The sequence below is a fragment of the Conger conger genome, chromosome 14, assembly GCF_963514075.1.
Source record: "Conger conger chromosome 14, fConCon1.1, whole genome shotgun sequence".
In the NCBI taxonomy this organism is placed as follows: Eukaryota; Metazoa; Chordata; class Actinopteri; order Anguilliformes; family Congridae; genus Conger; species Conger conger.
The window spans coordinates 11,041,151-11,185,329 of record NC_083773.1 but is presented as its reverse complement, the minus strand read 5'-3'; the positions used below and the strand labels follow the sequence as shown (position 1 = coordinate 11,185,329).

The following is a 144,179-nucleotide window of genomic DNA, read 5'->3' as shown; positions in this document are numbered from 1 at the left end:
TCAGAATGGGGGAGGTGCGGTTGGGGTTCTATTTCCATGGCTTTTATTATTTAAAGGAATAATGTTGCACAATGTCTGTGCTTTTTTGTCAACAAGCATGTAGTGCTTAAACCACACTCCATGGCTGAAGGACGGCAATGCATGTTGGGCTCTTTCCATCGCCACCGTGGCAGCCATTTTAGAAAGCTGAAGCGTCATTTGATCTAGCACTCAAAACACTATTGGTTTCAGCGGTTGAGCGGGCACTGAAGTTTCCGTGGATGTTGAGTTCACATCCCTATTGCCAGGGCTTGTGCATGTGTACAGTGTAAAGATATTATGTGAGCTTTTACTGTGTGTTTTTTTACATAAAAACGACAATGATTTTCCTTCAGGAAAGGTAGAGCCGTAAACATTTCTTCTTCTGAATTAATGTTGTATCACAAAAACAAAAAAACAAATACCAAAAAATATAATATTTACAGTAATTTATTCCCCTATTTTGCCAGATACTGGATGTTGTTATGAGCAAAGAATTTCAAAGACGTGTATTGTATACGTGGAGGATTATGCACAATACATGATGAACTAATGGATTAGCACAAAGACAGGTTGAAAATCACATTAGCCAGAAGACAACAATAGCTGAGTTAGCCTCTCATGCCAGAACATTTCAAGTTCATGCTGGTGTTTTTGACACATTGAGGTTGCCTACTGGTTTGTGTCTTTTTATTTAGCTTTGGCTTCCAGTTCAGAGGGCTGCTGGCACCGGTTCCCTGTTCAAAGGTCTGGATTTCTATTTGGCACTGACTTCTAACTCATTATTTAAGATAACTCATAAATTAGCTTAAGTCTATCAATCTCCCTATGCCTTTCCTAGATTTGCCAGTTGTAATACTGTTTGCATTGAAGGTGACTTAACATAGATTGTAATCACCATCCTTTTTTCATTAAAGTTTTTCTGGCCAACATTGGGGATGTGACTTGGACTACCACAACTGTGGGTTGGCAGGCCTTCCTGCCTCTGTGCCTCCAGACCAGTTCTACTGACAGAAAACAAGGTCATTGCATTTTCAGGAGAATAAAAAATTATAATGTTGCCAGTAATTTGTGGCTGTTTAGAGAATGATGAATCTTGGATTTGGGAGTCCATTTTCACTCAGGACACACTTAGAAATGGGAGGTCTAGTGAAGTCAGCCAGCACGGCAGCAAAATTAGCTCTCTCTTTCAGATTAGGATGCTTCCATTTGCATATCTTCAGATGTTGCCTGTAGCTATCTTGCTAATAACAATTCAAAAGAAAGTGGGTATCGAATCACATCAAATTTGAAAAGGGCCTTTAGCTATGATTGCTGTAATGGATAATATAGCTAACTCACTGACATAGTGTGTGTGTGTGTGTGTGTGTGTGTGTGTGTGTGTGTGTGTGTGTGTGTGTGTGTGTGTGTGCCTGTGTGTGTGTGCATGTTTGTGCATGTGTGTACCTGTGTGTATGTGTGTGTGTGTGTTTGTGCGTGCCTGTGTCTGTGTGTATGATTGCGTGTGTGTGTGTGTGTGTGTGTGTGTGTGACTGTGTATCTGTGTGTGTGTGTGTGTGTTTGGACGTGCATTTGCCAGGTGTCCAAAGAACCAATCGCAACCAGGAACTAGGCAGAATAGATGTATTTATTAAGCGAAGGGCAACTCAGGCAGGCGGTGGTCAAATAAGCACAATAAGGCAGTTTGAACAGGCAAATTTACAGAACATAGTCCGAGAGTCAAATTCCAAAAGCCCAATCAAAGTTTGTTAACAGGTCATCAAACAGGTAACAGAAGGACAATCCAAAGAACGGTAGTAGGGGTACACAAAGGAGGTCAGACCACGAAACAGACAGGCACTGAACCACTGGAAAGGCCGGTCGAAACACATTACAATCTGGCAATGAACTAAAGCAAACAGGATGGTTCAATACAGAGTGTTTGAACCGAAATGACAAACAGATGTGAGTGAAGGGAAACAGGTAATGCGACAGGTGAACTGAATGAGAGAATGAAAACTACGGAAAGCAAAACTAGACATGAGGCACAAAAGATAATACAGGAAAACACGAAACGCTTGGCAGGGGGATGCAGAGTGTGACAGTGTGACAAAGGGTGTGTGCGTATTCCTATGTCTGTCTATGTGTGTGTGTGTGCGTTGTAGGCATCCTCCATGAGCCCTTTCCCACCTGATTTCCTCTCTGATTCTCCTGCCCATTCTGACATTTTGTGTCAAAGCTGCCCATTGTCCCGCAACTGCTGATTTGCTCTTTACAAAGGTTACGCACAACAATACCACATGGCACAACTGTCGATATGCAATACCTGCACATACCCCTCACAGGTGCACAGCACAGTCCAAGGAAGTAATATGTGCTTACGTAGCTGCCGATCTAAGAAGTACAGGTGTTACTGCTAAAAAAGTACCCTCGAGGTAATGGGCAGCATCTGTTCATTACAAAATGTGGCGACTCTTCTTCACATGAGGATGGGGATTTTCACATGAGGATGGCTTCTTTTTCCTCATCTTCACTCTGGGGTTGTTAGACTAATAAGTTAATGTCAGATTAAAATATTATCATCAGTATGTTATCATTTTTATGTGTCAAGTATGCACAACAACGTGACCCTTCTCCTGCCATTCCAGTTGATGACACAAGCTGGCCTACATTCTGCACCCAATATAATATTAAAAACACCAGCCGCTTCAGGGCAGGGCCAAGCTGCCACGGGCAGGCTTTGCCACCATACAAACTGTGCCGATGCTCCAGCCCCCAAAGACTTGGGGGCCCCCTGCTGGCTACAAGCGGTAGCCTATATATTAACCTTGAATACTGGTACATAATGAATAATAAGTCTACAAATTGCACATTCAGGAAATATGGCGGTATTTTCTGATTTATATACTGCAGCTTTAAGAGGGAATTGCTTTTTCCTCACACTATGACGGCAAGTTTTGGGAGCCCCGCAAAACCGAGCTCCGGTGCCCCAAAACGGATACATCCGCCGCTGCAATCTGGTAAAGGCAACCGGAACAACAGGCAGAACAGCTGTCTGTGCTTATTCCAGCATGCTGTCTTTGACTAGGGGGGGATTTAGAACAGCTCTGCTTTTCCCCCGCTCAGAAGATCTGCAGGGCTGTTCGATTACACCGCAGTGCCGTGGTGAAAGACGAGTCCGTTTGATTGAAGATGCTGTCTAGAGAGGTCAAGTAGGAGTTAGGCGCCGTCCTTCTTTGAATTTCCCTACTTCACTCTACCCACACCTATTGTGGATTTAGACCCGTGATGTGGGAAGGTTATTGACAGAATGCTTTCCAACTTCTTCACCATCTCTTGTGTCTGAATATTTGAAGCCTGTGGCCTTGGAGAACCTGCCATGATACAGCATCTGCATGCAGCGGCGTGGTTGGGTTTAATAACCAAAGCATTGTCTCAGCACTCTTGAAGTACAATGCTTAGCTGTTTTCTTTTTCTTGCATCTTATACAGCATGTTTTTAAAAGAAAAAGAGCCTTCAGGGACAGGCGTATGCCCTATAGGCACAATACCGTACAATGCCTCACAGTGCATTAAAATGCTAACATTAAAGTGAAGGAGAGTAATAAGGACAATTCATTTAATTTGCTCAAAGTGATGAGAACGCCAAGTCAAGTATTTTTTTTCCTTTCTGAAGTGGAGGCTTGATCTCTGGCAGGCCTTTTTCTTTCTTTTTTTTTAAAGGGAATTCTTCTCAGCAGATGTGCAGTGTGTTGATATTCTTGTTCTTTATCTTGAAAACATTTTCCAATCTGATGCTGCTGGGTTTCTTGTCTAGACTTGACCCAGAATGGAGGCACATTCCCAAAGGGTCTGTGTCACCTCGAGACAAAACAGGCTCATGAAATGTGCAGATCCAGGAATACCTACCCTATCTGTATGGGATGAGAGCAGGTAGAGATAACTTAAAGATCGATGAATCGTCTGCTTTTTAACTTAATGAAATACTTCCCTAGGGATGTGCTTCAATTCCACAAAGGTAGTTGGAGCGTAACATTTAAAATGTGTTACCGCTAATTCAACACATTAAATGGGAATAAAAAGAAGAGCAGATGTTTAGGAAAAGCCCATGCTTGTGTCAAGAAAATAAAATACATACAATCTACCAGTAGAGGGCCCTAAAATCAATTTCAAAAACATTTCAAGATTCTAATTGCTCACATTTTGTATAGAATAGATAGATAGTACATATTAAAATAATTGTTTCTGACAAAGTGAGAATAATAAGAAAAATAATTGCTAAAAAAATAAAAATTATTAAAAAAAAGAATAATAATAATCATCATCATCACCATTTTCACTTGGTTAATTTAAATTCATAATGTTAGATGCATTTTAAACCAGCAGTTTTATGCTGAACGTATTGAACACAGAGTTGTAATTTCATGTTGCGCCAGCAGAAGGAACTATAGCATCATTATAGCAAATCTCATGACCACTGACTGCCTCCATTCAGGTTTTCACATCGAACACTGACTCTTTCTTCAATGAATGAATATACTGTACATTAGATTATATACTTTGATATTGTATTTGTTTAGAATTAATATTTCCTTTATATTTATATTATAGTTAACTTTAGGTGGATGGGATAGAGCAGCAAAAGACCAATAAGTGTAAAAAATAAGTCCTAGTAAAGTGGTCACAGAATGTGCACTTAACATTGAATTCCTCTCATTCATCAGTTCACATACACTCATACAACGGCAATAGGCTGCCATGCACTCACCTGCTCATCAGGGGTTATTGGGGTTTTTTTGACACCCCTGGCTTAGTAAATTTCGTACTCTGGGGAGGATAACAGCATGGAGTCTTTTCCTGTAATGCTTGACAAGGTTAAGGAACACGAGGCAGGAAAATGAAGATGGATTTTGAATTCAAATAAACAGCACAGATTAATTCATTATATTTTCTCATGGCAGCTTGCTTGCTGCTTATTTTATTGCTCTTTTATTGTTTAAAGAGTGTTTGATTAATAGGCCCAGCTGGGATGTGATTGTGTAGTTGGCCTTTTAACTAATATTTTAATTAAAAAATAAGCATTGAAGTAAAACCAGGGGATGCTACTTGCTATTGCTTGTTTTGGACACATGGTGTCCGCGACTGACATACAGTATTTGGGTAGTTTCCTTGATGTTATGATCTCTGTGATTTGTCAGTCACTTTGGTTTTGAGACGTGCATTATGCATACTATGCATTTCTGAAGGAGAGTCACTACTTTTACATTTTGAAGTGATGGATTGTCCTGTTTTATGCATTGAACATGTCTGAGGCGTTCTTATCTTGTTCTGTTTATATAACTGTCTCTGTATCTATTAAACATATCATTCATAGCTCAGGAAGCAATGTAAGCTCTCTTCAAAAGAAAAAAGAAATTAACTGAAATATTACTATTTATCTTGCTTTTCAACAGGCAGGGAGTCTAAATACCATAAATACCTATGTTACTATACACCTGGCATTGTGATTTTGCATATTAATACCAGAAAGGCCATTTTTATTTTCATTTGTTATAGAATAAAATGTCTTTTCATACACAAACATTTATATGTGATACACACACACAGGCACACACACATACAGTACAAATACCGAGTAAACAGCATCTATAAGGTTCCCATACAGCTAGGAGTATATACGCTGAGAAATGATTGTGCAAGCTCTTTGAAACTATTTGTTTGAAAGGAAAATCATTACAGAGTATGGGGCAGATTATGGATCACACTGGTTTATTTTAGGCCAGAGTAAAGGGCCACAGGGGAAAGCGTTTTCTTCGTTTGGGGAAATGAGATCAATTCAGACTGTACATTTCAATAGGCCATCGTTTCACCACACTGGCCCATTGCTCGGCAGGAGAGCGACATTATCGACGACTTCAAAACATTCTGCCCACTCATGTTTTGCATACCGAGTGCGGATCAAACCAGTTGTGCGGATTAAAACTACACAAACATGGTATCAAAGCGCCCTCACAATGACGGGCTCGCTTTGGAGATGCCGAGAGACGGCGTTTCATCGTGGGCCGGGTCAGCCATGACACATTAGGAGGCTTCATACGCGGTTGAGCTAGCACAGGCAGGGAGGCCATCACCGAAAGTAGGAGAGGTTCTCCTGGAACACAGGCTCATGTACGGGTGCACTTAAAAGTCCTCGATAGAGGACCACCGGCGAGGAATGGCCGACCCCTTCACCCCGGAGAAAGGACAATAGCCGGGCTCATCGGTCCTGAGGTCACCCCTGAATCTTCCCTGACCCCTGAAACATGACCGTGCGCAAATTCCACCGGACAAAGACCTGTAGCGTGCATGCTAATGCCCTCCCGCTCTCCTTCTCACCCATACCAAAGCACTGACTTCTGTAGGAACCTGTGTCATGAGAAAAGTACATGCCTTTAGCTTTTAGAGAAAGATTTATGCTTCTCTAGTCTTCCGTTTTTCCCTGAAACAGCATTCCTTATTCCTGCAATTACTCTGAAGCCATCTTAAGCCTCTTATGAAATATCTTTATGAAACTAAAATACTAGAAATACTCATGTTGTGAATCTTCCTCTACATTCTGTGTAGAAATGTACTTCCTTAATCATTTCCCCCCAGATTACTCCTGTTTTTCTAGACTTATACTGTTTATCATATCTACAACAATATCTTGTATTACAAAAATACATACCTGTATACAGTACTGTGCAAAAGACACAAAAGGCACCCTAGATCAGTTCCAAGCATGACCATTTTCATGCGACTAGTGTCATAAGAGGTTACTTACTCTAGATGGGAAATGGTGAGGTACTGTAAATGGTGACATAATGCATTTGGCCAAATTCCCTCGTTGAGATAATAATCTGATCAATGTCCTTCACAGAAAGCATGTTATGTCTCTGATATGTGCTTTTTATCATTTTTATTATAACTGTAAAGGCAGATAAGATGTCAGCAATGAATCCCATGGTGATGTTCATTGTTTTTGTAATATCAGCTCCTCTTTGCAGTTGACAGATAAGGCCAGTATTGTTGGATTGACAGAGCACTGTGTTTATTGCCTTTGCTAATTCAAGCCCAATCTTCCCACAGTTCTCCTCACGTGCACTCACATACACACAATCATACATCATCAAAGCCAGCACAAACACACACACACACACACACACACACACACATGCGCACATGCACAAACATGCACACACGCATGCGCACAGATACACGCATGCGCACAGATACATGTTTCAGTGTGTGCGAATGTGTTCGGTACATACACACACGCGCATGCACGCACGCACACACTGAAACACACACACTCACACACACACTCACACATGGTACATACACACATACTCACACACACATACACACCCACACTCATATGGTACACACACACACATACACACACACTAACACACACACACGCACACACACACACACACGCACACACACGCACACACACACACACACCGATGAGGTGGGGCAGAGACTGGATTACAGGGAGATGTAAGTCCACTGTCACAGCAATGGCGGCGGCCTGGGCGATGCAGCAGCATGATGATATCATCAGCATCCTGTTTTATTGCCCCGATAAGGAAGAAATACCACATCCCTGCTGCCCCCGGGGATCTTCTGCTGTCATCTCACTTCACTCAGATTGACTGGAAGTCTCTGCAAGCCGCAGGGAGCCAGGGAGAAATTAACTTTAGAACCGGCTTCATTATTTAGAGCAAGCGGTCTAAATAAATAATCTCATTATGCCATCAGAGAGTATAATGAGATTATTTCCATCAAGAATTCATTACAAATCCGGCAACTTGTAACAACTACTCTTATTATTTTACTTACGATAAGTCACTGCACGCATGAATTTGTTAACATTTCTATTGAATGTTTCGATATTATTATGATTATTTTTTACCATTACTCAAAATGTACTTTAGGGTTATGTGCGATTCCCATGCAGCAGTGTCAGCCTTTGTGTATGTGTGTCTCTGAATGTGAGAGGCTGGATGCTTTGTCGCGGAGACAGATTTAAAGGCTTCCTTTGTGCCTTGTCTTTTGCTTCCTCACCCTTTGCTTTCCACAGAAGGACTGGGAACAAACGCATTTGGTCCATCGAGATTATACCTCATTGGAGCTCTACAATGGCCACATTAGATGTTTAAATGGTCTGACTCCACTGCATTCACACAAGTGACAAAGACTGCAGTTGCAGTCCCCAGCTAGATTGCTTCGCTGTTGATCATTAAGAAGTAAGCACATTAAAACGAGTGCATTTTAAAACGGGCACAATATTGGTTTGAAAATAAATCCTAAATTCCGCTTGTATAAAAGGAATGTAATGATATGCAACTAGATTGTTAATTAACTTCCTGCTGCATTCCACCTTGCGTATATCACCATGGCAACTGGTTGGCAGCTTCTGCACAATTGCTTCAAACCCCATCAATGAAGTTCCAAAACGGCCTTTGTAGAAATTCTTCTCCAGGACAGAATGATTATACAAACATTAAATCGAAGTTCCCCTGCTCCTGAATTACACACAGAAGGAAAATGGGATTTTTTGTGAAATGTATCATTTCGAGAACAATACTATGATAATGCTGCTACATATAGTATATATAGCAAAGAAAAGATAATTCTACAGTGCCATAGCTACAGTATAAACGTGTGTGTGTGTGTGTGTGTGTGTGAGAGAGAGAGAGAGAGAGAGAGAGAGAGAGAAAGAAGAAAGGTGCTTATCACTGTGAGCTGTTCTGTTTGCTTCCACTATGACATCACTCACTCTTATTCTCCTGGGTTCAGATCTGTACTATATCCCACTCTCCAGGTATAGGCTGGCCTATTAGATTATGTATCTACTCCCACCATCATAATAACATATTCTACATTCTACCTCAAAGGAAGACTGAGCCTCAAACAAGCCTCAAACTATGTGTTCATTAATATACCAAAAAGGATGCATCTATACAAATGGAAATTGTTGATTAGAATTTTCAATGATCAATTTACAATTATCTACAATAACAATAATTTACAATTATCATTGTTCTCACTGCGAGCTATGTTTCCGTCTTCGTCCAATGCATGCACTCATCTAATTCATTAGATTTTCGAATGTCTCACTTCACTGTGATGGAAATAATCAGGATGTGCCAGCCTCTCTTCCTTAATTCTTGCTGCCGATGCCCGTCTCAATCGCTGATACTATCACGGCATTTTAAATTAGAGCACAGTGCCCACACGACAGTTTACTCAGGCACTCATTCGCTTTAATGTGGCTCCACGTGACACCTGTCACCTCTTTAAATGTCATTACTCCTATTAATTCTGACGACTACACTGTTTGATTTTCATCCTCCGCGTTGAGCAATTGCCTTCGGATTGCGACCTGAGAGATTGCTGGTGACGAGAGGTGTCAGGCTGGTGTCTTTTCGCTGTCACCAGGGAGACGGGGCCGAGACACGTTCCCAGCCAGAAGCAGCTGCACAAATCTGTAATGAGACTTTGTGTGTGTGTGTGTGTGTGTGTGTGTGTGTATGTGTGTGTGTGTGTGTGTGTGCGTGTGCGTGTGTTTCTCACATTGAGAATTGCCGTCAACATAATTTTTTGAAGAACCGCCGGGTAATGAACATATACAACCTCTCTTAGTGTAACATTGTAACAGTATGAGTTTCTGTGTGTGTGTGTGTGTGTGTGTGTGTGTGTGTGTGTGTACATGCATATGTGCACGAATGTGTGTGTGTGTTTCTCTTATTGAGAATTACCGTCAACATAATTTTTTGATGAACAGCTGGGTAATGAACTTATATACAACCTCTCTTAGTGTAACATTGTAACAGTATGAGTTTCTGTGTGTGTATGTGTGTGTGTGTGTGTGTGTGTGTGTGTGTGTGTGTGTGTGTGTGTGTGTGCACACATGCATGTTTGTGTGTGTGCGGGTGTGTTTCTCTCATTGAGAATTGTGGTCAACATCATTTTAACATTTGGGTAATAAACACTCTCTCAGTGTAACATTGCTGTTTGAGCTATTTCAGAGTTATTTGAAATCTATTTCCTTCTTTTACACTACAAACCCATGATTGACCTACAGCAACCACTGTAAGCAGTACACTGTAATTGAATTAATATGAAAAAACCAATAGTTGATTATTGACAGTGTTATTGAGTCTCCAGCCTATGTGTGACAGGTCAAGAAAACATTTGATTAAAAGTGACAAAATTATGCCCCTGGTGTCCCGTGGGTTTAAGTCTATTGCCCTGTTTTTCCTGAGGGTAAATAACTGTGAGGTGAATCTAGAGACCATGCAGCTTATTCTCTCACAGTGCTGGTCCTAAACTTTAGCAGGAGAATTAAGCAGGATGCTACAGCAGAAAGGGTCATGCATGCTTCATATGGGAATATTCTGGAGCAAAGGACAAGGAACATAATTCATGAAACACCAGCCTCACTTTGATTCCAGTAGTTTTTGTTTATTATGTGTAGGTACAGTATGTATGTGTGCAAGTTTGTATGTCTGCACATAAATATGTGTGTGTGTGTATGTGTGTGTGTGTGTGTGAGTGTGTGTGTGCGTATGTGTGAGTGTGAGTGCGTTAATACATGCGGGTGTGTGACCAAATTCTACCTCAATCAGCCAGAAGGGATTCCTCTGAATAAAATCACTCCAAATACAGTGCAGTGTGTAGCCTTTCAGAATGTACTGAGATGCTGTGATATTGTAATGGTCACAGGCAATGTGTCCAGGCATCAGCACAGAGGCAATTACTTGCATGGGCGCACAGCCATTGTGCTGCATTCATCCATCAAGAGATTTAATTACAATGTATTCTATTCTCTCAGAAGGGAAAGTTCAAAAAAGCCCTGAAATATTTTGCCTTGTTACTCAAAACCCTGATACTGTACAGTATCCATAATTGCACACTGACTGGCTGCACATTCTGCACAATAGACCTGCACAATAGAACAGCTTAAAGATAAACATTATATATTAACATAAGAAATAATGAATGGTGGATTCTTTATGGCAATATGTTTTGCCTTCTTGTTTGTTCATATGCAGCCCTAAGTCTACCAATGCTAATTTATGAGAATTCATCTTATACAGCGTTTAGCATTTCTATTCATCTCATTGCTTTGAAGGTGCACTGTAAAAAATGTCATCCATAAAGCTCCCAAATATTTGATATCAATGGAGTGAAAAAATGAACAGGTACCAATGATCATACAATGTATGATATGATAAGAGAATCCATCCATCCACACTAGTGAATGGAAATTGTCATTTACTACAATCATTTGAAATCATCCACAGTCAGAAAAAAAGAGTCAGAGAGATGAATACTAGAACAGTGTCTGGGTTCACAGCATCTCCCTGTCAACAGGACCCAGAGAGAGCTACACATCTCAGCAACACACAAAAGGGAACAGGACACTCAAAAATGTTAACAGATGAAAGGAGTCCTTTCTTCTCTCTCTCTTTCTCTCTGTTTCTCTCTCTCCCCCGTCTCTCACCCTCTCTTTCTCTGTCAATTAGAGGAAAAAATATAAGAGACTTAATAAGGACCACCACCATGTTTTATGATACTAATGTATCTGTGGTTTGTTACTTATGCACTTAGAATTAATGCATGGACATTGCAATCCTCGACAAAGGGCCCACTAATGCCTGACTGCTGTTAGGAGCATTAGGAGGTTGAGCTGTTTTGATCGCTGAAGCTCCTGCAAAATGGAACCCAACAATCGCTACTACCCATCATTGCGAGGTCTAATCTTGCAACCATGATGACATAACATAACAGACATCCAGGCCTTTATAGCTACCTTCAATACAGGTGTTTTTCATAATTTACCCAGGTGTTTTAGTCAATTATTTGTATGATGTATACGATAATGCAATATAATATACAATATTGGTGCATTTTGTATGCAAGCTTGCACTATAATGACAAAATGAAAAGTAGGCGGATGCTGCATATTTGTTTTAATGATATAGCATGAGCAAAATCCAATTAAATATCCAAATGCAATCTGTTTCTGATATTATTTCCCAGATATTAAGCCACACACTGTAGTCATTTGCTCTCATTTGGACCCTAACTCACTGCATTTATTTTATTTTGCTTGGAGGAATCCCAAATGGCGGCGGCACGGATGGTGCAGTGGGTAGCACTGCCGCCTCACAGCAAGGAGGTCCTGGGTTCGAATCCCCGTCGGCCGGGGCCTCTCTGTGCGGAGTTTGCATGTTCTCCCCGTGTCTGCGTGGGTTTCCTCCGGGTACTCCGGTTTCCTCCCACAGTCCAAAGACATGCAGGTTAGGCTGATTGGAGAGTCTAAATTGCCCGTAGGTATGAGTGTGTGAGTGTGTGAGTGAATGGTGTGTGTGCCCTGCGATGGACTGGCGACCTGTCCAGGGTGTATTCCTGCCTTTCGCCCAATGTATGCTGGGATAGGCTCCAGCCCCCCTGCGACCCTGATTGGGATAAGCGGGTTCAGATAATGGATGGATGGATGGATGGAATCCCAAATGGATTTCCCCTGCTTTCATAATTTGAAATTATGCTTCTTGCGCACCTCATTAACAGAAAACAGTTCCAGGATGGCAAACAGACCCAGGCTCGCTCTGTTGAGGTGTTACTCCCTGGAGGCTGAGCTCCCTACACCGCAGTCTGCCTGAGGAACACATTCCCTGCCTTCTGCCTGTATTAATTGTGATCTGCAGACGAGCTACGGCCGGTTCTCTCGCGTAGCCCAGGCTGCTGAGATAATTTGTGTGGGTGTTTATATGAAAGCATTCAAAAAGCGCATATGTTTATTTGGCCTGCCTGAGAATGGAAAGAAATGGCAGTGTGCGTATGTCTTTTATCAGCAGTCAGGGCAGAGTTTGAGTAAACAAAATCAGCCAGTTAGATTGAAAAGGTGTCAAAAAGAGATTCGTTTGAATAATGCATGTGTTACTTAAGCCTGCAAATATGGATATTTTTGTATATAGTTTTATAGTTCTTTGTAATTCATGTAATATCGTATTCCAGTAAAAAATATTGGGCAATCACTGTAATTTATATCATATAATAATACATAAAAACAATGTTTAAAAAAAAAAATGATATTCATATTGCATTGAATAGTCACATTTTATATGACCTAATGCCCTCACAATTGAGAGATGCCTGTATATATTGCTCTCCCTAGTGCATTGCAGCAAGAGGTGGGTGCTTGATAATGTTAGTATTAAATGTATTACCCATTTTGATGTGGTGGGGTTTCCTAGCTATAGAGCAGTTATTTAAGAGGCATTGATACGAACATGCTCAAGAACTCCTTAGCAATGCAATTATCAATTTTTACTAATATGTACATCGTCCAATGCTTTGACTTCTTTATCTCAGTACTCTCAGCTCAGCAGGTAAGCATACTGACTCACAGAATAAAAATGGCCCCAGACTTAGTTATGTATCAGTGTAAAATACGCCTGTATGTTTCTCTGTGGCTCCTCAATGAAATAAAGCAAATCTCTTTTCAATAATCAATCACACGTGTGTTGCATTCTCTTCTAGTTAGAGCATGTGTGCAATTTAACCTCACTTCGCTGATAGCTGCATGATAAGAACTAAAGGGTATTACATCTTATCCTGATATTGGATATCTTGGTGTGGGTACTATTTTTATTTTATTTTTCATTTATGGATAGTATATCCTTCTGTTGCAAGATATTATCCAATAATACTCAAAATAAACTTGGCACATATGCTGAGATTATTTTTAAACAGTAGTTGAAAATCTTGGTATATTCTCAGTTGCTGGATTACAGACCATTTTAATGTCAAAGTAATCTCAACAGCATGGTGTTACAATCCCTCTCTCAAATTAATTAAATCCATTGAAATTCATTGGAATGACAAATCAATATTCATGTTTGCCAATAAATGTAACAATTATAAATTGCTCAATGGTCTCTTGGGCTCTCACTGAGACCGAGGCAAACAGACATGATGCAACAGCATGTGGGCTATTGTGTTCTAACCAATAAAACCATATTAGATGGTTTGGACTAACACCCACCCACTAAACACTTCAAAATGTTTCTTTGAGTACCTCTGTAGGACAACTAAGGGATGCCAGTTAGGGTTTTGGGGAGGTCCTACAGTGTGATTTAAAAATTGTGCAAAAAATGTAAATCTGCCTCTGTAATATCTTGCATATAGCCTATACGTTAACACATTTTGTATCATTACAGAGGAATGTCTTTACTTTGAATACATACAGGTGATTTCATATTAAATGATATTATTTAAAATGCCGTTACAGAGCCCCTTAATTTAATATAAAACAGACAACATTTGTGGCCAATATAAAACATATCATAAAAACAGACACAGGAAGACATGACTAACAAACATTAATACTGGATAGCATAGGCAACATAACATGAGCAGCACAAAAGATCAATAGAGTATAACCTACGAGTAACCTACACATGACCTACCCCACACCACTGCAAGTTACTCTGAAGAAAGGTGCCACACCATGCACCCTGTGTGTCTGCAACCCACACTGCCAGGAAAGATATCATAAAAACACAAACACTCCGACAAACAAACAGAAGATGAATTATGCAACAGGTCGATTGTTACATATTCGCCAAAGGCAAATAAAACACTACAATAAAAATATTCCAGACAAAACGGCCTATCCAAACAAATAGATTCAAGATATTGAGAACATGGCATTGGTACTTTATTAAGCTTTGTTAATGTCCACAGTATCTCATTAAAATATTACATTAACATGTTATTGTACTGTATATTGTACTGTGTTATGTTACTATATTATTTCATGAGCGCTGTCTATGTTTAAGTTGTAATGATCTCAATCATAAGACTAACCTGTAGCAGCTGTGAATAAGAAAGCAAGATACAGCAGATCATTCAGCTGAGAGTGTGGTTGTGTATATCATAGTCCCAGTACCAGAATAAATACATTGAATGCTCCATCCACCTCGATATCTTGTCCAGTGTGTGGGTCAGCGGGCAGAACAGAAAGAAGCAGGTCACATGCATCCATATGCAAGAGCTATTTTATAGGTCCTTGGGCAAACCATTCAAATCAATTTTTGTTGATAATTTTTGGTAATTGTGTTAAGGCATAATGTTGATTAAATAATACCTCATGCCAGTAATAAACTTGCAGGAAAATATTTATGGAAGGGTTCTTCGGATTCTTTTGATTCCATAGGAAAACCCTTTTTAGTTCTTTATGGAACCCTCTGTCGTAGGTGTGAGAAGTGAAAACTCTGATACCATTTTGCCTGCCAAAGAGATCTTCAAATACATAGGGTTCTTCTATGGAATCACCAGGTTCCGATTTGAACAATTTGTTTTAGAGTGTACCTGGGATGAGGTTGCTAAAAGACCAACAGGATGCTAGGATACATAACCAAAAGTATTGAAAATAAGTCTAATGAAGTAAGGAATACTCATCTTACAACAACTAACACTGTTATTAGACCACACTGTACTGTGTGCAGTTCTGGTGACACCATTATGAGAAAGATATAGAGGTGCTGGAAAAGGTTCAGGGAAGGGCAACCAGATTGATTCCATCTATAAAAGATAAGGCTTATGAGGATAGAATTACGATGCTTAATCTCTTTAAATTTAATAAAATTGAATTTAGGGGGGATTTGATTGAGGCATTTAAACACATTCAAGGGATTAACAAAGTGAACTATAAGCAATTCTTCAGGGTACGATTAACAGAACAAGATGGCACAAAAGTATTTTTTCACACAGTGGGTGGTCACTGTGTGGAGTAGCGTGCCAGGACATGTAGTGGAGCCAGAAACACTGTGGGTTTTTAAGGCCAGGCTTGATAAGGTGCTAGATACTATTTAGCTTTTAGGCAAACTAAGCAGTAGGCACACTTTGTGTTATGAAAAGGCGAGCATTGCTGGGCTAAATGGTCTGTTCTCACCATTATGCTATGTTGTGTTGTTATGTGCACTGTCATATTTACACAGTGTGATAAATAATTTACAAAGACCACAAAACATTCACCACAATGTGCCAATGTAATAGTCGGTTCAAACCTCATATATGCCGAGTTTAGAGAAATGTGTTACTGTACTGACAAACTGTTCAAAAGGCCTGTGAGAGGGAGAACGAAAACAGAGGAAGTGCTTTGATCGGAGCTCCAGCAGGCAAACAAAGGGCTATTGTACAGCACCTCCACTTACGATGTTGGACAAGTTTGCATCCCTGAAATAAATTTCACTGCTCACAAACTGGGAACAGATTGAATGAGAACAGCAGAGAATTGACCAAGTAATGCAGAGTGTTAACTGCCTCCGGTCTATTTCCTGTGGGCGCAGTTTCTCCTAAAACTTAAAATGCTGCTGAGAAGCTTAAGGGATTCTTCAGTATGCATTTTGTTCATTCAGCTGTATTATACCAAAATAACACTGCACAACACAGTTCACAACTGCGATCTTTACCCATGAATGAGATAAGCTTTGCTGCCTCCAGGCAAAGCTGTGCAAATCATGAAGTAAAGAATACCATAAACAAAGATTATCAAGCCTTCTAGACAGTTTAACCTCAAATGTCGAATGCTATACACTCACTGAGCACTTTATTAAGAACACCTACTTATTCATGCAATTATCTAATCAGCTAATCGTACAACAGCAGTGCAATGCATAAAGTCATGCAGATACAGGTCAGGAGCTTCAGGTAATGTTCACATCAACCATCAGAATTGGTAAGAAATGTGATCTAAGAGACTTTGACCGTGGAATGATTGCTGGTTCCAGACAGGGTGGTTTGAGTCTCCGAAACTGCTGATCTCCTGGGATTTTCACGCACAGCAGCCTCCAGAGTAGCAGGGAATGACAACATCCAGTGAGCAGCAGGTCTGTGGGCAGAAACACATTGTTAATGAGAGTGGTCAGAGGAGATGGATCAGACCGGTCAAAGCTGTCAAAGACAGTAACGCGAATAACCACGCATTACAACAGTGGTATGCTCAAGAGCATCTCTGAACAAACAATGCCTTAAACCTCTGGTTAAGCTAGTGGACAAGCTACAGCAGCAGACAATTTAATAAGTCTAAAAAAAAAGTCTAATAATGTGCTCACTGTGTGTATAATCAATCTGCTGTTTACACTTGAAAATAGCTTGGTATCAAGCCATATAACTGCAAAAGTTTGACATTTAATTTTATTTAATGGAAACAACATAATAATTGGTTAATATTTAGATTTCATGGAGAATGACTAATTATTATTATTTTTTTAATCTACACAATGGATTCCATCACATTACATCCAGCCAATTGTGTTCTTAATGCAATACACACTCTACTTTAGACCACAAATTAATAGATTTTGAAGCAATCATTGAACCATTGCATGAATCACCTTATGGCTGTCAAATCAGGAACAGGAGCATATAGGTTAGTGTCCCTATCTTTGAAGGCAAAGTACACAGAGAACACTGTGTGACATACTGTACTCTTGAAGGTTTTGCTATCTGACAGTGCCTGTCTTACATTTCAAAGTCTGAGAATTTACTGTGAATATTTTAAGCATAAGCTTAAAATACTTGGCTTTTTCCTTGGATGAATGAAATCTTGTTTATCAAATTTGTTTATAACATAACATAACATAGCATAGCATAGCATAGCATAACATAACATAATGTAACATAACAAAAGGAGAACAGGCCATTCAGCCCAGCAATGCTCGCCTTTTCCTACCCCAAAGTAAATTTTATGACTCAAACGTTTATGACATAAATATCTGCTGGTCTCAGTTTGTGAACTGTCAGAATGAACATCGTTCATTAAATTAACAATATAATATACAAATTGCATTAGGGTAAATTACCTCATGACATAAATCCTGATCGTGGCAGTGCTGGTCGTAGCCAGAAGTCCCGCAGGGTAATGCCCGCAGTGCCCTGCCGCACGGGGAGAGTCATTCTGCAGGGTGGTCCTCGCCTCGCTGCACAATAGTGAGTCAGGCTGATGCCCGGTGTCTGGCTGAGACAGCCTGGCGGATGTGCAGTCTTCCAGAGCAATGAGTGCATTCTGGAGGACGCCTGTTAGTCTGCTTTCTATGGAGGCTGCTGCAGCAATGCCACTGTCATTATCGATTGTAATGGGGTGCTAAAAAAAACGTAACTGCATGTTATTATCCTAATTGTGCTAATGCCATCACATTTAAGTAGTAGGTACCACGGTGCATTGATCTGCTAAATATACTGTGTACTATACAATATACAGTACTGTGCAGAAGTCTTAGGCACCCTAGACTTTATCATATATATGTTTATTTTTTGTGTGTGTAGTATAAAATACACATTTGAGATTTCCAAATATTCATTTTCCAAAAGATTTAATTTTACGGAGACATTTTTGTATTTAATTTAAAAAACGTAACATATTACTGAAAGCAATTGACTACCGTAAATCCTCAAATTGTGGCCGGGGTCTTTTATTTACTTAGGCTTCACAAATCACAGGCCTTTATTTGGGGCAGGCTTGTATTCGAGGCAGGCCTTTATTTCTTATTAGGCTTCTGTTGTAGAATTTTATTCTTAGAAATAAAGTAAACGGCTACACTTAAAGTGGGCTAACACTGTTCAACACTTCCTTTAACCGTTCAGAAACGCAACTTGAGTAGCTAAACCATTAATGAAAGCCAAAACAGATGCGTCTTCATAAAATACCAACTAAGAACAATAACAAATTAGCATAGATAACATCAAGTTAAGGATCTTTTTTTCCTAAAGTGTGTTTTATTGTGAGACATGCGTTTCGTTTGGAGCAGCATACCGGTAGGCTATCAAAAGATTTTCGCTTTGGTTTGGGATTTAATTTACTTTTGGACTGTTTGATTCAATTGCTAAATGTTGGGACTGATGGGCACTGAATTCTGGGGGGTATTTGATGGTTCACTGTTAAGTTTTATGTAGTTGAAAGAGTGTCGGGATTTCCACCCGTCTGTTTATTGAGTCAAGGCACCCGCTTTCATTCATTCATTGAACGTGCGCTGTGCTGTAAATACATGGAAACCTTATCGCGTAGCCTAAATTGAGTTAATTTTTAATTTAGCCTGATTTACTTTTTATTAAATTCGTAGGCTGGAATGCCTCGCGGCACCAATTGTGTTTAAATGTATACTGCTTGAGCTTTTGGCAAGCTACTCAGAAGGGGGCGGCAAGCGACTGGTAGCTTGAGAGCAACGTGTTGGAGACCCATGGTGTAGGACAATGACTTTTCATTGGCAACAGCATTAAACCAACCATCCATCCATCTATCCATCCATTATCCTAACCCGCTTATCCTGAACAGGGTCGCAGGGGGGCTGGAGCCTATCCCAGCATACATTGGGCGAAAGGCAGGAATACACCCTGGACAGGTCGCCAGTCCATCGCAGGGCACACACACCATTCACGCACACACTCATACCTATGGGCAATTTAGACTCTCCAGTCAGCTTAACCTGCATGTATTTGGACTGTGGGAGGAAACCGGAGTACCCGGAGGAAACCCACGCAGACACGGGGAGAACATGCAAACTCCGCACAGAGAGGCCCTGGCCGACGGGGATTCGAACCCAGGACCTCCTTGCTGTGAGGCGGCAGTGCTACCCACTGCACCATCCGTGCCACCCTATTAAACCAACCAACAATATAAAATATTAAGAAGAGCTCTTTTATTTCATTGAGTTAAATCGAAACAATGTCTTCTTGTCCTCATGGACTGATAGCCCTACTGGTAGGCAATATTACCCCGGCTTGTATTTGGGGGCCGCCCTTTATTTGTCCGAATCGACAACGCCCCCGGCTATTATCCGAGGCCCGGCTTCAAAAAGAATCCTGGACACAATTGAGGATTTGCTGTACTTTTTACATAAAAACATCAAGGCTGTCTGAGAACAGAAGCAAGGAGCCAACCAAAGTCTGCAGAAGAACTGTGGAAAGTTCTCCAACATGCTTGGAACAAGCTCCCTGGTGATTGTCTTATAGAACTGCAGGAGAGCATTGGGTATCATAGAGAACTGATGTAGTTTTAACACTGAAGGGTGGTCAGAAAAAATATTGATTTGATTCAGTTTTCAACTATTCTGCCAAATTACTCAAATGTAATGTAAAATGTATAGTACATTTATTTAGGACCTTTCATTTAATTATTTTTTAAATAATCGTATCTGTACAGAGTGTTATACAGGTGCCTTTTGCATAGTACTATACACTCAGTGAGCACTTTATTAGGTATTTATTAGACTTATTTCCACTGCTATATCCGTTGTGTGTTCAGAGGTGTTCTTCTGCATACCACTGTTGCAATGCATGGTTATTTGCATTTGCATCTTTTCCTGACCGGTCTCATTAACAGCATGTTTTTGCCCACAGAACTGCTACTCACTGGATGTTTTCTTTATATATTTACTGAAACCACCCTGTCAGGAACCAACAATCATTCAACGGTCACTTAGTTCACATTTCTTCCCCATTCTAACATTTGGTCTCAACAACAGCTGAACCTATTCTGAACCACATCTGCATGCTTTTATGCATTCAGTTGTTGCCACATGATTGGCTGATTAAATATTAGCATTAACAAAATGCTGTACAGGTCTTCTTAGTGTCATACATTAAAAAAAAAACATGGTGGATGTATCATGACAGCTATCCAAAAAAGAAGACTGGTTATACTGGTTTCTGTTCATGAATAATTTAAAATGATATCTCATGGCATTATATCCCTCCTAGCAACACTATTCATCATAATTCTTTGCTGAAAGTCTCAAGTCTGATGAGTGGTAAATGAGTTGTGGGCAACAAAACTGCCTGCATACTTACTGCCAGCTCATTTATTCTCATTATGCAGCCTGGTGGATGTCACTGGGGGGGAAGGGAGGTGGGAGAGAGGGAGAGAGTGAGGGAGTGAGAGAGAGAGAAGTAGGGAGAGAGAGGGAGGGGGAGAGAGAGAGAGAGAGAAAAGTAGGGAGAGAGAGGGAGGGGGAGAGAGAGAGAGAAAAGTAGGGAGAGAGAGAGGGAGGGGGAGAGAGAGTGAAAAAGAGGGAAAGAGAGAGACTGATTTCTGCTTTCTCTGCTTTCATTGAAGCTGCCGGTCTGCACCTCTGGCACGAGGCACCTTCTGTTTACAGACTAAACGCTGACGGCATCCGTTTTTCTCCAGCTCTTGCTCTCTGTATCCACAGGAAATGTTGAATGTTGATCCTCGTTACGGCGGCGCACTGTGTGTGGAGCGAGGGGGCAGGAACGGCGGGAGTGCTGCGAGCTGCTAAAGCGAGACCAAACGAAACCTCCACAGCACTGAGGAGGAACGGCCTCCAGGCCTTCGGTCCTGTGAATCCGGATCATCCGAGGATATAATCCATTCAATTCTTCCCACGGATCCATGCAAAATAAACTTTAATTACGATATCTACATAAATATAAATAAATTACCTTACGAGATCACCTCTGGTTAGAGTTCAGAGAGCGCCCATTTTGATCCTCTCCTGTTATCTTGTATGCCTTTAAAGAATCAGATCAGAATCAGAAAGCTTTATTGTCATTGCACAAAAACAGTACAACGAGATTTGGCGTGCAGCACCTAAAACGATACATGCATACACACACTACACACACTACACACCCTACACATTCATGCACCCACACACTACACACATTACACACACACGCACCCGAGTTTAAAAGCAGCATAGGAGAACTACAGTATAGTGTTATTGTGCTAATTCTCAAGTGTATATAGTGCTCTAGTGTCACTGTACCACTGCAGCTGCTGTTATATCCTCTTGGGTTTATACATACAATAAAAACCAGTGAAGGAGTCAGTCGAGTCAGCTCAAATTGTGCTGGTCTTCTTTGTCCTAATGTCTTCCACCATGTTGGAGGATTAGCTGAGCAAGCATTTTATGTTATGTGCCTATATACTGTGTTGTATTCCATTACGTTTACTGGAACTGCTGTCGACCGAACAGCAATTGCTATGAATGAAAGCAGCGATGCCCCAGACAACTGCGTTTCATCCACATCTCGTCTTAAGGCTGTACATATTGTGACTTGCCGCATCAGTCCTCGTTTACAGTTCAGCACATTATTCGGATCTCTTGTAAAAATAACCCTGTGGCAGTATTAGTATAATAAATCAGTCGGTGGGAGCCACAGCACATCACTATGCAAATGGACTTATGTGCTTTCCTAGGCACTCTGCGCATCTAAGAGTAATAATCATTAATATCCAGAGCTCCTCGTTCACGGCCCTCAGCAAGGCACTAGAAACGTGGATTGGATAAAGACAGCGGACATTATTCACTGCTCATACCGCGCATGGTTAACAGTCAGTTCTGCCATTGAAATAAACAGAAGGATGCAAGATATTAACTGCAACTGAATCGCTGCATCACAGTCTGCCATCGTTTCTATAGACAGGGAATACATCATGTCATAACAACACTGCAATGCCCTCACTGAATTAGGTGGGTGGGGGAAATATAACTTAGGTAGCTATTTTGTTATTTATTTGGCAGGGTGTTTTTATCCATGTTAGAAAGAGGGATTTGACTCTGTCTTTCAAGACAAAGTGCCAATACAGTTTGTTAAAGTGAACAATGGTGCATGTTGACATAAGTTTAGAAGGTAATAACATTTCAGATGAAAATGTACAGTAAAAGCATTTACGTTATAACACATATTTTATTTAATTATTAATTTATTTATTCATTCATTCATTCATTCATTCAATAATAAAAACATTCCAGAAACACTTTTATCTCATTATATTGGAAAGAAAGGAGCTCTATATCCATCTTCCACCATCTGATGTGCATTAGAAACCGAGAGAATAATGATAAAGGTGACAAATAATGAGAAAAAAATATTGATCTTTGTGGTGATTCACACTGATACCTTTTACCAAACAGTGCTTCATGAATAACCTTTCTGGGAAACGTTCAGAGGGGTGATGTCATGTTGGTGCAACCAAAATCTTCTTCCCTCATTCAGAAATCATCTATTTTCCCCAACGTGACCACACGTCCGATTAAAATAAGCAATTTCCGACACTACGTTCCTTCAAACGCTTGAAGTTATAGGCTATTACAGGACGCTGTAAGTTTGGGGTAATGTCATATGGTCTCCAATCAATCGTGCCGCAAAATATTGACGCTGTTGCTGTCTAGGGTGCTGAAACATTCCCAGTTCGCTGCTTCAACCAATATTAGCGAGTTACTAGATGGGATAAACGTAGAATTATTACGTTTCCTAGCTTGCTAAAAAGATACAGTAATTCATTAATTTAAGGCAGTATATTTCCCATTTAAAATGTATTATAGGCAGCAGAGCCCATTTGCAATGCAAAAAAATCATATAAACCACGCTAATAAATCATACAATGTTTCCATATAGGCCTAGGCTAATTGCTATTATTATTATTATTATTATTATTATTATTATTATTATTATTATTATTTTCTTGGATGTAGTACACAATCTCACTTTTTAAATTAATTTTTAAAAATCTGGGGCTATACACCCTTCTAGGCAGTCATTAGTCTGTGGCCACTGATCTAGTCTATTCAAGGAGTCAGCACTTTCATTCACATGATATTCCCAGTACAATAAACTTGACCCGGCGCCTTGATAATAATACCCATCCTATGCGCGAGTCGCTGTCATTGGGGAGTTTGAACCCTCACATTGTCGGGAAGTTGTGCAGGGTCTTCCTGGTTGCCATGGATTCCTAAAAGCTCTTGATGCTGGTCACGATTGGTTCCCTTCCTTTAAACGTCTTTGTTTGGTAAAAAACGATTTTTTTTTTTCTTTTGGTGAGAGAGGGATAGTATCTTGGGAGTAATATTCTCTTATCGAAGCTCCTCCTGCTCACTCGCTCTCGTTTCACACTTTGCTACTGTAGCGAGCGCGGCTGTGCTGAAGAGGTTTAAACGTGTTCTCTCACTGCAGTGGAATGAGCGATTTTTAAAGGTGAGGGGTTCTTCATTTATTATTATTTCTAAATTGCTGTTATATTATCTGCGTAAATAGCTATGGTCTGATAGCTGCTGTGCTTATTATTCATTCGCAGTCACAGAAGTCCTTTTAAAAAGTTATCAGGGCTAGCCCACTATTTAAAGCAAGGTAGACTATTCTACAGCAGTGATGTAGCTCGTTGGAATAGCGATTTACAGTAGGCTCATATCGTCTACGACTTGTAAAATAGAAGACAGACCTTTTACGAAGCAAATTGTACAACCTCTTATTTCCAGATTTTTCTGTTGCCCCTGATTTTATAACTTGGGAGTTTTTTTTACACTGAATTAGTTTCGATTAGATTTCCCCAACACGGCGAACATGGAGCCGTTTGTTGCATAGCAACACTTTTCCCGGGTCAGTTCATGCCATATTGAAACAGTACTGTTGGGTTTCAAGTCCTTTCACATAAATTAGAGCCCGTGGGATTTTCCTCCTCGTGGAACTCGCAGTGGTGTTGTCCTTCCGCATTTTGCATGCCTTCTTGTTACGCTAGAATAAATTATTAGCCTGTCTCAGCTTTAGCTTGAAGCAAGGGGAAAAAGATAAGAATGATGATTTTAACTTTGTGTTTTATCGTTCAAGCTAGTTTGAGACTGTTCAAATAGATATTTTAAAGCATTGCCACATCATTGAATGCACACAGGTATCGTATCTTACTGCAGTTGTGATATGTTGATTTTAATATACCTCTTTTGGCTGCATGATTTTTGAGGTTACCTCGGATTTTCCATGTTGGTATTGTGTGGGTTTTACTATTAGCCTGTTTATAAGCCCTGTTATTATGGACAGACACTGGGAAGTGAGAATGATGTCATTTGCAATAGAGTGGTCAAAGGATTTAACAAAAAATAAATAAATAAATGTCTGTTTAGCCTAAATCCTGAAAATATGTGGTAGTAGAAATAATACAGAAAAATAGCTATGTTTTGGCTAAATGTACTGTTGTCTGCATTACTGGCCGTACTTACCACAATGTCATTTGTAATATTTGTGCAAAACCCCTAGATTTGTTAAACAAATATTTTGAACAGTCTGAATGTAGCTGATGCAGAAACATCACAGACATTATCCCGGACCTGAAATATCTCACAGATCTGCTTCTGCTGAGCCTGTAATTCCAACTTCCCCTTTATGCATCCTTTATCAACACAGCGGAAGAAAAAGGCTATTTACTCCAAACAACACAGCAGGTTATATCTCAAAGGCATTGTACGCTTTGTTTCTTATTTTTATGACTATTTCTGTGGGTGGGTCAACCAACGGTGCTTCCCCTTTTAAACATTCAAATGTCAAATGATTGTAGCCCCTTTAAAAATCCCTGAAAAGACTTTTGTTTTGCACCGCACAATGGCTGTGTGTTCTGGGCGCAAATACTCAGCGGCCAGGATGAGCCCCAGCCCTGAATTACGTTCGTAAACACAAAACAGATCGCCGTCAGCACATTGTTCTGGCTACTAATCACCGCGCTATTTTCTGCGCATCCATTCTCAGCGCTTTTAGATTTGACTCAGATCTGACGGTTTTGGGACCGCGGTGGTGATTCACCTTGACGAGGTGTCCATGCCGTAACAATGGCCGCGTGCTCTCGGGAGAACCGTTAGACTGAGGACAGGGCCTGTCCGACGGTCACGAGCCAGTGGTCCGCGGCATCGGCCGGCTCTTAATTATTTTTCTCATTTCGTGTCAATTAGTCATCGCTTGACACGCGGTTTCAGGTTGTGGTGGGAGATGTACAACACTGGGACACGCATGGAACTGTAATTAGGTAAGTAATAGCGCTTTAATAACAACAATTAGTCACATTGTAAAGATCGGATTGGTGTTATTGTATTTCAGCGTTTTTTATTTTTTTATTTTACTGCTGAGTAATTGATTTGGATTTGATGGAAAAGTAGGTGATGGGTTTTTTCAGTACAAAGATGGATATGCTTCTCCTGAACCATGTATTGCCTGCCTCAGCGTTCTTGGTAGTGTAATGCAGGCCATTAGGCCTAAATGGCTACAGTAAAATGGAATGGCTCAGTGGTGATGATTAGAGCAAAAATTACTCTACTGGACACATCCAGTAGAGGACACATAGGTCATCCATTCTGATGACCTATGAATGTAAATGTTTTCAGATCTTTGCACATGTTTTCTTCTTACTTTTGGTTGATTTGTCTCTTGCCTTAAATTTGGCAGTATCAGTTATAAAACCTTAAAATGAAGATCGCAGTGTCACCTCCGGACTCTGGTGCATTCCGAGTCAGGATCAAACGAGAGGTCATGTTTGATTTCCACACTGCCGTGCACTGGGATTTGTCCTGTGTATACTCCGAGTGGTTATTGAGAAAAGACAAGAGGGGACGAAAAAGATGGCGTGGTGTTATTACAGCAACATGTTTTCAGTGTGAATGTTTACAGAGGCCCGGTCAGCACCTCGTGATTGACCCCCCCTCCCGGTTGAAAAGGGGGGTCTCTCTCAGAGTGCTGGGGACACCTCGTCCCTCAAACCCTCCGTCTATTCAGGCCTCTCTGCCTTTTTCTAAAAAGTAGGTCGGATTCTTCTCACTCCGGTCCAACTCTGTGGAGAGGCAGTAATTGGGCAGTCCAGGGGTCCACCAGCTCCCCGCTGCTCTATTTCAGCCAACCTGCAGCCGCTCTGCGTTCTGTGCTAACCTGCCAATTTACATGGCCAAATTTCCTAGAGCTGTGCTCTTTTACGGCACTTCCCTTGATGCTGTTTACTCCAGTTTCTCACTGAGTGGGGATGCCCATGCCCACTCTCTCAGCGCTCACTGTGGCGACTTCTGCTGTCGGCAGACATGGATTGGAGGAAGAAACTTGTGCAGTTTAAACCTGGGGTTAATCATCATTATCAGTTTTAGAGTATGTTTTTGATTGTCCTAGACAGTTTCATGTACAGTGAAGGATATTTTAGGTATTTACCAGTCAGCTCTGGCACAGTCCAGATTTCATACCAGACGATGAGGCCTATGCATGCACTCGTGCTCTAGAGCAGTGCCTTAACAGGGTAAGTCACCTAGCAGCCACCAGGCCGTGTGTTTACTGAGAACCTGATGTTTCCATTCGATGTGTAGACCTATGAACAAAAGCTTACAAGGAAGCTAACTATATAAAAATGCAAATGTGGTCACAAATACTTGCAATTACATTGTCCCAGTGACACAACAGTACCTCACATGTACATAGAAACAGGCTACTATTGACTGTCACAGACACCATCTACGTCTCAGAAAATCACACCCAAATCACTCTAATATTCAGTCTTTCTCTTACTGCAGACCACACCAGGACCAGGACGGTATCATGCTTTGAAAAGCTTTGCTGGAATGTTCTGGATTACATAGATACTTGTGAGAGATTATGGAAGCACTTGAGAGGAGAGCGTGAAAGCTGTTGTAAATGAACAGGAGAATAATTACATTTCAGCCTACTCACATGACTCCTTTATCATAGAGCAAAGACAACAAAACACAGAGACTGGCCATCCTGCCAAGTAACTGAGTTACCTCGCTGTTTTTCAGTCTAATTTCCCAGTATTTGCATAATCATTCTCCCTGGCACGCATTCCTTTAGCCAAATCCCTGCATTTTTTGAGACATACATTCTTATCATTTTACCATTCCACCAACCACAAAGAATTATCCCCCAAAGAATTTGTCACATTGTGGAGTATTAAACTGAAGTTCACCCATGACACTTTGCTGTGAAATTAGTGTCACAACATTGGGGGTTTTGCAGCACAAGAAGGCATGACATTTATTTTGCCTTTTGGGGCTTTGGCCCGTTATAAGTAAAAGACTGACATCTGAATATCTAGCTCCTGGCAACTAAAAGACACCATCTGGGGTGGGGGGTTTGATTATCAGATAAATTGTTATTTGTACAGCAGTTTTTACAGAGCCATTGCCACAGAAACGCTTCACGGAAAATCAGGAAGTAGGAAAAATGGGAAAGACCAAACCTGAACCCCCCAAAATTCAGCGAGAAAACTTACCCAGTGGTAAGGAAAACACTAAAACAGACCCCAGTGTGAATACATTTAGAGAAGAATGCAGCTATACATGCAGTTATACTGTAGAGGGATGCCCATTGTCTGCTGGCCAGCCAATGTCAACAGTTAAGGCAAGCAAAATAATAATAGGGAGGTATCAGTTTGGGAATCTACTGGAGCAAATAGACAGCATGGGTGGGCAGATAATAGCCTGAGGTATTAAACTGGCTGTTAAAACAGATGTCAAAGAAATAGATGTGTAGAGATCAACACATGATATCAAAGGGAGGCTTATATCAAGGGTAGGGCTTATATCTTCTGCTGCTAGTAATGTTGAAATGTCTTAATAGTCTGTGATGATGGCACCAGGATGTCTTGTGTGACACAGTGATGTTCTGGTTGAACATTTACATTTTTGTCTCATTTGAAGCAATGCTTTTACTCCAGAACTGCGGTGAATAAGCTCTCTTTGAACAAACTACTCTCATGTAGCAACATGTTGGAGGCAGACAATCAGAATGTAAAACGTAGAAACTAGTACTAGTACTTGTTTGACTGGAATGTTTAAATCAGTAAATGCAGGAAAAAGTTGACGCACCAAAGAATGCACCAAAAGCAACTAAATGGCACCACTGGCATCAAATAATAAATGATATATGATATAAAATGTATCCTTATTATGTATTATTATTATTATTATTATTATTATTATTATTATTATTATTGTTTACCAGCTGTTTTAGCCCTTCCATGTTATTACTCAGGTTGTGTGGAATACAGCAGGAGATAATTTAGTAGGAGCCCAGGAATGTTTCTGATTCTGGAAACAATTTACTGAGTGCACAGTGACATTTGGCCATTCTATAGACCCTATACTGGGCCCCAGCGACACAACAAGCTTAATTGAGGCTTTTCTGGTGCAAGCAATTACAGCACTGACTTGTGTTCCCTCTGGGAAACTGGCCTCAAAGCAATGAGGCTCTACCTTAGACACCTGCTTTCATATTTACTGCCTGTGACAGGGGGCAGACACAGCTTCTGTGTTCCGGGGAAAATAAATAAATAAGTAAATGAAATAATAAAAAAAATGTCTCTCATTAAATATGTATGTATCCCTACAACCCATGCTCACTTTGTGCTTTTCAATAGGAAATGCTAGAAAGACAGAAGAATGGATTTTGTTTATTCTGCGGAGGGGAATGGGGAGGGGGGGGGATATACTGTATGAAGACATATACTGTAAATAGTAGCTTGAGATCAGCCCAGAATTCAAGCTCATATCTTATTTAACAGGCCGGTGCGTTATTGGGGCTACGGGGAGGACATGAGCAATTACAGCCAGGCTCCACGCACTATTAATCTGCAAAGGTAACACTGAAGGACAAATCCAAGAGGAGGTCAATGTTATCACACATGTTCAGGGTTCTCTGTTCCCAGAATGTTCCGGAGGGGGGAATACAGGAGGGCAATGTGTTGCGGCTGGCAGAGGCTCCACCACACTCGCTCCAGGCATCGGGCTTGTGATATTGTTCCGAAGTGCTCTGAAGTACGATTGAGTCCGCCTCAGTTTTTTAATCATAACTATGACTTTATGCATCGTACGTGACTGCTTTTTTAAAACACGCCATTGAAAATACACCATAGAGAAAATGGTAGTCATCACGATAATATAAAAATGGTCTCTGCCTATATTCAGGAAATGGGAACTGTGAGCATTCACACCATAGCCCATTTCGTTGTGAAGGAACCAAAATATTTCTTCAAACCAAATCTCTCTCTGACTGACATACCTTTGTGTACAGAGCTTTTTCATCCTTATCTTTCCCAGTCTCTATACCGTGAGTCATATTTACATTGGCCTTACACATAATCTTTTTTAGCCACCACCACCCCCCTTATTGGAGGACCTCTTTATTTAATTAATAAAGAAAGGCAATGAAGAGAATAATAAGCAAGATGGATTGCAAGGAAGAAAGAGTCATGGGTTAAAAGAGTCAAAATAAAAGTCCAAAATCAGAAGCACCTTACACATAATTACATTCCACATATTTCAGCCACAATTAATGTCATAGTGCTTGTAGCCTGTTCTGAATGCCATAAAGGAAACAGGTGTGTACAACTTTCAATTAGAGACAGACGTGATGCTAATCTGAGAGCTCACCTCCATAACTGAAAAAGGCTCTATATTACAGGTTCACTCAGTAAATATTGAGGGTTTTCCAAGGTTATCTAAGGACTGTGATTCCATAGTGTACCCACACAGGAGAGAAAATGGCGGGTGTTCTGGGCGAGGCGTGGGGTTACGCAGTCTGCTCCTTTGGCAGGGGTTCCTGACAGACGGCCTCGCGCCTGCCTGTGTGCGGGGCGGGGGAGGGGGTGTTTGTGAAAAGACCCCGGGGACTGTTTAAGGAGAGAAATGGGATGATAGGGGAGGTGGAAAATGACAGCCTCAGAGATGCCTGACAGGTTGATAGGTGTGACGGGAAACAGCAAAGCCATCCTGAGCCTTAGCCATCACCACCAGATATTGTTTGTAAACCCAATATAAGCCCTCGCAATCACAACACAAAGCCAAAGCATCTCAAATGTTAAGAAAGCCTTACTAATATCTTATATTTTCCTACCTTCAAGCTGTTTATATTCACCAGATTCAAAAGGCAAGGTGTTCTTTGTAAGAGCGAATCAATCAAACAAGCAGTGCACCAGCAGCCAGATTTGTTACCCAAGAATCATTAGTACCAACTAGAACCTGCTATATAAAAAACATCAATTTTGTCGTCTTTATGAGTTGTTGATTTAAACCAAGTACCTTGCCTATGTGTGTGCCTGCGTGCGTGAGAGTGTGTGTGTGTTTCTCCGTGCGCATGCGCGTGTCTCGTATTCTGCCGCATCCCATAACTCGTGTTTAGTGTTTCCTCGTCTCTTCGTTTGGAGCGAGGCTCGACCCCTCATAAAAGCCCTCCCCCGCATTAGCGCGCTAAAGCATCCCCCATGCCCGTCTGTCTGCGGTGCCGTTGGCCGCTTCAGCCGGGAGGAAGCAACAGCCGTGCCTGCTGGCCGCGCCTCCCCCCGAGACCTCATTACGGAGCCCGCGGCTCCTGTGGGCGCGTTGGCCAGGCAGAGCGGGCCCCGATCCCTGCAGACCGGGCTCCAACGCCGTGGCTCGAGGCCCGGCAACCAGCGTGTGTTCAGCCAGTCCGCACGAGGCACAGCAACAGCCTCTGTGGCTTTGTAGCCATGCTGCTAACCCCACGCGGAAGATCAACGTTTCCATCGACCCCGATTACAATAACATTAAACGGGGGGCGCGCTCCGTGGTTGGTTTTATAGCACGAGCGCGTCAGCGCACTGCGCTAATGGCAGTTTATGCTTCTCGTCTGCGGAGGAAGTCATCAAAGACCCGAAGCCGCTAATTGAATAAGCCACGTTGGCATTTCCTGTGCATAGTAAATCAATAGATACAGTAATAGATCATGAATTAAGGCAATCCTTTTTGAAGGCAAAATGTACTTTGCAGGTTATGTCTTGCGCTTTGCCAATATGCACATTTTACTGTGCGTTCTGGATTTTCTGGTTTATACTTATTGTGAAACCAGCTTGTAACAGTGGTGTGTGCTTCGTTTTCTCCCATTTTTCTCCAAGAGTTGAGAAATATCTCCTATTGGTAACTTGACACAAAGCCAAAAGGAGTTCCTGTAAATCAATAATAAATAAATAATTCAACTTTTAAGCTGAATTAATAAAGCCACTTCAGGGAAGGAAGTTATTCATCAGCTTTTTTGAACCACACCCAACATGCTAGTTTCGCTTGTGCTCAGCTATCCTCCATGAATAAAAAATATTAGCACAAAAAACTATAAAACGCTCCCTATTTGTCACTCGCAAAAAGCGTACGCAATTCCAAGACCATTGCATCGGTATATTGAGAAATACATGTTTTTAATTTGAAAAAGGACATTAAGGTAAAAGCTACATTTTAAAATTTCTTTTATAAAAAGGTCCATTATGGATGCCCTTGGTATGTTGGCAGTCCTCTAAACAGAAGGCAGTAACACAGCCTTGATCCATTTCTTAATGTTCTCTCTCTCCCCAAAATAGCAAGCGCTGTGTGAGACCACTGCCGAACCAGTTAGGCCCCAAAACCATTCATCAATGGAAAACTATTCACCCCATCATCGCTAATTTAATCTAGGAAACTCCTACAGAGCCGTGGAAAAAGCACATGACCTTGTTAGCTCTGGATGGGGGGCGTTAGGTACAGAAGCAAAACATTACGATGAAACAACCCCGTCTATTTTTAATACCACAATCTATGCTCTTGGGAAAACCGTAAACCCGAGGTGCTCTAGTGTGTGCTGCAGGCGAATGTGGGGGTTTGTATGTGTGCGAGCCGATTTCAGGATGGTGCGCGGTGTTGATGCCGCTCTGGTGTGTGAACATTCTCCACGGTCAGTGGCCGGGGGGCCCCTTGTGTATTTAATAAACACAGACTTGGACACAATGGACTGTGCGGCAGACGGCCCCTCACCCACACCCCCAAACCGATCCCCGCTACGCTCCGTCTCCGCGGGGACTGAAGTGGCTCTCTTGTCTTGCGCCTGCTTCACTTCCATATGCCGCTGAAATCACGGATCCGCTTAAGGTGCCAAAAGGGATTGTGTTCCCTGTCTGTTCCGTGCTCAGCAGTCCCTGTGTTCATGTCCGCACCCACCCCCCCCCCCCCCCCCCCCACGCAACGTGTACATCTCCTGGGCGACCGTATCAAAAGGCAAATTACGTTGCTATTATTAATCATGAATCTCTTCTTGAGAAACCTTTGCTTCTCTGGAAAATACTGTCATCAAAGAAAACCGTGAACACGTGCAAAGCTGTTTATCCTGAAATAATGGTGTGATGAAGCGGACGTGGTGAATACTATAATGCGTGTCTTCACGGTTCACCTATCGGGTGGAGCTGCCGTGTGCTGTCAATCACTGCCTCGTTTGAACTCGACATGGCACTTTGCCTCTCACAGTGATGTACTTTGATTGGCTCAAGTCAGTGAGTCATGACTAGCTTGTAGAATTAATGCCCGAGCTTAACGTAGCTTCGCCACCCCGTGACTACACAAAACCACGGCAGAATAGGGCTTTGTAGCCAGACAGGATGCAGTTTCAAAGACTTGTGTGTAAGACTTCCCCTATGTTACTTTTGTGCAAGGTAACTGCTCTTTAATTACTTTCGTAAATAACATGGGTATGGCAATTATGTTGTAGGTTTACTGGGATCAACAGAAATAGTGTTTTGAATAGGGACTCTAAAGTGCATTAAAAAAACCCAACACTATACAGCTTTTTATTGGCTGTGCCACACAGTGTCTCCATGTAGCTAACATCTAATATAATATATTTGAGCAGGGGAATGGGCATGGCTTAACCATATATTTGGGCATGGAAATTCCAGTCCTAAAATAAGTATATAATGAAAATGTCTTTGGGGTGGGAATAGGAGCATGCTCAGTACTGGTCCTGGAGGAGAATGTCCTGTTGTGCCTTCTCTAGAAAGGACAGATAAGGTTACAATGGTGAGACTGGCTTTAGAGTACATTCCAAAGCGGGAGAATATGGGATAGAAATTATTATAAAAAAATCACCCAGACAAAGGCCTTTCCAAATAGTTCACAATGCTCCCCCTTCATTCTCCAACTGTCGCACATTTCCTTCCATCGTGACCGTAGCGGTCGCTGACGTTAATGGAAAACGATGAGTAAGGAGTGGAAGCCCATAGACGGTGACGTGGACTCATAACCGAAATGTATGGACAAAGTGCACTGTGATTAGATTGAACAGGGACCTGGGAGGTCTCCTCCTCCATTTGCCAAAGGGCATGTTGAAAATGTCATGAAACAACATACGAGACACCTGTGGTTGTTAATATTCTGTGAACAAGGATGAAAACATCAGGTCATTACACAGGCTAACCTCACACAGCCGTGTGCGTTTTCCCAATGTCTATTTTTTATGCATTAGCAAATAATATCTGGAGGCAATACAGCTCAATACAGTCCAGTTGGAGCAGTAGTTCTGCCCTTTTCCTCCAAACCATATGTTAGTGTGAATATCCTCTAGGATTTGGATTGCTGTGACATTTAGAAATATATGTGACCTGCTCTATCAAAATCAGTCACATTGACCCCAAAACATATTTTGAGTTTCATAAATTACTCGAAAGAAGAGAGTGTAAGCTTTCTAGTGATACCTTATCTCTTTACTCCAGATATGAAGGGCGTTGTGTCCCGTGGCAGTGCCAGCAAACCATGTTTTTGAGAAACAGCTTCAAAGTTTTGTCATGAAATACTAGTTATGTGACGCTGGCAGACTATCGACACTGGGCTAACACATTAAGACATACAGACCATGAAACAAAACGCAGCTGATGTGGTTGTTTGTGACTGGTGAATGGTGACAAGCTGGCTAGCCTCCAAATGATGCAAAACTCTGTTGCTACCTCATCATCTTATGTTTGAAACATTTAAAACTACGATTTTAAACTAAATTTGACATTGAGACATCCCAATCATGAAAGCCAAAACATTAAAGTATTCGCTACCTGTGATTTGGTAACAAACAGCTGCATTTTTTACTGAGAATTTGTAATTAAGAGATGCATTGAGATATTATGAAAGCCAATATAGTTTTCTGCAAAATTAAGATGAAAGCCAAAAATTTATTTTTTATTTAAGCATCTAACTGATTTTGATGGAACAGGTCACACATGATCATGTTTATTGGCAGATTTATGGAGATTTAGCCAATTCTGCCAAATGAACCAGATACATAAAGGATTTGATATCATTTGAATGGATAATATTCAGAAATGTATTATTTGCTACAGTGACAATTCCTTTAGTTTTAAAAGTCAAAGCCGTGCTGTGCTTGCTGACTAAAACAATATTATATATTACTCGAAAACCAAAACTGCTAACAATGGAGCTGTCTGAAATTGACATCTGCTTTTCACATGTTCTGTTTCAATTACAAATTGACAGATAATATAGCATGAATGAAAACATGTCTAGGCGGAGTGCTGTTTAATTGCATTAGATAATGTGTGCTGTCCGTGTTGAGCACAACATTACAGTATATGAAGGCAAGATTGCTTCAAAATATAGATTTATGTGTACAGTGTTATGTTAAAAATTAAGTTTTAAACTTGCAAGTTGGTTTAGGGGCATCATGATGGTACTAGTCTGATCTGGCAAGATTTGGAGAGGAGGATATTTTTACCTTGTTTACTTTCTTACTGTAAGTATGACTTCAGATTTCCTTTGATGAGGGTCATTGACATTCACTCAACAATGTGTCATTGTTCTTGTGCATTGCCCCTTTAAATAAATAAATAAATAAATAAATAAGCAAACATAAAGGAAAATACCTTGTTTCCCAGGTGCTGACATTATTGATATGACATTTCTTGGCTGGTTATTATAAGTCTAAGAAACAAACGGAAGGAATAAACTCGGTTCTTAGTGCCTCGTTGTCGATGGCTGTCCCCACTAGGCTATATTTTCAATTACGGGGCAACCCCCAAGGCTTTCTGTTCTCATTTTCAGAGTCAGCAGAATCGAAATAGCGTCTGTGTCTTTTTCACACTTTCTTTTTTTGGTAATTGAACTGGGAGGCCTTTCAATCTGTTCAGATCCCGAGAGATACCAGTAAAATGTTATGGTTGCCGACATTTCAGAAAGTAGCTTATGCTAATTTAATATAGTGAAGGAGATGTGTGTCATCCATTGTTTTCTCATACAGTACGAGAATGAGCTCATAGTTTGTGAAACTCGAGAGGAAATGTGATGGCTCTTGAAGTGGAGGGGCGGGTAGCGGGTTCTGAATACGGCATGTCTATCAACACATAAGGAAACGGGATTACATTCAGCAAGTTTTATCCATTGTGAGAACAATTATTTGAACCATATTAATTAAACCGATGGATTTACCATCCCTACATAAATAAACCACCAGCACACATATCACGCAGTTCAGTATAATCACAGTGCCTAGACAGTTCACAGGAGCCAAAAGCCTCGAGGCAGTGGCTTAGAAAACAAAACAAATCGATACATAATAGAAAGATTCTTGTAGAAATCTATCTTTGATGTCTGATTCCCTGAACTCGGGAGCAATCTCATCAGGGGAATTAATGGGAGATGTTTTTTCTTTTTGATGAGTCTGACACTGGTCAAACACAGAGTCTGACTCTCTGTTGTCTTGGACACTTCCTGCTGTGTGTCTGGATGGAATGGCCATGTCTATTACTTCAGCATTGAACGGCTTGGAACGTCCTTGGGATGTCCAGCTGTATGGCTCACCTGAAATACGGCTGAGCGGGAGTCTTCTACAGTATCGCTGAATAGCTAATAGGACCAACGCTACTCACTTATCAACTTATGAAGACCCAGGGGAAATGGCATCACAACTGTTGACAGACTAGGAAGGGATGCCATGCTATGATTCACTATAGCGTCACTTACCCTGTCTTCAGACTATAATAGATTATGTGCCCGGTCATAATGGTTTATTTTTAGTCTACTGTAGTCTTATATAGAAACTGTCTGCTTCCCTGATTAATTTTGTAAGGGAATTTCTCAGCTGTGATGTTTCTGTAGGAGAAAGCTCTTCCACACGTCATTTTTTAAAAATAATTTAATCTTGGAACTACTAAGCAGCATCTTGAGAACAAAGTGACCTTCTTGGTGTATAGGGTAGAAGCAGGCTAGCTACTGTATGTACAGTACATTGGTGCAAGTCTATGTAAAGCTTTAAAAGTCAGAAGCAAAACCTAAAACTATCTAAAACTTAATCGGTAGCCAGTGAAGTGATGCCAGCACTGGGGTAATATACTAGAATTCTCTATAAAATCTTAATCAAAGCAAAGCAAAATATTCTGGGATTAGAATGATGTTTTAACTACATTTTCACTACAGCTCTCAGATGTCCTTGTTTTCAACTCCATGCTTAAGGGAATGCAGTCTCAGCAAGACGATAGTCGCCATGATAGTCATGAGTGCTTCCAGGTTTGCAGACGATCGGGTTTGATTGACAACTCAAGTCTTGCATATCCGACAGCTCCCTCTGGCATAATTCTCAATCGTTCCTTCCCTGCCACCAAATTGAATCTTTCAGGTTTAATGTATTTAAAGCCTGTTTTACCCTCTTGAATTCCATTGGCTGCAGCTGCGCATGGTTTCCATTGGCAACCTGCTTCTCGGGCACTATGGATTGACGAGGCAACCAGTGAGTGTGAGTTGCCTTTGGCTCAGGCACTCGCGTTCCCGCACAGAGCTGTGCAGGGGCACTTCTCCCCACCGTCTCCAGAGAGCTGCGAATGGGACGCTTTTACGGAGGCTGTCTTGTACAACAGGAGCCTCATTCCACTTCCTCCTCCCACTCATCCTTTGTCGGATATTAATTGTGAGGAACACGTCTGGAATATTCAGCAGTCTCTTCCCTGCTGAGCTTGCCCTCTTGTTCTGACACTCCTTGTTGTCACGTCGCTGTAGTTTCCTGTTCCCGTCACACGGAAACCCTTCCCCCATCTCCGCCAGTACTCCATACCTCATTATTACTATCCCACAAGGGAACCGATAACCTCAACAACCTCCCAGTGTTATCTACTGCTATCTTCAGAAATGGGAAAGCAACATTTCCCCAACAACCACCTGTGGCGAGAGGGAAGCGGAGGGTCTGGTTTTGAGTGTGCCCGCACAAGCCCCCTCCCTACCACCACCCTTTCATCTATAGTGTATGGAGGGCACTCAGACAAGATCCTCTCCATTCATTAGGAAATAGTCTGCATTCCTCCTGCTGAATATGGACATGGTTTGCTGGCTCTTGAAGTGTGATTCACTGCTTTCAGTCAGAGCTGTGCCTCTGAACAGTGCCCTCACTGTTTCCCCCACATTTCCACACAACATTCACAGTCCGACCCAGTCAGAGCTAAATATACTCAACAGCCCAATAATCCAAAACATGAAGAATACACATGTTTCCCCTCTTGGAAAAAGCTGGGCATGGTTGATTGCATTTTAGACCACTGCAGAAAGATTTATTTGTCATTCCCTCAGTTAAGTGTTGTTACTCATTTTAATTTGCAAAACAGTACATTTGCTATTTATGAACTACATTTATTGTTTATTGCACTCAGTGAGCACTTTGTTAGGCAGACCTGTACACCAGCTTGTTAATGCAACTATTTAATCAGGCAATCATGTGGCAGCAACTAAATGCATAAAAGCATGCAGACATGGTCAAGAGGTTCAGCTGTTCCTCAGAGCAAATGTCAGAATGGGGAGGAAATCTGGAATGTGACCATGGAATGATTGTTGGTGCCAGACAGGGTGGTTTGAATATCTCAGAAACTGCTGCACTCCTCCTTTTCACATGCAACAGTCTCTAGTACAACAGTTGCAGAAAATGATGCAAAAAACTAAAAGCATCCAGTGAGCAGCAGTTCTGTGGGCAAAACACACTGTTTATGAGAGAGGTCAGAGGAGAAGGGCCAGACTGGTTGAAGCTGACAGGAAGGCATCTCTGAACACACAACGCATCAAACCTCTAAGTGGATAGGCTACAGCAGCAGAAGACTTTATAAGTCTAAAAAATAATACTAATAAATACCTAATAAAGTACTCACTGAGTGTATATATGTGTGTGTGTGTGTGTGTGTGTGTGTGTGTGTGTGTGTGTGTGTGTGTGCAGAGTAACCTCATTGAAATCGAATATTATCCATTGTAAATTTGCAAATGTAACTGATTTAAGGCAGTACAACGCTTTGTAGTTACTCTCATGAGATGACTGAAATTGTCACCATTGATCTAAAATGTCGCACGTACTCTGAGATACATCAAAAGCTGGATATGCTTGATATTTAGGCTCTGTGTGTGTATTCTTTCTTGCTTTCCTTTTTCATGTGTTGCTTTATAAATCTCCCAGGTATTATTATTACAGGAGCAACATGAACAGTTCCTTCTGTAATAAGAACTGCGAACAAAATCATCTGGCTTCTGTGTCACAGACAGAGAGCTGAGAACATCCATGCCCCCAGTGCACTTTGGAGTAAAATCACGCACACGCACACACACACACACACAAAAAAAAGAAAAATAATAGGGGAAAATCAGTAAGTATGTTAAGCTAATAAAACAATGCTCTTGTTCAGATAATATGAAAATGAATGCTCACTTTGATCTTCCCTTCTTAAGTTCCTATCTATGCCAAGCCAATTACATCAAAAAAATTGTGTTATGGAAATGCCTTGGAACAATATTTCCCTTGTCTGAAGATGATAAGGTGGGGGAGAGTTTTCATACAGTACTCAGCGCAGCAGGCTACCCTTGCTGCCAGGGTTACCTGAGCATCGGCAGCATGGTTGTGTCTGGCTGTCCCTGAGCTGTGAAGTGTGGCAGCTGGAACGGCTTGCCGGCGAGAGCAGAATATCAAGGAGAAATTCCATTAACTCGCTCTGCAAGGGATATCTCGCACGTCCAGCACTGAGACAGGAACGGATGAAGATTTCCTCTCCTCAAATGTACGCAGCAAATTGCATTGAAATATGGTTTCCCTCCATACCCAGCTTGAGTATGTGCAGTAGGTACACGCCTCTCATTCCAAAACATTGGGGCCTGGGGTCTGTATGGCAGGACTTACGGAGACCTATATCTATCAGATTAGATGAATAATGAGGAGATTTGGGTGGTAAAGCACATTGAATGTAGGTCAGTGAAGGCTCTGGGTGTACTGGCTGACCCCTTGTGTGACTGGCAGGGACCCGTGCGTCTGGACCGGGTGAAAACACGGCGGCCAAAAACACCGGCAAGTCCCCCTTTCTCTAAAGCGCGCAACATTCGAGGACGACAGGCCTCAGATAACCGGAGGCGCGAAGGGAACATTCAGAGAAAGCCAGTGCGCTTGAAAGGCTGGAATTCGATGAAACAGCCCCGCTGCGAAAAGAAAGGCGGTAGGAAGAAAAAAGCGAGAGAAAGAGGCACCGGCGCCTGGCGAGATGGATGCTGCTGTAAAGCAGGCCGTGGGTGGAATGCAAAGCGCGGCGGCCCCACAGTCATCATCATTAGAGCGGGGAGCCACAGACCTGGGAGACGGTAATGGCCGCCCCGCCTCTGCTACCTCGACAGATTTTCCGGGCTCTTCCGAAGCCGGTAGCGGCCACATGTGTGGGAAATATCTGCGTTCTCACAGCCGCTCGATAGCGCATAGCGGGAGGAGCCCTCCATTAAACACCTCGGCTTCCCCCTGAGGACACAGACCGGCGCTTTTGTCCTCGTTTAGCTTCATTTAGGGCTAAAGTGTTAGCGCTAAGAGGTTAAAATTGGTTTTTCATTATTGAAGGCTGGATTTCGGGGGGCGATGTGCAGGGATTTGTGGTAAATCTGGTGCTGGGGGAGTGCTGCTTCTGGCGGAGGTAATGATGTTGCTGTCCCTCGACTCCTAATTACGTTAAGACTGCTCATATTGATAAATAAATATATAATGGATGTATTAACCACCTCAGGCTTTTGAGAACTGGCTGAAAAAATGATAATCTTTTCAAAAACATGAAGTGCGTAAAATCAATTATTTAAAATGCTCCAAAATATTGTACTTTGTCAAGAAAGGAATTGCTTCACTGCGGCTACACAACAGCACACAAAGGCTGGAAAATGACTAATCAATTGGCAATTACACTCTAGGGTTGTGTCAGCCGTCTCTGACATCTTGTCTGAGTGCTATGGATTTCTGGTGATCCAAACCCACAGTTAGCTGTGGAATCCACCGTAATTGTGTCCTGCAATTTGCTCTTTTTTCAACCCGCACATGCTACACTGCATTAATGCACTGCACTGTCAAGAGCTTAATTTAACACTTGCAGCACTTATAATTTAATGCTTTACCAATGCTTTACCAAGTATCTTTGTCATGAAACACTATTCAAAAAAACTAAGTAAAAACAATAATGACATTATTATGCTTACAAGTTACAACTGTAAACATTATCATCAGGTTTTTTGTTATACAATGCCTGCAGGTGCTTGGTAATACATAGATTACATAGCATGTGCATGAGCACACAGACATGGGACAAGGTGATATATATAATCCTTATGAAATAAAAGGTACACTGAACTAACATTACATTTGAGCTCTCGTCTGTTGGATCTGTTTACCATGGTTTTGTAATGGGAATAAAACTATGACGTACACAGCCACTGATGCACACATGCAGAATGTGTTCCTGGAAAGGCAGAACAAGGTTTTCAGCTTCCTTGGGGTACAGTTTATAGTCCTGTCAGGGTCAGGGGTTGGTGTTTGCCATTTCGACTGTATAATCCTCCCATTTCACTCCAGCAGCCTAAAGACAGCTAATGGGTTGTGTATGTGTGTGTGTGTGTGTGTGTGTGGGTGTGTGTGTGTATGTGTGTGTACATGGAGAGAGAGAAAGAGAGAGAGAGAGCATGTGTACATTCTCATTTGGAGATGGACTAGAGTCCCCCAGGGCTTGCAATGGTGGTCACGGGATGTGCTGGTCTCCATTATTACTCAATGCTCAGCTGATCAATTAAAGCAGTTGATTACACAGATGAGTCACCTCACCTGTTTTCTTGGGTCTGAAGTGGTTGCTGATTTTAGGTGAGAAGCAGAAAGCAGCCAGCCTGCAGCTCTCCCAAGGGCAAGAATGACTACCACTAATCTAAAGGATGAGTCACTTCCAGAAACCGGGCTGATGTGTACACACAAAGAACATCATTTTTGCATGTAGGGATTGACACTGGATGCATTCATTGTTCTGTGGAGGAGCGTTTAATTGTATATTACACAATGGTGCATTGATACTCAGTTTAACATGAAATGGCGGCACATTGGAAGAGATAGTATATAACTTCACTAGGTTGTTCTTGGCATTACTTTCATGTATCATTTCACAGTCAATATGTGCTTCCCCTTTAACACAAGAAAGTAAAAGAAAAACTGCAAAGTTAATTCATATTAGATGAGAAAACACTGATAATGATTTGCTTTCAGTTACTTTGGTTTCTCCCCGATACAGATCAATGGTGTTATCACTCCAGGTTAATGGACACCATTGCTGAACTGCACAGGTTTGTAGTGGATTCTGACCATAGTGGATTCGTATAATCTCTGTAAGACCTTTTTTGAATCAAGCACTGGTTGGTATAGTGAATTGAAAATATCTATTACATTGTATTAGAACCAAGGACTTGTTTGGATAGAAGATATGGTCATGTTGTCTATTTCAGTCTATGTCTGGCTTCTTTATTCCTGAATTTCTCTCTGGTATTTGATTCATTCTCAGCTGAGTACAGTGAGTATAACTACAGGAAGAGTCAGTAGTTGTAGTCAAGTAGTAGTAATACAAGGACCTTGGTAGTTTTGTGCTACGCTTCTACATGTAGACAATAATCAATCAGCCTAATCAGTCTAATTCATTTTTCAATCACTGGCAGTATTTACAGTATACGCTGGACAAATGCTAATTACATTTGTGGTTACACAGAAAATGTAATGTTACAATGAGCTTGTCGGTTTAGACCCTGTGTAGTTGTGATAGTCATGTATGATTATTTATTGATGTAAAGACGTCAAACCACTCATAGCGTTATACCCCCAGGTAACTGAGATTAAGGGCCGAGGAAACACTGTGAGCCGAGCTCACAGCCACACCACACCGCTGGGCCAAGCAGGAGTCCTGCTGTTTCACCAGAGACAAACCGCGGCCTTCATTAGCACTCATAACAACACAAGAGGCTTTTGAACTGTCGATTACAACCCTCTTAAGAGGCATTCATCGTAAATCCACTACATACCAGTCGCAGGGTTTTTAGGAGATTGTTTGCATGAAATTGAATTATTATACGGTTTAGATTAAAGTGTGAAGATATGCTGTAGGGGGTTACTCTGGGTTAATTTATTTTCGGTCTGGCATTTCCTCTCAAACACGCTGTTCTTTGGTTGTCCAGAGTGATGATGAAAAAGGTCAGTATTGAGGCACACCGCATTAAATAGCTCTGATTTCTTCTATTTTCCATTCTGGCACAATCTCAACAGCTTGACCCTCGTGAGCCTGGAAAAAATTTCAATGCTTCTCTCGAAATCACTTCTTCAGGTCTTTACTTACGAGCTGTCAGCAGGATACATACAGACGGAGTACACTTGTAAACACGGAGGCTATTCCGTGCACCAGTGATTCTAAATTCCCTTTCACTCCTGTCGTCCTCAGATTGACAGCCCTATGGAAATCTGATAAAAATCTGCTGTTTCTTTTGATCGTGGATACGGAATACCATTAAGAAGGAGGGATAAATGAAAACTACGTGATTACTGTACCTGGGTGTGCTTACAGTACACACAGTAACAGTGTAACAGTCGATTGAATCATCCAGACACACAAAAAAACACTTTCACAAGAACTCTAAAGCATAATGAGAGTGTTAATCAAATTCACTCATATGAGTCACAATTACTATATTGTGAGAACCGGATGAGTAACAGGGAATGTGACGTGTGAGTTTAGGTAGGGTGAAGGTATTACATTACATTATTAGCATTTGGCAGACGCTCTTATCCAGAGCGACATACAGTTGATTAGACTAAGCAGGAGACAATCCTCCCCTGGAGCAATGCAGGGTTAAGGGCCTTGCTCAAGGGCCCAACGGCCCAACGGCTGTGCTGATTTTAGTGTGGCTACACCGGGATTAGAACCACCAACCTTGTGTGTCCCAGTCCTTTACCTTTACCGTATTTCAGAACATTTAAAATATTACTTAGTTTATTTATCTCACCTTTCGTGCTATATGTTCGCTACATTACAAACAACATTAGCGTGAAAGAATTGAATCATATCAGACGTAAAACAGAAATCATCTATCCGAAGTATCTGCCTTTCGATCAAATGAGGTAAATTTTCAGAAATTAGGTTAACATGGTGCAGTTAGTTTAGCCATTTATTGTGTGGATGAATGTGAGCAGTTCATGAATATTAAGTAGAATTCTATTAACAACAGAAAGACTTTATGCGTTCTTCGGCTGTAATTCTCAGCTAAAACTTGAATGGGAAGCTCGCTTTTGCTCAACAGAATATCCATTTAGATGTAAGGAGTCAGTCGTGTATTCATGAGTTTGTTGTTTGCTTGAGAAGCAGGAAGTCACTTCTTCTTACTTTATGTCAAGTCCACCGTTTAAAGGAGACCTCACATAATCCCACAGGGGACTCTAGCAAATGCTGGAAAAAAGAGGAGCGCATAGCTCAAAAAACAAAATCTCCAGGGAAAACTTCACTTCACTTTCAAACTTTCCCCCCAACAATCCCAACTTTAATATGGCCCAAACAGTGCGATCTCTGGACCTCACATTAATAGAGCCTTTCAGAGAAGCGCTGAAAGGAGAACAAATGCTCTCATTCATCTGCTTCCAAAATGCTAATGCTCCTGGCTCTTAACACTTTTACAGGGTTTCCCATGTCATGGCATAGCGCAGTGTGCAGTAAGAGCAGCAGGTTGTGTAGGGGCCTCACATAGGCCTTCAGACAGGACATATGAAGGCCACGCTGAAGAGGGCAGGAACACACCAGTGACACTTTGTTAAAGTTATGCTCTGGGATCATGAACATGCAGAAATATAACATATGCACACAAAAACACTGACACAGATACACGTGTGCACACGCACACACACACACACACACACACACACACACACACACGCACACAGCACATGCACAAAGGGGTAAAACTCTCAATCCGCACAGAGTGACACTTCACTGGTTAAACTGAATTATTGATTTTTTTTTCTGAAATGCTATATAGAAGGAAATCTAGCAACCATGTTTGAAGTACATGCAGGTAAGTCCAATTACTGGTTAGCTGGTAAGCCATTTGGCTAGCTGGATTTAGCTCGACACCTTGGCCTTACTCATGTGGATATAAATATTGCCCATCCTGGATTGGATAGCTAATGTTCTTCAGAAAGCTGCATGTAGCTAGTCTCAGCATGGGCTATAGGATTTGCTGATATCTGTAATGCAAGCAAGCAAGCACTCTGTAATGCAAGCAAGCTGCAGCAATCCACAATGTCTTCCGGCCTGAACTATGCGCTATGGCAACAGCAGTTAGTTTGTTCACTTGATACATGTGTACAGCCAAGTTCACTTGATACATGTGTACAACTAGGACAACACCCTCGGCCGGTTATAGGCATAGGCGACAGAGGCGTTTGACTAATGTGCGAAACGTCTAGCGGGGTGGCAACCGTCTGGGGAGGCGTGCCAAACGAATGGGTAAAAATATATTCCCACGTTGCAGTCATGATATGATAGCCAGCAAAATGCCCACCCCTGGCTGCGAGTCCCTGACCACCTCCCTGCCCTCCGCAGTCTGCGAATGCCACCTTCACCCACGTTCCCCGTTTGCTATCTCAAAGGTGGAAGGAAGGTTTCAGCCATCCCTGAAAACAACGACAGCCACAACTGCAACGGGCTAATAATATCGACAGGCTAATAGTACAGGCCAAAAAATGCAACTACATCATTATATACGGAAACATACAATTAGGTTGTTCTTTTTGAATTAGGTCTAGGCTATGTTGAAATGTTGTTGTGTCTTGTTGGAATGTTACCACTCATTTGGAATTTTTTAATGATTCAATGTTAGAAGGGACTGTCCTGTGGAATCTGGACAGGTTGGTCACGTTAGTTTTCTTGTTTCCAGGGTATTCAGTTCTTATGAACATTGGGAGGATTATTTTAAACACAATACTGGTTTGAGAGAAATCCAGCAGAACTGAAATGTGGTTACACTGACTGGAATTGTTCCTCGAGGTGCCGTAGCAACATTTTACACATCATGGCTGACATTTAGCGAATGTTTTCAGAAAACACCATGAAGTGTTAGAGCTGCCACTCCCATGTGAACTCTGGTGACCCCAGCTGCTCACACGCATCGTCTTGACTGGTCTAGCTTTGTGAACATGCTTGCGCTTGACAGTCCTGCTAATATTGACAACAGCACACATTCCAGTTTGCCTTGCAGAGAAAATTCTATCAGAAAATGTCACATTCCTCAGTTCAATTAATAATAGTTAATAATAATTTTTAACTGCATGCATTTATAATGCCATGATCAATACAGAATAAAGTTTGACTGTAACATTTGGCCTGAACTCACATGTAATTTACAATTAAATACAAGCATTTATTTCCTCACAATAGCTAACTGCATACTGCCACACCCTTACAATCTACTTGTCAATCCGTGTTTATGAAAAGAAAAGAAAAAAACTTGATTTGTGTAATTTGCTATAATTTCGAGGCCATCTTATACCATTCAGCTGACTCACCCCAGCTCACTCAGATCACATGCTGGTTCTTGAAAAATATTTTGCTGGAATGGGAGGGCTAGTATGCTCATGCTGGTAGACACATCAAGTAGATTAAGGGCATTCGCTGAATCCAAAAATAATATTATTTAAATACATATATTGAAAGGTGCATTTCTCCTGTTACCAGATTGCATCTGGCTTCAAGAAATATGTGTGCACACGTTATTGACATTTTTTTTTTCTCTAACTCGCTGAGGCTTGTCCAAAGTTACGCACATGAAAATGCTTTTAAAAACACACCACTGTCTCCTTGCATAGGACCGGTTTGAATCGGCGTGATTATGCACAATTCAGCTAAAGCTTTAGAGAATGAGAAGACAAGAAGTCCATTGGCTGTGACATTTACTGTAATCCCAATAAAATCTTTCAGAGAATTGAAAGGCCTTGTGGGGATACGTCACTATAACAACCCTAGAAGTTTTAGTGCCTTTGTGGCCATCTGTGTGGTGTTGAGGGTGAACAAACAAACACCTTGTGGTGGAAACAGTACCGGTGCTGTTGTTTTAACTGAAGGCGATTGTAGACGATGGAATTGAATTCTTGCTTCTTCCCATTGCCGTGTCTTAATGAGCGCAGCAAAAAAAGTTGTCTGCAGGATAAATGTTGAGCAAACAAACGAACACAAAGAGGCAAGGAGGGTCGCGGCAGTTACATAAGGCAAAGAGCGAGACGGTGTCTGCAGCAATGCTACTGCACAGGGAACAGCAGCAGCCTCAGATCCTGAGGAAAACTGCATGTGAGCAAACTTCGCAGATTCCCCGCTGTTGGACAGAGCTATGGCCACGGTACTTTGATTGGCCTGCTGTGTCTCCCTGTCCCTGGACTTCACGCATTGCCCACTGGCAAATGCCATTCAAAACTTTATAGGAATTTCATGGAAATTACTAAGTGTAATTCAGCCAGATGTAATCATAATTGTAATGTAATTGATGCAAATGTAATTAATTGCCTGGTATGTTCACTATAAAGTTATGAAGTGCACAGCAGGTGGTATGCTAGAACATACATTGTGGCATACCACCCCCTGTATAAGGTAATCATGCAAAATTGTTTGAGCTCATGGAAACGCAGTATTAGCTGAAGGCTACTCGCTGTGCTTCTGATAGGACTTCTTTTTTCACATCTTCCATTTCAACTCAATTACACGCATAGATTTTCGCAGAACAATTAAGCAGTTCACGGCGGTGGAGCCGACTAAGTTTATTTACCCTTTGATTGCAGTTCCTGCTTTCTCCAAGCTTTCTGTATCGACTGAGAAATTTGATCTCTCATCAGTCAAACCCGGGGAAGAGAATGTGGTATCGATCCGTGTTTCCAGCACTGAGCTTTTGCAGCGTCCTATTGATGTTGATTAATTGCACCCTTTGTGGGTCTAGTGTCCGCAGCTCATGAGGATAACCCCTGCACCACTGGGTCAGACTGTGAAGTTATTGTCAAGTTATTGATACCGAATGCATGTCTGGTCATCCTCCAGCGTTAGCTGGAACTGGCTCTCAGAAGTGGTGCCTGTTAAAAGGACAGGAGGACATTTGTACCTTCCTTTGAGATGTGCATACTCATATGTATTCAAAAATGTATAAATCGTAAAAATATGACCATGTTCTTTTATGATTGCAGCAGGGACCTTAACTACCAAGTAGTAGTTCATGCCAATTTGATGTGTAAGGTATTTATTTCAAGAGCAAAGCTTTATCACAAAATGTAATACTCAATGAATTTGAAATGTTCAAAGCTTTTCTTATTAGCATACATGAATTTTGTATGAGCACTGTCTTGAGATGTAACCTATTTTCCTGTGCTATCCTATCTCTTTTACCCCTTGAGTGTTTCCCCAAGTGTTCATTTCGTGTTTTTATGATTTCAGTAATAAATTATTGGTTGTGATTAACATGTATTGGTTAACTGGAACATAATAAGTGCTTGGTAAATAGTGTGGGTGCTGTGAACATTTCAGCCTTTGTAGCCTCTAAGATAAAAGAGACTGACCCACACTAATATTTGAAGAGATCACCAAGTAATATTTCAACCTGACAAAGGGTTTCCTTTCCTTTGATAATAACAAAACAACAAATAAAGACCTGTTCATTGCGATGTTGTTCATTATTTTACCTGCACCCAACAGTATTGTTCCTTTTCATAATTGTCATACTGAATTCCATTGTATGAACCACTGAAGACATCATTTATGAAGCATACATCCTCCACCTGCTGTTAAGCAGCCCCCCCCCCCCCCCCCCCCCCCCCTCCGTGAGAAGAGTACACAGATTTACTTTACATGGTAGGCATTGAATTAATAAACAAATATTAGCCTAGGGGTGTGTGTATGTGTGTGTGCCCGTGCATGCGTGTGTTACGCAAACATTACATTGATTCAGCTCTCATGAAGCAACTGCATCCATATTTTTTGTTCATTTTTCCAGGAATACTGGATTTGTTTTGGATCTTAAATTAGACCTCAACCATAATTTGGCACACCCGACTACTCCACAGCAGCTCAGTGAGCTCTCTCGCTGTGGAGTGCGGTATGCTTTGTTGAGGCTGGACTGAAAACTTACAGGATGCTAGATCTCCAGGTGCAGGGTTGGCTACCACTGCTTTAGTTGTACACACAAAAGTCAATAAATTAAAAATAAAATGGGAGCAAAGAGTGACAGACACATCTATATCATTCTGATAGATGGCAAACTATTCTGGTGCAAGCCAGCAGAACTGCACATACAGTACATTAAACATTTAATTTCCACTCACATTGAAAACAGTATGCAAACTTCACATTACATCAAACTACAGTACAATCATCAGTTTCTGTGTGCTGAAATTGCACTGGACAAAGCTCCCATAGCTGGAAAGATTCATATTGTCATCTCTGCTGTCTAGTAGGAGTGCAGAGATGAAGCATTATTAAGTGTGTATGGATAGCAAAGAGCATGAATTGTCAATTTATCATAGGGTTGTCTGCCATGAAAATGTCATAGAACAGCATTTGAACTGTCAGCACACAGGAAGACGACACTATTGATTTACCGAGTGTAATTTCCGTGGGCAGTGCAGTCGGAATGGTGCAGATGGAAAACTGCCTGCATAATGAAATGCATTGCCGTGGTACTGTAAAATAGTTTATTAGGGAATAATTCAGCATAGATTCTGACCATGTGCATGTCTCGTATAACCTTGTAAAGATACACATGGGGACAAAAACAAACTGACCCTTGTTAGATGTTAACAGTCTGGATGGAACTACAAGAACAACAAGGAGGGACATAATAACCATTAATGACGCAAAGCACCAGTGACCAGTGCTAGTTTCAGTTGGGCTCGGAGATGCAGCCAAATTGTGATTATTCCAACATTTTATTATCTTCTACTTACTTTGCATCAGGACAATATCAGCAATGTCGTCTGTCTAATGAGGTTTAGATTTGGTTATCAGGTCATTGGGGTGAAATTCAGGATTCCCAATTAGCATGACATCTGACACACATGCTAACAGAGCACTTATGAATATTACATCACTTTCTGTCATGTCTGGAGCTCTACCTGCACATTTTATACATAATTATCATGCCATACCATGCAAGTTCAACGTAATCTAATAGTACAATGGCAATATCTGTCGTAATTTGTCCTGCCAAAAGGACAAACTACTTACACTACAGTGTAACTGTTTTGCATTTTGGGGTAGAAATAAGAAAATGTTTTTAAAAACGATTCCTAAATAATTAATAGTTTGCAGAATGCCGTAGTTATTGTCTTTAATAATACACCCGAGTGGAGAACACTGTGCGCTACCTTAATGGTGATTTGCATCAGCCCAGCATAGTTGCCTTGGGAAAACACATGTTGCAAGGCATAATTTGAAGTGAAATAGCATCTTTGTGTGCACAAAGGGGAAAAGCATCCACCATACCACAGTGACAGCTATCCGCAACATAATTATGAGCTGTTGTCTTCAGATCTGTACATTGTTTTTGCTTATATGGGCTATGTCTATAGTGAATATACATTGGCTTATGCACATACACTTAGTGAGAAATTTATTAGGTATAACTGTACACCAGCTTGTTAATGCAAGTATTTAATCAGCCAATCATGTGCAGCAAGTAAATGTATAATAGCTTGCAGGCATGGTCAAGAGGTTCAGCTGTTGTTCTCACCAAATATCAGAATTGGGAAGAAATGTGATCTAAGATCATATTGTGCTGTGGGTTGGATGTGCCGCACAGGGAAAAAGCTGTTCCTCCCTGTTTTTCTTCTTTTTTTTTTACTTTGTTTTAATTATTCCAGTAATTACACATGCTGATATTTTGCCCTTGGGTTTGCTATAATTCCCCACTTCCCCAGTACTGGTAATACAGGTTTGGGTGAGAGAACAGCTTCTGCATAAGGGTGGATTCTGTAGTGTGCGTGTTGTGTGTGCGTGTTTACACGCTTTGCATGCTTATGGATTACTCAAGACACACAGGAGACGCCACACTCTAAAAGACGTTTTACTGGACATGGTTTCTGCTAAGGTAAAGGCGTTCACTATCAATATCTTTCTCATCAGCTTGAATAACAGTACTAATATTTCTCTTTCTCTCTCTTTCTCTCTCTCATGCATTCACTATGTCTCGTTTCTAAAGTTCTCTAGCACTGAAGTGATTCAAGGAGGGTGAACGTAGGGGTTTCTGTCTGAGCCTGTAAAGGAGCAATAGACTTCCACCATACGCAGGGAATACAAAGCAACGCTATTCACTTTCCAGGCTGGTCGTTTGATGCAGGCTTGACAAAGGCATCCGTTTAAAAGCCCTTTGACTGGATGCTTAAATGTTCCTCTTTGTGCTTTATAAGTTGCAAAGATAACTTTCTGATTGTATGTGGTCTTTCATCTTGCCATGAGTCAGGACAGGGCCACATCTGTTTAAGGCTTTCAACTGAAAAACAGCAACATGAATCATTAACAAATTCCATATGGCATATTGCATTTTTAAATGATTAAACATGATGCCTATCCGTATTTAATATGACGATACTCTATATTGTATTAGGAATGAATGGAATAATCCCTGAGTACCTGCTGTCATGAAACTGATTTGATACTATGGTCTGGATTCAGTTAAAATGTTTCATTCACCTCAGTTTTAGGGGTTACTTTATACCCGGACAAACACAACTTGTATCTTTCATTTTTGGCATTGCGGAGCTAGCTGAGTTTGTGAAGAAGACAATTACATCTTTCATGTAATTGTGAGTCTGCGTTAAGGACAAAATATGTATGTCTCCACAGACAAACTAGGGAATGTATTGTGCTTTATTTTAATTGTGGCTGCATTTCTGTTGCGTGGCATTTAAGGATAGCACAGTTAGCTAGACACAGTCATGGTATGTGATCAATTTAGAGATACAGTACATGAGTTATTTGGAGGGTTTGTCCCAAATCGACCAGGCTTACATTATTTCCTTCCCATAAAAACCCCACATATTAAATTGCTTAGATAGGAAAACCAAATCTTGAGATATTTGTAACTCACAAAGTATGACATAAATATTTAAACAATATGATGAAATCACGTAAATGTTATGTACGCTATAGTTATGGATTCCCAAAAAACAGTTAAGCAGGTGAAAAATAAACACCATGGCTGATTTATGGAAAGAGGTCTTTCAGACCTTTAGGGGAATAGACATTACGTAGTACATTGTACTGTACCTGAATATTAATGCTTGGATAGCTGAGGATAGGATCATGTCCAGAACTCTAACACCAGGCCAGGTTGTGTCTGGCCAGTCTCCAGTGGAATGACATCAGTATGATGCATATGAATGGTCAGAGTACCATCTGACATTGGTGATATATATATTTTCCAACATATGGTATGTATTGTTCAGAAAATTGGATTTCTGTGTTCTGTATTTGGTCATCCATTCATAATGTGCTGTAGCCTACAGCATATCAGACTCTGAGTGCCTTTTGATTGTGATCACATTTTTCCTAGGTGTTGCACACAGAATATCACATGCATAATCTTGCATTCCATCCCACCTGAAGACAAGCTAAACAACAGGGTACATTGCATGCCTAGTTCAGACAGCCCAAGTCTTCCAGAAGTTTCTTTGATTGGGCTGTCAATTTTCATGGGATATATATATTTTTTAAATGCTGCCAGACAGAAGATACGTGCTTGAACATTGATATTCAAATCCAATACCAGTAGAATCTGATCCTGGATAGCCTCAGAGGTGGCATTTGGACAAATGAGAGATGAGATTTCTTGTGTTCAGATTACAATCATTGAAGTCGATGTTTTGGATTTGTCAGGAATTATTATTCCTGTCACATAAAAGATAGATCTACCTAGGGTGTTTGATACAGTGGTATCAAAAATGTTATCTGTGAGATAGCATTATTGTTAAAATGTACTCTTATTGTTAAAGTTTTGCCAATCGCAATTCAAAATGCATTTGCTTGCACTTCAGTGCTACAGCAACCCCACTTTTATCCTATAATTGCTGTTTGTATTGCTTCTACAGAAACGCAGTGCAATTGTTCAACATTGATGGTGTCGTTCTGTGTACACAGCTTAGTGTATTATGACACAGTAATACATTGTTATCCATCAGCGAATGCTATTCTTAAATGTTCTATATTTTGACAGAACTCATGCAGGTTTTTATTTCTTCGCTCTTCTATTGTATATCGCGGTGGTGGGTGGGCAGATACCACACCACTGTTCAGAAAATGACCTTGTATTTACAATTCTTGTCATTCTCACCTGTAGATTTTCTCATTTTATTGTGGCTGCTAGGTTAATTTCTGGTTGTTTATTCAACCAGCGCCAAACGGCCCAGAAATTGACATTCCAGCTGTCAGGAATTGAACTATCCATCTCAGTGCATTGAACATTATACAGCAGCTAGCTTCTGTATCGTAGTAGCGGTGTGTCACGCCACTATAGTGGCCCACTTTCAGCTCTGTGCATGCAGTAGCGATGGCTGATTAATGTTATCAATCACGTGTGCCAGAAGGAACATTTGCATAATAATTCAGTTTCTGTGTGCACTTTTACAGATTTTTTCCCCTAGGCATTTTTACCTGGAGTCTGTTAATTGGCTCACAGGAAAGTAAAATGGCTGAACATACTGCCAGAAAGGAGTGTCCTTCCTTCATAATGGATAACATAACTGTTGAATTTTCTATTTTATTCGGTTTCTGTTCTTGATGGTTATTAAGTTAATTAATTACGTTCTGTGTGAATATGCAAAAAGATCACATTTTGCCTCTTACTTGTAGCCTTGAACAGAGACATGATTATTATTTTCGTAACAGACTAGATAGTTTGCAAAGGATTCTTTAATATCACTGGAACTTTTATGTGGCAAGTCTGTACTTAGATCACTGGTACAAGAGCAGACTTTCACTACAAAAACCGACACCCCTGTTCCACCCCTGCTAGGTATCGCTATCATTAATTTCTAATCCAGAAATGAATCTTGATATGGTTTTGTAAATGTAATGTGTTATTCCGGTGAGATGCGTTGCATAATGCATGTTTAATAAGATACCGCTCACAGCCAAAAGATTATACAGGTAAATAATTAATGCAATATCTCAGCAGCAGATTTTACTGAGAATTCTTCTACAATTACAATGGTGTCAAATGGGTTATATAAGAATGAGAAATATATCAGAATTATAGTTCACAGTTAGAACTCCTATGTTTATATTTAGATTTATACAATCTGTTGCATGATTTCTCTTTTTTGAATCCATGTTGCAACCTTCTTGTACAGCAACTTGTTCAGAATCAGTGTCATTCACCAGTACACATACACACACACACACACACACACTAGTGAATGTTGGAGCAGATCACTGTTGATGCATAGAGGCTCAGCACACACACACACACACACACACACACACACGCACTGCAGTTGTCTGCTTTTAGTTGATGTGACATGTGGCACACACGCACGCACACACTCATGCACAGCGCTGGATAGAGGCTTAGCGCACACACACACACACACACATACACTAACGAATGGTGGAGCACTGTTGATGGATAGAGACTCAGCGCACACACACACACACACACACACACACTAACGAATGGTGGAGCACTGTTGATGGATAGAGATTCAGTGCACACACACACACACACACACACACACACTGCAGTTGTCTGCCTCCAGTCCACATGACAGGGGGCTCGGCTCACCCATCCACAGCCTATTTCCAATACAAGGCATTTTCCACTGGCGGATTAGCGAGCGCTCTAAATGAGTCGCCCACCTCAGCGGGCCGGTCAAAGTGCGGACGGGCAGCAGCTGTGCTTCCTTTAAAGTCCTCCGGTGTTCGTTTGGTCTCGCCATCCAGCAAACCAAATTACCAAATGTGGATTTCTTTGCCCTTCAGGAAAAAAAGCAATGTCTGGAATCCAAAAGAATTCATTCTGCCTGTTGAAAATCAGATTGAAGGCACAATGGCGGCTCTTGGCAGTGCAAATTCTGCCCCGAGTGGTATATAATAGGGCTCTCTTATCTAACGTGTAGGCCTGCGCCACTGCATAGCGATGACAATCTATACAGTTCTGCCTCCAGGTTCTTCCCATTAAACTATTATTGAACTGGATCTTTATATTTTTTAAGACGGATGATTTGTCACAGTTGCATGGCCAGGCCTGAAAACCCATACGACTGGTTTACTTATATGTACCCTTTTGTAGGCGAGGTTGCCATGCCTACATATTTGACTGAAAGCAGGGCCTGGTTATTTAATGAATTTGTCTTCAGCCCCTGTTTGCTTGGCCTTCTCAATCTGCTGTGTACACACTCTAAACATCTCAGGCCTAAAGAACCTCCACAGAAGACCTTTTGTGAGCGGTGACCTTTGGGGAATAACTTATTGATTCCAGGGGAAACATGATTGAAGTGGGTTCCAAGAGAATACTTCATTTGAATTAAAATATAGGAGTAATGGACTATACAGTATAGGGGTGTAAGTACATCTACATAACTTTATTTTTTTCATCATCCGGGTTCATTTTTAAAACGGGTGTTTCGTCCATGCCTACACGTGAGCCCGAGGACCTTGGCTTAAAGTGTTTCCTGGCTATGGTTTTCTGGGTTATCTGTGAGAAACAGGCCCGTGTTTACGATGCGTTTTAGCGGGTATTCATCAGGGATTCTAATCACGATGAGCAGTCATGTGACCGCAGCCGTGTTCACAGAACACGCCATCTGTGAGGGGAGCTGGCTGACGGAGCGGCGTGTCTGGCACAGGCACTCTCTCGCCTCGCCGTGGTTGGCTGCCAGCTCCGGCCTTTTGGGACACGGCTAGCTAGCTCAACGTGCCCTGTACCAGGGGCCCAACAGTTGGGTAATGTAGTGTTTAGGAAACTGCAAAACACACAGTTTTTTCTGTAAGCACGGGTTTAATTCAGAAACTCAAACCTTCAAGTGGTCCATGGATACCTGCTGTGAGAGCAGCTAATACAGTATTGTGCCAACAGTCACACTTTACAATAAGGCTGCATGAATTAGCATAAACTAATGCAGATGTTAACATGAATTAATGATGTACAAATACATTAATTAAGCATGTCACTAACTTTTTATTAGTTCTTGTTTTTTTTCAATACTATTTTATGTGTTACCATAATATTTATACAGTAGCAGACCATGGGATAAACTTACTGTATAATTATTTAATGTAACATGGAATGAAACAAATACATTATTTTTGTTCCATTCCAATATTAATTTACTCATGAGGTTAACATTAAGAAAGCTGAACAGATTAACTTCTAACAACTACATTAGTTAATACCAATTATTGTAACACTATTGTAAAGTGTTACTGTACTGTTTCTTTTCATGAACTGAGCATACTTCGACCGGACAACACAAAAAAAAAGTTTCGTTTAAAATTTTGTGAACTACGTTTCTGCCTCACCTATGGAAATGAACCTGGAAGTAATTCAAAAGCCTATTAAAGTGTCAGGGATAATTGAAAATTGCATATAAACATGGGTGATTACAATTCTGGTATTTGAACAGTAATATGTTTGTCATTAGACCTGTGCAGCCATCTGGGATCCAGCGAATAAGCAGTTCAAAGCTGTTCAAAGGGCACAGGAAGTTTATAATTCTGATCAACCACTCAAGCTGTGAGCCCAGAGCACCTGGAGCCGGATGTTCGGAACCAGAAAGGAGGAATTTAACAGCAGTAACTGTAACAAATACTGTACATCAACCTAAAACACAAGAGCCCCTGCTTTAATAATACAGGTACATCAAGTGCCAGAGCTAGTGCATATAAAATATAGGCTTATCTGAATCAGTTTTCATATTTTAAAAACCCTAATGCAGGCAGTACACATAGGAAATCTTGCATGAGTCTCGCATGACGAAATATAGATGAAAATTGAAGAAGTTGTATGTTACATGTTTATTAGACTTATTTTTAGTCTTATTCCACTTAAGAGGTTTGACACGTTGCATGTTCAGAGATGCTCTTTTGCATACCACTGTTGTCATGTGTGGTTATTTGCGTTACTGTCACCTTCCTGTCAGTTTTGACCAGTCTTTCTGCTCTGAACTCTCTCAATAACAAGGTGTCTTTGCCCGCAGAACTGCTGATCTCTTGATTGTTTTTTGTTTTTCTCAGCATTCTCTGCAAACTCTGTTGTGCGTGAATATCCCAGGAAATCAGTAGTTTCTGAGATATTCAAACCACCCTGCCTGGCACCAGCAATCATTCCACGGTCCAAGTCACTTAGATTACATTTAGTCTGAAAGCTGAACCTCTTCACCACGTCTGCATGCTTTTATGCATTTAGTTGCTGCCACATGATTGGCTGATTAAATATCTGCATTAACAAGCTGGTGTACAGGTCTACCGAACAAAGTGCTCTGCGAGTGTATAATACATTTTAAGCACTGCCATTGCTGGTGTACATTCTCATTCTCATCCTCAATGTCTAAATAGGGCCCATAGAAAACTGTGTTAGGCCAATACATAGAGCACTCTTATACATGCAATCCAGGCAGAAATATCAAGTATATTAACATAAGAAAATACATAAAATAGGATTTAGTTAAGGTTAATCAATAAGGTAAATGGCTGACTTAGCATGTTTCACCCTTCTACAAAAGCTATCTAAAACTGTCAGATTCACTATAGCAGAGTATTAAAAAACATTGCAACTTACATTTTTGCTCTGTAGCTGAAATTGTAATAAAACAACTCAATGTAACCGTGAATCATGTTTATGTAATACATTTTATGCCACTGTGTCGCATTCACTTGGAAAACGTTGTCTGAACATGCCTCCTTGTTATCGTACTTCATTTTTAGATTCTGACTGTTCAAATTTTGCCAGTAGCTTTTGAGGCACTTTTCAAAGGTAGTTGAAACATCTATCAGCCCGACAAGCATACATGGTTGTTTGGACACGTCTGTTCATATCATGAGGAATTCAGTTTTGTGGCCGAAACCAACAGCTGTCTCAGTGATCTTTCTGGAATAGGAGCTCTCCTGAATGTCCTTGTGCATAAGTATGGGAGCTTTTAGCTTAAATAGAACATATAACAATGGGAAATTACACTTCAACATGCCAAAATATCTTAATCTCAGAATTATAACAGAAATGGAATATGCTAAAGTCTTTTGATTAATGGTCCTTAGACTTTATCGGTTAGCTTAAATTTAATTGCAGTCCAAAATACGACAGCCCGAAGGAGAAATGGAAATATGGGTGAAGAGAAGCAGTGTAAATTGTACTGTGCCTGCTACACAGTACAATGGTAGCACTAACTAATGGACCTGTGGTAGTTCATCATAACACAATGCATATGATGTGTGCCTTAGTTTGCAAGGCTGGCCATAAATACAGTCCACAAAGCACACAGATTACTATCTTACAAGTACACTTAATAGCCACAAACATCCCAGAGAAAGCAATTGAATCATATGGAAGATCATCAGTCAACGTCAATCTGAAGTCAATTTACTTCCAAGCAACATGGTTGTGACTGTCTTTCTTCTTGGAAAATTCCAGAAATCATATCATTATTGTATATTAGAGGGACTTAGATTTAGCCATACAAAGCAGATGATTTGTATCATGACATTATACACAAATGCCATGATTTGTCTTTGCACCTGAGGAACTTTCCAGTGAAGCTAGTTAGAGTGGGGCATGGAACTCAACTCCTGGGGAGGGGAGCTGTGAGCAGAACTCTGTGACATTAGCTTTTGCGGTCAACATCAATCAACCAAAAAGAATGTACAGATAAGGTGTGTGAATAAATTATTGAAACTAAGATGTCACTTTGCTGTAAACTTGCAACTTCAAAATAAAAAAAGGTATAATCATTGGTTTGGGGGGCAAACAATGTGTCTCCCCTTGTACCATTCCTAGACCTTATAGTAGGTCATTTATAACTTGCAGCAATGTTTTAAAATATTAATAGTTTTTATTATTATAGTAGTAGTTTTCATTCTGTTTTACTGCCTGCTTCCAGGTCACTCTTCATTAACGGCCATAATCTCCATCTGTGTGACTTGTCATTTTAATGGCATCTTTGTTGCTTTTGATTAGTCAATGGGGGAAGTGTTTGCTTTGAATTGCTAGTTGAAATGTCCAATGTGCTAAACCTTTGCTGGCAGAGGTGTGTAGGAGTTGGAGCAAGCAGTCGGAGGAGTGTTGGGTAGCCGTTCCAAATGCAATGTTAGGACTGTCAGACCCTAGTGCACACACACTGGGCTGGCAGCTTGTCCTGGTACCTCCCTGCATCCCTCCTGGCCAAAGCTGAGATGCTCACAGGCATGAGATTTTGTGTTTATAAGGCTCTGTCGGACGATTACTTTGCTCACTTCATTCCAGAGTCACTAAATGAATGTTCCAATATTCTATGATTAATTCTCAGTGAGGTGTGTGAATATTCATTATGTATCACAGTTTGACAGAGTTTAAACAGCTAGTTGTTGTAGACACAACATGGCGTGTGTGTTTGTGTGCATGTGTGCATGTCTGTGCATGCATACATGAGTGTGACTCACAAGCCTGTAAAAAACAAAACTACAAATATATCACTGCATCAAAGACTTTCCCCCTGAAAAATCTGAAAGTAGAATAAATGCAAATGCTTCACTGTATAAGATGCATTTTTATACCCACAACCCCACAGTCATGCCAGGGAACAGAAGGCAACAGAAATAACCTTGCTGAGTCCTACGCAAACAATGCTTCCCAGAAAGCATCTCTCTGGTCATTTCTGCTGCCGTTTCACGGCTCACATCAGCATAATTCAAGCGAGACGCCCCCCCCCCCCCCCCTCTAGATCCAGCCCTCTAGTTCCCTCCATCTCCTTTCCCCATTCTCCCCCAGTATATCCCCAAGTCTGAGATCCTGCTCCACACCATATATCATACACGTCACCAGCCCTCCCCCAGGATGGTGATAGAAACCCCTGGCTTTCCGGTGGACCGTGCAGCGGGTATAATTGGCTATCTCAGCGTTGTATGTTTTGTCAGCAGATCACACGCACTTTGCTGGTTCCCATCTGTGCAGGCTTGGACTGATTACCAACTGGTGTCAATCCACCACACCTAACCAACCAGTGGCTCTCAAAATCCTATTATCGTTCTAATCCAATTGGCTCGCAGCTTTGAGCGAATGGGGAACATAAATTACACACGCCAATTGCCAAAGACATTGATATCTTCAGTTTAAGTTATGTTATGTTATGTGGGGTGAGATCAACACAGATTGTATCCACAAAAAAAAAAAAAAAAAAAAAAAAAAATACTGGACATGATGCATCTTCCTCTATCTATCAAAGGCATCCAGGACATGTGCTCAGCATTAAGAATTAAAGGAAGTGGACATACCTCACAGAGGACTGTACAGAGACCTGTCACCAGATAATTTACTCACAACTCTTTGTAATGTCCAAAATGCTGCCTGTGCACATGCTGTGGTTTCTGTTTTCCACACTCTCTACTACAGCTGTGCTGTCAAATGAATGCTGATGTTTTTAAACATAAAGTGTACATATTTGTAAAGGCAAAATCCAAAGGGAGAAAATGGAGCTTGCTCATCTGCCATTCCTATGCTTTTCCTATCCCTTTTGTACACACCCAGTGAATAGCCTTTAGACCTGGCTTTGTTGGAATGATTGTCAGTGGCTTAATGAGCTTCTTTGCCAAGTGAGAGGCTTTGGCAACATATGTCTCCGCACTTCCTCCTAACCGAGGGGCACGACACAAAGCGCCTGGTTAGAAAACTGTCCCTGGATATCGTCACACATATTACACTTCCTGCGTGCCGTACTCCGCTTTCACTAGGATTGACTGCACACGAGGGAAATTCTTGTTCAGACCCTTTGGGGGGAGATCGCTGAAATGAAGTCTTCTGTTGTAAGTAACACCGTTTTTTTTTGACAGTGAAAAGGGCAAGATTTGCTGTCATTATTGCGTGGAGGTGGCGCTCGTTGAGGACTTTGCGCGTTTTATTGCTGAGAGCATCCGTGCTGTCATCTCCCTTGCGCTTTAACTGACAGCAGCGAACCTCAGGCTTCTCCGAATTCACACGCTGAATACACAGAGCTGCGTTGTTTTGAAATTGAAAGAAAAGAGCGGGTTGCTTGGTTGACAATACCAATGGAGATTTTGTTCACGCTGATTGGGTATTAATTTCGAAACTAACGAGTAAATCCTTTACAAATAAGTTGCTGGTTAGAAAATAACGAAAAAGACGGCTAAGAAATTAAACACTCGAAAGTCAGCTGCTTCTCCTCTCTCCATCAGTTTTTTTTAAATGTAGCCTACTATACGTGTTAGAATGCCCCGGGAATTTTAAATCCATGTAATCGTATATTTATAAATGACTTATTTTTTACCATTTATTACTTAAAACCATGTATTGGTGAATAATACCCCTCTGGCTCAGATGCTGTAATGCTTTGAGGTCATCTGGGCTGAACTAAGTCCTGATAAAGAGCCTTTTCACAGTTGGATTCTGTCCTGCATGTCTTGTGTCATGAAAAAACATTTTAGTCTCATTCCACAGAGTGTCTGAATTTTATGTGGAGATGTGTTGTAATGTACTATTTTGTAAAATATATTACTAGGTTTTACATTATTATAGTAATCTTTTGAATAATTAATGGAAATACACGTTTTAAGTCTCATCACGGGAGCAGCACTCTGCGGTTAATTCTCTTAACTGCTTTGTTATTCTGTGAAGGAAGAACTATATTTTTGCTCATTTCTGGCATGTATTTCAAACAGAGAGCTTGAGGGATACTGTGCAGATGCCCAGCTGCTGTTGAGAGGAGGAAGTAGTGTACAAAATGCACGTAATTTGTCAAGCATAAATCATACGTAGGAAATGTGTCTCATGTAAAAATATATATAAATAAGCAAATTGATAAATAAATGAGCAAGTTAATCAATTCATTAATTATTTAATTAATAAATACGTTTGCAACATAGGCTATTGGGAATGCTAACAAAATAGCCCTTTAAATCTTACTTCATTCAATGTATTTCTGTCTGTGTTTAGAAGTAAGTATTTTCCTCTGTAGTACAAAGTAAATTGCTTCAGGCTTCTGACGGAAGAAGGGATTTGGGATATAAGTACCATCCATCATGCCCTACATTGGCAGGGCTTTATCCTGGGAAATTACCAACATCAGTCAGCTCCCGAGAATGAGCAGAGCGCGGACCTCGCCACTTTCGCTCACACAAAATTATATCCTTGTCTCGGCTGTCCCTGTTTCACATCCATTACGCCCCAGGCCACTCGTTTAGTATCAGAGAATAACATGATCTTGGTCCACGGTGAGCTGCACTCCCCTGTGGCTCACAACTTCAAAGAGACTTGAGAAAGGAAACATTGCTGATTCAACAAAATGGTGCAATTGATAGTTAGGGCAGTTTGAGTATTAAACATGACACGGTTAATGATTTAATGGGCACTTTGTTTGCACCTACTCAGGGCCCTGGAGCGACTGGCCCTCACTGATCACTTTATTAGGTAGACCTGTACACCAAATATCTAACCAATGTAGGGCGGCCTGTAGTGTAGTGGTTAAGGTAAATGACACGCAAGGTCGGTGGTTCTAATCCCGGTGTCACAATATGATCCACACAGCCGTTGGGCCCTTGAGCAAGGCCCTTAACCCTGCATTGCTCCAGGGGAGGATTGTCTCCTGCTTAGTCTAATCAACTGTATGTCGCTCTGGATAAGAGCATCTGCCAAATGCCAATAATGTAATGTAATGTAATCAGCCAATCATGTGGCTGATTAGATAAAAGCAAACAGTCTTGGTCAGCAGGTTCAGTTGTTGTTCAGACCAAATATCAAAGTGGGGACAAAATCTGATCTAAGTGTCTTTGACCAGAGAATGATCGTTGGTACCAGAAGGGGTGGTTTGAGTATCTCAGAAACTGCTGATCTCCAGGGATTTTCACATACACAGGAATGAGAGAGGTCAGAGGAGAATGGCCAGACTGCTTCAAGCTGACTGGAAGGCGAGAGTAACTCAACAGTGACACAACAGTGGTATGAGCATCTCTGAACATGCAACACCTTGAACCTTGAAGGGAATGGGCTACAGAAGAAGACCAATAAGTCTAAAGAATAAGTCTAATAAATACCCAATAAAGTGCTCACTGTGTTTTCTGTGACCCCTGAGCTCTTCAGCTGCTGAGCAGCATTCTGGGGGGCAGGTTTTGTCCATTTATCTGAGTTTAATGTTTGTCTAGGCATCTGTACAGTATGGGGTGTTTCCTGTGTTCCGGAGCTGAATAGAAATGGCAGTGTGCAGGTGTCCGCATTCTTCTTCATTTGTGGAATGTGGCCAGAGGCTCTGAAATGAGTGTGGAACAGTTTTGTGTGCCCTTGAGAAAGGGCAATTGTTTCACTGTATACCCAGCCTTGTCCTGTAAATAGAAAATGTGTTAAATGCTTCTAACGTGCAAATGTTGGACACGCTGTATAAACATCTGCTAAGTGCATAGCGAATTGTAATATGATTCACTGCCAAATCATGCAATTTCTCAGATTCATTGAATCAGAATCATTGAATCATCTGTGGCAGTTTTTTGTAAATTATTTAAAGGCAACAATGTTTGAATGGATGAAATAATATCTTCAGTAAACAGTGAGATGCTTTGCTTTTGCTTTTTATAATTTACATTAATAATGCCACTGTTTATTCACTGATAAGATCTAAAAGGATCTAGATATTTGTGCCAGGGACAAGAAATTGTGATAGGAAACAGGGGAAATGAGAACATTTACCACCTCATTAGGTCAATAAACTATATTACTATATTACCTCTTTATGGAAAATAACTATACTTAAGACAGAGAGTCGTGCTATGTATTTTATATTTAATATCTCACACATGCAATGGTGAGACATTTACCCAGTGCAAAAAGATGATCTCAGTGATGTTGAAAAAGTGCTTATGCAGAATCCCGTGGAACGCTGTGGAACATGAAAGTCCCCAGAGCAAAGTGCTGGTTGACCAGTGAACAGTAACAGCCCCGTGAGGTCACATTGCTTGTGGTTAACCAAGAAGACTCCATCCATTGAGTTGTCACCGGAGACTTGTCACATTCGGTTGTTGGTCATCGTGGGGTCACTCAAGGTCGGCGAGAGAGTTCACGCATCCGCTGGGGAGGGGAGTCGGGAGAGTCCCCAGTTCATTTGTGCGACTCTACACCATCCATCTTCATCCTCCACCGGTCCTGCACTCCGTCTAATGCTCTCTCCCTCCATCTTCCTCTCCCTCCCCCACTTTATCCACCTGCCGCCAACACAGACTGCTGAAATATTAATGCTATTGTAATTGAACTGTTCACTTGCTGGCATGCATGCGAAAAGGAGCGAGACTGAGCCAAATCTCAATTAGACAAGCTTATTATTTAATATCGCTCTAACTTCCTAATCTCATTAAGGAGGCGTGCTTCTGTTTTGCCGCGACTGCGGACGTTTCAATAATAAATGAATCGCGTTCATGAGCGGAATCTGTGGGAATTTTTCAGATCTTGTTTGTGCTGTGAGGACCTCTGTTAGCTACGGGTCAAACTGGAACAAATGACAAATTAAGCAGCAATGCGACGGTATATTTTAGCAGAGTCAATTAGCTGCACGGCATGGCACGATTCAACAAGTCACATCGGGGCCTACATCACGGCCGAGAGACTAAGAATTACAACAGGCGGATATTCAGCCATGGTAGAAAGAGTAGCAGAACTCGGGCGATGTGGGAACAACAGCTGGGTAGCACTGAATCACAACAAAATGGGGACCTGTCGGGAGAGCCAAAAGGAAGAGAAAAACACAACAAATTATCGAGCGCAGCGCTGTGCAGATGGACTAATTACTTTTTAATGTTAATTCATTCCTCCATTATGCTCTGTAATATGGCTGAAATTGGGATGCTATCGTGGTAATTATCTGGAGAGCCGGTGGAGAGTGGCGTTCCTGTGTTCCAGTGTAGGTGGTTTTGGGACGCAGAATATGCTAACCCAGCCTGACGAGGTGGGATGTACCTAATCCTATTACAGGATTGCAGATAGAATACAGTGCGCCATACGGCCTGCAAGGCTTCCCAGCTTTCAGTGAAATAGGAAATTAAACTGTATGTGAACCCTGCCTTGTGGCTACAGGGATTGTGCTTCATGCAGCACTCGAAACAGGAATGAACGGAACATGCCGGAATCATACTGAAAACACTTATGACATTCTTGGCTGATGTTCAGTAAAGTTGCAAGAAATGCAAAATAAAATAAAAACATGTTATTTCCTGCTGAGTTGAGCAGGAAAAAGGATCTGAGGGTGACTGTGTAAAAACTGCTTAACCCAGGATTTATATTGGTTTATAACACGGTCACAGCTTTCAGTCTGGATTCAACATGTGACCTAAACTTGGCATTCACTATCACAAACAATCTTAATTTTCTGTACATTATGGGTATCTCTTACTTTCCCAAACTGTGTTCCTGCATATCATAAAAACAAACATTAATTTCAAATTTAAGCTGAAATGTTTGTTGAACCCAGGCATTAATTGTTTGGTATGAGATAGAAATGAAACTATGGAATGGTGGCTGATATGATGAATTGAAGGAGTGTTGGGACGGCAGCCATTTTCCCTGAGCTGGGAGTGGGCGACTTTGATACAGCAGGCAGTCACTCCCATTCTGCCCTGTAAAGGTGAAATTGCTCATTTAAATCAACGCCGCCCACAGCACTGAGAGTTTTGCTCTCATTTGGCTGACTGAATGGATGTGCTTTGGTTTTTACGGTGCACTTGCGCATTTGTAATTGCCTTTGTTCAAAGTCCTGAATGATTTTTCCAGACGAGGTCGATCGGTGAGTGGACTGGCTCACTGTAGCGTAGAACATTGTGGCCCCAGGTTTTGGGTTCACTGGGTGTTGCACCTCTGTCCTCGGCTGACCTCCTAGCTTTTTTATCCTCTGCTGTAGCTTACTGAGGTCAGGAGCACAGAAGGACCATCTTTCTGTCCAGGGATAGTGGTATTTGACCTCCTGGTGCCTTTATCAACGTCAGGCTTGAGGGTTATTGGTATTGAAGGGAGGGATTAACTGATACCAGCAGTGCTACCAGAGCTCTATAGAAATAATATATGTGTGGAGGAAATAGAACCCAGCATTACAGTGCCTGCCATTTTAGACCTGTGATTTCTGTACCTCCTCAATTCTGGTGGGCACATTTTAGAGTGATGTCATTGATCAGTCACTCACATCACTCACAATCAGATGGTGAGCACCACGTGGATTGGCCATCATCCATCTCAGTGATTCTGGGTTGATAAAGCAATAGGCCGAAAACAGCTGGGGAAGTGGAGCACGTTGTCTTGCGAGGGCTGTAAAACCCCCTCTTAAACATGTTAAAACATCCCTGCAAAGAGCAATCCAATTAGTGCTCCATCCCACCTTTTGATTTCAATCTGGGTAAGTGCTAGACAAATCACCATCTGTGGGAAAATACACAGTGGCAGCCCTGCATGAACGCAAACAAGTGTAGCGCCTGGGCCGTTTTTTGGTTGTTTGTCTTATTCCTGTACTCATTATGATTGTAGGGATCATGATACGTTCAGGGCGTTCAGGGGCTGGATCAAGACCCTTTGATTTTGTGCTGTGATTAAAATGGATGGACCTTTGAACCCTTTTGTTTCATGCTCCCCCAAAGACATCGTAGAGGTCATCTAAGATGTCAGATGGCCAAACACTTGAGTCACTAAGGCCTGCCAGAATTAATGCAATTACCCTGAGACACAGGAAGTGGCCCATTTTGAAAATAGAAGCCCACAGAGAAAGAAATTAAATTGACTCTTTCAGTGTCTTGTCAATTATTCAATTACTTTTCATGAGCTGCCGTTTGACCTCCATGTTCCTGTGGGATTTGTGAGCTGAGGGAGGAGATTAAGGGCACAAATATAAGACTGCCTTGTTGAAAACACTAAAAAGCAAACGCCAAAAAAGCTAGAAAGCCAGCTGTTCCTGGAAACAGCGGGCTCATCCACGCATGGCTATCTCTATAGGCAGCTCCTGCCTGTTGAAATAAAGAGCTTAGCGGTCAGAAGAGATTCTCCTTCCCCTATGAAAATCCTTCGGTGGCTTTAAGTAAAAGTTCAGACATCACGGCACGTGGATGGTTGTTCAGACAGACAGTCACTTCTGGGCTTTTGGTACAGGCCTGATTTTAAATATTTATTAGTATATACTGTATGGAGTACAGTATGTATTGTCTTTGAACAGGAAGCAGTTTTAGAAAAATTACCTCATGGACACCAAAATGTGTTAGTGTGACCATGTGTTTATTTCTATTTACACTCAGCAGTCTCCTTGATTTTACCGTGGTGGTAGATTTTGTACAGTGTGTATTTTTGAGGGTGAATATCTTGAAGTATTCATGAGCCGTGTATGATTTAAGATACATTGGAGTCTACGTAGATTTGAGTCACATATTTTGAGGGAAAAAGCAAAGCAGGTCACTGAATTCTGAAGTCATCCCACACTGCACTGCATTTTACAAATTACAGCTAAAAGGAGAGAAACCTAATGAGCTGGGTCACGGCCAGCATAGGAGAAGCTAATGAACGAGCCACAGAAGAGATTCCATCACAAAGGCTTATGGGTAATGTTGCCAGCAATGTGTGCATTCCTGAAGAGTCCATCGCCTCCTCCCCATTCAACTGAAGCTTATTATGTTCTGCCCTATTCATATTCTGTGTGCAAAATAGGCCTATGTTCTTTTTTCTTTTCTTGTTGACGTGGCTTCTCCAGGTTGTAGGAACTACGTTGCCTACTAATTGAGCACTTTTAGTGTCAACGTTCCTTTCAGATATACAGTAAGACCCTGGGGACATTAGTGTAATCATGTCACTAATGACCTCTAAACCTAGTTACAATGTATTAACACTGCATACATTTCTAGTACAACAGTGCAACAATGGGTATGCAAATAGCTGCACTGGTTTGACTGAATTTAATCCAAGATAATTTGAGAATGTATTTTAACCGTCATTTAACCAGGACCCAAATGATTCCTTTCTCATTTACCGAAATGCCTTGAGCAAAACAAGTAGGGGATGTGAAGACCTGTTTATCCAATGAACTGCAAAGAAAACAATCAGGTGGTTAGATTGAATGAGCCAATTTAGGAATGTGACCAGGACACTGGGGTTAACTCTCCCCTTACAGGAAGTGCTGTGGGATTTTTAAAGAACACAGAGTCAGGACATTGGTTAAAGTATAATCCCCATCTCATTCCCCATCTCATCCTCCACCACTACCCTGGGAAATTTGACCATTATTGGCAGGGACTGCTGTGCCCTACTGGCCCACCAGCTACCCACGCATCAGTACCACTGTTCCACTGTTTCCCTAGGAAGTTCTCAACAAGCCCAGCCACGTCTCATTAGATAGGAGGCTGCGTATTATGGCTTCTGGCAGATTCCGAAAAAAAAAAAGACGCTCTCGAGCTAAACATCAGCTTATTTTCCTTGGCATTCTCATCTGTTCCTCTAATGTGGAATTTATGCATATCAGCGCTGTTTGCTGCAACAGATCCCGCGCATTAATAAAACTGCAGACAGCTCTGCCTCGAAAAAAAAGAAAAGAAACAAAAAAACCTCACACTGTTGTGCATATTAATATGTTTTTCTGTCACATAGGCTCACAAACATACGGAAAGCGGTGGGGCTCTCTCGGGGCGATGGTGTGCCGTATAGATTAGCGTGGCGAGCCGGGCTGGTTTTGAGTGAAATGTATGGAGACGGTTTCGGGGGGCGGCGGGGCTTCTGAAGTGTACGCCTGTTACGGCGGGAAGCCAGGCCTGTTGCGCTGCCGGGGGGGGTTACGGCTGAGTGCGGGAGGAGTAACGGGACTCTCCCCACCCTCGCAGGTTTCGCCAGCTGACGTGCCGCTGACTGAGATGAACTGAGCGGGAGGGAGCAGCAGCGTGGTTTCTCCAGGTTTCTCTCAGCCGCAGAGCAATGACTTCGCCCCGGGCCCCGGGCGTGGCCCTCCTCCTGGGCGTGATCTGCAGCTTCAGCCTCTTCTCCCTCGCCCCCGCCCTCGACATCCCGCTGGAGGGTAAGCGCCCTTCCCGGCCGCACCTGAGGTCCCCTGTTCAATTCGCTTTACCACGCGTTCTTTTGTTGCCCCATATTGATTTTATCGTTTGTCTATGTTAGTAAATGTCTGCCATTTTGATTTAATTACTTGCTCCTCTCATGGACTAAACAAGGCCATTGTAAGGCCAGAAGGAACATTATATTGGCTCTGACCTGGCCACCTGACCTTGACCATACAGCCTTTGGTCCTTCAAGCCCAGACAAGGTTCAGTGAGGGGGAGCACTCCTGGTTTATGGTTCTGATTTTAATATTTACGAGATTATTATTTTCTGTCACAGAGCAGTTGTAGGTAATTGGAAAGCTGCATATGTGTCAACATTATCATCTTTGTCCAAATTAATCCGAAATGTTTAATGAAAAGCTCTTGCAGGTTTGCTGATATGGCATGCAGGTATTCTGTAATCATTGATGCCGGAGTTACGATGCATATATTATGGTTACCTTGGAAACCTGACTCAAGGATTCTTCATGCATAAATTATTTAGATCCCTGACTTTGAGGGATCATTTTAATGAAATATTAGGAAATCTTTGAAAAATACAATACTTCATCATGTCTATTGATTTGTAAAAGACATTTTATCAATATGGAGTGCATGTGCAAATCATTCAAACGAATAAAATGTGCCCAAAGTCGTGCTGAACTTACTAAATTGATATGCATAAAACCACTGAATGTGTTTCTGTTCTTTTTTCCTGCTGCCATGGATTATATAGTTTTAGATCAAATGAACAGTAAGTGTATCGTGCTACTTCATTTATCTAAGCATTTATTTGTATCCTTTTTGTGTGTGTGTATATGTATGTGCGTTTTTATGTGTGTGTGTTTGCGTGTGCGGTGTGTGTGTGTATGTTTGCGTGTGTGTGTGTGTTTGCGTATGCATGTTTGTGTGTGGTGTGTGTGTGTGTGTATGTGGTGTGTTCGTATCCACGTATACACCACCACACACCCACAACCACTCCTCACACCACACGCGTTTCGGGCTAACCTCCCAATATTGTCTTTGCTGTCCCTGTCCAGTCGAGCAGCCGCCCACCATCACCGCTCAGTCCCCCAGCTCTCTGATCGCCTTCCCCTTCGACGAGAGCTTCTTCATAATGTGCGAGGCCAGAGGCAACCCGGAGCCCACGTGAGTCACACACACAGGAGAGGCTCCACTCAACAGAGCTTGTTGTTCAGCACTCAGGCTGTAACATGCTCCACAGCCTGCCTTTCAGGTTTTCAGTCCTGAGTGCTGTGCTTGACTTTACATTGTAACATTGTTTGTTTGCATAGCGCATTCCCCTGCGCAGAACGACTTTTGTTTGAAATACTGCATATTTGTATAGCTGTATGTAATTACAGAGCGATTCAGGTTAAGTGTGCTGTGGTACAGTCTACAAGCGTATCTATGTTATAACCATAATGCGGCACACAGAATTGTAACCTGTAGCCTTTTGGGTTATGAATGGGGTTTCTCAACCATTGCGTCACACTACCAATGCTTGGCTAGTGCACTGCGGTTTCAAAGCACTTACCGTAACTACAAACTGCCATGACTTGTTCGTAATACCAGAGATTGCGTGTGTTTGACATAGTTCTCTTTTCGCCTGCTAGATACCGGTGGACGAAAAATGGCCGGGAGTTTGACCCGCACAAAGACTCCAAGCTCATAAATGTGGGAAACGGGGCATTCGCGATCCCGAATAAAGGAAACCTGACACAGTATCAGGGAAAGTATCGCTGCCACGCGTCCAATAAGCTGGGAACGGCCATATCCGAGGAGATTGAGTTCATCGTGCCCCGTGAGTAACATGTCGCTCCAAGGTTAAGAGTTTTTAAAATTGATTCAGAAACAGAAATCCACAGTTGTTTCTTGCTGGATAGTGAACATACAGTACTAGCTGAGCAGAGCGGTTTTGAAATCCCAGAGTACTCTTACCCTTCAGTTCCATCACGGTTTCACCTGGAGACCGTGGAACAGAAATAGAGTGATGCTGCCGTTCCATCACCCCCTCGATATATTTTTCATTTCATCCCAGAGCAGGTACATAAATCATCAAAGAAACCCCCGGCCAGTGGGGACTAGCACACGTGTGACAGGACCTGGCTGGGATCCACTCACTCAGCACTGTGTGTGCTGTGAAACCCCAATAACAGTATTAAACATACCATTTAAAAAATATATATATATTATATATATATATATAAGAGGGCAGAAATTCAGACCATCGACATATCTGGATATACAATATGTGCTGTATGTTAGGAATTATAGGATATATTATGTATTTAATGGCATTATACCATATTGGAAATCGAGCAGATTCATGCTTGTAAAGTCATTTCCTACCTTCCAAAAAAATTCTAAAGCGCAATTTCTAGAAGCACATCCCAGTTACACAGTAATGGATTTTGCTTATTACAGTATTTTAGTTAAGGGGTCACGACAAATTCGGAAGTATCCGAAGAGTTACTGGATGGCCAACATATTTGACTGTCATTATTGCCTATATGCAAACCCCAGAAGCTTTGTCTGGTGTGAACAAACACTCTGTTTTGCCTTTATGGCCAGTACAGTGCACCCCTCTCGCACATGTGTAAAGTAGTACTGCAAGGATCATGCATGCCATATGTTCATATGCGTTGCGGCTGAAGTGGTGTGAATGATTGTGTCCGTGACTTATGAATGTCAGTTTGCCATGTGTCCGGAGATCAGTGCTATGGAATTTCCTGTTACGTGAAGTATTGGCTTCACTTTATTTATGGTGGACTTAACTGGACTTACTTCAGCTACTATCACTGGAAAAGATTTTATTTGACTTGGGGGGCTGTCAGCCTGCATTTCAGCAGTTATCCTTCAGGTGCCCCTGTCAGCACTCTGAAATCGTTTGGAAATAAGCACAGACATGACTAATTATACAATTAGGGTCCAATTGTTAGGTGTCCATCAGCACAAACCATTAAAGATGCTGCTGTGGAGTGTGGAAGAAATGAAACACGGATACACAGAGACAAGTGAGATGGCAAAGTATACACCGAGTATATGAGCCATAAACCATAAACAACATCTTACTGCTACATTATTTACTGAGGAATTACATTTTTGCAATATCTTTAGATCACAGTACAATATAGCAGTACTTATTACAGAAATACAGAAAAAAGGAGTGATAATAAATTAGATGAACTCAGCTGATGGCTAAACATCATTATGGTATAGTGAGGGGTGGCATCATTTTCATTTGGTCTGATTTTTTTAAGGAGTGTTAGGTAATTTAATTGGTAAATGTGGTAGAATATTATCCAAGCAGGACAATAAAGTGCACAGGACACTTGAGAGACATTGGGAAGGCTGTTCTGTACTGACTTGGTATTCTGCTGCAGAGTTCAGTTCAGAATGCACTGGGTTTTATTCATGTATAAACTTCCATGTATACTGTACTGGAGATGGGGATGGATATAGCACTGGCACATTAAAGTAGCTTAGGACATTCAGAGAAATGTCTCTCCCTCTCGTTTCACAACATGGAATGAGTCTGATTGACCTCATGCAGTAGTGTGTGAGGCAGGGAGGAAGTAATCTCAAAACTAGAATGAACTCGAGCTGCAAAATTCTGGAGGCTGTCAGATTGTTGACCAAAAGGAGTTTGAGTCTTTATGTAAAAAACCTCCCACTTGATTCTGTTTTAGGCTTGAGTAGAACTGTCTCTGAACATAACAAAAAAATGTAAACAGCTTGTTAAGGGAAAATGCCCGTTGTCAATTTTCGGATACAGATCATGCATTTCCATGGTTTAACACGGAAGGCCAAATGTTACTTGTCAGTTGCTATGAATTCTGAAGAGCCACAGAAAGAGCTTCCTTTTATGGAAGGGTTTTCACACATCAGTGTCAATCCATGGCAGGGCAAAATAGTAAAACAACAACAATAATTAGATTTAGCTGCAAAATATGGATAGTTTCCTTTACTTTAAAGTGTGACTTTCACAGCTACCCGTGGTTGTATTCACATGCCCCTGCAAACAGCTTGTTTTGTTTTTATTTATTATTTATCTTTTTTCAATACTTTTAACACCGTAGTGGGTTTCTCATTTTGAATCAATGTTTTAATTAGATTCTAATAGCACTCTGTATCAACCGGGTCCAATATGTGATGTGTCAACATAAACATTGCTCTGCCAAGTGCTAATTGAATGAATAACTGAGATGACAGCGACAATTAATTGACTGACTGTTTGACAGGAGGCTTGAAATAGAGTGTCTATCAACCCCATGTTGATAGAATACTGTAATACATGGAAATTAGCAAATTAACCCAAGATCTCCTCTGGGCTTATACAGTACCTGATAACTAGGGCTGCCAGTTTGTCTCTCCTTGTTTTCCCGCATTGTAGTGCTCCACCAGCAAGTGGTCACCATAGCTTCCTCCAAGTCCTTTCTCAAACAATTATCCCATTTGCACAATAATATAAGTTGATAAATTGCTTCTAATTAAGCACAGATGATGATTGTCAATGATGATTACAAGCGAAACGTGTTAAAGGTTCAATAGGTAATTTTGGACTTCTAACGTTCAAGAGAGGAATAGCAGCAACAAACACCTTCAAACCACGACACTGTTTATCCCTCCCCCTTCTCTGTAAATGCGCTGATGTTGAAACGCCATTGGCTGTGGCAATTAGAACCAATTTTCAACCAATGAGCTTGAATTATGGTACAGTTATACAATGTTTTGGTACAGTGTGTCGGGCCGTCAACTGTATATTTTGTTACCCGAATTTAAGGACTATAAACACAGGCAGAGGGTAAGCCAGCATGTCAGTGAGCCTTTTTCAATGATAGAAAGGGATTTACAATGGTCCTGTAACAATATTTGAACACAAAAATCTTACCAATTGTACCTTGATTGGTTTTGTTAGAAGCACTAGAAAATGCCCAAATTAAAGTTATATAACATTTAATTCATGATTCAACTAAGTAAGTTACTTAGTTGAATAATTGTATGCTATGGTCTTCAATCAAGACCTCAAGTAGAATCAGGTGTGTTAGTGCTGGTCTGAAACAAAAACCTGCACCCAGGGGGTGTCTTGGTGGCGCAGCCTGTAGAGCACTGACCGCATGCTCACTGCGAGCCGCGATGTCGGCCGTTCGAATCCCACCGTCCGACATTTGTCGCATGTCTTCCCCTCTCTCGCTCCCATTCTTCCTGTCTCTCTATACTATATACTGTCCAATAAAGCTGAAAAAGGCCTAAAAAAAATATATCTTAAAAACCTGCACCCACACTGGCCCTTATGGGATAAGACTCCCCTGCTTTATCCAATATCAATTCCATTTTCCTTTTCCCTCAAGGGAGTTAAATTAGTAATTTTAATCATTACAAAATGTGTAAAGTGCAACAAGCAAATCTGCAAGCGAGGAGAGACAAGGAACAAATAAAAACAAAACCGAACTGCAACCTATATAGAAAGTGCTACCCCATAGTAACCTCAGTTACGTATGCACGTATTCTTTTCTGGTCTTATAAAACACCATCACTGGCTTTTGAGGCTACATTAATGAGGATCTCTTAAACCTCACTCAAAAACACAAACACAAAAACGTAGGCCAAAGCATCTGAAAAAGTTCAGTTCTCTGTTCTAAATCCCCCATCCCTCGAGAAGCTCTCATGAATTATTCACAAACCTCCCAAATTCATGCCACAGGAAAAAAAAGCCCGCCTCTGTTTTGACAGTGCACTGATATTCTCCTCTCTTCTTCACATGTGGAGCTTTGCATTGTGGGATTTCCCTTCTTGCTGGAAGCTTGCATTGTATACCCTTGGCGGGAGAGAGGAAAAACAAGGGAGCATGGGGACATAATTGCTCCCTCCCTTTCATGATTCAGAAGCAAACCCCATGCGGGGTGGCTGCCGTGTTTCATACAGGCATTTGGGGGATTCCCCTCTTGAAGCAGGGGAAGGGAACAGGGAACATTCGGATTCAGATCCAGCCCGAGGAGTCCTGAGTTCTGAGTAGCAACGAAAGTCGACAGACCATGAGCCGACCAGGAGTGAGGACCAAAGACGTGTAGCATTTAAACTTCCGTCCGTATTCACGTTCCTTATTAGATCTACTAATTGCTTTTTTATAAGTGTCGCAATTAGAAATTCAATTGTACAATTAGTCACTTGATCGTGTCGTTAGAGTGCTTATGGGGACCCCTGGAGGATAACCATTGAAAGTTGCAGTAACCTACATCTCCATATATTGTTGTATTAGAAAAGCCCAGTGCTTAAGCTGCTTTCTAGACAACTCGGAAGTCATGATTTTCTACTTCTTAACATGGGGCAAATCCATCAGTCCTAACTTCACAAGAAGCAGTTATCTGACATTATACAACATGGAGGTGCACTTCATAAATAGTAAGCCATCAACTAAAAGGCAATGCAAAACTTTTTTTCCTGCATGACATAAATTGATGTCAAAGTAGAATGTTAATTTGGCCACATAAACACCAGCAGGTTTTGACCGTTAGGCATGTTCTTTGTTAAGTTTGGGATCATTCACCTGGAATGCTGGAATGCTGGGAAATTCTGGCCTCCGACTTTGAACACTGCATCAGTCATGTAATTTGTAAGGGCCAGCTTGAATGACCTTGTTTGGCCATTTTGGGTGACCAGTGTTGGAGCAATTGTGTTTAGTTTGCTTCTGCGATGTTTACTGGGTTACAGGTTACAAAAAGATCATATTTTGCTCGTGCCATTTTTCTTTCAAGTATAGAAAATTAAAACAACTGATGTAAGAAACATATTTGTTTTGGCAGAAAGCATTGCTGTGCAAAGTTGAGTTTTTCAGCTGAAAATGTAGGCCAAGGCTAACCTGTTGTTTGTTAGATTTACCCCATGTACCCGTACAAATGTGCTAAATGAGTTTTCTAACAGATGTGCAGAACTTTTTGTGGAGATTAAAGAAGGAAAAAACGATCTCAGCAATGACAATTTTGCGTTCCTGCACATTCAATGTGAGGCTCCACTCCATAATGGAAGCTCTTTGCTCTATCCAACCTCTGGCTGTAATATGGTCGAATAAATGTTGTGAATAGATGTTGGGTGACTGCCACCCACAGGGAATAGATGGAACTGCATGCTTGTTGAACAGTGCTCTCAGATATAACACACCATTTGTTGCTTCTGCTCTTGTTTGGTTAGATGTCCCAAAGTTCCCAAAAGAGAAGATTGAGCCCCTCAAAGTGGAGGAAGGGGAATCCTTCATTTTAGAATGTAAGCCTCCCAAAGGTATCCCCCCTCTGCAGATCTACTGGATGACCTTAGGTGAGTTCATCTTTAAGGGTCAAGTAACACCGAATTCTCAGGATTTACTGTATCATGGGTTCACTAGCCATAACAATGCTACAGCTACCACTGTATCCTCATTGATGTTCCAAACAGTTGATGTGTGTATGGTTTGGCCTAAATCTCTCATAATGGCTTTCCTGGCTTTCACTGGCACAACAGTGTTCCTTATATTGAGCAACAGCAATAACACACTCCAAAGGAAAAAGCTTAAAATCAACACTAAATACTGAAATCTCTAGAGCTGCACAGGTTAGCAATATGTTTGCCTTCAACAGCACCCTGGGGTCAGGTGGTCATGTCAAAAGGGCAATCAATCTCACATTGCAATCTCACGCCTGCGTGTTTGCTAATCAATCAAGGAAAAAGAAAATGGAAAGAGAGCAGACTAGCTCACTGAAAAGTTATGCTTCCTCTCTGGAAATTTGGTGTTGTGGTTAGTGTGATTGTCTTTCATGCGAGAGACCAGGGTTCCAGGCTCACCTGGCCCTTTCTTTCACTCACTCACTCACAAAAATTATATTTATATTATATTTTTCAACTTAGTCCAGGGGGTTTGGGGAGAGGCAATCTTAACTGAAATAGGTCCATTGGAGCAACTCTCTGTTTACCAAACTCTACCGAGTTCACTTAGGTAGTAAAATCAAGCAAACAGCCATCTGCCCCCAGGGTGCTGTTCAGGGCAAAAAAGGCATGGAGCACCTGCACTAAGGAAGCAGTTCAGCACAGACATTTGCCCCAAACATTATGATGGCCTGAAATGGGGGGAGACTGTGTATAAAAAGTGCTGTAATTTCTGTGCCGTTCAACTGTACGACAGACATTTGTTAATGCATTCAATGTGCAGACATCTTTTGGATTCGTTTCAAGCACCTTTGAAGATGTAAAGACAGACAATTGGCAGAGGAATAGGGGGCTTTTGTGCTACAGCATGCTGCATACAGAAACTGGGAAATAGATGAATAGGAATGGAAGTAGGAAAGTCCTATTGAGACATAAATAATGAAACCGAACTGAAGGACAGTCAATGAATACGGTCTGCAGGTATCTGCTCCTACCGTGCGCTACACCACCTGACTTCACTAATTATTTTACCTGCTCGGTTCGGATAATAAGCTAATGTTTGCAGACACTGCGGCCCGCAGGACGCGGAGTTGAGTAGCACTGCTCTACAGCATAGAAATGTGAATGAAAGGATATAGAAGCATTCAAGTATCTGATGTTGTATTAGTAATGCAATATCCAGTGACATGTAGCCCAACTAAGTCAACAAGTGAAAATGAGCTTCCGTGGCTAACTCTGACACATTTATAGACATGCTATAAATGTACACCAACCTTGTTAAATGAATTAAAAAATGAAATAAAACTTGATGTGAGCGTTTTTAATAATGCTCACATTTTGAGTCCAGGTTTATTTATTTATTTATTTATTTATTTTTGCACAATAGCAAAGACAGACAACAAAAAAAGAGATTATCACAGTTTAAAATGTGCAAGGTGAGACATGAAACCCTACTGGGCTTATATGGGAGCCTCACCCAAGAGACACAATGGTCAGAAACCATTGCATACAAATTATAGAAAAAAGAACTCCTTTAGCCAATGTGATGTGTCAGCCGTCTCATGCGTTCTCCTCAGGTCTACAGCACATCGAGCAGGACGATAGAGTGTCCATGGGCCTCGATGGCAATCTCTACTTCGCCAACGCCTTGGTTAAGGACAGCCGCAGAGACTACTGCTGCTACGCCGCCTTCCCGCGGATACGGACCATCGTCCAGAAAACCGCCATGTCCGTGATCGTCAGCAGGAGTAAGTGCTGCCACACCACCCTCTCCTCTGCAGTGCTAGAGGTCAACGTGATCATACCTAATCCAAGTACTCTGGAATACATATCATTGCTCACCGTCCTCAAATATACACTCAGTGCACACTTTATTAGGAACATCTGGCGATTATCTAATCAGCCAATTGTGTGGCAGCAGTGCAATGCATACAGTTCTGTAGATACCGGTCTTCAGTTAATGTTCACATCAACCAATCACATTCCCAATGGGAAAAAAAATTGATCTAAGTGAAATGAATATTGGTGGCAGATGGTTTGAGTATCTCAGAAACTGCTGTTCTCCTGGGATTTTCACACACACTAGTCTCTAGAGTTTGCAAAGAATGGTACAAAAAACAAAGAAAATCCAGTGAGCAGCAGTTCTGCAGACAGAATCGCCTTGTTAATGAGAGACGTCAGAGGAGAATGGCCAGACTGGTTAAAGCTGACAGGAAGGTGACAGTAACGCAAATAACCACACATTACAACAGTGGTATGCAGAAGAGCATCTGTGAACACACAAGGCATCAGAACTCCAAGTGGATAGGCTACAGCAGAAGTAAAAAAAACAAGTATAATAAATACCCAATAAAGTGCTCACTGAGTGTATACACATGTCGTGTGTTTATTTTGTGTTCATCGTGAACCAGCACCTGTGTGTTGGGCTGTACATCGTGTGATCTCCTGGTACCGTGACATCATTTGCTCTCCATCTTTGCATTTCAGTCAAGTCTGCCAATGACTCCGATAGCGAGGCAAGTGGTGAGTGTCATTTCATACCACTGTGGCTCCTGTAACACCGCGCTGCTCCGCGTAGCTAGTGAAAGAACCTCTCTTCTAACTTTAACTCAACTGAAGGACATGCGAGATGCAACCTTCACATGCAATGTATGAAAATACACTAACATCGTACCCATGCTACCCGTGAGTTGCCCATGTCATTGGTTCCTACAGTGCAAGTAAATTAACAGCATTACTACAATTAAATTATTTCAAATTGAAATTGAATGTAATATTCATATAATATTCAGCTGAGAATGATAAAAAAATGAATATAAATAAATATGTTGCTTATATGGCACTAAATACATGTGTATGATATTATACAAGTATTATACAAAAATACTGTTTAGAAATATGAAAAAATGCAACATTTACAAACTCGTATCTGCTTGGAGCCCATTCACTTTGGTATCTTTAAAGCTCAATACTCTCAGAACGCAGACAGAACCATCTAATTCTCAGCTCACATATCGTTGAATATGTGTGTTTTGTGCATACGCAACATATGATACATTTTCTTGATGTAAATATGTGTAATACATCGATAATCTAAGGATGTAAATGCAAACATAATCATCTGTCATGTCATCCCGCTAGTCTAGTCTTTCTCTGACATTCTAAAAACATAACAAGGCTGTGAGCTTTAAGTGCTAAACATCTCTATCACATCAATTATGCAGCCAACGCCATTCTGGAAAGAAAACCCAGGCTTCTGGTGCCCCCTGGTGGCAAGACAGAGGAAGGACATGTTAAACAACTGGAGAAAGGACTGGTGAAAGGTGACAAACTGGAGCTGGAATGCATCGCTGAGGGATTGTGAGTAGACTAGACTGACACCTATCCTTACAGACCATTGTGAGCTATTTCCTTATAATGTGCAATTGCCTTGACCCACATTAAGCCCTCTCCATATTTCCTTAGTCCAACTCCGACGATAGAGTGGACTAAGGAAGGTAAAGTAGGCCACGAAAAGCCTGAGAAAGCAACCATCGAGAACCACGGGAAACTCCTGACCATATTGAAGGTGGACGCTGACGACGAGGGCATGTACACGTGCAGGGCGGAGAACTCCCACGGACACGACGTCTACAAATTTGACGTGAAAGTCGAAGGTGAATTAACGAGTGCAATTTCGCAATTCCGCTTCATTGATTTTGAATGTTTTACAGGTCACAGTTCACAGGCTGACATTATGATGTTATGATTCAGTATGATACGGGCACAATGTATTTAATGCACTTGGAAAAACATGGTTAAAGCAATGGTTTTCTCTCATTTTTGTTTATGGAAAAAGCACCACCTAGTGTTTACTTATTGCCAGTGAGCACAAGCCTGCCTTAAAAAAATACATTAAAACATGATATTAAGTAATTGATAACTGCAATGCTACAGGGGCTAAATGGAACCATTGATTGTGAGTTTTATTACAAATCAAAAAGTAATAATTCAAAGTCAGGGGTCACGCTTTTGTCCAATGGCACTGAAAACCTGAAAACACTGAAGTCCTCAATCAGTGGGGCCTTTATTTGTTTGCCTGATTTTACCCTTGTGTTGTCTTAAGGGTCAAAAATGACCCACCAATATGTTTAACTAATTAGTCTAATTAATATTTTTTCAACTTTAAATTTGATGACAAAGTTTGTCATGAGTGACAGGTTGTTTCTTCATGCAAAATAGATTTGGGGTTTAAAAAAGAAACTGCTTGTGAAGGCGAGTCATGGGGAGTATACAGAATGTTAAGACTGCACAATTGTTAGAAAGAAACCCTTTATTGATGTATTGGCTATTCACCAGATGACATTACAGTGCTGTAACACTTTCACTGGCTGTTCTCCGGCAGAGCCTCCCCGGTGGCTGGTGGAGCCACGCAGCCAGCTGGCGACCATCGGCTCAGAAGTGCAGATCAACTGCTCAGCCTCAGGTTCTCCTCCGCCCGCAATAACATGGCGGATGAACGGACAGCTCCTCGAGGGTGTGTAAAGGACGCCGGTCAACCGCTGAACTTCCTGAATCTTCCGTCCGTTTTATGAGTCACGGCGAGAGCGGATTTCATTCCCTCATTTGTTTTTTGTATTTCTGCAGACACCACGGTGGCCAACAGAAACGTGCTTGGCGGCACCATTGTTCTGCGCAACGCTCAACCTGACAACAGTGCGGTCTATCAGTGTGAGGTGTCCAACAGGCACGGGACCCTCCTGGCCAATGCTAATATCATGGTTATGAGTAAGTTCATTATCTGCTCCTGAATGCCTGCTGAGGTGTTAGTTACACCTTGAGCCTCCTGAGAAAAGTGTATTAATTACATTTCTTGTGACCTAATACAAGTAGCAAAAAAACGGTAGCAGTGAAAATATTTGTAAAAATAAGATTTCCTTGTAGTGCAGGTTTCAGCATAATGGAATATATGGTTCTTGACATTAAGGCCAGAGATTCATGTCCTTCACAAGGAACAAAAATGAATTTATGGGTCTTAGGAGGCTTATTTACTGTAAGTTTACAAATCATAAAAAATGAACTATACTGCCCAGGGCACTGGTTAGGTCACTAGTCATGACCAGCAGGGTGTGGGTTCAGATATAGTCCTGGGTTCAGTTTTAGTTCTGGGTTCAGATATAGTTCAGAACTCATTTTTTGGTCCCTTCAACATGGCCAAGTCTCATTTAGCTCAAGCTGTATAAATTAATTATATGTGAAAGCAACGTGTGAAGTCCTCAAATATTCACATAAAAATGCATTTCCTGAACAAGTACTGAAGATCTACATTAGTGCACTTACTCAGGAAAGTCATTTAAATCTTTGGAGCCAGTTATCATGTTTCAGTTCTCGCGTATGATCTGATAATAGAGGTAGAGCAGGCAGATATGTGAGATTAATTATCATTTTCAGTAGAAGGGTTGCATTTGTATGACACCTTTCCCCTCAGGGTCTCAACACTTTACAATAAACAACTGCCCTCTAAAATCAACCACCTCATCAGGCAGTCTCTTCAAAGGAAAGTTAGTACATTGTATTAGTATTACTAGGCACACTTTAGAGAATGGTTCATGAATTTGCATTAACTAATGTTAATATGAATTAATTTATTAATAAATCCATTAATTAAGCATGACATTAACTTTTCATTTGTTAATGCATTTATTAATAACTTACTATGAATATGTATATATTAGCAAAGCATAGGATGAACTTATAATAAGTTAACCATTAACAAATACATTACATTACATACATTTTCATTCGAATATGAATTGGCAATAACTAATTTAGTTGATAACATGAATTAATGATGTACAAATACATTAACAGAGCTGTACATATTAACATAGTTAGTAGTAGTTAATTAACAACTACATTAACGTAACATAACATAATGGTGAAAAAAGGTAATTCAGCCCAGCAATGCCAGCCTTTTCCTTCCACTACTGCTTAGTTTGCCTAAAAGCTAAATAGTATCTAGCACCGTATCAAGCCTGGTCTTGAAAACCCCCAGTGTTTCTGCCTCCACTACATGTCCTGGCAAGCTATTCCAGACAGTGACCACTGTCTGTATGAAAAAATACTTACAATTATCTGTGTGGAATTTGCCAACTTCCATTTGTGCCCTCTTGTTCTGCTAACCAAACTCACCCTGAAGAATTGACTGTTGTTAATTTGTTAATTCCTTTAATTAATTAAAAACCTCAATCAAATCCCCCCTAAGTCTAATTTTACTACGCTTCAAGACATTAAGCATCTTACGTCTGTCCCCGTAACTCTTATCTTTCATATATGGAATCAATCTGGTTGTCTTTCTCTGAACCTTTTCCCGCGCCTCGATATCTTCCTTATAGTGCGGTCCCCAGAACTGCACACAGTACTAATAAGTCAGGTCTAACAAGGGTATTGTATAAGGTGAGGAAGACTTATACTCAATACTCCTGGCTTTGTATCCTAGCATTCTTTGGCCTTTTTTTTTTACTGCTACCGCACATTGACCTGAACCTGAAAGGCTTTAGTTCATGGAACCTTTTTGCAAAGTGTGACCATCTACTCTATATACATGGTATCCCTTTATACAGGATGTTTACTGATGGCAGTCGGGTTAAGTACCCCACTTGAGTGTATGCCAGCTCAAGGGCCAGTCGTGAGAGGCAGTTTCTTATTGCAGTCGGCTAATAGAAAGGGCAGACAGTACAGCCCCCCCCCCGCTAACACTGGCGTCTGGTCTGAGAGTGAGCTGTGCAGCATCTTCAGAGGAGTGAAGCTCTTAGCATGTCTCGCAGCGCGGCTCTTTTATATGCTAACAGCTTCTCACGTTCCAAATTGCGAGGCTGGGAGAGAAGTGCCGCGGCGCACTCGTAGCCGCTAATATACGACCGTTCATAACGCCGCGCGAATGCCACTGCGAGGCCCTCTCACTCAGCACTGCGCGCACGGTGAATGGGCCATTTGCATCCGTCGACGGGACATCTGGAAATTTCCGCCGCTAGGCAGCTGCTGGCTGTTGGAAAGAGAGCAGACCGATCCTCAATGAACACATCGAGAATCAAAACTGATGAGCGATCATGATGAGAGTCATTTCTCCCCTGCCACAATATTATTCATACTTATGCCTATATCCAAAACTAAAAAAAAAATCCACATATCTATTTTAGTTATGCTGTCTCTGTTCCATTCAATTAAACACGTTTTATTTTGAGAAATGGCAGTGAATTACACAGGAGTCACATTGTACCAGGCATAATATTATGGATTTACTGTACTTTATTTTGACATTGTAAGAAATTATGTTCCCATTGTATTTATGTATTTATTCACTGATTAAAACTGGATTTCCTGGATAGCCCAGTACCTCCCATAAGTGCCAGCCATGGCACTTTGGCCATTGTGGCAATAATGGCTTTCAGAAGTGCAATCAAGTCACTTGATACAAGCAGCATATGGCCTAGGAGTGCACCTGCAATAATCTGAAAGGCAAACTCCAACCTGAATGTACTCTACAGCTCTACATCTGTTAATACACTGGCAGGCTACCGTATGTGAGCCTCTGTTGGTAGTGGACAGTATTTGCCAAAATAAAGTTCAACACTTTTTGACCACGGCCTGTAACCTCCAGACCTGCCTCCTATGATTCTCACGGAGGACAACCAAGAGTATGAAGCTACAGAGGGGAAGAGCGCCATCATGCACTGCAAGGTTTTCAGTTCACCGCCGTCCATAATCACCTGGTGAGTGACTCCCCCCCGCCCTCGGCCATACCTGTGGAGAGTGGTAGACTAGCGCTAGACACGACCATATGGCCACAAAATATGGCTTTGGAGCGCTGCTATGAACAGCCTTTCTTCTGCCCACCAGAACTACGGTTTACAATGCAAGCAGAGGGCATTCTGTGCGGGTAAACCTATTTTTAAAGGATTTCTTCGCCGTTCCCAGTAGAGTGAAGCAGATGATAAGTGTGAGTTCTGCAGTCTGGGTGGAGGAACATCAATTCCCATTTAGGGAGAGTTCTGATAAAAAAGCTGAGATTGAATATGTTTGCTGATATGTTTTGGGTATTTACAGTACACGCACTACTGAATTTGGGGAATTTGTGTGATCAGAGAACTTGGTAGAAAAATCTGTTTGACAGGATGTTGTGTTAGTCTAATGAAAGCTCTGGGTGTTTATAAGGCCGGCTTGTGTTATTAACAGAAGGAGGGTCAGATTGTACACACTGGATATGGTTCAGAATAACTAATCATGCACTTGAAAACTTGGTAAATATATGTGTTTTTCTTTCAATTATAAATGAGGAGCTCAAATGACTGTTACTGCTGTCACGCTTTTATTTGAAACTCTAATTGTCTCCAGATAAAACACCTTTTCTTGGTGTTTTACGTCAAAAAATACAACTCATCCTTTTCTTGTCATAATTGTTGAAGATATGCTGAAGATCTGTATAAATGTTAAGTGAACTCCAGTAATAAGTCTGAGTTCTTCTTTCTAACATTCATGTATTATATTTAGAATATTTTCGAATGCAGAGCAAGCATACTGCCATTATTTACAGCATTCCCCTACCAGTGAACCGTCTCTTACTGTATGCACGTTGTGCTTAGTATTCATTTTAGAACACAAGTCCTCGTCTGGCACTTGTCATTACACCGATGTATACAATTGATAAATATGACTATAAATCTTGTAGGGCCTCTGTGGAGGACTCAGCGAGATTCTCTAAGCATGAGAACGGCTCGCTGGAGATCCACAGCGTTGAGAGAGGGGACGCGGGCCAGTACTCCTGCATTGCCTCAAACATCGAGGGCGAAAGCATTATCACCGCTTCACTCGATATAAAAGGTATACTTTCATTACAGCTCTGCGTGTACAGTGCTGTGCTAAAGTCTTGGGCTCCCTACCTTCTTCTTTATATTAATTTGTTCTTCAGTATTTTCATATTTATTTTTTGGTTTTCCGCATTAGTGTGTACATGTGAAAAGAGCAAATCTGACATTTCCAAAAATTCTTTTTCAAAAAAGATGTTGCAGTGAAATTTTAAATAAAGTATCATTTTTATTAGGTAATAGACCACTTTTCAGATAAAAACTTGTTTGAGACTGTCTGGGATTACCTGGACAGCCAGAAGCAAGCGAGACAGTCGCAGGACCTAAGATAACTGATGCAGGGGAAGGGCGATCACAACAAATATTGATTTGATTTAGTTTTGAACTGTTCAATGCTCTTTGTAGTAAATTTTCATTATTTAAAAGTGTAGATTTAATTATTTATTTAAGTATATTTGCTTTACTGATTTTCTCTACATGTGTCTCAGAGTTTTGCACAGTACTGTATGCGTGTGTCTCAAAAAAGATGCAGAACACAAAAAAACAACCAGGAAAAAAGCATTTATACCATTAATTTTGGGCGTCTCAGTTCCTACCAGAATTGTGGACCGACCGCAAAACCTCAGAATCCTGAGGGGAACCACTGCCCATTTCACCTGCCTGGCTGAATACGACAAGTCCTTCCGAGGTGACCTTGAGACGCTTTGGGAAAAGGATGACGTGGAGTTAGTCTTCAACCACACTGAGAACGCCGGGTAAGGCCCCGCGATTCGTCACAGCGCTTCGCCATTTAACCCAGTGGGAGTTTCTTGTGATCTCTGGGCTTCAGCCCGTACAAATCAGAGCCTTGCTTTATCTCCGTGTGGACAGATTCGTTTTGGACGACGGGGTTCTGCAGATCATCAACGTGAGCCATAAAGACCAGGGCACGTACACGTGTCGGGTCTTAACCCCTCTGGACGAGGATTCGGCCTCCGCTGAGCTTGTGGTGTTGGGTAAGTAGCGTAGTTTGCAGGCATATTCAACACATAGCGCATCTACACTGCCACACTCAGTGCATTAGAGAGTTAATCTCATCACTTTTCAGCCCAGCAGGGATGTGCATAACACACACTGGGCCCTCAGCTATGTGGCTATAACACTGAATATTCAAACAGGGCTGCAACCTACACCATTCAGTAGCTCAGGGACCTTGACTTGCTTGCGCATCCTTCCGCAAGAACACGTGCAGGAGCACGCATGCACACACACACACACACACACACATACACACACACACACACACACACACACACATACGCACGCACACACACACGCACACACACACAGACACACATACACACATACACACAGACACACATACACACACACACACACACACACAAGCTTAAAAGTTTTTTAAAAATGCATAATACATATATAAGGGGAATAAAATGGACTATGGAAGATATTTAAAACAGATTTCTGCCCATAGAATAAGTGGGTGTACTATGACTGTCTGTTTGCAGTATATTCTACCCTGATGCTATGTTTTTTTCATTCAAAAAATATGCATGGATGGAATAGCTTAGGCAGACTTGTGTGAATCAGACAGAGCCTTCTGGAATAGACAAAGGCTCAGTGCTACAGATGGACTACAGGAGCCTCGAAGAGCTGAATGTATCTTTCATATGTCAGATAAAGGCTTCCTTCAACATGGTTCGTCCCACTCAGCGTACGGTCTACGTAAAAAGGAACATGCTACATGACATACATGACTGCGGAGCTCACCAGGGAGCTCAGAACATGGCGTCGTTCAACACATCAGGGATGCTAACGCATTAGCGCATTTACAGTCGCGCCGCATGGAGGCTCGCAGCACAGGAAACTCAGCTCTGCGTAGGTCTGCCACTGCAAAAGAGTATTCAACCAGAGGATTATTGTGTGCTTTAGTCTGGCTCTTTGTGCAGTTCTCCTCTCAGTTTTCCAGAAATAACTGGGCGGGCGTGAATAGAGTCATTCCATTGCAGTTGTCGGTTTGGCTTTCACATGCATTAGCGGTGTTGTACCTGAGCGTGTTGTTGTGGTGTTGCGTCAGATGTCCCAGATGCTCCGGAGGACGTGGTGGTGTTGGAACGCAAGAACAAGAGTGCGAGGCTGAAATGGGTCCCCGGGGACGACCACAGCAGCCCCGCAAACGGTAACGAGGCCACCTGACCTTGCCGCACTGCAAGCCCAGCATAGTCATGCGCACCTTTGAAGCAGCCTGTTATCCTTTAAAATAGCATTAAAAAAAAAATTTCTGACTTATAATGGTCTAGAGAGGAATGGCAGCAACAAACACCCTCAAACCACAACACTGTTTATCCTTCCCCCTTCTCTGTAAATGCACTGACATTGAAACCCCCCATAATTGGCTGTGGCAATTTGAACCAATTTTCAACCAATGAGCTCAAACTATTGTACAGCTATACAATGTTTTGGTACCCGAATTTAAGGACTATAAACACAGGCAGAGGGTGAGTCAACATGTCAGTAAGCCTTTTTCACTAATGATAGGAAGGGATTTACAATGGTCTGGTCACAATGTTTTAACAAAAAATATTACCTATTGTTCCTTTAATGTGCACTGTCCTGCATAAAGATTTTCCTGCATTGGAAGGCTTCCTAATACTCGCATCTGCACTGTGCAGATGACCTGACCATCAGACCTGGGTGAAATACGTAATTGTTGTGGATTCAAATACTTTTCTATGCTTTACTCAGCTTGTCTGGTGTATTGGAACCGATTAAATAAAAAAGTGCAAACCCTGCCTCCTGGCCATCCCGGTCGGCTCAGTTGCACCAAAGCAATATCAGTCGAGCACAAAAAAGTATTTGAATCCAGAACAATTATGTGTCAGGTCTGCTGACCATCCGTTGCCCAAAACGAATAGACCTTGTGACCTGGTGTGGTCTGGTCTGGGCATTGATCTGTGGGTTTTGTCTGAACAGAGTTTGTTATTGAATATGAGGAGAGCGAGTGGGAACCAGGAAAGTGGAAAGAGCTCCTAAGAGTTCCAGGAGACCATGTCTCGGCCCACCTGAAGTTACACGGGCATGTGGACTACCAGTTCCGCGTCTTCGCCATCAACGCCATCGGGCACGGACCCCCCAGCGCACCCACAGAGCGAATCAAGACTCCTCCTTCAGGTTGTAAAAGTACTCCTCCCATCATGTGCATTCTGCCCATCTTTTACCTTGTCACATTCAGGGTGATACTGGTTTCTAATGAAGTTTGGGATGCGTGCTTTAACTGGTCTCTGTGTCGCCTCTATTTGCTGTAATATAAGTAATACAATTCTCCATACATGTCCATGCCATGGATAAAGGTGGTCTGAAACATGAATAATGCATGACGAATGCATGATGAATGCATGGGTGTGTAAGTGAGTAATATTTCACTCTGCCTGTTGTGATGCTCATTGAACTTTAAAATGGATGCCTTTAGGGATCATTGAGGTCATTCTTTGCACTGTGCACATCACAAGCCAGTTCTCACAAACAGTTCCTCTCCTAACAAAATCCATATTTCTTTGCTTTTATAGCTCCAGACAGAAACCCTGAAAACATAAAAATTGAAGGTCGTTTGCCCCATGAAATGGATATTATCTGGGAGGTAAGAAACATGGCATGGTCTTTCACACCGACTTTATAGCCACGTAAATTACCAAGTGTAGCACACAACTCAGATAAATTCTGTTTTTAAGGTAAATTACATCGAGGTTTTGTTTCATTGTGGCTTAGATGAGAAAATATACTGAAATTGCCATTGTTCATCTCAGCAATTACAAGAAGAAACTTTAAAAAACGAGTTCAACATCCATGCTCCTGTTCTTTTAAGCTATTCTTAAATCAATCTATCTTAGGCATGGAGCTCCTTCCAAAGCCTCCTTTTCATTATAATGGTCTGAAAAGCATGAAAAATGACAGGCAATAGGAAAGTGAGTTTTACATGGACTCAGACCCACACTATTGTAAAATCAATTATTCTCCGTCCTTTAGAATTGTAGGCGACCAAGAAACTCATAGTTTTTGCCAAGTCTCTCACTGTTAATGTTTTGACTTTGCAGATAATTGTCTTTTATTGTGCGTGGGTGCTCCACTGCAAGAATGTATGATTCACTAATGAATCGCTCTATCTCGATACCAATTAGACCTCCATATAACAAACGTGTAATTTAGAGGCCAAATTGAAGCCAATTAAATCCTTGCCTAATGATACAAAACATAAACATTCACCAAATGCTATGCTTCTCTAAACTATGTTAACAAAATATGCATTGAGAAGTGGGATGCATAAATACTGAACGATTTAGGTTGGCTTATTGGCTGATTTTTCATCATGCGTTTATCTCTGGTTTTTTTAGCCACTGTTGCCCATTGAACACAACGGGCCTGGTTTGGAGTATAAGGTGAGCTACAGGCTTCAGGGCACAGGCGAAGACTGGAAGGAGCATATGGTTAAAAGGCACTCCTTTGTCGTGAAGAACACCCCGACGTTCGTCCCCTACGAGATCAAGATCCAGGCACGGAACAACCACGGCTGGGGACCCGAGCCTACAGTGGTGAACGAGTACTCTGGGGAGGACCGTAAGTGTCGCAAGGTTTCTGTGAGAGTCTGTCTGTTCTTAACCTTTACATTACATTATTGGCATTTGGCAGACGCTCTTATCCAGAGCGACGTACAGTTGATTAGACTCAGCAGGAGACAATCCTACCCTGGAGCAATGCAGGGTCAAGGGCCCAACGGCTGTGCAGATTTTATTGTGGCTACACCGGGATTAGAACCACCAACCTTGTGTATGCCAGTCATTTACCTTAACCACTACGCTACAGGCCGCCCGAGATACTGATGCAGTGGCAGTGTCATCGGCAGTTCATCCTTTCATGGAATTATGGTATTGGTTGATTGAATGTCTGAAGTGCTCATACACACATTCACATATTCACATATGCATAACTACACACACACACACCTACGCCTATACACACACATACTGTACACACACACAGACAAGTGCGCACACATAAAGGAATGGATTGAACTATAAATAAAAATGGGATACTATGTTCCAGAGCTTAACAAAGGGTGGTCAGGAACAATAACTCTGCTGGGTGTTAATATTCACTTTTACTGATTTTCATTCTCTGTACACACACAGGAGTAATACTTAAAACACTTTTCCTGTGTGTGTATAGAGAATGAAAATCAGTAAAAGTGAATATTAACACCCAGCAGAGTTAATGTTCCTGAGCAAATGATGCGGACCTTTCAGTTTCCATAGCTTACCTGACACAAAGGAGAACCCCAGGGTTTCGAGAAAAAGTTCCTTCATTTGGCTGCAATTGAGATCTTCCGCGGTTTACCTCAAATCACTTCTGAATCGTACTTGAATTCTCACTTTCTAAACTACATTCTTGCTCTCAGTTTTCTTTTGGAGTTGCCCGCGAGGTGTTATCTCAGGTTATTGCATTTTCCTTTTCTCATAGGAGTGTTCCAATAGATAGTGTTTTCTCTTTGTCTACTGACAGCTTGCTTGTTAAACGCACTGTTTAATCTCGCCCTCCTCTAGCACCGTGTTTGTTAGTTCTGTGCTTCTTGTTTCCTCCGTTTTGATTAAATACGTTTCTCCTTCTGAGCCGGCTTTCAGAGGTGTCTGCTCTTACGTAGCTTCCACGTGTAGCAAGAAGCCCTGCTATGCTAGATGGGCCAGTAGGATATATTGAAGCCATCGCAGGGCATCCGAGAATTTCTACTGATGTTTTCGTTCACATTGTGAATACAATGCAGCGTGTCTTCGCAAGTGGCAGTATACACGGGTGCCGTGGTTTATCAGTGGTGTATATGTGGAGCTGTGCGCGTATGTCCTTTAATGCGGCACGGTAATAAAGCCTTGCATATGCAGTGGGTTGAGTCTCTTGATTAATAGTGATATGAGGACGTTTGCTCCCACAGAGCCTGCTGCAGCCCCACATGACGTGGCCGTGGAGCTGATGAACAACACCTTGATCAAGGTCAACTGGACACGGGTTCCCAAGGACAAGCTGAATGGACACCTGGGAGGATACAGGGTAATCAGGCTGAGGGACGACTCCTCTGTGTCTTCCGTGTCTATTTTCTGTTTTGCCGTCTCAATAATATGTGTCCGGGCTGCAGCGTTGTATCCTGAACTTCATCACCGTGAATAAGATATTACATGAATTCCGGTCTTCTGAGGACGCTCTGTTTGAGCCGACTGACCATCCTTCCTCATCACAGGTGAACTTCTGGAGGCTCAGGAGCCTCCTGGATTCGAAGAAGGTCCACGGCGTTAAGCAGACCATCACGCTTCCGGGGGACAGGGACCGCGGGATGGTCCCGGGGCTGCAGCCTTTCTCTGAGTACAGTTTGCAGGTCATGGCCTTCAACGGGCGGGGCAACGGTCCCACCAGTCACCCTGTCACCTTCAGGACTCCAGAGGGGGGTGAGAGACTCAAAATGAATAGAAAAATGGCCACAATGCTCAATGAAGGGTTTTAATTCAGTCAGTTGGCTGAATTGAAATAGGATTCAACCCAACCCTGTAAGGCAAGGGTGTGTAACTCCTGGAGGGCTGTAGTGTCTGCAGGTATTTGTGGATTCCTTTCAATCAGCTGCCAAATGATGCCTTGAGAAGTGTGGTGTGTGGACTTTTTTGCCAATTCATCACCCGTGCTGAAATGCATCAAAAACCAGCAGACACCGCGGCCCTCCAGCACGGAAGTTTGACACTCCTGCCGTAGGGGTGCAAAGGTGGGCACATTAACAGAATTAAACCATGCTTGCTAACCATTTGAATGCATCCTTTGTTTTGGCAGTTCCTGAGAAGAGCCCCTTTCTGAGAGCCACGAACTTCCAAAAGGATTCCCTCACGCTGGTCTGGACCCCCCCGCTGGAGGCCAACGGCGTCCGCACCGGCTACGTCCTGCAGTACCAGCTGAGTACGTCCCTCAGTGTGGCCCACTGCCTGTGCCCTGTGTGTGGCGCCCGTTCCCTGCGCCCTGTGTGTGGGGCCCGTTCCCTGTGCCCTGTGTATGGGGCACTCTCCCTGTGCCCTGTGTGTGGGGCCCGTACCCTGTGCCCTGTGTGTGGGGCACTCTCCCTGCGCCCTGTGTGTGGGGCACGCTCCCTGTGCCCTGTGTGTGGGGCCCGTTCCCTGTGCCCTGTGTGTGGGGCCCCTTCCCTGTGCCCTGTGTGTGGGGCACGCTCCCTGTGCCTTGTGTGTGGGGCCCGTACCCTGTGCCCTGTGTGTGGGGCACTCTCCCTGCGCCCTGTGTGTGGGGCACGCTCCCTGCGCCCTGTGTGTGGGGCCCGCTCCCTGTGCCCTGTGTGTGGGGCACGCTCCCTGTGCCTTGTGTGTGGGGCACTCTCCCTGTGCCCTGTGTGTGGGGCCCGCTCCCTGTGCCCTGTGTGTGGGGCACTCTCCCTGCGCCCTGTGTGTGGGGCCCGTTCCCTGTGCCCTGTGTGTGGGGCCCGTTCCCTGTGCCCTGTGTGTGGGGCCCGTACCCTGTGCCCTGTGTGTGGGGCACTCTCCCTGCGCGCTGTGTGTGGGGCCCGTTCCCTGTGCCCTGTGTGTGGGGCCCGTACCCTGTGCCCTGTGTGTGGGGCACTCTCCCTGCGCGCTGTGTGTGGGGCACGCTCCCTGTGCCCTGTGTGTGGGGCCCGTTCCCTGTGCCCTGTGTGTGGGGCCCGTTCCCTGTGCCCTGTGTGTGGGGCCCGTTCCCTGTGCCCTGTGTGTGGGGCCCCTTCCCTGTGCCCTGTGTGTGGGGCACGCTCCCTGTGTGCTGTGCCCTGTGTGTGGGGCACTCTCCCTGTGCCCTGTGTGTGGGGCCCGTACCCTGTGCCCTGTGTGTGGGGCCCGTTCCCTGTGCCCTGTGTGTGGGGCACTCTCCCTGCGCCCTGTGTGTGGGGCCCGTTCCCTGTGCCCTGTGTGTGGGGCCCGTTCCCTGTGCCCTGTGTGTGGGGCACTCTCCCTGCGCCCTGTGTGTGGGGCCCGCTCCCTGTGCCCTGTGTGTGGGGCACTCTCCCTGCGCCCTGTGTGTGGGGCCCGCTCCCTGTGCCCTGTGTGTGGGGCCCGTTCCCTGTGCCCTGTGTGTGGGGCACTCTCCCTGTGCCCTGTGTGTGGGGCCCGTACCCTGTGCCCTGTGTGTGGGGCACTCTCCCTGCGCCCTGTGTGTGGGGCACGCTCCCTGTGCCCTGTGTGTGGGGCCCGTTCCCTGTGCCCTGTGTGTGGGGCACTCTCCCTGCGCCCTGTGTGTGGGGCCTGTTCCCTGCGCCCTGTGTGTGGGGCCTGTTCCCTGTGCCCTGTGTGTGGGGCCCGTTCCCTGTGCTCTGTGTGTGGGGCCCGTTCCCTGTGCCCTGTGTGTGCGGCACGCTCCCTGTGCCCTGTGTGTGCGGCACGCTCCCTGTGCCCTGTGTGTGCGGCACGCTCCCTGTGCCCTGTGTGATAACACGCCATCACCGCTCAGCGAACCTCCAGCCCCGGGGCCGTCTCCAGCAAAGCCCGGATCTGACTGGGCTTTATCGGCGCACGCCCGCACCCTGCCGAGCGCCGGGCTCTGAACCGCGGAGATCAACAGCTTTCAGGCCACGGCCCTTGCATCACGCGGCAGCTGTTGCATCATGCAACAGCTAAGAAGGCTTGAAGCGGTACAGACCCAAAAAAAGTGAATTATTGGTTACAGTGCTAAGCTTCTTGACCAGGAGGTCCTCCGCCTGGTGAGAAAACAGGGCGAGAGAGCAGTAACTAGCGTGGCCGTATATCGCTAATGATGGCTGCTGCTGGGATTTAGTGGCTCTCGAGGGACGGTGAGAGAGAAAACAGCACAACATGTGGCAATGGGTTTCCAGCACATTGGTTTTCCTGAGCTACTCTCAGCTGGAATGACCTGGGGGTGGGGAGAATCTGAAATGTGTGGTTTATGGCATCCTGTCAGAGTTCACTACTGTAGGTAGGCACTCATGGTGAGCTCAGTCCTAATTGCACGTTAGCTTAACAGACATGCCGTTCACATACATTCCTGCCAATTGCATTGATGTTTTGCTTATTATTTGCATGTTTAGAGATGCGCGCAATTTTCATACGATATCGACGCGGACATGTCGCGCTGTGTTCTAGCAGATAAGACGCCGGCTTTGTCCAATTGTCGCGGAGCGTTTGAAGTGGAGTTTTTGAAGTCCCCTCGAAGGAAGTCATGTGCGAAATGTTGTGGATAATGTCGGCAGCTGTCTGCATGGCTTTTCCACCGTGCCGGAGGAATTGAACACAGCCGCGCACAGCTGTTCGATAGATGAACCCAGCTCCAGAAAGGGCTCCTCCAGTTAATATCACAGTGCTCCCACACTGTAACCCTACTGTAACAGCGTAGGCTATCGAGGGAGCGTAGCCAGTGAGCCGACGCTACCGGAACACGTGACCCATCCCAGCGATTTTAACCTTACCGCGCTAATCACCGGCAAGTCTCATTCATACCTCCGTGACACTGGAACGATGCGGGTATGTGCTTAATGCTAGCCAATTAGCTTTCTGGTACAATGCAGCTGAGCCGTGGAATGTGCACTAATCATCCATATGTCCATGTTAAGTCAACGGCACCGAGGAGGTGGGGCAGCTGCAGACGGTGAACATCTCCAGTCCTGACACCACCAAGTGGGTCCTACAGGACCTGGAGCCGCACAGTCGTTACCTGTTCTACCTGAGGTCCTGCACCAGGGTGGGGTGCGGACCCCCCGTCAGCGAAGAGGGAAAAACCTTCCTGGAATCAAGTAAGTGACATGGGTAATGGTGTTTTTGGGAAACATGAAAGAGGGCAGAGTTGATCCCCAGGGTGGAGAGGAGTGGGGTGGGGGTTGGGTTTGCAGGGAGCAGAGGGCAGTTTTGGGGGCAATTCAGAGAGAGATCCCATACTGCCAGGCATCTCATATTTCCATCTAAGCACTGCTTTATGGGTAGGAAACAGCACGAGGATGTGCGAGCGAGCTTCATTTATCATTGTCACCCAAGAACAAGTGCTTATTGATTTGAAAGTTAAAACCAGCCATGAGGCAATCGGTTGGGGGCAAAAAAAAGTGCCTTCGGTCATAGAAACCGCAAATTGTGATTTCTCTTTAGATAAATATCATAAATAATGAAAATAACTTTAACGTACACGCTGCTCATTTTTTTTACATTTTAATTTTGAGTGCTTCAAATTAGATATTCCCTCAATGCATAAATATATACCTTAGTGATGTCTTCATGTGTAGATCATGGTTCTGCTACAGGCATGGAAGGCAAGGTCCAAGTCCAATGGCGTATTTTCGTATGATCTGCGGTACTTGATGTCATATGCTGCCCCATTTTCGATCAGATCTCTACATTTTCTCGCTAGTGCTGTGTCACTATGATGCATGAGCTCCTATCCCATATGCACTGTGTTTTCATCAGCGTGTGGGCTAGCTGCTGTTGATAGTCATGGCTGTGTGTTCAATGTGCTTTGGAAAGAAGAATGTCACACCGGCTAGAGGAAATGGGAGTGATAGTCAGCCCCGCCCCTCTAACTGTCTCCTTGGTGATGCATCACGTTTTCTCTTCTCTCTTCCTGAAGATGCGTCTTCCACCACAGCTGCGGCACCCAATGTCCACCTCAGTATGTAGATTTCTTGGTATTGTAGAAGTAGACGAAGAGAATCGCATACTATAACTTCATAACCCTAATTTTACTAATTGTCTCCTCAGGCATTTTTAAAGTATAAAAAAAAGGAAAACATCAAACCAACAAATCAAAAGTTTTACTTTAAATTTCACCATAGTGTGAAATAATGTTTATGTTGGAAATCATTCATTTTTCAACTATCGTTATGTTGTGAAAATAGTCGTTGAATTTTAAATATGCCTGCTGGAATAATTGTCATATAGCTTAGTTTATTAAACATAGACAGTAGCTTACTTTGGTAGATCTCTTGTTGTAGCTGCAGTACCCAGAAAGATACAGCATCTCTCTGGATTAGATTATGACTCACCAATGACGTTTCTTTGTGTCTTGTGTTTTTCCCCCTTCTATTTTATACATATAAATGCATATAGTATACTACCAGAACATTAGTTATGAAATAAGAGAAGAATTATTGTTGTCAATCCCAATGAACGGGGAAAAAAAATTGTAGCATTGCTTTATTGAATGGTTGTGGGTCACAGACAAGGTTATGTTCCATGCAGTGCATGAATGCATAATATACTGTATATTTTACATATTATGTTGAAAAGACCCTCAGGAACATTTGAAGTTTTGCACTGAGAGCATGAGAGAGGTTTTCTTTTGGTGGATGTGTACTGTAGTGCCCACTGTTCTGATGGAGTGATCAGCAACCTGCTGTTGGCTCAAGGAGCTAGCGGAAAATTCCCATAATTCTCTGGGGAAATGAGGCCCAATGTTTTGCTTTTTATTTTTTTGTATTTAATAAATCCTCAGAACTACCTATTACCGATACCTCCACTATTATCGCACTACTGCTACTCCTTCAGCAACCATTATAGTTGTTGCTGTAGTAGAATGAGCAGTAGTTGGTTGTGTAGCAAGTAAATATTTACAGACATAAAACATTCAGTTGCATTACAATGGCCTGCATTGATTCACTTCATGGTGCAAAATTGTCCTTGTCTGCTGCAGTGTGTTCTTGCCCTCAGCAATAAGAAATCTATTACCCCAGTTTATTATCTGACACAAATGCCCACTGTTTCCAAAAAGAAAAAAGGTAGGTAGAACTGATTGTGCTTATTCAACATTAGTCAGGCTACTAAAAATAACTACAAACTAGCCTGGTTAAACTCACACACTCAGTGCCCTTTGTTACTCAAAACTATTGATTTCCCCAACAGCAACAGATACTGATATGCAGATGAAGATGCGAGGGATTAAATTTAGCATTTGGTGTGATATTTAGTAAGTCTATGACAGACAATCATCTCATAATCATTATGTGCTCCTCCTGTGTCACACAGTGCAAACCAAGTCATTATCTATGAATAATTCATAGTCAATCCTCTAAATAGGTTTTTTGGAAGGAGAAAATCCTTTCCATATTTTGCCCAAAATAAGTACAGTACAATATCCAGGCAGAGAGGCAGGATTTGAGATTTGTTGAGTTAATATGCATGCATTTCTAACTTTCATAAGGCTTTGCTTCTTATTTGATGTAGGGTAGATTTCTAACATTCTTGGCTAACAAGAGCTCATTCACGCCGATGTGTCTCCGAGCTAAGACATCCCATACGTGCGGCACTAAAACCATGAGCGCCGCCCTCTCGCTGAAAGCACATAATCTCAAGATGTCTCTTCCTCTCCAGGCCAATCCTCAGCCTCCTCTCCAAGCACTTCCACATCTCCTGTGGCTAATGCCACACTTTCATCCTTAGGTATAAAGCTGCATCCACACATCCATGTTGTGACACTCAAGACTGAAAACACATTAGATTTAAGATATGTATTAAAAATAAATTGGTTTTGTATGTTTCCGTTCAATCCCCCCATCCCTCGTATTGAACTGTTTTATGATAACTCCCTCTGGCTGGTATTAATTACACTTAACCAGGCGGTGTTAATTGTTTTAATTGGGTAATTTAATTAATCCTGGTGTGGATTAAAAACTATTGGTACAGAGATATAGTTGTGGATGCACTCTACTTTTTGTGCAAATATACAGTAATACAGACCACTTACGTGAAATGATATACTTGCATGTGCACAGATGTGCAAGCAGGCTTACAGAAATACAAGCCACATCCAGCCACGCCATGACATTGAGAGAGGATAAAAATGTCTTGTTCAGCACTAAATTATGACAAAAGAGGGAACACGATCATGAAAACATGACACAAATGTATATTTATATTCTACCTCAGGAATGCTTTGTTTAAGTATATTTCCAACAGCTCTGGCTTCGCTCTTGAGTTGTTGTTTCGAGGGTGTCGCTGTTTTTATTTGGTTGTTTTCTTTGCCTCTGGGTGTCATTGTTAAATTGAGAATGTAATCAACTGTTCCCAGATCAGGGTATAGTCTGTCACGGCGCATAAATTGGAGGGCTGTGTGATTCACGGGGATTCGTTTGCCAGACCTTGCGTTCCTCCGCGGGGCCGGAATATTCGCCCAGGGGGGTTGGCGCGACAATTCAGAGTCGCAATCAAGTGAATAAATAAGAAGCGGGGGAGGAGATGGGGGGGGGGGGGGGGGGAGGCGTTCGCTAGATTCGGGCGGGCGCGCCGCCGTCGCTACAAGGGCCGGCGGGGGGGGGGGGGGGCGCGGCACCTGAAGCGTATAAGCAGGAGCCGCTGAAAGCTGTAGATCAGAATAGTTCAGTGCTCTCAGTGCCCCTATTAGTGAAATTCCCTGACATGGGAGAGCCATCCTTCAGCGTGTGTCACCAGCCTGTTCCCCGCCGCGGCTGCAGATGCTTTCGCTGGGATTTAATAGCAGTCTGCGCCGGGGGAATGACGAATGCTGCAGCCCACTGGTATTTTTAGTCCCGGGCCCCAGTGCTGCAGGTTCCAAACGCTCCTCTACCTCCTCGCAGGAGCTTGCGATGAGTTTAATCACGAGGCACCTGCGCACACAGTCCGTTGACTGGCATCTTCAAGTACGTATTTATAGCTCTGGGGGCAGAGCTGTAAGTCCCTGGAGAATTAAGAACCTGAGTAAGGTATTATGACTCCTGGCTACAAAGGAGATACCTTTGTGAGAACACCTGTGTAATTAAGAGGATTGGGCTATAGTGGACTATTGTCTATCAGTTCCTGTAATGAGTGAGATTTATTTTCCCCTTTTCAAAGCTTTCCTTCACTCTTTTATGCTTGACATTTCTGTTTTTAACATCGGTCACACTTTTACAATAAGGGCACACGAATTAGCAATAGCTAATGCAGCTGTTAACATGAATGTGCAAATACAGCAATTAAGCATGAAATTAATGTTTCATTAGCGCATTTATTTGTTATTATTTACATGGATGTTTATACATTAGCAAACAACACAATAACAATAATAACTGTATAAATGATAATAGTTCATCATTAACAGATACTGTTATATGATAATGATGCACAAATACATAGCATAACACAATACATACCAAAGCTGTATATATATTGACTTTTCAGTCGTTAATTAGTTAAACACATTAGTTAATGCCAATTAATATAACCTTATTGTAAAGTGTTACCATTCACTTCGGCCTGCAGTACTTTGCCATTGTTATGAAAACATATGCAGCTCTCATATATGCATGTCTCCATTTTATTTCATCATCCATATTCGGCACTCTTTACACTGCTACACTTAGCGCAGCTTTGCTTGTTGACACTATGAAAAGGTCAGGAATGCTTAGAAGAGTTTTGCGGCGGACATTCACAAATAATAGAGACTTCTCTTGCAAAGTGATTTGTGTACAGATATGACATTATTACCCCTAACTCTAACTAAACTGTATAAGATGCCACATCCACCAAAAAACAGAAAAATGCAAATCTTCAATGAATAATTTGAATCCACCTCGGAGTCATATTAATTAAGTTCAATTCAGACTGAGCAATTTACTGTGCACGAACACTTGCAAAAGATTGAGCGTCTGCAACCAATGCCTTTAGCCATCCTTTTGAATAGCTGTGCAGTGTCTATGGGTGTGGTTTCAATCTTCCTTTCACTAACCCTCTCTGCCCCTTCTCTCCTCTCATCTCTTCATCAGTTCCTATCCTGTCCAATATTAGTTCCTCTGTTAGTGACAACTTTGCAAAAATCAGCTGGATTCCCAGGAGCGAGCAAAAGGAGTCAGAGTTGTATGTTGCGTATATGAACAACCGTAAGCTAATCTTACTTATTTGTACTGCATTTGGTCATACAGTTGCACCTTATCTAGTTAGACACACTTTATATAAATTACATTAATTAATGAGTGTTTGTGCAATCAAGTAGAGGTCTGCATCCTGACCCAAGCCTTGGGTATCGGTTCCATGCTTAGCTATGTGATGTTGGGTCAGATCGAATATGGGCCTATGGGTCTTTCTCACATAAGCCAACCCAGAAGTTTAAAAATAGTGGTGTAGCAACACTTTGCAATCGCAAGCGCCTTCCTGTGGGAAACACTGCATTATTTTCTGTTGTGCCGTATGGCGTTTTCAGCTTGTTATTTCAGAGATTGTTCTCTGTCGGGTTGAGGCTTCAAATTTGGCTAGAGCCTGTCGGGCTGGTTCGGTTCTTGTTGTAAATACATCAGGCATGTGTGGGCTTGGGCCTCAGTTCCAGCGATGCAGACCTCTACAATGAAGTTATGTTTTGTAAATGAACATGCACATTACAATAAGCCTGTCTTGATATTAAATATATTCTCCATATATCTCCAAAGAAAAAAAAAAAAAGGGGGCGGGTTAATAGTATAGAAGTTCTCTATCTTAGATGTTTCACATCTGTGTTGATGTATACATTTTCTTGAAAAAAGAAAAAACACTAACGCTCCCTGATTGTGCACCTTCTGTAGGTAAAGGTAACTGGAAGATTTCAGAGGCAGTAAACACATCTAAGAGTTTCCACATCATTGAGGGGCTCGAACCAGGGACTGTGTACACAGTGCGGCTTATGACTAAGAGCTGGGTTGATAATTCTAGTATTTTTGAAGATGTTATCAAGACCAGGGGGACAGGTGAGAAGTGAAGGGTGTTTAAAAAAACGACAAAAAGAAGTGGCCTATATTTTAAAATGCGTTTATATTTGAAGATATTTTGTATAGACGGTAAAAAAATCTATTAAAAAATAAACTATGCAGCCAATATTTGGGCTATTGAGGAGACTGATAAATATGACATTGTTTCTGGTACACAATATTTCTCAAGTGATATACATAGAGTGGAATATTAAGTTATAAAACATTCATTTTATTGAGTGTTTGGTTACGTGCAGGGACCTTGTGTCTGTGCAATTGCATATTGTGAAAATGTTGTACAACTTATTACTCTTGACTGCATTGAAAATACATACATATTTCATTTGAAATGGGTTTTTTTCAGTATAACATAGTATGTAAAGACATAGAGTACTATGAAAGTAATAAGGTTATGCATGTGAAATTGAAAGAAGTGTTCAGCATTTTCTTTCCAGCTAGTACAGCGTAAAACATACTGTTCTTATGTAATGCTTATATGGCATTTAAATGCATAGGTTTCTAATGCCAACCACTGCAGCTTCATTTTGCTGGTTGCCCTGCACTTGAAAGCTTTTCGATATCCACAGCTTTTTCATGAGCTAAAAAATGTAGTTTGGGCTCTATTGTTAAAACCTCCACTCTGCCATTACGAATTCAGATGTCCACAGCCAATCCAGGAGCAAATAGCTGTTCGCATTTATTATCACAAATTTATATTTTTTTACATTTACATTTTAGTCATTTGGCAGACGCTTTTAATCCAAAGCGACTTACAAGTGCATAGGTTCTACCATAAGTCAAAGCATTACATCTAGAACTAGCAAAATACACATGAAATGCTGTATAGTTGTCATCATAAGTGCATTTTTTTTTTTTGGGGGGGGGGGGGCGGGGGGGTTAGACAAGGATAGGGATATCAGAAAGGAGGGGCAGGGCAAATCAGGAGGGAGGACTAAGGTAGAGTTTGAATATATTGATTGATATATTGATTGATATTGATATATTGATATGTGTATCAATGTGCCTCGAAAAAATATTGTTTATGTGTTTTCACGTTGATTGTTGATACTATAACACAAGTTATTTGTTGTCAATAGGCTCGGCCAGCAAGCGTGGAGGAATACCCACGGAAGGCTGGTTCATCGGTGTGATGACTGCTGTGGCCTTGCTCACGCTGATTGCTCTAATCGCCTGCTTCGTCAACAGAAACAAAGGGGGGAAGTATTCTGGTGCGTACTCACACTCGCGCGCGCCTCCTGCCTTCTTGCGAATGCTGTCGGTCCTCCACTATGAATATTCCATTTGCAGTGCTTCCTATTTGCAGTTTAGTCTTCACAAGGCATTCATCTCTAATGTCAACAGCGCTATCGCTGAAATCCAGACTGAAGGCACGTCTCTATCTTTCTGAAGAGCCCGCGAAAAAATTACCCTCGGATCCAAACTTCATTAATATGGAAACTATCTCCTTTAACCTGTTTTTCTTCTGAGATATTTAGAAACTTTTTTATAGTGATAGGGATTGATAGCATTAAACAATCACTGTTTTTGCATTACTATTTTGCATTAGTAGGCATTCATAATATTTATTTACACACTTGCACAATTCCAGCTCCAGTCTACAGGGCATAACATAACACATGGTCCCCTCTTGGTAATTTTTATAAAACTTCACTGGGGGAGGGTCAACTCATCATTTTAACATGATATAAAGCATTTGTCAAGAGCGGACCTAGAAAATGTCCGCTCTTGGTGGATATGTAATGACACCATGGTCCCCAGTTAGATAGGTAGACAAGTGCATGCACACACTCACTCACACACACACACACACACACACACACACCATAATATTTTTAATCTGTACAAAGAGTAAATATTTTTCTAAAAGTTGTATTTTTATTCCTTCTTCCAAAAGCACCATGGTGATTAATGGCAGTCGGCTCCAGCTGGAAGCTGTAGAGCATCGCAGTTTGTTCCACTGTAGCTAGATTCTTTTTAGAGAGTTACTGGGTCCCTGCGTTCCTTCCACAAAGATTATTGCCTGGCATGTCAAACAGACAGGCCTAGATCACACGGCTTTGTTTCTCTGTCTTCACCTGGAGAAGCCTCCAGCGTTTCCACCGCCATCTGTGTCTCCCCTCCACCCCCCACCCCCATCAGACATTACAACTCAGCCGCACAAAACAGACCGGTAGTCTCGTTCCCGCAAGTGTTATCGACGCCACTCGCTGAATATTTCACTATTGCCACGCTGCAGAATTTCCTTCAGCTTCTCAGATGCAGTTTTAATGACACACCATTTCTGTCTGATATGGAAACGTTTTTGCGTGTTCGCACAAAAGTTTGTTGAAAAAATGAAACACGAGCATGATGCTTGAATCATTAAGCTGCTTTCAAGTGTTGGTAATAATAAAACACCACCGCTGAGCTACGTATAGCGAATGGCAAAACACAAAAGAATTTAAAGAAAGAAGAAAGTAGAAAGTTGCGCTCGAGTCTTCTGACATGCCTGTGTCTTTGTTTAACGTGCAGTAAAGGAGAAGGAGGACATGCACCCAGACCTCGAGTCCCAGGGCATGGGTGACGACACATTCAGGTAAAGATGTCCGCTCGCACACTTCAGTGTATTGAAAGGTAAAAAATACGTAATACTTTATTTGACGGCACCTACATAGGAGCTATATAACCCCTTCATAAACACTACATAAGCATTCATAAATGCTTATGTCAATAGCCGACGTAAGTTCACTTGGCATGTATGGTATTGTCACTTGCTGCGTCAATATTGACATAATTATGCCTATTTGCGGTTATTGACTTATGCATATGAATGCTTATGTACTGCTTATGATTGCGCTATGTCATGCATATGAAGGTGTTATATCGCTTTTATGTAAGAGCCTTCAAATATAGTGTTGCCAGCATGTGCTCATATGCATTTCTCTGTGTTTACATAATCCTGTTTCTGCATTTCTTTCAACCTGAAAGCAAACCTGACATGCATGAGTTTTACAAGGATCCTCTCAGGCATCAGTGTTCAAGACACAGTATGGGATGAGTGACCTCTGAATGTAGGTAGTAAACAACAGCATCCAATGCGCTGTTGTTTACATGTCATGTGACATCGTAGTGCTAATGTACTTAGCGCTTGTAATTTAGATGTTGTTGTAGCGCGCATTAGGATGATCTGCCTCATTGTGAAGTGTGTATTAACTGTTGTTGGATGAGACCCGAAATGGAGACCTCCTAAATTACAGTGGGAGGACAAAAACAATGAATGTGACTTAAAATGGCAGATCTCCAAGGTAGTGATATTCCATTAATACTCCTCCAGTCCAAGCTTCAGTGAACGAGGAACGAGGAAGTGAAAAAAGATTATGCAGTGCTGTCACAGCTCAGAAAACACACTCTTAAGACTCAAAAAATTACTAAAACAGGAGAGAATGCTAATGAAATTGGCAAAAAGGCAAACGTCTCTTGGTACTGAATCAGAGATAAGCAGTGTCTGCCTGACTCCCTAGAGAACAGGTTCAAACCCAGACGGTTACTCTCCTTCAGTCATGAGCCATACACAGGAAGGGATTTTTGCCAAAAATAAAGATGTAGCGAAAACCCCCCAGCTTAGTCGAGCGTTTGGTGCTGAAGCACTCGAGCAAATGTGTCTCGTAGGTCGGCGAGAGACAGAGCGGGAGGTCGCGTCAAGGAAACGCTCTGCGGCGTCTGAAACCCGACCTTAAAGACCTTTAGCTCGATATTAACAGCTGCGTAATTAGCGCGCTAACTCTCGCCTTATTCCTGCCCGTAGTGACAATGATGAAAAGCCGCTGAAAGGGAGCCTGCAGTCTCTCAGTGGCGACATTAAGGCAGCGGACAGCGGGGACAGCTTAGTGGACTACGGAGACGAGGAGGACGGCCAGTTCAACGAGGACGGCTCCTTCATCGGGGAGTACGCCGGCCACAAGCAGAGGGAATCCATGGAAGTCAAAGGAACGGCTCAAAGCATAGCCTGAGGGAAGGGGAATTTAATCCATCTTTAGGACAACACTGTAATGCAATTTGTGGGAAAGGGAAAAAGTAGAGAAATAAACGGCTTAATCAACGTGAAGCACAATTTCAAAGGGAAAAAAACGAATGTGCTGTGTTCAGCCACACTGCCATCTTGACTCTGGGTCGTTCAAAGCCCGGCACACTGTAACAGATTTTGTGATCATTTCAAATGTACTGGCTCTCGTTTTGTATTACAATGGGATCACTTCAGATGGAGGGTCCAGATCATTAATTGAAATGCAGAAACTGTTTGTACTTAGCTCAAATGTAAAAAGAAAACTAAACGTGCGCACACACACACACACACACACAGGCATACACATATCCCCTCTTTTTTTATCTGCTATGCAGCAAGTTTCCACCCCCCTCCACTTCCTCATGCTCATTTTTCATGTTACAGCATGCAAGTGTATGTGAATATATGAACTCAGCATTTTTCTGCCGCAGCAAATGTTATTAGTTTGTATTTCAGATGCAGACATTAAATGCAATGTACTACGTGTATAAAAGTTGTTTACTACTAAATTATTCCCCATAAAGTGCTACATACTCAATGCTCTAGACAAGGGCTAAGTCAGTGGGAAAAAATAATAATACAACAAATAAACTACTATAATAAATACACTGGATCCTACCAGCAAGTAAGAGTTCTCAGTGAAGGAAATTCAAGATTATTATGTAAGGTACTATGTGATCCATATATTTGTAGCTTTTTCCTACTTTAATGTTATTATGTCACATACGTTTTATCTAGCTGTACATATTATAGAAAACAAAGGATATTCATTTTATTTGTACAGTTAGTTGGGTCTGTTGCAATGAAATGATAGCAGTGAATCAGACTAATAGTGATATTGTATTCACTGTCTAGGCACATAAAAACTTGGATCATAAACAGCACATTGGCCTTGATTATTACCCATTTCCTTTTAACTGCCACAAAATGGCTGCCATGCTAGAGGATGTCAAGTTTGGAATCCAATACGACTGTGTTGCGGTGCCTTTAATTCCGGTATGTAATAGTTATCATTATCATCGTCATTGGCATCCCCATCACCATCTAGTTTGTTATTTTGTATAACTGTGTTTGTTTTGTAGCATTCTGAGAACTCTTCTGTCAATCATTGCCGTAGGTCCTGAGATCAGGGTCTAGAGTGCTGATCCACACCTTGACACACTGTATTTGGGATTAATTTTGCATACGTTCAAGCTTTATTTTTATTACACATACCAACTGTATACTGTGAGCCGTATTCATTGCAATCGACCCTATTTTTATGTTTCTTTACCTTTTTTACTGTCAAATGATAAATACCCATACCAAGGCACTCAGGGAAGGACGATTTTAGTTTTAGAAGCTCCCAGATGCTTTTATGTGGGTTAGTAATAATACCTTTGTAAGTTTGGTATTGGTATTTCATATCCAGACACACACTAATGTTGCCATAATGACCAACATGTAATGAAGTGCAGTATATCAATACATGTAATGTGATATTTCTGTTAAAAAAACAAAAACATTTTTCATGATGCATGTCGTTGTGATTGTAAAAACAACCACAAAGAGTTTTGTACAGTTTTGGGAATTAAAAACAAAAAGACAAACAAAAAGTGCAGTATTCAGTAGTCACTGCAGAGTTATGTGTTTATAAAAAAAATGCACTGTGTTGGGATGTAAATAAGAAATAATTTACTCAATTTATTTATTTTTCCTTTTGTGTGTCAGTATCTTTCTGTGTCAGGTATGCAAGTGCTTTGTCTGCGTCTCATCTGTACTTGTATTATTATTATTAGAATTATTATTATTTATTATGAATAATAATACTAATAATGATACTAGTATTACAGTGGGGAGTTACTTAACAGTGAGAAGAAAGGAGAGACTGGACTTGTAAATGTGGGCATGTGAGCATAGTTATGAGAGGCATCTCATACAGTGAGTACACTCTAAATTTACACTGATAGCATAATGCAGATAGGGTAGGCAGCAGATATTTGTGTGTGTGTGTGTGTGTGTGTGTGTGTGTGCAGTGGATTTTATGCGTATGTCGCGTGTGTGTCTATGTGCAGTTTAGATGAAATCTCATTAGCAGTCCGATACTGAGCATGTGCCTCTATGTATAGATTCAGCCCAATAAACACAAACACAGTTGAGAACAGCCCACCCTCCCCCCTTAACTTTGGGTTAATTGTTTTGACCTGGATGCCAGTGTTGATTTGTGGATAATTTAACTTGTGTAATAACTGGAACTAAACAGGAATAAGAGAAATGATGAGATGGATCAGTTGAACTAGAACACAGGGTGGAATTCACTGTGTGCAAATGAGGAGACATTTTCAGACAAAGTGCCCCAAATCTATTTCATCTAGATTGCCCAGAACATTATAAATAATGTAAAATGCAGGTCACAGTATGCCTTTGCCCAGGAGGCTTCATGAAATCTCACCTTGTGTAGCACTGGGACAAATGGATCTTCTAAATGCAGAAGAAAAATGGATGCTCCCGCATCATAAATCTGTGCCTGCATCACCAACTGCGGGATGCTGCAGACATCCACGTCTCTCCTTTCATGGTTAAATGTGCTCATCACTTTTGGGAAAATTTGTATTAATATAATCTTGTGAAATCAAGCCCAATTCATTCAGCAAGAAAGATTTTTTGTCAACAACTTTACTGAAAACCCGATGCGTGCGAGTTCATGATGCACGTACGAGAAATACATTGAGTTTAAAACCAAAGTCTGTCCTTTTTCTACTTGTAAAATAAACATTTTTCACAACCTTGAACTTGTATCAAGTTTAACACTGATCCATTTTTATAGTCTATATGTTGACATTTATTCATTGTGTAGCTGAAATTGTCTTTAAATGAGGCTAAATATTGAGGACAAACTAATCAATGTAATGTAGTTAATGGAGTTTGGTTGTCTTTTTTCGTTGCAATGTAATGTGCTGTTGTTTTGGAGCAATTAAAAAAAACATCAAAATTGGCTGACTCCGACTATAAAGCATACTAGAATGTTACAGTAAAATGTGGATCAAACGTAGATATGCTGTTTTAAAGAATGTGGAGGTCCTGTACAAGTAACCTAGTATGAGCCACTGACATCAGTTGGTGAGAAAATCAATATAGATGGACAAGAGAAAGCACAAGTCAAGGCAAAGCGTGGGCTCAAAACTCCCAGGGCTATAAGCATGAAATGATAAACCGCTGCAGCCAACCAACCAGAGTAAGAAATCTACCACCGCCAATCAGATCAGAGGAATCTTCCAGATGCTCTGTCAGCTCTGTCAGACTATGTGTACATCTGTACGAGTAATTAAGGAAACACCATAACCATGTAGTTGTGAATTTTTATAAGGCTGGTGCACTCATGCATGCAGACAAAAGTGTATGTGTTTCTGCGGGGCATTTATGGGAATAGCCTCAGCCTAAAACATTTATTCTGTAAATGAATTGTTCCCAGGGTTCAAGAGCTGGCCAGAAACTCACTTTGTATGAGTGCTTCATTCATCAGCAGTCTTTTTCCCCCATATGCAGCAATTTTAAAACCACGTATCCATCCCCTTTTGTGTTGGACACAACAAAAAACCGGGAAATGACAGCTGTTTTGGAATGTGTTAGTGTGTGTGTGTGTGTATGTGTGTACTGCACAGTATGTTTGTGTGTATGTGTGTATGTGTGTGTGTCATGTGCCTTTGCATTAGCATGTGTGTGTAGCACATGACACAATGAAATTGACATTAAAATGTAAAATGTCACAGTAAAACATTACTGTGCATAAATAATGACGTTATTTTCCTGAATCGCTTGTTGTCATTATCATTAGATCATTGAATCAGCCAACTGAGGACAAGAAAGGATAGATCTGAACTGGGCACCTGTATTTACCGTGTGTAGTAAAGTGTGCATGTGCAAGGCATTTGGGTGAGCTCTAACCATTCAATCTTTCCTGAACTGTGGCTTTCAATCAAAATGACAGTGACAATAATGACAACTGCAATTCACTGTCAAGTGCTTTGCGATTGGCCCGGGTTGAAGACAGCTTCCTGATTTTGTGTAATTGAACGCCACCTAAACTTCATCAGGACGATTATCCACAAACATCATCATCGGTGAAGCGTGAGATGAACCTTCAAGCGTTGTGACACCTCAGCTCATGGCTGGCTGAGAAGTGTACAGCGGTGTTGTGGGATTGACGTATCTGGCGCGGGCGGTGAACTCCCCTCTCGTACCGAACCGATGCTGGAAAGTAGGCCATGTAGGACACACACTGCTGGCCACAGGAAGCGGGCGTCCCTGTAGACAGCGACAGATGGGGATGGAGGCACCTTGTTTGAGCAGACAGGTCACCGGGCTACAGTGAGTAGTTTCCCAGTTTCGACGCTGTGTGGTGCACTGCGTTTGCCAGACGTTCACTCCTCTCTGGCTGTTTTATTGTCTGGTGGCGTTAATGGTTCATACACTCAGTGATCACTTTATTAGGTTGACCTGTACATCAGCTTGTTAATGTGAATATTTAATCAGCCAATCATGTGGCAGCAAATAAATGTAGATAAGCATGCAGGCATGGTCAAGAGGTTCAGCTGTTTTTCAGTCCAAATGTTATAATGGGGAAGAAATTAGATCTATGTGACTTTGACTGTGGAATTATTGTTGGTGCCAGATAGGGTGGTTTGAGTATCTCAGAAACTGCTGATCTCCTGGGATTTTCATGCAAACAGTCAGCCAGAAAATGGTGCAGAAAAACCATCCAGTGAGCAGCAGTTCTGCAGACAATGAGAGAGGTAAGAGAAAAAGGGCCAGACTGGTCAAAGCTGACAGGAAGGTGACAGTAATGGAAATAACCACACATTACAACAGTGGTATGCAGAACAGCATCTCTGAATGTGTCAAACCTCCAAGTGGATATGTTACAGTAGCAGGAGACTTAATAAATAAATAAAAATAAGTCTAGTAAATACCATTACCTGCATTACAAGTCGCAATTAATGAGATTGTGAAATGGTTGGCCTATAGCACACTTCCGATAGATAATCCTTTAAAACTAGAATTAACAAAGAATAAACCCAGCTCAAGTCAAAAACAGCTACTTATCCAATCCTCGTGACAGAAGTTTGACCAGGTTCTTACTACAATACTGACCAGTTCCTGGCAGATCCTGCATTTAAAATGGTGGAGGACTCGGTGCTTAGAGCCTTGCCAACTAACAAAAGACAGATCTATTGAAACTGGCTTAAAGGTTTCAAGCGATACCTACACTCCTACAAGGCCATAGCTTAACACACTTTTAACAGGAACAAAACAGCTAAGAAAGAAAAAAGAGGCAATAGAAAGCACAAAGCACACTTATAACACTTTCAACTGAAGTGCTACAACAGCTACCAAGGAAAAATAACTATTCTAAAGCACCAAAAATAAACCGAGCGCAATACAAAAAAACCAGCTACTTATTCAATCCTAGTGACAAAAGTTCTACCGATTTCTTCACTGCACTGCAAGAATACCTCAAGGAGGATGTTAGAGCCAAAACTACCATTCCCTGTGCACACAGTGGCCTTGATTCATTCCACAAAACCTATATGACAAGAATATAATGTAACACCAGTATGTGAAAATGTATGTTTGAAGAATATGTTACCGGCCATGAATTTAAAATAATTTCATTACATTGCAGTCAGAAATAATGGAGATAATATATAGCCTAATCTTTCTATGGTCTGGGCTTTTTCTGCTGTTGATTTACTGCAGGAATGGAATGGAATGAGAAGTCATGCTTCAGTGAAACATCTACAATCCACTGAAAAAAATGGGTGGAGAGTCACATTGAGTGAAATACTATTACTCAGATAAATAGAGTTAATTGAGCAAACCATGACTAGAGTTTATTGAACAATAAATCATTTTACTTTCATTTCAGAAGTGATGTGAAGACTTCAAGAGACCATCTCACATCCGCAGAGGCAAAGGTGTCAGTACCTCCACCTGGAATAGGGACCAGTCTTGAGGCTACTGGAGAACTTCCCAGAACAAAAATAGGTCTGATCCACATACAATTTGATGTAATTACTCCCAAAAGTAAAACTGCTTCATTTAGATGCACTAGGGGCACCTACCATCAATGATTGCCTGTGCAATAACTTCATGGAATGGATTATTTAAAAAAATAAATAAAAAATAAATAAATATATTGCACAGTACATTTGTTACATACTGTATGTCACTACATATGTAATAGGTTTACTGAATTATTTATGGAATGAAATAAAGAGGTCTGCGGTTATTCATGATCTTAACAGATCACCTACTCCATAACACAGAACCGGCCAAGGCAATGTTAAGTTCATGGTAATGTTGTAAGTGTGGCTTTAGAATATACCATATACAAGACAGACTTTTAAACCTGTTAATCAGTTTCAACCACTCAGCGACATATAGACATAATTTAAAACTAAACCCGAAAACATATAAACATTCAACCATGGAAGTTAAAAATAACACACAAAAAAGCCTGCGGAAATAGCCCATTAAAGGACCCGTGAAATAGTTTTATGCTTCCGCCATCACAGGATGTGATTCAGGCAGCAAACATGGCCGCCTGCTAAGTTTAGTGGAGGAAACCTTTTAGAGGCTTAGTTAGACTCCTTGCCTTCCTGGCCCCTCTCCGAGGAGCGCTCCGCCCGCAGAGCTCCCTCACCCTTGAGTGTGGCTAATAAGCTAATCAACCTCGCTGTTTGAGCGGCCTGAGCCTCCTCACAGAGACCGGCACTCCGCTGGCAAGGGGCTCCCCATGAGCGCAGCGAGCAAAGCCATTTTCTCAGATCCAATCAAGCCAGTGCCACGTTCTCCGCTGTGCTCCACTGTGCTGCGCTGTTCGGCTCACCTCCTGCGAGGGAATGTTCACCAGGCTCCGGGGTCAGGAGGCAAGAGGAGCCCGTCCCGGGTTTTACTCCACGGCCCCTCAGAGGATGAGCCCAAAATAAAAGATGCTGACCGTGATGCTATACGAATGCCCACGTTGGAGCTGAAACAACATATTAACCAGAGAGTTGTGATAACTCAAAACTTCATGCTACATTTCCTCTTGATTTAAGCCAGCATGAACACAATTAGTTTGAATTTAATTGGATTGTAGAAGGCAATTTGTATGCTATGCATGTTTCAAAATCGGCGCTTTAATGCAGTATCTTCAATGAATAATTTATCACTATTTACCATTAATGTGGTAAATAACTTTGTAAATGGTAAATACTAATACATAAAACATAATACAAACTTGTTGTACAGATCTGCTGCATGGCCTTGGAAGGATACATTGCCCATGGACAGTAGGACATTTAGCGGAAATTGTGAATGTCCTGTAGATGTGACAGAGAGTGAAATTAAAAGTTTGAAATAATTTTGGATTACTTGTGTGTGAACATTTCTTTTGTAATATAAGGGTAGTTTTTGATCAGCATTAATTAATGTTATATAATAGCAATTTATGCAGAAACCCACCACAGATGTTTATTCAAAACATAGTGTATTTGAATAGTGTTCACTAAAAGGGTGCATTTTGTTGGTTACCAAAATACTATTCTCTGATATATTATGTATACTGTAACAATACAGAGCTTGGCTATCTTTAATGAACAGAAGAATGACCCCCACATCAAAGCCATATTTTATCTCTGTCGAGATTATTCAACAAGACAAATAAACATTTCTTTCAAGGTGGGCTTTTCCAAAAAAATTCCAAGGAAATCGAATTTCAGTGGATCAAAACACAAAGGAAGAATATCAAGCCTTCATATTTTTCCAAAGTGTTATTGTCTGTGCAATTAGGGTGTTGATTATAAGAAATATTCTCCACCTATGATGAATAAGTAAAAGTCCTCTGAATTAAACCTGCAAGCAGGGTTGAAGGGGGCCAAGCAGACCAGCAGGGTCGCCATGGCAACCTGATCGGATCAAGTGCACTGATAGCAAGTTTAATGTCAATTGACCAAAGATTGGGTTTGAATGAGATATGAGCTCACGTCCAGCTTAGGTCATTTGCCTTTGTTTTGGCTGTAATGGATGAATGTTTTTGAAAATCTAAAATCCATCTGATAACTTTTGTGAAGCTTGGTCCAAGATCATCTATGCCTAATCTCACCTTTGCGACTGGAGTATCACCTGACACAAGAATCACTTTTGTTAAGGGATATGCCAAGTTTGTGGCCTGTGAAAGTTTTTAAAAAGTTAGTTAAAAAACAAAAACACACTGTGTGCCTATGGAGCTTCGCTGCATGGCCCCCAATTAGAAAGAAATGAATGAACAAAGGTTAATTGAGGAATGCACATTTTAGGATGCACACTGGATTTATTTTACCCCATAGTACGGGTATTCAAATAAATGCATTTTATGCTCTTTTGTTTAATATGCACCACTCTCATTTTAAGGTCTTTTAATCACCTTGATGTAAATCACATGGTTTGGCTTTGTGCCAGCTTGTCAAAATTATTGTGGACCTTATGATATTTGTGAGCACTGCCCTTTTCCCTGAGAATTTTTTCAGGATTTGGCATACGTGTGGCTCAGCCACAATCACATTTATCCATTATCCATGCTACCATCATCTGTTAACTTTCACTAAGTTTTGACCTGTAAACAAACACGGCGGCGCCCATAAAGCTATTGATGGCTAGCTAATATCACCACCTAACTAGCCAGGAAACAGCACATGCTATAATGTTAAACATGCACTTCAGGGCTGTGATCTGCTCCACAATTGATTATGATCCACTCTTCCCCTGATTGGCTGTGGATACCTTAATTTTGATTGGTGCATACACTTGTGATTTTTCTCCTGCCCTACATTGAAAAATAGCACCAAAATGTATCATCTCTGTTAAACAGGATTTGCAGTTTCCAAAAAAGGCCAGACACACAAAATGGACAAAGCAATCACAATCCAAAATCACATAGTAAATCTGAAGTGCGTCTCCTGCAGTTAATGGGAAACCACATGTTTTATAAAGCCGAGAGTAACCCAAAATGGCCAATCTGATGACAAACTGGAAGAAAGTGAGACAGACAAGCGACAGACACAAAATGTAAACTCAAAAACAGATGTCATTAGAATACTTGGTTTTGTTTGTTTTGTTTGCTTTATTTCAAATTTGGTATGTGAATTAATATTGAATGTTTTGCTTTCCCAAATAGATTTTCTTTTTGCAAGCCGTTAACACATTTGCAGAAGACATTATCTTTGAACTAAAAGTCATTGATTGTGTAAACACATTTTGCGGGTGTCCCTTCAAAATAAAAATAGAATCTCACTAATGGGTCTCATTCTGTAATGAGGCTAATCTAGAAAAGTATACAATTTGGTAGATTATAGATATAAATTGGAGTTAGAAGGATTTGTGTTATTTCTTGTTATTATTTGTTACTGTTTTTTATATGACAACAGTATACAAAAATGTGCTATGAACAATAGGTGAATTTAGAAAACAAAATACTGAGAAATATTCAAATCTCCATTCCCAAAAAGCGCCAGCTTATATGTACCATGCCTATGTACCTATGGGTGAAAAATGTTTTTTTGGGAACAATTTAAAAAAAGATATTTTAATAAACCCATCCCTGGAACAGGAAGGGAGAATATGATAATACACAACAAGGAACAGCCCATTGCTTGTAAACTGGCAACTTCATCTACAGCTATGTTCCATGCTACAATCCTGTTACAATATGCTCTGTGCATTCTCGCAGTACTTTTTTTCTCAAGAACAACATCATAAAAGTAACCCAGCCATACATTATTATGAGCATTCAAAGGCTCCATCCAGCCCTTCAATAGGAATAGTCTTTTTTCACCAAATTGAGACCTATAATCAAGAAGAGGTTTGTGGTTAAATTCAGCTCAGAAACACCTACCAGAAGTAGCACATTGGGAGAGAGTGGGCCATCAGCCCACACAATTGGACAGACAGAGTATATTTCCTTTCCCAAAATACACGTACAGTATAAAGGTTCCAATTTCCCCTAGCAGATTTGACATGAAGGGTTTCTACCAATGTCATTTGCGATCACTTGAGTGGAGTTGCGTAAAAACAATGGACCGATTTCTAGCTTGTGTGCTACATTTTTGGATAAAGGAGTGGAGAAACACCCATCTTCCCAAATCCCTGTCCCCCACTAATGTGATTGGAAGGGCTTTTAAATTATAGTCCAATGGTTTGCTATATGCTGATGGCACAAATCTTCTGTTTGGGTAGGTAATATAAAATATCATAATAAAATGGCACATTGGTAGAATGAATTACAAAATTAATACGAGTCAGATGAAGGGCTGAAAAAAAGCAAAAAGAACAAGGATAGCAAATATTTGTCATTCAAATCCTGAAAAGAGAGCGTAGCATAGTCATTAAAAATATCCTCTAAAATATAAACTTTACAAGATAACCATGCAGTGTACACAAAGGAATGAATCTGTGAGAAGAGAGGCATTCCGCCTAATAGGAGACAATGTTAAGTGATGCAGGTGATTTCATAAATGTACAAACTTTATCCCATATTCCCAAGTGATATTGATAATCCTGCTCATGTGAAGAGGCACAGTCTTCCGTATGAGACATGAAAATGGCAAGTCCTGCAGGTGATAGGGTGCAGAGAGTTCATTCTCGACAGGGAGCCAAGACACTGGGTTTTCAGCATGAAGCCACAAATTCATAGATTTCTGCCAGTAATAAAACCGAAAAATTGGTCAGGCTAGACCCCCATCAGGTTTAGGGCATTCTAGTGCAGCCAATTTAATCCTAGCACACATTTCATTCCAAATGAATTTAGAACACAAAGAGTTGAGCTGGCTAATGAATTGGTGAGCAAGAGGCCATTTGGAAAACAGGGAAGTAACATGGGCTAAAAACATTATTTTTTATCATGGAGATTCTGCCATGCAATATGCCATACATGATCACCTACAGTAACTAAGTCTGCTTTTACTTTAAATAACATGGTGTCATAGCAATTTTATTTATCTTTTTTAGGCCACACATTCAATTCAATTAATGGGTGAAGCTTCTATCCCAAAGGAGATGGCACAGAGCCACCAAAACATTTTATCTTGTTTATTTGTATCTTTTTAGGAAGAGAGATCTTATTAACTCTGACTTTCTAGCAAGAAATTCCAAAGACAAGGGGCATAAGTTAACCACCGCTGAGAGATCTCCACATCCGAACACATTATCTCTGCTCTGAGTGACATTTTTTCCTTTTTTTACCGAGTGTTCAATGCCTGTTCCTCTCAGGCAAACTTGCCATGTCCATCCTCTGGCTGAAATCCAGTGAGCCATTTTACGCATCTTAAATGGCAGGCATTTATATAGCACCTTTATCCAAAGCGCTGTACAATTGATGCTTCTCCATTCACCCATTCATACACACACTCACACACCGACGGCGATTGGCTGCCATGCAAGGCCCCGACCAGCTCGTCAGGAGCATTTGGGGGTTAGGTGTCTTGCTCAGGGACACTTCGTCACAGCCCGGGTGGGGGATCGAACCGGCAACCCTCCGACTGCCAGACGACTGCTCTTACTGCCTGAGCCATGTCGCATCATCTCGATATTGTTGTGACATTTTAATTCACCCTTTGCATAATTCAATATTGGCTGGTAATGTTATGTGACTAAATTGAGAAAGACCAATTTCCCAGATTCCTGTGGATTCCAAACTCAAATTCATCCATGATGAGAACCTAGCACACAGTGATGATGAACTAAACTAAACTAAACAGAATCCAGTGTCATTTTACCATGATTTGAGAGTGTGGCAGGGCTTGGAGAAAGAGCACAGAAGTGGAAAAAACTGCAAGGAACCTGGCTGAGAAGCAGTGGTGGTGTTTAGGTCTTTGTCTTTATTGTTTTTGTTTCTTATTTTACCCTGTGAGGGTGAAATGCGACAATTTGTTATTTGTTTGTTTAATAACTCTCTCTCTATCAACCAATAAAATGCTGGTGAAAACCAGAATTAATGCATCTCTATGTCCAGCCATTTTGTGCCTTCGAGACAAAATGGCGGTGCTAAAAAATCCTGCAGCAATGTCATCCTCATCCATGGTGTTTTTGATAAGGTAGACATGTACAAACTTGAGTTCACCTCGAAAACTGAAAATCCATGCACAGCAATATGCTTATATGAATTGGTCCAACTTTGTTGTTAAATTCAGTATCATCTGCAAGTAGCGGCTCATTGCTAAGATAATTATGTGCAGGGTTAGGCAATTGAGTGAAAAATAATTAGTCATGAAAATCATCATTCATATTCACTGGAGCATCGTGGACTAACAACTATGGTTGATTGCCAACCTTCTTATTCTTTATTACTAGCACATATGCCTTCAGAATTCTCCATTCATGATTTTGAGGCAGCATAAAGGAAAACAGATAGTCTCTTTCTCTCTATCTTTCTATTTGGTTACTCTATCTTTCTTCCCTTCTCTCTCTCTCTCTCTCTCTCTCTCTCTCTCTCTCTCTCTCTCTCTCTCCCTCTCTCTCTCTCTCTCTCTCTCTAGATATGTAGCAACTAAGACAGAGAATGTGCTGTACCGAATAATAAAGATGAAAATCAGTATGAAAAGGAAGTTGATTAATTGCAGGAAAGTCTCATAATTCCCTCTGTATTAACCCCTTACTGTAAGTTTCACCTGCCCAGGTTTGGGCCGATGAGGGCCTTTTTGTATTCATTCCTTTTTTTTTTTAGAACATTTTTTGATTACTATGTTCACAGGATATGCCGTTTGAAAGCATTAAAACTTATGGTTCTATCTGTATAATGTATTTTAAGATGCCATTGCTTTAGTGATAACAGTCCCTTTTTTGTAACATGTGGATGGTAAAAGCAGTGTGGGGGGACCTCACCTTCTCTATATCTTGGAAATCCACATACTGCAAGAAATAAAGTAATGTCAGTGTCCTTCTCACGACCAGCAGACCAAATGCATAATAGTTTCTCACTCTAAAAATGGGCAAATGTTAGAATGGACAACGATAGAATATGCATTGTTTACTTAGAAACTTCTGATCTCCTGTGATTTTCACACGCAGTCTCTAGAATTTGCAGAGGAATGTGCGGAAAACTAAAAACATCCAGTGAGCAGCAGTTCTGCGGGCAAAAACACGTTATTGAGAGAGGTGAGAAGAGAATGGCCTGGACTGGTCCATGCTGACAGTAGAAGGTGACAGTAACACAAATAACTACACATTACAACAGTGATATGCAGAAGATATGCACATTGCGTCAAACCTTCAAGTGGATGGGCTACAGCAGCAGAAGACTTAATAAGTCCAAAAAATATTCCTAATAAAGAGCTCACTGAGTGTATATCCTCTAATAATTTCTAAGCACAGCCTTTAACTTTTTTGCACGCTGTCAGCCTCTGCAAACTTACAGTCACACCTTCCAGGTGATTAATATAGCCAGAATGATTATGAATACAGACTATTATGGAAATTCTCCTAACATTCCATAGCTAAGAATACACCATATAAATCCCTGGCTTACACATGCTTGTTTATAAGCAATGTTTCTGAGAGGCACCCTGACTGACATGATCATGATCCATTAAAGGTTTTAGACTGACAGATATTATCTCCAAATTAAACACATTACTTTATTCAGCTCTGTTGGTTTGTTGTTAAAGCTGCATTCCTGAACCCACTTTTGACAAAGGAAGGGACACCACAAAAAACCAACAGAAAAAATAGTTACATTTCATGCAATTTACTTGCTCGATGTAGCCTTCTACCAGCAACGGTGAATGAAACACAGAGAGCAAAACTGTCACATTGGAGATGTTAGATGATGGTAGCATAGCCATATATAGTTTTTTTGTTTTGCATTTCTTTCCATATGAAAGAACTTTGTTGGTTGTTATGACTCTGGCAGGGATGACGTGATAGAAAGCAGGCAACAACCTTGCAGCACTGCCAACAGTATCTCACTGAAGGACAATGAGCAAAGAGTTGCATCATGGAATCTGCCCGCCGGCATAGTTTTTAATTAGTCCATTTCTCTCATTTCAAAGTAGTGAGGCTGCATCAGACAATCCAACATTGATACCACGGATTTACTTCTACAGTGAAACGTGTGATTGAGGGAATGTGGGGGATCTTTGTCAGCCAGGAGAACTAACACAGTTTAGCAGGCAGGTTAATTCTCACCTTTTACTGTATAGAAGCACATTATTTTGGCAAATGTGTTGGTTTAGGGTATACTTTCCTGTCTGCATGATCCCTGATATCGACTTTTTGGCTTGTGTAGAAATCGTGCGGCAGTAAAAACATTTCAGAATAAGTAATTTAACATAATATTTGAATGATTTTTTTATTAAATGGCATTGCTGTACTCACAAAGGAACTTCTGTTGTATCTCTTCACTACACAATGTTCTTTTATCCTCATAGATTGTTTGTGAATAAATAAAGAGCTACTTTGCCCTCCAAGGTTCTTGATTTATTTAAACTTTCTCCTTACAGGAAACACACGGCATATGGGCTGTGAGGTGATCAATATGCTATGAAAACAAGCTAGATAAAAAGCTGACATATCTTTGTGACAAAACACCCCAGCTCTTGCATTATTTAACAAGCTGCAGTTCTTTCATCTTCCGCACAATTATTTAAAGAAATAAAACAACAAAACACCCAATTAAAGTTCTGTGAGATTGTCATGACTATGACACAGACATCTAAAGAAATGGGTGATACATTTCTTCAGTCCCCTTTGAATAATTCTGTTAACTAAGAAGGTGTTTGATTCATTTTGGAGAGGTGGGATATTCAAACATTCTCCCAGGATGTTTAGAAAGAATGTATGATATTTAAAATGTTGCAGCTAGGGCAGGGTTTTCATAGTTTTTATAAAATGCTTCATTAAATTAACAATCCAAGAGATTTGTGAAATAAATTACCATGTTTATGTGTGTGTGTGTGTGTGTGTGTGTGTGGGCGAGTGCAGGCTTGCGTGTGTGCATTTGTGTTTTGTTTGTGTGTGTGTGAGTGTGTTTGTGTGTATCATCTCAGCAGCATTATGAACAATGAACGTCTAAGTGCATTTTATGTTTTGAAAACAATACTAATAGACCCCACTTGGTGGGTATAAGTGGTAGTTTGCACTTGGTGGGTATAAGTGGCCATGAACCCCTTTTCATTTTTAGGAACTTTCAGAAACTTTTTGAGGAAGTTATTTTAAAAAATGTTGGTTCCTGGGTGATCATGCTGGTTCTTGTACCCCTCTTTAGTCCCTGCCCTGGAAGGTAGCTACCAGGAACTATGAGGTGGAGCAAGCGGTCCTGTACATTGCCGATTGGTCAACTGCAAGCTTCCTGTGACTTTTCTTTCACTGAGAAAAACAACCACAATTTTTTATATTTACACATTTATAAAAAAGTGAACTTAGGACAGATTACCAAACTACAAATATGACTTGGCCTGGCTTGCTCACCAATAAGTATGCCTTTCCTTGCAGCAGCAGAGGTGTGAATTTATATGATATGGCCAATAACATTAGTACTGCCACAACAACAACTCTTTTGTATGCAAATAAATAGCATTCTAGCTGAATATGCAGTTCTCCCGGATCTCTGGCACATTAAAGCATACAGTAAGTTCATATTTTCTGCTCAAAACAAGTGAGATACTCTCTGGAATACACAGAAATTCCTTATTCAGACATTAAACTATGGCTGGTTAGCCTATTATTCTAGCAAAGTTTGAATGCCTTTGTATAGTAAGCACATGTCTGTGTTTTTGTGTTTGTTTACTTTCATACCAAATACCAACAAAATCATAATTGTAAAGAATATTGGGGAGAAGAAACAATTTTGTAATCATTCTGTCAGTCGGGTGATGTTTTGGCAATGCATTTGACACATTGGTTTAAGTGGTGCATTAGGTCAATAATAACAATAATAACCACAGATGTAGTGATAAAGTAATACAATTTAAATGTAGCAATAATTTGAATGAAATCAAATTCAATATTTTTTTTATATAGCATGCAGAAAGCAACTTTACATGACTAGTTGAAATACAACAGATTTAAATCATGAAAATACTAATATTACTACAAAGTCTGTTACGTTAGGGCAATGAGGTGCAAGAGCAAGATTATTAAAAATTGAAGACTGCAATAAACGGAGGGGCAGACAGACTGCTCCATTTTATGGTTCCTAAGATATGGTGGGAGAGCAAACACGAATGTGCTCAACAGCCTGTTTTAGATCCTGTGGTGGAAAGTTCCTGCCAACTCTTATTTCTGGCAACACAGTGAAAAAGTGGCTGTTGATTCCAGCCAGGCAGGATTTTCAGATTCAACCTGAAGAGAAGAGAAGTTTGGGGCAGTTGCGTTTAATATCTAACAGGCTACGTTAAGTGTCGATGGATGGTATAACCATATCTCCTGCCACAGACAGTATTACTTACTACATCTCATTACAAGTAGTGTGATTACATTATGTAGTACTTTCTGTACATATTAATGACCTATAATACTCTCATGTTACTTTCACCAATAGCAAGGTGAAAGTAACTATGCTGCAGAGTTTCCCCTAGTGCATTATATGAGAGGCAGTTTGCAGCATAAATATAGGAGAGGCAGTATGCAGACTATTACTTTTTTAATAGGCTAATCAGAGATACAATTAAATGTACATGTCTGATTAGAATGTTAAGGACTGAAGGCTTTAAAGTTGACACAATAATATCCACTGATAAAAAATATTTTCCACAGCTGTCTTTTCATCAAAATATTGAGGACCACAACACTTTAATAAAGAAGAAAAGAGCTAATTAGACTGAAATGAGGGGATGAACTCATCACTTTTAATAGAGTGAGCTTGCTAACATAGGACAAAACAGAGTGAATAACACAGTTAATAACAATTAATGTTTGTTTTCAGAGATATTTAAAGGAGCTGACAGCCAAGTTGCTGTTGGCAGTCTACAGGGAAGTTACGTCTGCCATAGGAAATGTAGAAAAAGCAATTATTCTGTTGTCTTTTGATGTTCCTTGTGAAGTAAGGGAAGTTTGTGCTGAGACAACAGGCCACAGAGAAGTACAGCAGCTTGCTGATTGAGAGACCCATTCTTTATGAGTTTACCTTGGTAACCGTCATATTGACAGATATGTCATGAAAAAAAAAGTATCCTCCTGTACAGACATTATATATCAACCTATTCTCCAGAGATTAATAGGAGAAACTCCATCCGGTTAATTCTGACTTTCTCTGTCATATTTGGCAGACAGTTAAATTTGCTTTTTGCTTTAACCTCAGAGTCACTTCACTCCATCTTGTGTTATTAAGTAGTATTCTCCCCTGATGGATCTTCACCGGGCCACTTCACCTCCTGCTGATAGTCCTTGAATAAAAGAAAGCAATAAAGCTGAGGGCACACACACAAACATACACAAACACACGCACACGTACGGATATATGTGTAGAATGGCACGGCTGCACACAACACATATACTCTATGAGTTCAAATACATGTACATACGTGCACTCACACACACAAACATGCACACATGCGCGCAAACACGTGGAATTTCACACCTGCACACAACACATATAGTATGTGTACAAATGCATGTACAGACGTGCGCACGCACATACACACACACAAACATGCACACATGCATACATAAACATGTAGAATGTCACCCCTTCACACAACACATAGAGTATGTGCATAAATGCATGTACACATGTGCACACACACAGACACACACACAAACATACACACATACATGGTGGTAGCCCATTTGTTTAAATATATTAAATTGCCACTTGCAATTTTCTTTCTCATACCCATTTTTGTCCTTTTCCCTGAATTTGAAATGTTAATCATCGGCCGATCCTATACCTACAACATCAGTCAATGTGTCCTCCTCCACAGCTCTCACTGACACTTATTTTTACTCAGCAGTCTGTTAGCTGAGATCTGAAGTCATTGCAGAAGTACAGTTAAAGTGCAAATGTAATGGTACTGACAGCCCACAAATGGTCACAGATCACAGGCGTTTCTCTTGTGCATGAGATGGATATAATAGCACCAGTTGAAACTCTTGATTGCTTTTGCTGCTGTACAGTTCCAGACAGAAGCATGCTGTGACAACTAATTGCTTTTGCAAAATGGCCCACATGGCAGTTCATAAAACTTTTTGAATATTATTTAATTAAAAGATCAATTAAATTCATGACATGCATTTTGCATCGTAATTAAAATTAATGAATTTCTTTGAGTCAACCAACGTTTTCCATTAAAACCTACTCACTATTACATTAGTATTTTTCTTCACAGCTTGGAGAAAATCAACGTGTCGTGTTTATGTAGAAAAAAAAGCTTGTATTTATATGTAAGTCAGGAGGTTAGGACAAATGTTGATTGAAGTTAGGCCAAAGTATGTTCAATCAATAACAGCAGAGAGTCGATTCACATTGAGATGGTGAAATTTAATAGAAGCCAGTTTAAAATTGTATTCAGGACCCAGCAGTTTGGTTCATGTATATTCATAAGCAACACTTTAGAGGTGAAACCACAAGGTGAAAATGTCACAGGAAGCAAGGAAATTCATTGATAAAGACAGATGCTTGCAAATGCACATTGTTCAAGTTAACTTGTGATATGCTACCAGTGGTGAAAGTCTTGGTTTGGGGGGCGGGGGGGTTCCCTGCATGTTTTGTACTACCAGACACCAATCATGAAACCCTTTTCTGTACGTATACATCTATGTATGTATGTACAGCGTGTAGTCTGTTCTGTGCCATGAAAAAATATTTTCCCCCTTTCTGATTTCTTCTATTATTGCATCATTGTCACAATGAATGGCTGCAGATCAAAATTAAATATTACAGGGAGCTTGAAGAAATGTTATAGAAAATATAATTAAATGTATTTCATGAAAAAGGTTATCAAGCAACCAAATCACCCCTGTGAAAAAGCCTCCTTAGACTTGTTGCTTTGGAGGACTTTAAGGCCCCTCTTCTTTGCAGATAAATTGGTAGGTTTTTGAGCATGTACTGGTCATTTCAGGTCCTGGCACAGCAACTCTATTGGGTTCAAGAAAAGACTTGGCCACACTAAAGTCATTTCTAAGGCTCTGGGATTCCACTGAACTATAGTGAAATAGAGAACACTTTGAACAGTGGTGAATCGTGGCAGATGTGCAAATTCTCTCCAAGGGTGCTGTGACAACTCACCCAGTTCTTCATGGGTGTTTTGCTAGTTATGTATTTGATGCTTTTAACTTGTGTAAGAACCTATGCACTTGTAAATTGCTTTTGGAAAAGCAATCTGCCAAAAGCGTCTGCCAAATTACACAAATGTAAATGTAAATGTAAGGAAGTCACAGAAGAACATAGAAGAACATCCGAAGAAGTGGAGGCCTCCCTAGCCTCAGCTAAAGTCCGTGTTCATGCCTCCACAATGATAAAGAGACTGGGCAAAAATTGAGTTTGTGGGAGGGTAGCAAGGCAGAAACCACAGCCAACCACAATAAACATAAATGCTCATCTCACATTTGCAAAAAACACCTGGATGATCCCCAAGCCTTTTGAAATAATGTTCTATGGACAGATAAGTCAAGAGTGTGACTTACTGGATGGCATGGGTCCCATTACGGGGGCAGCCTGTAGTGTAGTGGTTAAGGAAAATGACTGGGACCAGGTCAGTGGTTCTAATCCCGGTGTAGCCACAATATGATCCGCACAGCCGTTGGGCCCTTGAGCAAGGCCCTTAACCCTGCATTACTCCAGGGGAGGATTGTCTCCTGCTTAGTCAAATCAACTGTACGTCGCTCTGGATAAGAGCGTCTGCCAAATGCCAATAATGAAATGTAATTCTGTCTGGCATACAGCAAATACAGCATTCCACAGTTAAATGGTGGTGGCAGTGGTGGTGGTGGCAGTGCGATGGTGTGAGGATGCTTTGCTGCCTCAGGACCTGGACAACTTGCCATTACTCAAGGAACCATGAATTCATCTCTGTACCAGAAAATTCTGAAGGAGAATAACCAGACTGATGCTGAAGTGTAATTGGGTTATGCAGCAAGACAATGATCAAAAACACAAAGGCAAGTCCGCATCTGAAGTCCTGACCCCAATAGAGATGCTGTGGCAGGACCTGAAACAAGCATTTCATGATCAAAAACCTACCAATTTGTTTGAATTAAAGCAGTTCTGCAAGGAATAGTGGGCCATTCCTCCATGGGCAAAATGCAAGACTGATATCAAATAATCGGAAGCACTTGGTTGCAATTATTGCTGCTAAAGGTGGTGCAAACAGTTATTGACTTTAAGGGGGCAATTACTTTTTCACAGGGGTGATTTGGGTTTTTGATAACTTTTTTCAATAAATAAACAAAATAGTCATTTAAATGTATGTATGTATGTACATACAGTGTGCATCCCATCTTTTTCTGCAGTCCTGTTGACAAAGCATGAACAACTGTTTCCCAAAATAACACAGCCTTCTAACAGAACCCTTTTACTGTGAACACACAGGACTAAACATATTTGTAAATGCCTCTCTTTGAAACAAATGCCTTTTAACCATTGCCAAATGAGAGAGAACATTTGAACAAAGGAATCAAGCAAAACGTGAGAAAATACACAATTTCAAGCTTTAGCATAAAACCCACAGAGTGAATAAACATTCTCAAATCCTCATTTAAAAGAGAGCAAAAAATATAAATCAAGAATGTAAACCAGTCTTCTACAAAAGATGCACACTGTTTACAGGGTTATTTTCTTTTTTAACCACCATCTTTTAAAAAAAAAGAATAGAAAGTATTCAGTAGTAGTAGAATTTTTAATTTATCTCATTTCAGTCACTTCACTCTGTCAACACCTTTATGTCACAACACTGGCCTCAACGTCGACACGACTGAAAGATTATTGTAAAGTTAACGTTTGTGCTTTTAATTACTTTTTTGTTGCATCGAGACTGAATGCGAAGTTGAAGTGCTAGTCTGCTTGATCAACATGATATATCAACAGTACTTTCTGCTTCCAGCGGTCACTTTAAGATTCAAAATTATGTATGTGCCTGCAGAATGATCAGATGACAATATTGTTTGTAATGTAAACATGCCCTCCTGTTCAATAGGTCATTTTTTTATTAATGCTATTCAGGGCAAATTTCCACAGCATTTCTCCGTGATTGAATCAATAATACACCCACAACTGTATGTGGGAAGAAATGCCTTCAGCTCATCTATTCTGCTTGATAGTCTTCTGCATTGTTATGCTATAGCTGCAGAGCTGTGCTATGAGTACAGCAAAATTCTTCTCAAGAGTTCTTTAAGAATATTGTTCATTTGAGAGATGAACGTGGTATGTGTTTTCTTATATGGGTCCATTGAACACTCCATACTGACGATACAAGACACAGTGCTGAAGAGAGAGTCTGTTTCATGTCACCTTTGCTGACAATAACCCATGTGACCTCATAACATTTTTCATATGCACTCATGTACTGTACACAAAAATCAACAATACATTTTATCATTTCATTTCATCGGCTGATTTCAACCAAGTGACGTTATATGCTTACATTCCTAAATTAAATAATTAATTAATCCACTCCTTCATGGCAAGTGCAACGTTGCAAGTTCCCCTGGCACAGGAAAAAATCTTTCTTCTCAACTGGTAGGACAGGATGTTGCATTTCTGCTGCAAAATATCGTTTAGAATGAATCTTTTGGATGTTTTGGGTTCATTTTATTCAGTTCTGGCAATAACCGTGGGTCCATTTTCAGTATCATTGAGAACATTCCAAATATTATCCTACAGGAGACAAAAACTATCGCCGCATCACTCTATCAAAACAACTCACTGGCCCTGGACTCAGAGAGCTACATTAGAGAGGATGGGCTGACATGAACAGATCGGTATGTAAATGTAATTTTATTACATGTGAGAATGATAAATTGATAAAATGTGTTGCTGCCACTTAAGGGGATAATGGTAATTTATTGGGTGACAGCTTGCTTGGTGGTGTATTAAGGGACTGCTGAGCTGGTGAATGATTAAGGACGCGGATCTTGTTGTGAGTTTGTGATTAGTGTAAAGTTTGAGCAGAAGTGACACACGGTGCCACCCCAGTGGAGACAAATGCAAACACAGAAAAGGTCATACAATTGTGCCATCTAAGTGAACGTGTCTCTCCTGGAGGGACTGAACGTACAATCCTAAAAATGGCACGATCATTTGGCGTGTGGTTGCTCATTCTCAGTAGAAGATGAATCATTTCGAGAACACATTGCACAACCTCGTACCATAACACATACAGTATAAGGCATTTTGAATGACTGCCCTAATTGTGATGAAATACGTGAGTCAAATTTGATTTTCTTCTCAATGTCCTGGATGGAAATTGAAAGCAAAAGATCGCTCATGCTCCAAATGGGATATTGCCCAGCAAACACGTGTTTTCCGACTGTTAACAAAAGAGAAACATGTGCATTTTTAAAAATATTAAAAATACTAAAACATTGAATAGAGGTCCTGTTTTAAGTTCTCAGTAGTTATGTACATGTTCAGCAGTGTGAACCTTTTTTTATGAAGAGGGGTAGTGGTGTTCATCTGAAATGCTTACTTATCATTGAGATCAGATTGCATTCAAGAGTTCATTGTCTGCTCACAGGAGAGTAAAATGATTTGCCTGTCCTAACCTTAAAATCCTCTTAATCTCCTTAATATAAATCTCACGGTTTTAAATTGGTTTAAAGGGTAGGATTCAGGGGACTGGCAGTGCATTCGCACTGGGGCCCAGGGTGGGGAGGGGCCCGTGCAGGAGGTTGTGCGTCGGTGACAAGAAGACGGCTGAGTTGTATTGACGAACTGGGAGACGACATTTGCTCATGCTAAAAATACCTTTGATTTAAATTGCATATCTCCCTGTGGTTACAAACAAATAATGTGTTTTTCCTATTTTTTTGTTTGGCAGTAGAGCAAGTGACTGACTCGTTAACGTTGTAAGAGGTGGTCACTTCTATTATCTGTATATTTATCTGATTGTAATTGTGCTTCGCAAAGGTTTGTGGGAAACTATTTGTTTTTGACAATCTATCACATGATTGGCCTGCTTTGAACTGGGCTTGATCTATTAGTTTCGCGACTACCTTACTGTAGCTAGCAAGCACTGAACATCAGCAAAAATAAGCTAGCAGGGACAAGTGATGCACAAAAAAAAAAAACACAGCAAAACTACCAAAGATCGATTTCTTTATTTTTTTACTAGCAACTGCCTTTTGGCGATGTGGATTGCAGGATTACTCTAAAATCAGGCAGGAATCTATTCTTACTTACCACTGTTACAAATAGCAGGCTACTTGCCATTGGGTATGAATAAGGTTCGTAGTTTCCGTTAAATTAATTTTTAACTGCCAATAAATATTCTGATAATGCAAGTGTATACAAATGAGTCCTACAGCAACCATGATGGGTCCTATTTTAATCTTCACACTGTCGTTTTATACTTCTCAAGCAGACTAATATAATTCAATTATGGCCAATTAATATTGTCCATTGGCTCCAAACATGCGCTTTGTTCCAATGTTTTTGCAGAAACGTTTGGTATTATTTCCGTGCCATGGTCCTCTGCATCTAACACCTCCTCTCCAGTAATCTTTGGAAAGAACCTGATAATATCTTCTCCAATGACACTATACAGTAGGCTGCCTCCCCACTCTTGTTGATTCCTTGCGAGGATGTGGTCTGCCACTACACTATGTCCCCATGTTCTGTAGGGCTTATATAATTCCTATCAAGCTTCCCTGCTGACACTGTTTACTTTTTTCCAGAATTTTAAAGTCTCCTGTCTCCCTTTGTACTCCCTCTCACCCTCACTCCTCCCTGATACTACATTAGTATTTGGTTTCTTCATAGATATCCTTACAGTATCTAGAGCTGTGGCTCCAGTGATCCACCATACTGTTGGTCATGTACACCTGGGGTGAGCTGGAGGCATTTCCACTGAAAATGTATTTCTGCCAAGAGAGTGCCGACCAACACCAAATACAAGTTCACCCCTTTATTGCAGTTTCTATTGCAATATTGTAAAAATCAACTGCAATCTCCAAAACGCTATACCGATAAACATTTACTTCCCCTGCCTTATGAAGAAACATACTGTAAACGCTCATTTAGGGACTACCTGCAAGCTACTTTTTGAGTAGTAGCACTTGCTAAAAGTAGTAGTCGCTAGTCATAGCTAGTAGTAGTAGTAGAAGCAAGTAGTATTACTAGTAGTAGTAGTCTATTGTACCCCAGAACAGAAAACATATTCACAGTTGAGGAGTTTTATGTGAGTTTTATTCCACATGCCAGGCTTTGGTTAATGTCAGTCTTGAGGTCAAAAGCAGGTGTGAAGGTAAACAGTAGATGTGCAGGCTTCACTCCCTCCCTGAACACCAGGACCTTTTCCTGGCTGCTTGAAAACTTCAAAACCCTTCTCTCTGCGGGAGAAAAAATAATTAATTAAATAAATGCATATGTACCTTACATATGTGTCTACAGAATGTATTTAAAAATGGAAGTAGGGAGCAAGCATTGCCAGTTTATTACACTGGGAGGGAGACATTTCACATGCAGGGCTATTGTTCCCTTTCATTACTGCCCTTTATATGACTGGGGCAGGCTTGGTCACTGCATGTGCCGTTGTGTGGGTAATGGTCGAGCTCTGAGCCGGATGCAGGGAAACCATGTGCCAAGGGTAGATTTTTCTATCTGAAAATCCAGTTTTGACGCAAATAAAGCAAACCCTCAAAAAAATAGAAAAAGAAAAGAAATTATTCTTCCGAAGTTGAACCACTCTAGGCAAGGCATGGGTATTGGCAGTGGATTTAAGAAAGCATAGCGATGACAATAAAGACGGATGTTTACTCTCTGGATTCTATGACTGCAGGGAATTCTGATGGGAATAATGTGGAATGTTTTTTTTTTTCCATCAACTATCAATGGGACATGCCGACTGTAAGCTGTTGTGCTACAGGCACACAGGTGGAGGTACCTATGCAGTTACCGATATGCAGTGCTACAGTGAGATCCATATAGCTGTATTTATGGACAAAGACATATTTTTTCTTGATTTGGCTCTGTATTAAAGGGTATACTTATAGATTTCTGTGGCACTATATAGAAACTACAGAGCTTTTTATACATAGTCCCCCATTTTAGGGTACCACAATGTTTGGGACACATGGCTGCACAGGCATCTGTGATTAGTCAGGTGTGTTCATTTAGTTCCACGGTGCATGTACATGTTTAAGAGAGTTTTCAATATATAGTTCTAGGCGCCTGATTGCCAGTTTTATTGAGTCTGTTAATTACATTTGTCAAAATGATGTCTACAGTTCAAGGATACTGTAGATAAGAAGTGATATACTTTCTACACCAAAGTCTGTATAAACCCCTTAAATTATAGCTGAGAGTGAGCACTTTAATCACATGTGAATTGTTTGATTGTTCTAAAATTGGATAGACATTGAGCCAAATCAAGAAAAAGTGTCAAACATTATGGAGTTCACTGCATGACGGGCAGTGTATGTTCTTATCCTGTCCAATAAATGTATATATTACAGTATTTATGGAACTATTTAATGCACATTACACTTTAGATTTTCTCCTCCAAGAAAATGTAAATGCAATTCAAACAAACATATTTTTGAACTGCACTTAATGTTAATTACATGCAGTGCTACAAACAGAATGTTATTATGGTGGCAATTGCTGGCAGTAACCCATTACAGTAGTGTTTTTCAAAATTAACTGAATACATAATGTTGTCTTTAGCTTCAGTGTATATATTTTGCTAAGTTTCAAGTTAACTTCTTCATATTGTGCTGTGAATGCACAAAAGGTTGATCACTGCCTGATATAGGCTTACTCAAGCACACAGTGACTTCAGAGACCACTCAGTGAAATTGTTCATTCCTCTTCTGTATGTGCAGCTAACATGGCTAAATAGAGTGGCCTCACTCAGAATGATTTGTGTGAGCTGCAATGGGCCCATTCTTTAATGCTCTAGTGGAATGAGATTCAAAGTGAGTTTAACACACATGCTCATTAGATAGCTAACTCTTTAAGAAGGATGGCTTCCTAACCTGGTTGTGGCTTTTTTTTTGTACGGAGGATTTTTAGACATGGTTTTTATTATGCAGAAATAACTTTTCTAGAGAGATCTCAGATACAGATGTTAACCACTTGCCTCTTCAGTTCATTTCAGTTCAATATCTAGTCCATGCCACCGCCAGATAAAAGACGAAAACAAATAAAAGACAGAAATGGAAGGAAAACATTTTTGAAAAACCTAGAGTTCTCCCACACTTACACGAGCCAGCTTTATTTTATAATTCCACTGTGAATACTGCAGATCCGGCTCGGTGGTGGAACACAAAAGCGCTGAAAGGTGTGAGAAACAATGGGAGCGCATTCGACACGAAGCTTCCCACCAGCGCAATCGCATTCGTCAGATACGCCGTGCCGAAAGTCCATGTCTGGCACTGCGTCTCTCCTGATATGCTCCGTACAATTACCTTTAACTCGACCGCCCTCGCCTGCATGCTGTTCATGCGGCAAAACTGTTTACTAATGGCCTGCTTCCCTTAACAAAAGACACAATCAGAGTCATCACTCAGGCAACGCTGACTGATTACAAACAGAGGACTGGTGGCATAATGAGAGTGTAACTGCATTTTCCTAATTTTTCCACTTTAAATACCACAGTTTATCTTAAATGATACATTTAGATGAAATGGGATATTAATGTGCTGACTATTTACAAACTAATTTTAAAGCAAGTGTGATGGACAGCAAGCCATTTTCAATATATTTTTGAGTTAGTATTTTAGCAAATAATCTGACTGAGGAAATTATCTGAAATGTCTTAATATGCAACAGTTGAACTGGAATAACAGTAATTATAGTAATAATTGTGTTTGATTTACACTTTGTTGTACGTCGCTCTGGATAAGAGCGTCTGCTAAATGCCATGTAATGTAATGTAATGTAATGTAATGACAGTATAATAACAGTAGCTGAACTATAATACAAATGACTAATTCTCATTAGAGGTTGATGTAAAATTTTACGTACAGTATGTGGTGCAGTCATGACACTGTCATCTTTTAATGTATGAATTTCAATTATGGCAAAAAAAAAGAAAATCCAAAGACATTTTTCTTTTGTTTGTTTTAGGAATGTCATTGCTTTGCTTTTAGGACTTTCCTACGTTTAGAATGCACACTCTCAACAGCTTTGATGTATTAGAGGCTAGGCCGTGTTGTATAGAACGCCATATCAAAACTGTGACAAATGGGCCTGTGCACGTTGATTACAAAGCACTGCCAATGGAGCCATGCTGCCATAGCTATATGAAGACAAGCTTTCCAAACACTGTCTGCTTAGAGCACATTTGTCTTATTCTGCCGTTGATGGAAATGCTGAAAACGTGTGGGAGAAATTGCATCACAGCTTCTGCCATCAGTGCCACCTAGTCGTGTTCTCATTTGTTCTTTTGCCGTCTCATGCGCGCGAGACTGATCAAAATTCTGATGATAGACCTCTCTCCGCAATGACAGAAAATAGTTTTTCCTCTCAAAGTTAATGTATTAAAAATTGATGCAGAAAGTCCCCTTTCTCTAGTTTCCTTGCTGAGCCTAAAAAAGATGTGCTAATGGTTCACTGCCTTTAATAAATTGGCCATTTCAAGGAATTGCAAGGGCAATAAACCAAAATGTAATTGTGAATCAATAAAAATTGAGATGTGGACCATAGCGCAGCTTTAATCTCATTAAACTATTCAAAAATCACATTAGAATGTTGGAAACTCACAATAAATCAATATTGCGGATGATTATACAATGGCTGTTTTATTCTCTCGGCTACTTGACATTTAGTTTCGGATGTCTATGGCTAAAGCAAGCAGTTATATGATGATTCATGACTCATTTCAGTACTCCCCATACTGTAAAGTTTATGCTTTGTGTAATCACTAAAGGTGTTCATTTGTGGGTTTTACCTGTAGCATATACTGTAGAACAAAGAACATAGAGGAGGCAAAGAGTTATATATAATGTTATACAGTATAGAAATCTTGGGACAAGGACATATTTTTTGTCGATTTGACTCATCATAATGGATGAGTAATATAACAAATTGAATTTCCTCAGACTGCTCCTGCTCTTCCTGCCTATCCCAGATTTCCGGCATGTTGCCATACAAGCTTTCAATGCAGAGGATATCTACATTGGCCACATAAACCTACTATGCTCTCCTGTACACGCTTTGTTCTTTATGACGTATTGAACATGGACACATCATCCGTAATGACCGTTTGACTCATTCATGACACAGGCCTGCGAATGATTCATCTTGCTGCGTAATTGCAGGCTGAAAATATCGCGAGCGGTCTGGGGCAGCCTTCGGTCGAGGCGTTGGCGTGTCAAGATAGCTCGACCTCGAAGATGACGCGATGGGCCAGCGCTGGCAATACCAGATTAGTTATTGAGCTCCTGCCTGGGACTGTGTTTGCACTTGGCGGGATGAAGGGCTGAGTGTCAGTGCTCTGGCTGTGATGTGCGACACGTCTATCGAGCCCCTCCTGTGGGTGATCGTCATCGTCTGTGAGTCCTGTCATCCCTGAGCACACAATCTCCCCTCACTCCCTCGGCCTAGCAGTGTTGTTCGGGTTCGTTTTGTTTCTCTGTTCCTTTTGCACACAACAGGTATCGCCCGATGTCACATACAAAGATGAAAACAAAACAATAGACTGATTAAGTGATTTAACCTTTTGAGACCATGGGTGATTTGTAAGGTTTTTTTTTCTTCTTTTTTCACAGATTAAATGGGTTTATCGAATAGATAACCCCTCGTGAAACCCCTCGGTTTTTAATAACAGAAGTCCCTGTCAGAACATGTCAAGCGTAGGCCTTGATGTGATACGGTTTATTTGGTGAACCCCATTATATGAGAAAAAAACTATTTTCCCTTGGGTGAAATATGTTCACTTGGGTGTATATCCAAAAGTGTGAGTTCAGGTATCATCCAACATTACAAGTTGTATAGACCAACCACATCATACAGTCTTGTCAATAGGACATGCCATTGCTTTATAATATATAATGAGTATATAGTTTGTTTCTATAGTGAGAAGTTCATTAGGTATTTATTATTTGTTTGATGTACTAAGCCTATCCATTTAGAGGTTTGGCGTGTTGTGTGGGTCTGCGTGCAGAAATGTGTTGTTAATGAGAGAGGTCAGAGGAGAAGGGCCAGACAGGTCAAAGCTGACAGGAAGGTGACAGTAACGCAAATAACCACAAATTACGACTGTGGCATGGAGATGAGCATCTCTGAACACAGAAAGCATCAAAACCTCTCAGTGGAAAGATCAATAAGTCTATAGAATAAGTCAAATATATACCTAATAAAGTGCATTGAGCGCAAATAAACTTACAAGCCTAAATAGGCTAAATGGCCGGTTCTTGTATTGTAAAAAAAAAGCACAGGACAATGTCCTCACATTTAATACCAGGGAAATAGATGCACTTTGTCAGAAAAAAGGCAGAGAAAAGTTTTGCCAAGAGGGCAAACTAAAGTTACACTTGGCACTGCAGAACCATCTTTTATTGAAACCAGCCTTTGCAGCTTGAAAGCACGATTGGCAGAACAAACAAGTTTTTGAAACGAGTCCAGCAACTTCATTTTCAGAACAATAGTGCCCACATTCCCCAAGGTAGCATTTTTTTTCATTTTTCTTATCTCTGCACCTCGAGGGCTGTCACACAGAAGAACAGAACCGAGCGTTTCTCCAGGATAGATTCAGGAATCTCCAGAGGTGAAACCCATGCTTAGTGTTGAACAGCTCAATAACCCTGACTTTGAGCAGTGTCTAAGACTAACCTCACATCTAAAAAATCCATTCAATTGAAAGGAAACGCTTTACTAAACACTTGATGTGTATGAATGCGATGTCCCTGTAGTCCACGCAGTTTGATGCACATGAATGACTTTGCCTGAAATGCTGCAAAGGACGGGGCAGTTCTTTGGAATCTTTTGATAGAATGGAACTTTAACCACAAAATGAAAATTAACATGATTACCACGTCATGTACATCACACTAAGAAACTAAGAATGGAAGAAAATTCTATTTCTCAAACATGGTGCAACATTGATTAACGCCTTCTTGGATGTAACATTTCATATTTTTATGTCCACATTTAATAGTCTGATATGACTGTAACTGTTGTAAAAATCAGGATTTGGTTTTTGAATCAACCAATTGTCTGAGAAATTACAAGCTTCACACTGAGTGATACTTTGGTTGCTATGTGCCATACTGCATTGTGCGTGTGTAACTTGACAGACGTGGCAATATTTCGGAATTAAAATACCACTCGTTAATTACCACTTATCAACCTAAAATCATAAAATTGCAGTGCATTGATGCATGCTAGTGGTGAGCTGATCTCTGTATTTGTAGTCCAGTTTGTACGTTATCATATAAAGATCGGTCAAATTCATTGTTCAAATGATGCATATACTGCAGGCCAGACAGTTTGCACATACTATTTATAACACAATGTAGGAATAACATGTATTGTGTGTGGGTGTGTACAAAACAATCTCCCTCTGAATATGTGCATGGGTATTGTTTACTTTCCTGTCATAAGTGGGCGGTATGCTGACACTGTGCAGAGGCAGACCTGGACATTGAGAATTCTTGTGAATTATCTCCTGTTTTCTTTGGCTCCAGGGCTGCAGGCTAAACAGCCCTGCTATAGTGGGAGCTGCATAAAGGTGTCAAACTTTTAACTACTTTATGGGGAGCCCTAACCAGGCATGAATCATTTTATTGGAGCCCTAGCGATGAAGTTTGTTCAGCCCAGATGTACTGGTTGAAATGGGTGGGATTTAAACAAAGGTAAAAGAAAGGGTCCACTTTAATCAAATTATATTAACTCTACTTCTAATATGAGTCGTTTCTGACGGGGAAGGTCTTCTCTGGGTCTCTCTCCAGTCCGCCCGTTAAGACTGTAAAAAGAAGTCCAGGAAGAACCGAACTGTGCCTGAGTATGATGCAATCTGTGCGAGCTGATGTTGTTTTACATCTGCCCTTTGCTCTGCGGCAAGAGTTGAAAGGAAGCATAATTGGAAGTTTTCATCAGCAACATTTGAGGGTGATTAGGGCACCACAAAAGCAAAGAAAAACAAAAGTTTACCAAACAATCCTTTCCCTGACCTCTTAAAGCCATGTAGAACTAAATTATCGAATGTTCCAGAACCATAATGTTATCTGAGACATCATTAGGGGGAAAATTTAACAGAAATGTGAAGATCAAAGCTGTGGTCCTTCTCTTATTTGAACATGTCCTTTGATTCACAAAATAATGTTGTTCTCGTTCATAAGACATGCATATGAAGGTTGAATCTGAAAAGTCTGCACATTTCAAAAAGAATGAGTAAGTAAAGGATGATATTTATGGTTTGATTTAAAGAAACCCTGGAGTAGGCCGACTACATTTCTTTTAAAGTTCATAAAGCCTTTTCCTTCTTTTGTTTTTTGGAAGTTTGACTCTGCAATGCCACTGAATGAGGCTCAGAAAAACTAAATCAGCATGTCAGTGATCATACAACAGCAACAAATACCAACATTTGTTACTGTAAAATCTTCTTTAAATAATTTTAGCTTAAATGGCTGTAGAGTCTTTACTGGCAATAGACTTACTACATTCCGTATCTACTTCAGTGGTATTAGTACTTTCTGCAATGGTTAAATTATAACCATTATAACCTTGCCTTAATAATTGCCTTATTGTATATGTGATTCGAAGAGGTATGCATGTAAGATGGCAAAAATGTGGGAACAGAATATGCATGAGAACAATTAGATTAGATGCCCACAGAAACAATATATTAGTCCAGTCAGAAGTTTCAGGTAATGTCACATAATTATTTTACCACCTATAATTAGTTCAAACTTTTCAGAGATCACATAAGCAAACAGTACAGTATTTGTGAAACAGTAATATGTGGTTTCCAAATACTAAATCTTCTTATATAGTGCACCATTAACAATTGACCAGCTTTAAATAATTAAAGTTGTGCGGCAATTTACATCATTATTATTTGTCAATACCAGCTAAATGGAAGGCATTCTCATTTTTTGCTTCTAATTAGCACTCTCCTTTTGTATGCATATCTGCCCCTTTGTGCAAAATATTCAGAATATGCTATTTTAAAATAGCATTTACTGCCATGTCAAAATATATGTTCCAGAATCCAGCAGTGGTTAAGTATTCAATATGACTATGACATCTAAGGAGACAAATTCCAAAGATGCCTAAAATTAAAAATTGCACCTGCCCACAGCATGAAATTTCTATGGCAAAGTATTTTTGAAATTTGTGAGGATGTGACTCAGTACTTTCAGAACACCGTGTCTAGCTCTATTTAATTATAGCCTCCCAAGTAAATGAATTCAATTTAGGCCTACTATATTTGTAACCAGAAGGTTCCTAGTACGGTGGTATGGTGATGACTGACCGCGTTTATATCTTGGCGTGAAACATTGCGGTTCTCTTGCCCTTTCCGCCAACAGACAGCTGCGCCGGAAAGCATGAAAAGCTCACGTGTCGTTTTCCGCTCTCCAGTCATGCTCTGAGGACTCTATACGAGGGAGAAACAAACCGCGCACGTCAACATATTTGGCGTGGTGTGTAACGCCTTTGCTGGTAAGATAACTCTTGACCTGCAGGGGCCAGTGAGTAATGACCGTGGGCAGTGGCAGCCATGCAGGCGAGTGGAAGCGCTTTCCGCGCAGACCTGCGCTCGGCCGGGGCGTAACACTCCGGCACAGACACACACCGTCGCATTGTGTCTGTCCGAGGTCCCCGACCTCAAACGCATCAGGGGTAGAATTGCTATTCAATGCTTGTGTCACAAAATGATATGTGTGCCAGTACCTTTAACCTTAGGCTCGAGGGTTTACATCCCAGGTGACACTGGGTTTCTACTTAGGCAAGGTGTGTTGCCGCAAATGCTATTTGGGGACTACCTTTGGTAAATCACAACATTGTCCTGTGTATACATAGTAATTTTTCATCGATTCAAATGGGAGTACATTGAATTAACATATATGATGATGATGATGATAATAATATTATTATTCATATTATTATTAGTGATGCAAATCATTTTCCGATAGAAACCTGTGATTATTATACTGTGGCTTTTAATGCCGATCTACCTTTACACAGATGGGTTTATCTTTCCATCTCATATATGAAATGTATTTTTCATTGTATACTTCAGTATGAAAAAGAGAATTATTTTGGTAATGAGACCTTGTATTGGGAGAAATGTCCACACCATTTTGATTTATTGCAGTAGATTAAGTATGACTTCCATTTTCAAGCAATGAAGCGGGAATACATTCCAAGGAATTGAATGCATTCTTTCTGCAGTTGCTACTTTTATTGTGATTAGCCTTTGCCGGTCTTGTGCAAACAGTCACAGGTCATGCTTACAAGGTCAGTGTAAGGATATTGCTGTTCATAAACTAGGGACATTCCTCTCCTTTCATATATCTCCTGTGATTATTACATAGTTAGTCTTCCTTAGTTCACAAACAATAGCTCAGGAAATTGAAGAATATAATGAATATGATGTATTCTATATTGTATATTATTTTATCCATACAAGCTGCTCATAGGGATTTATATTTCAGAGCAAAAAATAGAAAAACAAGTAGAAAAGCATGGCTGATTCCATTTTTATGCATTATGCGTCCTCATATAATGCTGTTAAACTATTGTTATTGTTCATTCATTTGACAATTCTTTATGGATTGATCTGATAAACCTTTATTTCGCTAAAACGTAGGGAGTGGCTGCAGGTTCGGAGAGGGATGGGCATGTCTATGTTCTGTCATCCTGGAAATATAATATTTTATTTTACTTTTTCTTTTCCAATTGAGTAACTCTCTGTGGCATTTCTCTGCAAAGCCCTTGAAGCTCAGGGGTTTAGCAGGTCAGACATGTCGGGTTCACGCACCAAGAGTGAGGAAGCAATAACCAGCGTGGCAGGTATCAGCTCTCCTCCGAGACTCGCGGATCTGCATCTGACTGCTTTTGATTGGAACATTCCAGAAACCGCCTTGACAGGCCAATGCATCATTTTATTTATAAAATGCCTAGCTTCACTACCCCTTATTCAATGGACAGCAACATTATTTTTCAAAGGACACTGCCAAGCTTGGAGGGTGGTATCTCTCTGACTGTCACAAAGTTTAAAATAATAATAAGCTGCACTGGTCGCTGGCTTAAAAGTGTGTTTTGAAAGTCTTGAAGTCTTGAATCTGCTATCTGAAAAGAAAATGTGAGTGAGTCTACTTGCGGGATGAATATATGTATAGTGAACCAGTCCACATGACTGTAGACAGTGGTCAAAGTAAAGATTGACTGCAAGGACACGTGAGGTTTTCAAAATGTCTCCCAACAATGGCAAATACTCTCAGAAATAGAGGTACATTTTTGTTCTCCAAGGAACAGATTTGCATACCTGTTACGTTCCACGTATGTATGTCTGTCTGTTTCCCCCCCTTAAACTCTACAGATGAAGCCATCAACCATTTCCATTCGCTGTCCCTGCTGTCCATCATCATTGCCCTGGTCCCGCCTCCACCAATCACGTCCCTCTGCTTATATTAACTGTGTTGGCTGCCCTATAGGGGGCGATGCTAGACTTGGCTGCTCATTCGCTTGAGAACCCTGTTGTGTGCATGTGTGTTCATCTGTTCTCCTACTCCTGTGAATGTGGTTGTCCGTGTAGGCCCTGGGGCAGGTAAGACAGAGGCCTCTATACACTGTTGCTGCACGTAGGGTGAACCATTGTTTAGACACCTTAGGAAAGGGGTGATTGCCACCTATGTACTTTTGATTATAGAGTAGATATATATTATTTTGTTCAGTGAACAGTTAGTATGTATTTTGTTTTTAGCTCTCTTTGGTTTTGTTAATTTAATTGATTTGGCAACACCCAGGTCCCTTGGCCTCGTACCCCATGTGTCTTTGTCTTGTGAGTTTTTGTTTGAAAACTGTAAATAGCACCGCCACTGTAATTTTTGTAAATACACTTATTGCACCTCAAACCTGGTTTGTTCGATCATTTTTCACTCCAATAACGCTCAAATACATCCTCCCGGTCATTTTATTTCATTATAATTTTGTTGCGTACTCCCTCCTACCCCTGGACGCCTGAGAACGTAACAGTACCAACAAGTACCTTTTACAAAAAAGCTAGAAATGAACCATGTATCTCTAGCTAGAAGTGCAATTTTATGTAAATAGAGGGTACCACCCAAGTGACAAGCACCACACATATTTTTTGTATATTTTTCTACTATACTACTCTTCATGATTGACTTGTTTTTACTTTAAAAGACGTCGTAATTAAAAAAATAATTTCAAAAGAATTACAAAAGAGTTTTGTTACTTGAATTCCAAATGCTACGGAGAACCTTTCATGAATTGACCTGAAGAATCTCCATTCTGTCAAATCTGTCTGGTGCTAATGGTACCTGGAAAAATTATGTGGCGTTTGTCTTCTCAAATGAATTTGGAAATCAAGGAGTGTTCCTCATCAAAGAACAAGGATAATAAATATATAAAGAGCAGAGTTATGCATTTTCACTGTTGTTACACTACTGTATAGTACAGCTAATTACAAAGTCTTAAGGCCTTTTATTTTCTGATGAACATTTTTCTCTTAGTGAAGAGTACTACTTAATCTCTCCTTAGATGCTAGAGGCACAGGGCTTGATTCTAATGGCAAGAAATGTGTACAAGATGCTTTGCAGGAATATCTGTGGGGATCATACTGCAAGGGGCATTACAATGACCTTGTAATATGAGATATCTGTACTTGACTTTGAGAAATCACTTTTAGTGCATCCCAATCGAGCTTCATTTAAATAATGCCAGACAAACTGGATTGTGACATGTATATCAGACTATGGTACAGATGAATAGAAATGTATCGTCTGAATGCCCATGTACTGTTATTGGAGATCAATTTGCAAAAGGGACTGCCTTCTGCCTGTCCTATATACTGAAATCACTGCTGAAATTGCTCAAATACTGTTCAGAAATGGTTGCAAAGCGATACGTATAAGTATGGCCCTGTGTTTACAAAAGCCACGTACTGTATCAAACATCAAAATCATAGTCTTCTACAACAATAACATGTTTCACATTTCTGCCAAAAAAGGTGGGTGTATCTAACGCACCAATACAGTACAGTCATTTGGGATTCATGTGAACTGAATGACAAATACTGTTTTTTGATTATGGCAGAAATTACTTGATTGGGTAGCATGATTGAAAGAGCCTAAAATCCAGCCGGGTGGGGCCACTCTTTTAAAAATTTCCAGGCACAGCTCAAGTTTAAAGTTGTCTATTACTGATGATTTTTCCTTCGAAAAGGAGTGAAGAACCTCGTTAAGCTCTTATAATGTTATAGGTACATCTAGAGACTGACACTCTTCTCAAGATAATTTGAGTAAACGCCGTGTATCTAGTAATGTTTAGCCGTGGGTCAAGTTGACTTGTAGAGGCTGGCACATAAAATCTCTAAAGACATTTTTACAGACTTTGGATTTGTAATAACCTGTCCATCTTTCGCCTCATATCATATTTATGGTTGCTTTAGTTTCATTTTCTCTTAACCTAAGGGCGGGTAATCGACTTGGTCTTTTATCCGCTAGTAATATTTTTGTCTGGTGCGATGCAGGATGAATTCTCCTTGGTCAATGTATTGTATTCCCCTTTTAGTACAGCAAGAAAATTGGCCCTGTCCTCTGTGGAAAAAAAATGTGTTTTTGTTATTGCTCTACAGGATCTAATTTCCTTCTCAAGATCTTGGAACAGAAGGGAATTATATTACCAATTAAGGAACACACATTTCCCATAGTTGCCAGTAACTTGTAGCTAATTATTTCAAATCTTGGCAGGATATAACAAAAAACAGATGACGGATTTTTGAAATGCTACCAAGTGGCCTTCAGGTTATTGGAGGGCAGGATAAAGCTACCACGATCAGCAATAAACATGGGTAAAATGTCAACTTGAGTTATAGAATTAGTGATAGAGAAAGATATTGTCAATTTGTGGAAAAGAACCATATTGTACAGAGTATGGTGGGTAATTCTACCCTCCATCAATCTGAAGGTCTAATAAGGTAACAAAATTTAAATCAGAAATAAAATTGTTATGGGCTACTGGGCTACTGAAAAGGGGGAATTATTGTTTCCTTATGGGCAATCATAACTAAATTGAAATCCCCTCCTATGGTGAGGTAGCAATCAGAAAACACGAATACTGCTCCACACATCATACACAGAAATACTTTGCTGCACCATAACAATGCGTTTTTAACAGTTTATGTTGTTCACTATAAATTGAAAATGTTCTGTAATTGCTAAAGGAGACGTTAATTACCTGCAGCTTTCTATACATGTAGATCTGTTCCTTTTGATTTGTTCAGTGTACAATATTGGGCCAAAATGTTGTAGTTCTTGTTTGGAAAAGTAAATACATTACAGCTCCGAGGGTCATTCAGTGCCATGTTGTGCATTACTGCAAGGCAAGCTCTCCTCAGTCTCCATCTCCTGCTTATGTATCTGTGTGCCCGCCAGCATCTTGCTATATCTTGTCACATTGCATGCTGCTAGCTGGATTCAAGTTGATGGGTAAATAAATAAATGTATGCATGTAAAGTGTCTGGGAACTAATCTAACCGCACAATCCAATAGCACATTTTAAATAATTCAATCAATGAATAGGCTATGTTGCAATAATCATGCAGCCATACTGTGAAATTATATAGATATAGCTGCAAGCTGATTTTCATTTTCATTTCCTGGGCCAACATGCAAAAGTAACAAATGGGAAATAGTGTTGCTCAGGCATTTTTTTGTTGTTCAAAATATAGTCTTGATCATCCTTTGGCTTTAAATGAAGTTCAAGACAATGACAACAAAAAACTGAAATGGAGCCACAGGCAGGACGGGCCAACTTACCCAGCAGACCACACTCACTTTTGTTCTGGAGCAAGAAAATGTGGCTTGAAATGTAGGACCAGCTTCTGTATATCAGATAATGCTTCTTGATCCATTGCTTGATAACCTTGCAGCATCTGATTAAACTCCTTGTAGTGAACAAGGGCTTGACTGCAAAAAAACACAACTTAGCAGTGGAAAACACCAAACAAATACAGTCATTAATAACAAACAAGGCCACCAACTGACAAGATGAGAAGTACAGAGATTTTGCTGAATAGAGCACTTCAGATAATAACTGAAGCTCCTGGCAAGGACAACTTGAATGCATATTTTTTAAGGTAAGCCCTGAGCTAGCATTCTCTGTTCTGACCCTTAATTCAAAGCATTCAGAAAAAAATAAAAAAATAAAAAAGAACCAAAGATGGCAGTATGGCCCTTCCGCATCGTGTTGGAGTAAGGCGTTTTGTAAGATCTACAGTATGTTCAACACATTAGTTGAACGCTATTTAAGGAAAGTGCATAATGAACTGCATCGGATTTAAAAAGGAACATAGACCATAATACGTAACTGAGCGTTGTTCAGTTTAGCAACAAATGCAATACCAACTCAACTTGATTTTGCAAGTTCAGCCTTTTTACTAAATCTACAGTATACCTTCTACAGTAGAACTGCACTTTTCACCCTCTGTCACAGTCATACTTTGGGACAATAAACTGAGGTTTCCAGTGTTGTTCAGCTTTGTCATTATCTGATCATGTGATACATACAATATGGTATAGAAAGCACGGACAGGATAGGACTAGACTACGGGAGGTGGAGATACCGTTCTGGTTGAGATTTTAGGGGGGACGTGAAATATACAGTAAATATAAAGACACGCAGCCAGATTTCTGCCAAACCAGATGCATTAAAATGCAGTTCTCAGGCAGCAGAAAG

General features: G+C 41.1%; 1 protein-coding gene across 3 annotated transcripts; it reads left to right on the top strand.

The window, feature by feature from the left end:
- The first annotated feature begins 23,907 nt into the window (after positions 1-23,907).
- chl1b (cell adhesion molecule L1-like b) lies at positions 23,908-106,849 on the top strand. Of its 3 annotated transcripts, none has more exons than XM_061219643.1 (30): positions 23,908-24,032; positions 68,941-69,131; positions 70,194-70,302; positions 70,770-70,957; positions 76,345-76,467; positions 78,129-78,299; positions 79,039-79,074; positions 79,776-79,911; positions 80,017-80,207; positions 80,936-81,067; positions 81,178-81,318; positions 84,191-84,302; positions 85,259-85,410; positions 85,984-86,149; positions 86,265-86,389; positions 87,472-87,573; positions 88,368-88,565; positions 88,961-89,031; positions 89,783-90,005; positions 91,372-91,487; positions 91,675-91,879; positions 92,253-92,375; positions 95,020-95,199; positions 96,021-96,062; positions 97,760-97,828; positions 100,150-100,263; positions 100,939-101,100; positions 102,198-102,329; positions 103,633-103,696; positions 104,906-106,849. In XM_061219643.1, exons 2-30 carry the CDS (start codon positions 69,032-69,034, stop codon positions 105,108-105,110), a joined length of 3,888 nt encoding a protein of 1,295 aa, XP_061075627.1. In that variant the 5' UTR covers positions 23,908-24,032; positions 68,941-69,031; the 3' UTR covers positions 105,111-106,849. The 3 variants fall into 3 exon arrangements, with proteins under 3 accessions (XP_061075627.1, XP_061075626.1, XP_061075628.1); XM_061219642.1 differs by lacking the exon at positions 23,908-24,032 and adding an exon at positions 50,884-51,013; XM_061219644.1 differs by lacking the exons at positions 23,908-24,032; positions 96,021-96,062; positions 97,760-97,828; positions 100,150-100,263; positions 100,939-101,100 and adding an exon at positions 50,884-51,013.
- The last annotated feature ends 37,330 nt before the right edge of the window (positions 106,850-144,179 follow it).

What these genes read in the sequence shown, in the direction of transcription:
- chl1b (XM_061219643.1), top strand. Translation starts at nt 69,032, where the DNA reads ATGACTTCGCCCCGGGCCCCGGGCGTGGCCCTCCTCCTGGGCGTGATC. An exon ending in TGCTAATATCATGGTTATGA is followed by an intron (nt 81,319 to 84,190) that starts GTAAGTTCATTA and finishes TGTAACCTCCAG; the next exon opens with ACCTGCCTCCTATGATTCTC. An exon ending in CGTCCTGCAGTACCAGCTGA is followed by an intron (nt 92,376 to 95,019) that starts GTACGTCCCTCA and finishes GTCCATGTTAAG; the next exon opens with TCAACGGCACCGAGGAGGTG.